Raw genomic sequence first — 144,179 nt, forward strand, 5'->3', positions numbered from 1 at the left:
AGGTTTTCTTTAGGTAAAAACTTTAGGCAAGGGTGCAAACTTTTGTGACAATAGATTCCCCAAATTCTTGATCAATATCCCAAGTATCGTACTCTACATATAGTTGCTTAGTTTCTTGCCTATGGACCTAGAAGGTGACTAATTTTCCTTCCAACTAATTTTTTTTAATGAAAAATTCCTTCATACTAGGTGAAAACTTCAATTGAGGATTGTGTTATAGATCAACGCTTGGTAGAAACCTAATCATTCAATTCTAGAGCTAACATTATTTGGAGATAAATCCACAAATAGGTTTGTAGAAGGTTGGAATGGACACATTCTTCATTCAAAACATGGCATAGGGACAAGAGTTAAAATAATATCTATCTTTCCAAAAATTTATTTGGGTCATATGAAATCAAAAATTAAGACAAGACCTAGTTAGGCCAATTTAGAATCTAGTACAATTTTGCCTCTTCTCTTTTTCTAAAGTTACCCCACCATATAAACCTAGAGTCTTATAAATCATCTTCTTACTTCTTTATGTACCAAGGTTAGGTCTACAATGAAATATTGTCTAAATACTTCTAAGGTCAACACTCTATTGATAACATAAGAAATGAGCATCTAACATTATTTAGTGAAGACACACTCTCTCATCATGGTGAAATTTGTTTCATAAAGCCAATCCACTTGAGGCTTACTTCTTCTCAACCCATATTTTTTCCTGTTTTTTTAATCTCACCACATAGCCTTGCCTTGAAAATTATTATAGAGAAGAAACCAAAAAATAATAAGAGAAAGCATAATAATCATGTGTTCTAGGAAGTGTAGGGGTCCATACAGTGATTAGTTTCTTTCTCTTAGCCATATCAAACATGTCCAAAGATATATTGTGTTGAAAGAACCCAACATTTTTTTGATAGGTAACATTATTGGTACTATATTGATATTAAAGAGAGAGATTAAAATATTTGAGGTATGGCCATATACCTTAGTACCATATATCTACCCATTCCAAGGCCATACATTTTACATTACGAAAAACTACAGAGTATTAACACCCTGCCAAAAGCATGAACCACCCAAACCAAATACAAAACACTAGAGAAAAAACAAAAAGATGCCTACATGATGATGGTCCTACATGATAATTTTGTTGTCACATCCATCATCATGTAGTTACTCCTTAAACCAGCATGTTGCCTCTTCGTGTGTGAATGTTGGCTAGAGTGATCATCCAACATAGAAATCCCCAACCTAACTCCGCGATGCTTACTACATCTATCTCCAACCTCTTCAAGTAGTAAGGCATCTACCTAGACACCCTTTGCTAAGGAAGCTCCCCCCTACTACTGATTCTTCTTCATGATTTGATGGCATTGCGGTTTTCTTGGAGCAAGCATGCTCTTTCTCGGTGTAGCCTTCATGAAGCCTCGCTTGCTCTTAGCTAATATCCAAATTCTCCCAAGAAGAAAATCCACAATCTTTCTCCAACCCTGCTCTACTTTTGGGAAATGCACTCCTTGTGGATTTGCAAAGGACCACACTACTAGTGGTTGAATAGACGATTCCCCACTACCAATCAATCTCCAAGGCTCCTCTCCTATTTTTATGCCCATGCCCAAGATAACTTGTTCAATTATATCTTCCAACCCCAAAAGCCATTATATATCAACACAAGCTACAACTACATAGTGAACCTACTCCTTTGTTTTTCCCACCATAAGTGCCAGTGCCAAAGACAAAGACACCACATCTAGGTTTGATCACCGCTTCCAATATGTATCCAGGTACTTTGGCCCAAACATTTGTTGGAATCCCTACAAGAAATTTGGATCATTAAACACAAATATGTTCTTAAGGCATTGAGTAGTGATCTTACCCTTGTAAGTTTTCATTTGATTCTTAGAGCCCAAAACAATATTTGCCTACATTTTTGTCACCTTTGGAAAAAGTCTAAAATTTGGCTTGTCTTTGACTAAATTTAACTTGCTTGGAACTCTCTTGAAACAAGCATTCTCTAGAGTGCCAAGAAATTATTACACAAGCTGACATGTATAGAAGATTGGGATCTCTGCATGTCATACTATGATATATGCCATCGAGGGTAGGATTCATGATGCATTCCCCAAGAAATTAGCTGAGATATAAAGATTATTATTTATAAATTTGGCCAAGGCATAAAAATTTCTCCCTTCAATCTAATACAAGGAGTCTAAGGTCCTCAAATATTTCATTCTAAGTTTCCATTGTTGCATTTGTGCCCATGTTGGCCAACATGTTTGCCACCCTATTCACTTCTCAAAAGGTATGGGAAACCTTGAAGTCTTCAAATTCCATTAGAAATCCTTTGATCTACTCAATATATTTATCAAGTTGCCAAGATTTCAGCTTCCCTTTCTTTATGTCATTAATAATTATCTTCTAGTCCTCTTCCAAATAGACTCTTCTAATGCCCAGTTTAGCTCTTAAGAAAAGAGCCTCTTTTGTTGCATAACATTTGACCACATTATTTCTACCATCATGGAGACATTTTTCCATGAAGGAAAGAGTATTTCCCTTGTAATCTCTTTCTACACAACCACACCCTGAGACCCCTTGGTTTCCCCTAGCCACCTCATCAAAGTTAATTTTAACCCATCCTTCCCTTGGCGGTGTCCAACAAACCTTTACCCTTTTTTGAATAGAATTAACCCTACCAAGCCCATAAATAGGTTGAAACTTGATTTTTGGGAAGCAAGATTGTAGATGTGCATCATGCCTTGTGAAAAATGAATGTTGAGGACTACACATTGAGGAAGATGAAGAAATTATTTCTTCTATAGCCCTCTCTAATCGTTGTCCAAACCTTGGCCACTCTTCTTGCTTTTACTAGAAGATTCTCCTCTTCCTCTCTTTCCAAAGCTCCCACAATGTAATTGCCAAAATTATCCTCCATACTGATGCAAACACTTGTTTGTTCTTCTTTGTTGGCCAAGCTTCCAGCCAACCCTTCAACATGGTTGTTAATGGACTCACCTAGCCAAGTTTAGTCCTGATCATATCCCATGCCATCTGCCCAAAACTATAGTGGAGTAGTAGGTGGTCTATATTTTCTTCTGAATTTTTATAGAGGGGACATCTAAAAGGGCTTTGGAATCCCATCTTCTGAAATCTTTCTCTAGTAACAATTTTCCCATTACCTGCCAGGTAGGTAAATGCTCTCATTTTGGGCAGGAACACACTATCCCAACACAAGTTCTTTTCCCATGGGATTTGGTTATAAACACCCTCTAAGAGCTAATATCCTATTTTAACTATTTAATTCCCACTCTTGGAGCCACTCTAGATCAGCCGATCCCTATTCTTAGATGAGACTAGCACTCTTTCCTTGAAGTTCTGATCCATTCTTTCCTTATCTTATAAATTCAAATTTAATGTAGAAGTCTCCTTCCACTATCCTGGCATAGCTTTATCGTTGTTCAAGTACTCCATGTAATCTTTAACTTTGATACCCCATTTTTGTTGAGTAGTTTCAATAAGGTGTTATGAGACTCCCAACTTGTCTAATTGCTGACCCCCATCCCATGATTCTCTCTAGCAATCTGCCTTTGCACCATTCTTGACTTTCTAGGTCAAGTATTTTGTGATTAAATATTTGTAATTCATTAGGAAGTTCCAAATCACTAAGCCTCAAGGTAGATCTTCCATTTTCAAAATTTGTTCATCCTTCATGCTATCTAGATATTTGGCTTCGAGAATCTTGACCCACCTCTAATTTCATGCACTAAAAACTTTCCATACTAATTTAGCTCCAAGGGCAATATTAAGGAAAGTATAGTCTCATATCCTAGCTCCTCCCCCACCTCTCGGTCTGTAGATTTTTGACCATGCCATGAGAAAAACCTTTTCTCCATCATACAATACATTCCACAAGTATTTATGCATGCTTTGCACAATAGTATGCATTACTTTCTTTGGAATTTTGAAACATGCCATAGAGTAAACTGGCAAGGCGGATATAATTTCACTAAGCATATTAATCCTCCCTTCCAATGTAATCCATTGTCCCTTCCATCTATCCATCCTTTTTCTACACTCTTCTACTAAGTTATTTCAAATAGGGCCTTTCCTTGCACCACCAAACAAAGGTGTGCCTAAAAATCTCCCTAGAAGTTTGTTCTTTCTTACTCTAAAGGACTCTACTATTATCCTCTAGGGACCCCACTTTTGTATTAAAAATGTAAATTTCTAACTTATCCCAATTGATAGATTGTCCTAAGGCCAAAATTTAGTTGTTTAGAACCTAGTGCATAACTTTTGTCTTTGCCATCGATGCCTCCCTAAAGAGACAAGTATCATCTGCAAATTGAAAGTGAGTAGAAGCCTCAATCCCATCCACAATTAGGATGCCTTTCCATGATGCCAAAGCCTACTTTCTTGAAATAAATCTACCTAGAGCTTCTACCAAGATAATAAATAGGAATGGCGATAGAGGATCTCCCTATCTAATTAATTTGCTGGTACAAAAAAACCCTTGGGGACTACCATTCACTAACATTGAAGCTCTAAAGTCAAAGATCATGCTCTTGACCCACTTCAACCAACCCTCACAAAGCCAAATTTCCTCAACACTTCAATTAGGAAACCCTTATCAACTTTGTCATAAGATTTTCAAATGTCCAATTTGAGCATCATTTCCTTCTCTTTTCTTTTTCTTGCAATATGAATAGCCTCATGGGCCACAATGATGCCATCCTCAATACTTATGTTTTTTATGGTGAAAGCACTTTTCTCTGAGGAAATGATAGAGTCCAACAAAAACTTTCATCCTATTTTCTACAATCTTTGTAATGATTTTATAAACTATATTACAAAGTGAGATGGGTCAAAATTCCTCATACCTTGTCAGGTAATCAACATGTTGTTGAAGTCTTTTAAAATGAATCCATCCCTCCTAGATTATGCCACCACCTCCAACAATTTCACCTTCAGGATTTCCCAAAATTTCTAGTAGAAGAAGGCCTAGAAGTCATCGAGTCTAGGAGCCTTGTCTCCACCAAGCCCAAAAATAACAGCTTTTAGTTGGTTCATCTTAATTGGATCCATGAGCATTTTATTATCATCTTCAAAAATCATGTGTGGAATTACACCCAAAATCTTCTCCCGAGTCTTGCTTCTATCATCTTGTTCCTCCTGCCAAAGATCAAAGAAAAAATCAACAACATCTTTATTTATGTTGTACATGTCCTCCAAAAGAACTCCATGTGTATCCTCAATGGAGAGCATGTGATTAACATTGTGCCTAACTCTCATTGAGCAATGGAAATACTTAGTATTTCTATCACCAAATTTCAATCAATTCTCCCTTGAATTTTGTTTGAAAAATATTTCCTCCCTTTTTAGCACTTCTTGATACTTGCCCACAAAATCTTTCTCCGTTTCAAAGTCAACCTCATCCATCCCAAGTTCTAGAGTTTACTATTTAGAGTAGCAAGGTTTGCCTCTAAATCTTCCCTCACCTAAAAGATGTTACCAAAATGAATTATATTTTCTTAAGGTTCCTAAGTTTAGAGAGGAATTGAAAGATGACATTGCCTTCCACTATCGGTGCATTGGCCCACCAGAGTTGTACTTTTTCATCGAAATCTTCCTCCCTAAATCACACCCATTCGAATTTAAAAGGATATTTGATTGGGATTCCATCTTTTTGTCCCAGCAAAGAAAAAAAATAGTGATCAAAGCCTGACAAGCACAAAATTCTTCCTTAAAAAATGATAGGCAAAGGTTTCCATTCCCCTGACTGGAAGATTCTGTCAAGTCTTTTTGCAATATGAGAAAAACCTTTCCTTCTATTCATCCATGTGAAGTGACCACCTTTTATAGGTACTTCCCAAAGCATGTTGTTCTATATAAAATGAAGGAAGTCATCTTGTATAGAATCTAGAGAGTGGACACCCCCTTCTTATCTGTCGAACTCAAGGTAGCATTGAAGTTGCCAGCAATCACCCATAGCTCATTGCCCAAAGTGGCACAGAAGGTAGAAATCTCCCCCGATACAATCTTTTTCTCCTTAGATTTAGTGGGGTCATACACATTGATCAATACCCCAATGAAGTCCATTATCAAGGATAAGAATTGAAAAGCTTTCCAAAACCTATTCTTCACAAGAGGATCTCCCTTGAGGAGCCTTAGATTCCAAAGGATTTGCAGCCTTCCCAAAGCCCCAATCACCTCTACAAAAAAAGCTAGCCATTTATGTCTAACTCCAAAGACCTTAGTTGCCTTCTCAACTTTGATCTTTGTGTCCTAAATGCAAACAATGTATGCTTTTGCTTGATCAAGGGATCACTTGATCAAGCACCTTTTGTCAGGGGCACTGTAGCCCTTGAATTCCATGTGAGTAGCTTTATGGCTACCTAGGAGAGGCAATGTCCCTCCTAGATTGCAAGTAGGTTTGACCGTGCATATTCCCTACATCTACAAGCGATTGCATATTGTTTGTCCTTCCTTTTTTCTTATGTAAACCTTCCTATTTCTTTTTATCCTTGTTGGATTTTGACTTAGAGATGATATGCAGATCCAGATTCCCTAGGCCATCCTCTTTAGTTGAATCACCATCTCGCAGTAGTTCCTCTACCTCAAGGATCCCTCCCAAATAGGAAGCCACCATTTTAGTGGAAGAAGAGAGAATTTCATCCCCAAAAGCTTCCTCTTGACCCATTGGAGGGTTAGAAATCTTGGACAATATAATGGGTTCAAACTGCTCCCCCTCCTCCTGTGAACTTGCTCTGGGTTCCATAGAATCTTCTATCCTGACCTCCAACACCTTGCTAATATCCTCTTGTGTAACCTTCACAATAATGTCCCTGATAAAGCCTTGCAAGTCCATATTGGTGGTATCTTCCCTTGATCAACTAGGTTCCAGGATGTCCAATCTATTAACATCTTCCTCTTCCTACAGACACTCTATTCCCAAAGCCAATTTAGGGTACAAGTAAGTCTTGATAATACCTTCATCCTTTAGAGGTTCAACCTCACCTATAGTTCTTGAAGGGCCTAGGTCCCTGGCAACCTCAAAGGACCCACACTCCACCTATTCCTTGCCCGTCATATTGGTTGTGTATTCCTCCACTGAATGACCCCATATTTTGTAGCTTTTGCATCAACTAATGGCTTCCTTGATCTCAATCTCCTTGCCACCAATAACCTTCTGTTGTTTTGACCTCAATTGCATGTGGGAGAAGTGTATAGGGTTTCCACATGATATAAATCCTTTCATATTGGCTAAAATCTTTCTTCTCTATAGCTTCATCTACTTTGATAAATATTCCCTATCTATCACCTATCATTTTGAAAATATCCTTATTCTAGTATTCATAAGGGAAATTATACAATTTGATCCATATTGGCACCTCCTCCACCTTTTCTTGTTTAGGGTTAAAGTTGGGAACCCAATCTTTTATGAATAAATCCACTCCTTCCATCAAAAAAGGTGTGTTGAACATTACCCTAGTTTTCTCCTGCTTAGAGTCCATTATGATTAAGAAGAAACCATTAGTTAGAGTCTTGATCATAGTCTTTGGCTGCCATGTGTCTGCAAACCATAGTTTCATTTTGACCAGGGATGACCAACCTCCCCCTATTTCATGAAAAAGGCCTTATCCCTCAAAAATGAAACCATGGACTTTCACTCCTCAGAATCTATATGAATCTTGATCGCCTTATTGTCCACTGTCATCGAGGCATCCTTAATTAGACCCTTCCGATCCATCTCCATTTGTTTCCTACCATCCTGGCCTGAAAAGAAAAATCTTCCCTTTGCATAATGAAATCCTCTTGCTTGTTCCAATGATATCCTCTCTAGATCTCCCCACAACCACAATGAGATTCAACCTGGAACCTCGGTGGCTTCCATAGAAGCCTAAACCCATTACAACGGTCTCTACCAAGTTGCACGTGATGTCTTCTACCATGGTCTCAAAACCGTTGTTTCCACCACCTCTCTACCATACTTATTTTTTAAAGAACCCAACATTTTGATATAGGAGAATATATATAAGAACAAAGTTACTTTAAAATAGATAAAATACCTAACTCTTGTAGCTACTAGGTTTGTAGTTTTTGTAATGATATTTGGTAAACCATACAAATGGAGGTCTTAACAATATTAGCATGTGATGTTGATGCTATAGTTGTTATTGTCATTAATGTCAACATATTATATGCTTAGATGTGGATTAGATTATTTAGTGTTCGATAGAGTGTGTTATGGATGGTGTGTAATTAACCATTTTAGTGTTGGTGTGTCATTTATTTTGTAACATAATATGGTTCATTTGTTTGGGTCTATTCCTATTTGGAAAGTGGTCATTTTTCTTCAGTTAAAGTATTTGCATCATAAAATATACATGTTATTTATTAGTTCTAAAGATCTTGGCGATGGTGTAGTGTGTTGTTGTGAGCAAGTCGTATTTTATTGAAAAAGCTAGTCAAAGTTTCATTCCTTACCACTATAGTAAAACTTTAATATGACCTATTTCAAATTGAATTAGTTTGACCAAATTTTTGGGATGATATGGTAAAAGAGAGTGACAATTCTATTTGTTGTAACATGATTGAATACAAGTAATATGCAAAGTGAATGTAACTATGAGAAGGGAAGATTTGTGTTTTGATGTATATGAAAGTTGGTGCAACTAATAGCTCATTTGTATATTATTTCCATGTTTCTAATTATTATTGATAATAACTTTAATGGTGGATTTATTTTCATTTATTATATTCTAGAAGTGAACCTATTTGTACTGGCAGCTCGAGCCTTTCTAATTTTTGGAAGTTAGCCCAACAAACAATGAGTCTTACCTATAATGAGAAAATAGATCTTTATCTCTTGTAGAAATCATCTTAACTAGTGTTCTTTTCATAATAATTATCTTCTCCATAGTTTTTCCCATCTTAGGTTCTACATAAATTCTAGTGTTTACATTGTTGATGTTTTTGCCCTTTAATAAATTCACTTATGTTATAATTTTCATTACTTTAAGTATTCAATGGATTACCAAAGATTAAGTAGATTATTAGATAATACTTGATTCAAACTCCTCGTAGCTATTCATTTTTTTCAAAAATTGGTATCAGAGGTTTGGTTTCATAGAGAGAGAGTTAAACCACTTAAGATAGATGCAATGGTGTACAAATTGACTATTCTTATGTTTGATGGATTTCAATTACAGTTTTTAGAAAGTACATAAGGGCATACATGATTTAAATTAGTTATATTACTTGGAAAGTTTTCGAGGTGAAGTATGTTGCACATCAAAATAGCCCTACTACTCAAGATGAAATTTTAGCCTATGAGGAGACTGTGCAAGAAATGTATGCAACTTTTAATACTTTATGAAAAATTGTGTTTACTAAGATTATTTTGTGGAATACTACCTATGAATTTTGGGAAAAATTGAAAGAGATATTGTAAGGAAATGATAGAGTTTAGTTATCTAAGAAGCTTAAAGCCAAGATAAAATAATAGAAACTGAGAATGGAAGAAGTTGAAGATATTACATGTCACCTTTAGAGGGATGGTAGTTTAGTGAATGAGGGCAAGAATCAAGGAGGAACTATTGTCTAGTGAATATGTTATTGAGAAGATATTGATGAAATTACTAAATAGATACACTAATTAAGGTCTCATATATTGAGGAATTTATGATCCAAAGAAGTTTTCTAGAGAATAGTTGTCTAATACCCTAACCATGTTTGAGTTGAAGAAATTTAGAAAAGATAAGAGAAGATCTGGGATCAAATTTAAAGCTAAAAAGATAAAGGAATGTCTAAATAATGACAATTTAGGCTAGATGAAATCAAACTTTGGAAGAATGATGAAGAAAGGTATTAAAAAATACAAAGGTATGTTGCACCTTAAATGTTTTAGTTGTGGGAAAATTGGTCATTTAACAACTGGTTATCCAAAAAAGGTTAACCAAAAGAAGTTTAAGAAGTTCAATAATAGGGTATACTACGTTAATGAAGATGTTAGTATATTAATGATGAATCTGATTAGGAAAACTATAATTTTTGCAGAACAAAAAAGATTAGATTTGACATTTCTAACATTTTCCTAGAATTTGATAATAATGTTGAGACATCATTATTTGTTAAAAGAAATAAGAATGAATGGTTGATTGATAGTGGAAGTTCAAATTGCTTGACTAGTGATAAACTAAAATTTGTAACACTGGAGAAACGTGATGGGGTTTAATTAGATTTGGTAATTCAGTGATTTGGTTCCATTATTATTAATTTGTAACTTTTATTTCTACAATTTGACTTTTTACTTAAGTCCTTTTTTAATTTAACAAAACATATTTTATTAATTCATAATAATTAAATACATCACATTTAATATCATGATATTCACAAGAAATCATTATTTTAATATAATAATTAATCCTAATAAATTAATTCACCAAGTAATCACACAAAAAAACTCACATGACTGCAACACGTAAAAATCAACTAACTCAAAATAACTATCATTCTCAAAGGAAAGGTTTGTGAATTCACATCATCTTGATAAATTTAGTTAGGTAGTCAAGTAGATATTTTTCTACTCTTTTAGAATAATGATGAATTAGGTTGGGATTTAGACATATATGTTATCTCTCATTTCTTACCACTAAGATGATGTAACAGGGAATACTCATCCTCCAACTTTAAGAAAGTCAATGTATGATACCTACAATCTGTATAAAAGAAAAATATGTACAAGCATTCATATATCAAATGGACAATGTCAAGGATTAGTATAATGTGTAGATCTCACTAGCAAGTATGACATTGAACCTCAACTACATTAGACATGTCAACCATATATATAAAATAGATATGTCAACCGTACACATGCAAGTACAGGGTGAGTAAATCCATAAATTTAAACTATTATCCTATGCAATAATCAATGTGAAGGTAATCATAATAATCTAACTAACATGATATAATCAAATACTCAAACTCACAATAATCATCAAAGGGACATGATCAAATAATACTAAAGTTCTAACATCGACATGCAAAGTGGTATAAAAGTCTTTAACAACACTAACATACATAGTGGTCAATAGGTAGTCCTTACAGAATGTACTGAAAGGTCAATATAAGATTGATGGATCCTTCTAAGTAAACCCTAATGATGATTACTATCTAGAACTAGTTTTAGACAAGTGTGGGAGCTAATATGTAGGTTTGAGCCATTGATAAGCATAGGGTTGATTTGTATAGTTGAGGTAGTTGATGAGGCCTAATATTAGCATATAGTTTTAGTGATTTTTTATGGTTATTTGGAGGTTTTTAGCCTTTAAGCTTAAATACTTTTAATCATATTATTGTATAAACCTATAAACTACTATGGATGGCTATGGTATCTTGAAACATATTATGGTTTCGTGAGTATAATGTGATAGTTAGAACTTATGGTTGATAAATGGAATCAAGTGTGTGCATATTAATAAATTTGTTTCTTTCTTCTTTAAAACTTTGTGGTTTTTCTTCCTATAGCTATGTGTATCATGAACAAGAATTAGTTTGTTCATACATTTAATGCTTCCTATAGACTATTAAAATGGACATGTGTTTCAAAACTAGTCATGTGTACTAACCTTTTGCAGGAACAAGTCAAACAAATTTTAAAAATTATCATCAAATGTATAATGATAGGTTCATGCACTAACTACATTGAAGTAGTTAGCAGAAGATCGGGTCCAAAGAACTTACAAGCTTCTCATGTTGAAATCTAGAGTTATGGTTTGCTATATTTATGGAAGACTTGATCAATTAGATGAATGTGTCCTATATTTTTCTAACTCATTTAAGTTGTTTCTAAATCCTTGTGTTGAAGGATCTTAGATTTAATAATTTTGTTTCTCCTTAGTTTATATAAATAAGATGTTGTTTGGAATTCTCTAGTTAGTCAAGAAGTCAACTGCAATCTACAACATTGTTCAATGTATGGTTTTGTTATTACAACTATACTTATGATGATTTCAATATCAATAAAATAACATTGCCAACTTTTAGTACTTTCTTTTGAATATTTTTTCTCCATTCATCCAAGGGGGGCCACTTGGTGAGTGAACTTAGTTAGTAGTATCAGTTTCCCATTTCTTTTAGAATAGTCAATACTTTGTTGCTCCTACAATGACACAATAGAAGAACTATTGGTTGTTCCTGCAACATAGGAAAATAGAGTAGTATCCTATTTGTGTTTCAATTCCTTTACAATAGATTAATTGTACTTCATCCTTTGTTTCAACACTCCAAATTTCATAGTTTAGTAATGAAAATTGGGTTGGTTTAGAGTATATACTTTGTAGATACCATTTCAAGTATACATGGCTAGTTGATATATTAAATCAGTTTAATAGGTCATTTTGTCACTACTTAAGGATGTCCAATTCATAAGTAATGGGTGTAAAGCTCTGGTTTTGAAGATGACTAATTGGCCAAGAATTTTTGGCATCATTGTAAGGATGGTGTCAATATAAACCTTTCCTAGGGTCATTTTTCCAAGGTTTCCATAAAATAGAAAGTTCTATTTTCACCTATTTTGTATGCATAAAAGAAGAGACCATCTTCAAAGATTCCTTCCTCAGAATGACTCCTTTGAAATAGAAGAAATTATATACCCTAAGCTAAAACATCCTCGAGTTTAAAACCAAGAAGAAAACCAACCTTTTGAAGAAGACCAACCATTTGAAAACCCATTTTTTGATGCTCAAGAAGAATTATCTTCACCACGATATTATGAAGGATCATTGCACTTGAATGATCTTTTTGCTAAACCAGAATATCAGAATAATCATCTAGCTATCGTAATCTACCATCCAGGGCACATAGTACCACCACCATCACCACCAAGGATGGCTCACCCTAATTTTCCCTTTCCTAAAACCTGACCAACATTGCAACAACAATTTGAAGAACATCCCTTCCTCCACACTCCCAAATTTTTATGGCTTTATCATTGAAGACCTTGAAACATTTTTGTTTGAGTTTGATATCTTGTGTAGGAGTTATGACTATACAACCAATGTCCATACGTTGAAGTTGTTTCCATCTATGCTAAAAGAGGTAGTCTTAAGATGGTTTATGGGGTTGGGTGATAATGTTGTAGCTAATTGGGATGCAATGAAGAATATGTTCCTTAAAAAGTATGAGGAATATTGTACAGGTTATGATATGAAACATGATCACATTTTTAAAATGTCACAAAAGGAGGATGAGACCTTGGAAGAGTATGTCTCAAGGTTCATGATCAATCTACAAAGGAACACTCAACATCTGTTGAATGAGGAGTCCCAAAACATCATTTCTTAAAAGGTGTTAACTATTCACATATTGAAGCCCTAGACCTCATGGCAAGAGGTGATATAACTAAAAGAAACTGGGAAGATATTAAAATAATATGCCTTAGTTACTCAAGGGAAACTCTAAAGAAAGAAATAGGGGTTAGGTCTATGCTTGGTAAATCTAATGGTTCTAGATTGTCAAAGGTGGAGCTTTCTAATCTCTTATATAATTTTAAAAACATTATCAATAATGTTGTTATCAACTGGATACCATAAAATCTAAGATGAAGCATGATGGAGTTGAAGCTATGTTGGTTGAATATTGCCCACATTACAAAGAGAAGAAGAGGACTTGCCAATCTGGAAGTCCAACCAATTCCTATTGAATTCAAAGCCATTGATGCGAATGGGGATGTCCTCTATGTTGTTTAATGTAGGCCATGGGCCCAAAGACAAGGTATGCCTCAAGATCTTTTGCAAAATTATGGTTATAATATTAGAAGTCAATGGAAAAACTAATACTTCTAGAACTTTGGTCCCAAGGGTCTAATTAGAATACTAATTAGTCTACCCAATCCCAATCTCAATGGAATAACCAAAATTGGCAACATCCTCCATCTAATCACTAGCAAAAACCTAACAAAAATGGCACCAACCTCATCAAAATTGGCAAATAACTAGTGGTATTAGCCTCAACAGAATTAGCAACAACCCAATCAATGACATACTTCACAAGGTAACTAAAAATAGTCGCCTTAGTGGGGGACTAACTAGCCTAAATAACAAGTCATATTATCACCACCTCAATAGCAAGCTATACAACCTCCTCCTTCTGCAACCAATCTAAACCAACCTAAGAAAACCCATCTCCCTACCCAACCTAATCCTAATCCTACAAACAAGAAACCTAACTAGAAAAAAAACCTATTTCATTACTCTTAGTGACTTACACTTGAGGTCATGAACTACTCTTCCTACACCTAAGGGATCTGTTAATACAAAAGTAACTTTTGATGACACTCCTATTGCAAAACAAGATGCATCTATTCTACCATCCACTCCTACAACAAAGACTCCACCCTTTCCTCAGGGGCTTCTTAACCCTACTATCCCTATTGAAAATTCAACTATTGGAGATTTTCTTAATGAGTTAAAGAAAATAATTGTACAAATACAATTTTTGGATGCTATTGAAGAGGTTCCATCATATACCAAGGCCATTAACAAAGCTTGTGTTAAACAATTTGGTAGGAAAATAAAAAAGTCCTCAGACTGCTCATGTTATGGATCAACTATCTGATCTAATGTCGGATAAGTTGTCAATTCCAAAGTATTATGATCTTGGAAGCCCTATGGTTATTATTTTAATTAATGGAGTTCAAGTTCAAAATGCTTTAGTTGATTTGGGAGCATTAACTAATGTCATGAAAAGAGAAGTTTTGTCTCACCTAAACATCATTCGCTTAAGAGAAACCCCTACTATCCTTTAGCTTGCTAATATCTCTACTATTAAACCTAATGGTATGGTTGAGGATATAATGGTCACATTGGATTCTTGCAAATATCTAGTAGATTTTTTCATTTTATCCCCCGAGGCCACTTTGGGAGGATACCCTATCATTCTAGGAAGGCCATGGATAGTCACTGTTGATGCCTTTATAGCCTATCATTATGGAAAAATGACAATCTCTAATCACATGAATATTAAGAAGCTAACATTGTATTCCCTTGCTCAACCACTCTTACAAGATGATCAAGCCATATGGCCTAAATTGGGTGACCATGAACAAGAAGCTAACTAAGTAAGCCAACTTATGGTAATTGATTGGAATTCATGTATGGTCTCTCAAAAAGATGATCATATTCTTACAGCTATTCTATCCGATGAGTATGAGAATTTCTTTTACATAATGTGAAATGGTGAGAACAGAGTAAAGTAAATTTGGTTGACTATTGTTATTTTCCAAATACTAAATTATGTAATATTGGTTAGAAAAATAGATATTCAATCAAGATTATTGGCTTAAATTGGGTGACGATGAATACAAAGCTAACTCAGTAAACCAACTTGAATGCATATTCTATTGTTTAATCTTGAGTAGATATTGCTTGGAGATGAAATATAGTAGAATATTTTTGTGAAAATGAATGTTTGCATCTTGTGAGTTGAGCAGATAATGGTTGGATATGAAGAATAGAATATGTTTTGTGAAAATGAATATAAACATATTGAGAATTTCCTAACATTTTGTAATAACCCAAGCTTGTCATAAAAGAATCACCATGACCATTCTATACCAACTCATTAAACAATAAAATTATATTATATTTAATATAATTTACTTTACATTGCCTTTAGCTTTATAGTTCTTTCTTATCTATTAAGTTTTAAATTTTATTATATCTAATATCTTTACTTTTCAAAATAAATTAATGTATTATTCATACCTAAATTGATATTTAACAAGAGACGCGATGCGTCATAGTTCTTGCCTAACGCATAATGGTTGTAGAGGTGTAGATGAGTGAGAATCTAAATTAACATTGTGAATGCATTAATTTTTGCCTAGAAATGCAATTGTGATATGATAGGATTGCTCATATTTTGTTGTTAAATTCTCGTCCTAGTAATGCACTTGTGATTTGATAGAATGGCTCATATTTTTAATCATTAGCACATGACAAAAACTAGGATAGAGATATAGATAGAGATAAATAGCAATATAAAACAATAACAACATAAACATATATGTAGGGGGGAAAAAAAGATAGATAATATAGAGGAGGAAGAGGAAGAGAGATAAAATAGTAAGATAGTGATACCAACATAAGTTGTGTGTGCGAGAGAGAGAGAATTAAAGATAATTATTTTTCTTAATAAAAAAAATAGTCAAAATAAAATCATGGTTATAATAAAAAATTAAAATATATTATATTTTAATTAATGAAATTAAGAATTTAATTTTTATATTAAAATTCACATTTCTATAAGAAAAAATGAAATGTATTGAAATATAAAAATATTTTATAAGTAGAACTAATTGTTTAATTTTACACAATTAGAAAAGATTTACTATTTAATGTTTTGTATTTCCAAATTTTTCATAAAATTAAGTAATTTTTAATTATGAAATAATATCTATATAATTTAATATGTACATTTGTAAATAATAAATAGATTTAATACATATAAATTTGATGTTCATGAATAAATATGATGTAATAAATAAGAAATAAAACATAACTATTTACTTTTAATACATAGTTTATAAAAACTTAATAATAATTTATATATTTTTTAGAATTGAATTATTTCTTTTTTTTGTGGTTATTTCTTTAGTATTTTTTTATATATAAAATATAATTATTAATTTAATATTAAAATATATATTTAAATTTTAAATGTATTTAAACTAAATGATAAATTGTTTAAATAAAAAATATTAATAATAATCAATGAAATAATTTATAAATTGTAACACTTATCAGTTATACATATTACAAACACTATTGTAAAATATAATTAAAAAATAATATTGTTTAATTCATTTTTATAAAAGTAAAATTTTAGTAAATTTTAACTACTTTTATTAAAAAAACAAAGTTTAAAAAAAATTAGAAATTCAAATATAAAGATATAACATATTGAAATTATATTAAAACAAGTTATATCAAATAGTCAAAAATAAACATCAATGTAAAACTAATAATAAATATATTTAAAATAAAAAATTTTTAATAGATTGTGATAATTAATATTGATTAGACATGTTGTATGAGGTGGAAGATAAAATGATTGAAAAAATAAAATCTTATCAACTTGTCACAAATGTGAAAAAGATAAAATTTTAATTAATACATTCATTAATGGGAGATGAAGTTGTTAGAAAATATTTGTATTTTTTGTTGAAAGAAATTAATTTTCTCCCCCACTAAAAATAGCATGGACCAATAGAATGGATGGAAAATGTGATTTATAAAATAATGAAAAATTAGAAAAAGATATTAGCATTTGAAATCTCATATAATCTTTTAAATACTTTGATTTGATTGATTTGTGTTAATGTCATATTTGCATTGACATGAATGCATAAATATTCTACCTTGACAGGAACTAATAATTAAAGTCATTTTTTGTAGTTTAAATATGTAAAAATTTCCATCATGAATGTTTTAGGTCATATTATAAGACTTACTATTAAAATAATAAAAATAGTAATTAGAAAGCATATGAATAATATAACATAATAAATGATCATCCATCCTCATATAAATATAAATCAGATGACATAATAAAAGATGTTCCATACTATTAAAAGAAAAATTGATGATAAAAAATAAGAGATAAAAGACAACTCTCAACACTTTATCTTTTAAATGGTAAACCTTTTACTTAAATAAGAATCAACATGCCAATCAAATAGGTAACCGTGCTTTCATTGTTTCTTTAGTATATACGCTTCACCGTCTCGTTGAAGAAAGGTCAAATTTTGCCCTTATAATAGATAAATATTTAATTATAAAGTTAAAAAATTAAAATATTTTTTTAAATAATAGAGAAAAAAGTTATGGAATTAATTAATTAAATAATAATAATTATATAAATTAAAGTATTTACTTACTTAAGTGAGGATAATATTATAATTTGAATTAACAAAAGCAAGATTCAATTTTACACTTCAAAATTGAACTAGATGAGGAATAAGTATTATAGAAGTTGAATGAAGATTCTTGAGATGAGAAATATCAAGTTCAATCTAGATTTAGACACTTGCGAGCTCTAATGTAAAATTACATTATTTATATATATTAATAAATAAATAAATAAATAAATAAATAAATAAATAAAGTACAACATATTACATTTTCACCAAAACAAACAAACAAACAAATTAGACTAAAGTTTGTTAGTTGATCATGATTAAGAATAATCCTAAAATAATTTGTGGTTCACATTTCTTGAATTTAGAAATTATATTTGAATGCATATTCTATTGTCTGATTAGATATTGCTTGGAGAGGAAATATAGTAGAATATTTTTGTGAAAATGAATGTTAGCATCTTGTGAGTTGAGTAGATAACTCTTGAATATGAAGAATAGAATATTTTTTAGGAAAATGAATATTAGCACATTGTGAATTTTATATCTAACATTTTATAATAATCCAAGCTTGTCATAAAAGAATGACCATGACCATTCTATACCAACTCATTAAACAATAAAATTATATTATATTTAATATAATTTACTTTACATTTCCTTTAGCTTTGTAACCCTTTCTTATCTATTAAGTTTTATATTTTATTAATATCTAATATCTTTACTTTTCAAAATAAATTAATATATTATTCATACTCAAATTGATATTTAGTAATTAAAGTAATCTTTTCTAATTTAAAATCTTCAATATTTTGGATCATACAACATAATCTATTGTTAAAACAAAAATAATAGTTAGAAAGCAAAAGTCAAATACCCTATCTCTAATTGTGATGATGAATAGTATGACCCAATAAAGGATCTTCCATCCTCATATAAATCATATGATATAATAAAAGATTTTCCATGCTATTAAAAAAAATTGATGATAAAAAATCAGAGATAAAAGACAAACTCTCAACACTTTATCTATTCAATAGTAAACCTTTTACTTACATCAGAATCAACATGCCAATCAAACAGGTAACCGTGCTTTCATCTGTTTCTCTAGTATATATACTTAACCCTCTCGTTGAAGCAAAGGTTAAATTGTACCAGAGAATCTCTTTTCCTTGCTTTCCTTACGACCGAGACTGGATGATATACGTCCTCAACACTCGTCCTCCATTGACCGTTTCTCTTTGTCAAGCGAGGTCATTACTGGCGCCAATATCTTATACCTTGTCTCCCACGGAAGAAGGGTCAACAACATATATTTTGGAAACCCAAATTGCACGTCGCCATATTACATCATAAATCGGTCCCTCAAACTGCTGGACCCACCTGTTTCCTTTTGTTCTCCTTCTTGATTTCACCATTAAAAACAAAAGTTTCCTAAGATTCAAAGCTGATGGCCCCTGCGACGTGGAAATATAGTTTCCTCCGCTGCAACGCCGAAATTCACTGGGAGGGAGAAGAATGGCCAGCAGGAATACTAGCAATGCAAACCATGCCAGCAGTTCTCAACATTCAAATCATGCCAGCAGTTCACGACCTGTTATTTCGCTCGCTACGGGTTCTCCTCCCAGAGTATTAAAAAACAAACCAAAATGTATGTATGAATTATCATTTTCTCCTTTATTTCTTTAAGTTGATGTGAACCAAGCTTCAAATGTTTTCAGTTTATGCTTGTTTTGAGATTAGTTTGAAACAAGTATGTGGAGTTAATATGCGATTTGGTTGTTGCAAAGAGCCTTAAAAGAAAACAGATCAAAATGTCACAGGTTTTGTTCATTTGTTTAGTTTCATGAAGTCAATTTAGGGAAAATTTACGCTGGATATAGTCAACTATACCCTTTTATATGGGTTCTAAGTTGTCATGATTTAAATTTCGACTAAGTCGTTCTTATCTGTTTGAAAATCGCACAGATTCTCGAGTCGTTTAGGTTTCTAAGTTGATATTGAGTTAGGATTTGCCGAAATCGCAAGTAATGGTGGTTTCTTTTACAGAATGTGAAAGGGTGAGAACAGAGTAAAGTAAATTTGGTTGATTATTGTTATTTTCCAAATACTAAATTATGCAATATTGGTTAAGAAAACAGATATTCAATCAAGATTATTGGAAGAACACTTTCTGCTTGCACTGCAATTGGTTGAGCTGATTACTTAGTGACTAAGGATCGACCATTTTTAAGGAGTAATTAAATCAGGTTGAATTAGGTTATAGTTTGTTGAAGTTTCATAGAGGAATTAGCTACTCATTTTCTTTGACATGTATTCGATGGGATCCTGTCTCTTCATGAAAATTCACGACAAATGTTACATTTTAACGAAGTTTTTTAACCCGAGTTTGTGAAATGCGTTGCACTGACATTTCCTGTTGCTGGTGATGTGAATATACCGCATATTATATTTTTGAAATGGGATACTATCTGCATATGTTTTTGAAGCTTTAATCAATAAAGGATTTAGGAGGAATTCACTGGAATACATGTTAACAGACTTATTAAATGATATCTGTGTGAGTCTCCAAAGGCCGAATTCCCTTTAACAATGACTCAGTTGATCCCACATTGCTCTTCTACTTGAAGTCACAAGATGCGTGCTTGAGTCTCCACTTACTTGTTTGTGGTCAATTGTTTCATGGAAGCTGCTCAAGCAAGAAACTGAAGGAATCTTTGATGACACAGCCTATTTCAGAAGTTCCAGGATTGCCTTTTGAAGTCCCATCGAAATTCAATTCGAAAAAATACAGCTAGTGAGTTTCCAAGCCAAGTCTCCTAATGACTGGGATTATTCGCCGTTATGCTTAGCCTGATAATGGGATTGTGCTTCAGCAACTTCCATTCTTTTATTGAAGTTTTATTCCAAGCTGTCAATTCCATTTGGAGGGTTTGAGAGGAAACCAATAGAGAAATAACTTCAGTCTGGTTTAACTTTCTTTCACTGCTCTAAATCTGTCCCCTATTTTGCTAAAGCCATATATTGCAAATGAGAAAGAAAGGGGCTACCTTGTGATTAGATCCAAAGACTGCTTTAGGCCCTGTAAGGCTAAGATGAATGGGTATGATGCAGATAAATTCGGCAAGTCCAAGACCAGTTAAAATTTCTAGATAACTAATTCTAATAGTTGACAACAAGAAGGAATTAAAGGAGTAAGTAATTTTCTGGATTTTCCTGCTATAAGTGTAGGTACCATTGAGAAAGCATTATAATCCCTCACTTACGAAGTTTATCCTGGGTTAACATCTGGTTTTCAAGGGTGAGCCAAGCAAAGGCACTACAGAGGAAAACTTTTCTCTAGCAACAATCTTAATGCCACTGAAGATTAAGATTTGTTTAGATGCCATAAGATAACCAAATTTGGCTTAGTAATACCCGGTTGTTGCTCCTGACCACCTATTCAAATCTTCCTCTTGCCTTCAAGAATTCTTTCTTTTTATCAAGCAATTGTTAAAAACCTTTTCTGATTTAGGGAGATAGGATTCTTTTTCCCCCCAATGTCATCAAGTATTGCTTTGAACGTCTTAGGCTCTCAGTAATCATAAACTTTTGTGCCCCAGATAATGGAAAGAATAACTTTTTCTCATTTTAATTTTGGGAAGTATTTTATAGTTCCATGCATGGTCCAAAAGGCATCTCAAAATTCAGTTTCCTGCCATCTCTGTTTTCCTAAAAAATGTACTTTGTGGTGGTTGACCTGCATATCTACATGCAATTCCAAACGCGAGAAACTTTTGGAGGATTAGACTAAGTTGCCAATTTGGAATTCGGTACAGGTTTTTGTGAATGGGTGCCGTAATTTTGGGAAAGTCCAAACAAAACTCACATAAAAATAATAAATATATAGAAATTTGCAGCCTAAAAACTAGTATAAGTTCACATATCTTACGTACACTAAACAAAAATTCCTCGAATATTACCAATAAAATTTACTAATTTTGTATCTATTTGTCAACGTGAATGTAGTGAGAGATACTCATTATCAAATATAAAAATAATATAATGACTAAGAGGGCTCTGGCATTCACTTTGCTCTGGCTTAGTTTAGAAATGGTTTTAGGTGGACCTATCATGTTTCTTCCTTCAAACCCTAATGTGCCTGTATAATATCATTGATATTATATTATGTGATGCGATCTTGTCTAACCCTTGTAATTGGAAGTGTATGTATGTTTCTTATGTTGTGATTGCATGATTCAAATCCAAGGAAACATTAAAAAGTTTACACAAAATACTATAGTTTATAGGGGGTGCTATACTTGATTCTTGTAGTAAAAAAAAATGCCAATTGACCTAAGGTTGGACTTAAGCTATGTGTAGATAAAATTTACTCAAACATCCACCATTAAGTGCAACTTAGGGACTACACTTATTATGCAATATGAGCAAGATGCAAGATGGGTCCTAGGAATTAGGTCATTTTGGGTTCCCATGTACAATGCAAATGTGTGGAAAAAGGTAATGAAATCTCTCATAAATGGGGAAAAGGAGAAAAATCCTCTCCAAAAGAGAGAAAGAAACAAGATGCATGGATGGAGAACTCAATCACACCCTCCAAGGACTACATACATCATATATATACAATTAGATTCCCCTCCCATAGGAAGGAAGAGAGGAGACAACATAGCCCTCCCCCGGCAATGAAGAAGTTCCAATGTCGATGAAGGATGCTTGGAAACAAATGCTTACAAATAACACATCTCTGCTTAGGAAGAAACAAGTCAATTGAGCAACGAAAATATCATGCCATGTTTAACTGAAAGGAGGAAGGATGTTTTCAATAGGAATCTCCAAGCCCAAATAAGTCTTCACATGCTCATGATTAACCTCAACCAAGGTATGTGGCAAAGAAAGTGAAAGAGAAGACTCATCAATATCAATTTCCAAAGATGAACTAGTAATAGCTCTCAAACTATCATCAAAGAGGAGATGATTCCCCACAAATATGTTTCCCAAATTTGCAAGATGTGAGTTCACAAATAAGTCTGAAATTCCTACCAAATACTGTTAGAAATAATAGTACACTAAGATAATTGAGAGGGGGGGCGGTGAATTAGTTATCCAACTAAAACATTTATCAACTTTAATTAATCCAAATCATGTAACCAAAGTAAACAACAACCATGACAAGATGCACATAATTACACCAAATTTGTTTACTACGGAAATCCTTGATCAGAGGGAAAACCCCAGTGGGAATGATGCCTACAAAGATATATATATATATTCCTTCTTAGAGGATGGACCTTGTTAGGAGTCTATAAACACATTCAGTACATAAGAGTCCTTGTTAAGAGACTTTGAATCCTCATTAGAAGATTCCAACCTTGTTAGGATTTGTAGAAGGCAGAAGGACCCACTATTCAAACAACTTCTAGGGCAAGACCGTTGAACTTCACTGTCCAACTGATCTCTCAACCATTCCTTGCAGAATAATTGTACGTATTGTGCTTTATCCTCTTTCCTCCATCCTGTTAACCAGACCAATCATTGTCAAACCTTGTAGACTAGGTCACGAACCTCGGGTCCAAATATCAAACCTCGGATCTCACAATAAAACCTTGGCAATGAAGTTTTCTTCAACTTTGCTCTGCTCTAATTATCTTCGCATATCAACCTGATTACTCAGGGTTCATATCTTTTCTCCTCTTTTCACTCTGCTTCACTTACTTGTATAACAAAGGAAAATTTCCTTCCTTTATACTGAGTCCATAAAACAATTCCCTTGAGTCGGCTATTCACCACCTCAATTAATTATTATAGGACCTTATTAAGAACACGTTTTACTTAGCGATAACATCAATTTGTTGCCTTGTAACTTGAATAACTTTCCACACGTGTAATATTATGACGAGCGAGCTTAGCCACATCATCTCTAGAATGTGTTCTACATATCTTTAACCTCACTTCTCAAAATAACAACTCTGCTAGGAGATATAAAATTTTTACTAGAACATGCTTCTATAAGCTCAATCTCCGAATAGTCTTCACCAAAACTTGCATAACTTCTTCCAGATTTAATATCTTTGCACCCGAGGTTAGCTACATATACTAGACACTTAGTAGTATCTCCCATTAACCTCGCCAGGGAAAAATATTCATTGATTTGTCCGTACCAACTTAATCCTTACTGCTGTTCTCCTATTAGATATCACAAAAAAATGCTATGTTGACATCAATGACAAACACAATCATGAATCTAACATATCATCATGATAATGATCTAATCATATCATTAGTATTCATGCTTCCAACAATCTCCCCCTTCGGCATTGATGACAACATAGATGAAAAACATCTAGTTCCAAGAATACTAGCTATTAAAGATTGTTACCCTTTCTTTTGAAATCCTTTTCATCAATGAATCTTGGCTTCTGTGTTTCCTCAACCTTATCAATTGTTCACATGCTTCTCCCCCATTGATATACCTCAATGTGCTCTGTAACTTCTCCCATGTATCAAAATATTTTCCATGCTGTAATCTCTCCCCCATTCACATCAATGACAAAGGTTTCAGCAACCATCTATCATTGCATCCTATCAATCTCTGCAACAACTGTCTCTGATTTGCTTAGGTGTCCAAAGATACTATTCAAAAAAACATCTATCAAGAGTCTTAAATGACTCTATCCATCAAAGATACTCCCCCATATAGGAAACATCAGCATTCAGTGCAGACAAACAATAGTGCTTTGTACCATTGGACTAATGCTTTCTTGCATCATCTACTCTGATGTAGGTAGGGGCATAACCCCTAGCATACCTTGCAAATACTCAAAAGTGTCTTTGGGAAGAGGCTTAGTGAAAATTTCTGCAATCTACTCCTTGCTATTTACATACTCCAATCTGATTTCCTTTTCTGCAACTTTCTCTCTCAACATGTGATATTTGATAGAAATGTGCTTAGTCTTAGAATGCAACACTAGATTCTTAGACATATTCACTGTGTTTGTGTTATCACAATGTATCACAATAGGTTCACTGAATTCTATCCTTATATCCTTCAACATCTGCTTCATCCAAACAACTTGATTACAATTGTTTGTTGCTGCAACATATTCTACCTTTGCTGTACTCTGTGAGATACAATCTTGCTTTTTGCTTAACCAAGAAACCAATCTTCCTCCAAGAAAGAATGCTCCACCACTGGTGCTCATTCTGTCATCCACACCGCCTGCCCATTCAACATCAGTATAAGCATATAAAGTGAAATCATTAGATTTGTCATACCATAATCCGAACTCTGATGTTCCGTTCAAATATCTAAATATCCTCTTAATTGCTGCATAATGTGCTTCTCTAGGGTCAACTTGAAATCTTGCAATAATTCCAATTGCATTTGCTATATCTGGCCTTGTCTGAGTCAGATATTGCAATCTTCCAATCATAGATCTGTACTTCTTCTGCTTAACAGTAGGTGTCTCATCCTTTGTAGATAACTTGTGTCCAGTTATCATAGGTGTTCCAATTGGTTTACATGTTTCCAAATCAAATCTTTTCAATAGATCTTTCAAATAATTAATCTAAGAAATAAAGATTCCTTCTTTATCATACACAATCTGCAATCCTAGGAAGTATTTCATTTCCCTTATCATGCTCATTTCAAATTCCTTCTTTATTTCTTTTGCAAACTTGTCACTTTCACTATCATCTCCTCCAAATATGATATCATCAACAAATATAACCAAAACCAACAATCCATCACCTATTTCTTTCAAGTATAGATTACTGTTTGCCATACCTATGCTAAATCCACATCTTGTCAAATGCTTGTCCAACCTTGCATACCAGGTTCTAGGTGCTTGTTTTAATCCATACAATGCTCTCTTCAATCTGCATACTATGCCCTTGTCATCTGTTAAAGAAAAACCTTTAGGCTGTTCTATGTATAGCTCTTCTTCAAGTTCTCTATTTAGAAATGCTGACTTGACATCCATTTGATACACTTTGAATTTCTTATGTGCTGCATAGGCTAAGAATAACCTTACTGCTTCAATTCTTACCACAGGAGCATAGGTTTCTTCATAGTCTACTCCTTCTTGTTGTGAGTGACCCTTACATACCAATATCGCTTTGTTCCTTACAACTTCACCTTGTTCATTCATCTTGTTCCTAAATAACCATTTTGTTCCTATCACATTTTTGTCTGCTGGTCTAGAGACCAGTTCCCATGTCTCATTCTTCACTATTTGATTTAATTCTTCTTTCATAGCTTGCTTCCAATACTCATCTTTGTTATGCCTCATCTGTGTTCTTTGGTTCTGCTTGAGATATCAAACATAGTTCTTCATTGATTCTATTGCTTATCATCACACCTTTATCTTTGCTGCCGATGATTTGCTCCAGCGTAGGATTCTTTGTCATAGTCTTACCAGAAGTAGGAGTTGTTATCTCAACTCTTAACTCTGTTGTAGGTTCCGAACTTTGTTCTTGTCTTAGCTCACCTTCATTCTGCAAATTATTGTTAGTCTCAAAGAATACTTCATCATTCTTTGGTTTAGTAATAACAACATTCTATCATCATAATTGTAGTCAACTATTCTTTCTTGTATCTTGAATTTCTCATCAACTCTTACACTTGCACTTTCAACAAACTTGTTCATATTACTAGTCATATGATGTGAACAACCATTGTCAATTATCCAATCGGATTTCTTTTCAACCTGTGATATCAAAGCCATTTTCTCTAGGCTTTCTTTATTAATAGCCACAAATCCTATTTCATCATCACTGGCACTTATTGCTTGTTCATCAAATTCATCCTCTTCATTGGCATGCAAACAGTCTCTATCTCTTCTAGTTTTGAACTTTCCTTTATATTTTTTCTCTCTTTTAGGACACTTAGATGCATAATGACCAAACTCATTACAAGTTCAACATTTAAAGATTTTCTTACCATCTTTTTCTCCTCGCAAGGAGGGCTACTCCTATCTTTCTATCCTCCTCAGATTTGCTACTGCTAGCAAAATCTCCTTTAGCACTTGTGCTCCTTGACAAATTAGGTCGAATGTTTAGGGCACTGAAAGCTGTCTTCGTTCTAGACAATTCGGAGAATTGTCTAAGTTCATTCTCAACTGCTTCAAGTCTCTCAAGTAATGTTTGCTTGTTGAAATATTTGGCACAAGGGATTAAGAACTATATCATTTGAGTTTCTTGCTTAAATGGTGGTGTTAAACTCTTCAATATCTTCCAGATCACTTCATCATCTTCCTTGGTTCCTCCTTGAGATCTAATACTTGCAACGATTTCTGATATTCTTTCTACGTATGTTCTTATAGATTCATCTTCCATCATTTTATCGTCTTGAAATGCAGAAATCCAGTTTTGTAGCCTCATTTTTTTAGAATGTACATCACCTTCAAAGCTATTTTCCAAAGCTTTCCAAATCTTATGAGAAGTATCAAGTGTTTTTACCTGGTTGTACTCTGCTTTAGGAAGTGCAGACAATAGTGCTTCTCTAGCTCTCATGTTGCACATGAAAAGTTCTCTTGGTTCCTCAGTACAAGTTTCTAGCTCATTTTCAGCAATAATTGTCTTTTCTGATTTTGTCAAGATCTAATATCCTGGCCCCATACACAAGAAATGTGTCTTCATCTTTTCCTTCCATTTGTTATAATTTGTTTCATCAAACTTCAGACTATCCTTTCTGAATATGCTAGCCATGGATCTCCCAAAGTTCTTAAACTTTATCTTCAAGGACCTGCCGCTCTGATACCAATTGTTAGAAATAATAGTCCACCAAGATAATTGAGAGGGCGGGGAGGTGAATCAGTTATCCAACTAAAACATTTATCAACCTTAATTAATCTTAACCATGTAACCAAAGTAAACAACAACCATAACAAGATGCACATAATTACACCAGCTTTGTTAACTAGGGAAACCCTTAATCAGAGGGAAAACCCCGGTGGGAATGATGCCGACATAGATATACTGATATATATATTCCTTGTTAGAGGATGGACCTTGTTAGGAGTCTATAAACACATTCAATACATAAGAGTCTCTATTAGGAGACTTTGAATCCTTGTTAGAAGATTCCAACCCTATTAAGAGTTGTCCCAACCTTGTTAAGAGTTGTAGAAGGCAGAAGGACCCACTGTCCAAACAGCTTCTGGGGCAAGACCACTGAACTTCACTGTCCAACTAATCTCCCAACTATTCCTTGCAGAATAATTGTATGTACTCTGCTTTATCCTCTTTCCTTTGTCCTATCAACCAGACCAATCACTGTCAAACCTTGTAGACCAGATCACGAACCTTGGATCTCACAATAAAACCTCGGCAATGAAGTTTTCTCCAACTTCACTCTGCTCTGCTTATCTTCGCATATCAACCTGATAACTCAACGTTCATATCCTTTCTCCTTTTTTCGCTCTACTTCACTTACTTGTATAACAAAGGAAAATTTCCTTCCTTTATACCAAGTCCATAAAACAATTCCCTTGAGTCAGCTATTGCACCTTCTCAATTAATTATTATAGGACCTCATTAAGAACACATTTTACTTAGTGATAATATCAATCTATCACCTTGTAACTTGAATAACTTTCTGCACGTGCAATATTATGACTAGCGAGCTTAGCCGTGTCATCTCCAGAGTGTCTTCTACACACCTTTAACCTCACTTCTCAAAATAACAACTCTGCTAAGAGATATAACAAGCTTACTAGAACATGCTTCTGTAAACTCAATCACTGAACAATCTTCACCAAAACTTGCAAAAAACTTCTTCTAGACTTAATATTTCTTTGCACCTGAGGTTAGCTACATATACTAGACACTTAGTAGTATCTCCTATTCACCTCGCTAGTGAAAAATACTCAACAATCTGTCCATACTAGCTAAATCTTTATTGTTGTTCTCCTATCAGATACCACAAAAAACTGCTATGTCAACATCAATGACAAACGCAGTCATAAATGTAACATATCATCATGATAATGATCTAATCATGTTTCTACAATACTCCCCCATAGGAATATCATCAGCATTCGTGCTTCCAACAAATACTTATCCCACATAGAAAGATCTGGAACACTATGATCAACCTGATGAATAGAAGTAATATCTAACTTTGAAGAAGCAGGGGGTGATGGAGGAGGAAGCCCAACACTACTCTCAAGAACTCCAAGGTCCAAATGACCAAACTTCTCCTCACAAACATAATTTACCGTTGGTGGAAGTGTATTGACATCATCTAAAGGAACTCCATTGTCAAGAACAAATTGAGAGAGAATAAAATTGAGATGCATGATCAACCACACCTATAAAAATAGGCTCTTTAGTCTCCACATCTCTAATGAAGACATGGCACCACTATCTTACCTTGTGCACCATGGTAATTTTATAAATTAAAAGGAGATTAGTGGTCAAGAAGAGTACACAAAGCACGTCATTGAATGATCCTTTACCCATATAAATAGAGCCTTTCCTACTAACCTTAATATATTTATTGTTATCTATCAAAGTGCTCGGTGAGCTACAAAGGTCACAAGTAGAAAACATGTCCAGACGATGCCATATTATGTGATGCACCAGAATCAAGAAACCATCTATCTTTCTCAGGAATAATAGAAGCCAAGAGTATATTACCTTTCCTTAAATATGTAGTACCTGACTTTGTAGATGGAGATGAAGAAGCTGATGATTGAGAAGCTAAGGAAGAATATAGATACAGAAATGGGGCCATAAGATATTGTTCTTTTGAGGAGGAAGACAAGAGAGATCATCAATCTTCATACTATAACACTTATCCTCATTATGCCCTTTGTTTTGTCATGTACACATTTGATCTTCTTGTTTTTGGATGATTCCTCTTGAGAAGAAGTCTTTGATTTAGGAGTAGGCTATCAAAGAGAATTTTCTTTTTCGTTAGAATTAAAATCCTTATCCTTCTTTCCCCTTCCACTAGATGCCTTTGGGCGTGAGTTTCTTGCAACAAGTGCTTGAGACTGTGGATGCATCAATGTGACCATCTATGCCAACTTTTCTTGTTTCCTTGTGAGTCATGCTGCAAAAACATCAAGATAAGGCATTTTCTCTGCTCTTCCCAGAGTATCCATAGTAGTATAAAATGAAGAAACAAATACTTAATAATTAGGACCAAGCTTGAGAGAATAGAAAAAGTAGATTTCTCATCATTTTTTATAACCCCCATTCAGCCAACCATTTACAAAGAGAATTGAGCTTGGTGAAGAAGTCCTAGATATGATCAAAATGTCTAGGATCAAGGTTCATTAGTTCATTCTCCAAATGATACTTCCTCATCTTATCTAGATTACCAAGGAGATCCTCCAAGGTGGTCCAAATATCATTGGAATGTGTACAAGATGCAACATTATATTAAAGATTGGGAGTAATGGACAAACAAAGGGTACGAAGAGCTTCATCTCTTCTATCAAGCCATAATCTCTTTTTTACAACACCTTGTGGGGGTTCAGGTTCATGTCCAAACGTGTTTCAATGCAACTTCAATGTTAGCAAAAATAACTTCATTTGTGATTTCCAGTCGCAATCATTATATGGAGATAGAAGTACAACTTTGGACCAATCTATGATCAAACATGAGAATGGAACAAAAATACTTCACAATGTAGCCAATTAACTCCTTTATGTGTGTCAAAAATAACATGCAACTTCAACTAAAGAAATTGAGTACAAAATAGAAAAATATCTAGAAAATACCTTGACTACCATGAAGTTGGTGAAAAGAGCTTTTTGACGATATGTGATGTGCCAAAAGAGAACTCTGAATGTAGAAGTTGTGGTAGTTTGAAAAAAAGGACTATTTTAGGCACAGGGAAAATCAAGATAATAAGCAGCTCAATCAGGCCAGTAAATAACTCCCAGCAAGAAAGTGGTCCCTTCCAAGGCAATGTCTGATACGTTGGTGGGTACCCTGACCCAAAGAAGCCAGCTCGAGCCTTGATCAAGCAGAATCGAAGTCACCACAAGTGTGAAGCAAAGAAAACAACCCACATGCAAGAGAACAACAAAATAAGGCTTATGAAGCCAAGCTTCACAGCTAAGAGAAAGAAAATTGGGCTGTAAAAGGAGTCTAGAGACCTTCGCTCCTTGAATGTGGGATAGTAGATTTCAATACTAGTTCAATCAATAGAATGTTGTGGACCCATACGGACTTCTCACATAAGTTAATAAAAATCTTTCTTTCAATAAACTTTCACCATGACATGGGTCAATGAAAAACCACAAGCTTCAAGCTAGTGAATAGTTTTACTCTGCAAAACACCCGAGTACAAGCCAATAAATAATATTGGCTGGCAAAAAGAAATTTAATCCTATGATAGATCAGATCTTCAATGTGAATTGAAGTGCTTCATTGTCAATGATGCAAGCATTGGCCAAATAAAAAAAATGTAATGACTGCAGCAAAATAACGAGGCCTATTGAGCCAAATTAAATCACTTGTCAAACCTCTGCAAGCCTACAAACTGCAGTAGTATTTTGATGTACTTCTGGCCAAAATGAAAAACACAAGCCTTACATGAATCTGTTGTTTAAATATCACTAGCTAATGGACTGAGATCCAACACCAACCAAAAAATGAAACTACCCAAACAATAGGGTGACTGAGGCTTTAAGATGCCTACAAACTGGAATGGAATTGCTGGTGCAGAGATTTTAGACATTGACCTCAAAAAGCTCGAGTCACATTTTTTTGTTCAAAACATATACCCATCGACCACACAGCCAAGCAAAAAGTATGCAGCTGGATTGGAGATAGAGATGGCCGATTCAATGTGTTGGATATAAATGAAAAATCCCATTGGAAAAGTAGGGGTTAGTGCCAAAAGTTGATCACATCAACAGAATGCACAAAGGCCTTTGCAAAAATCACCTCATTCTGTGATAAAGCCGCCTACAACTAGTGAGTAAAGCTGCTTGCAAAAAGGTCATGGGCCTCTGCTATAGCCAAAGATAATGAGTTGATTCAAATGATTTCAAACAGACGACAATCTAGAAAACAATGATTAAGTACTTAGGCTGACCATAGATCACAGAGAAATATCGCATCAGCATTTTATTTAGGGTAGAATGCCTCAATTGCAAATCACCCTCCATAGAAGTTGATCTCAAGTGGACATGTGGAATGGGATGCTGGATGTCTGCTCTAATACTATTTTGGAGTGATCAGCTCCACTGCCAGGGCCTGCAATCTGCAAAACAACCTTCATGAAAGAGAGATATTATTTCACCAGAAGATGAGAATTGATATTGTGATGAATTACAAATGTACATAAGCCTGCTTATATAGGCCAGGCGAGAGAGAATAAAGTGCCATGTACCGAAATAAAATGCAAGGTTAGGTAGGAGTAGGTAAACTCAACCATCTGATGGCCATATGGCACAAATAATTATGTAACCTAGGAAATGATAACTGCCAACTAACCAATGGTTGTACTTAAGCTATAAGTAGATATAATTTATTCCAACAGATTTCTCCATCATCCACTTTTCTTTCAGAATATCTTCTTTCCAATTGTTGTTTGGGTAGGGTGCCATAAAAACCCTTTGGGCATGAATTTTAAGTAGACATCCTTCTCCCTGTTATTCACCACCTATTTTCTATTGTTTCCTTTATCGGGAAGATCCCTGCAATCTTTTCAATAATGGCAGTTTCTGTAAGATTAATGATTTTGCATGGAAGGTCCAAATCATCCATATAATGTCAATTGAAAAATCTTGGGATGCCATTCTCTTGTGATCAAATAGCTATCTTTTATGGACAAGAGTTGTTTCCTAAAATTTTGATAGAATATTTGAGTGTGCCTATAATAATCTCCTACCAAATGAGATACAATTTGTTCCTGTTGTCAGTCCAGGATTCTCCCACCTCATATGTGGATTTGACTTAGATCCAAAAGTAGAGTCCTTCAGGCCTTGCTTCTTCCTGGCTGCCTTCGCCTAGGGTTGACTTTATCTTTCAAAAGTATCCAAATTTTTTGCACCTGTTGGCTCCTATTGATTCTACACCATAGTTTTCTATTTTTTTTTTTTTTTTGTGAACCACTTGACAAGACAGAAGCAAATATTTGTGCTTCATTTATAAATTATTCTTTTATTCCATGGTCTGTGGGTTGACTCTTACCCAAAAATTCACTCAGGTGTTGCAGCCAGCCTGTTCCCTTAAACATGTCATGACCTAGCATTATATCAGAATGGGACCCTGTTGGTCTGAATAGCAATGAAATCAACTTCAACAATGAACAATAGCTCAAATATCAAAAATCACTGCAGCCAACAGAAATTGATTTTCATTGCTATTCCTCTTATACTAGTCACTCCTACCATCAATAGACAGTCCATGTTCTGCATGCTAGTGCTACTCTACTTTGGTTGATTTTGTCTTTGTTCTGTGTTCTTTATGAGTTCAGTGTAACCGATCCATACAACTGTATCTTGTTTTTCCATCCTATTTCTGAATTTATACTATGTACTCACTTGAATCCTCTTTAATAGGTCTAGCTACAATTAAGTCTCTTGGATGTGCTGACTGTAATGGATCCAGTCTGCAAACTTATATATTTACAGTGACATCTTTTTTTTTCTGATACCTTGAAACTTAACATTGTCTTATAGCTATAAGTATTTGACCACTTGCAAATCAGGTGCATCTGATGTTTTGTAGTTTTTGTTCTGTCCTTTGTAGCTTATTTCCTTTTTGTTTATAGAATCTCATTTTGATACTTCAAACTTACTTTCTCAAAGGCTCACTCTCTGGTGTGCAGATGATAAGTTCACACAACAAGAACTTCCTGCCTGCAGACCTATTTTGACTCCCCCATGGGTAAGCTTAGGAACCTGGAATGCAGGACTATAGGAGTCTTCAATGTTAATATTGGAAGATGCAGAGCAATTCCACTATTTTAATCTGTGCTTGAAATCTGAAGTGCCTTAATTCTACAGATCATAACAATATTGATGCTGGTTGGTGTTATCTTCATTCCCATTGGAGTTGGTGCTCTCCTTGCTTCTCGGAGTGTATAAACTATAATCCCATGTTTCTGACTCTGAGTTACCTTCTTTAAGCTTGATTTGATGTTCTAGATAATAGAGACTTGCACCATTAAATTGTTTCTGTTAAGCTAATTCTTTGGATTTAGAGGAAACTGAGACTCCTTCTCTATCTTGCAGGTGGTTGAAATTGTGCATAGATATGAGACTGAATGCATTCCAGAGAATTATCAACTCAACAAGCTGGCCTATATTCAAAATGATTCAATTCCCAAATATTGCTCTATAGTCTTAAAGGTGAGTCATTGGCTTACATAGGTGCAGTAGAGATGTAAATGGCAGAATCATTAACTTCTAAATGTTGCGTTAAGCTTTCTATGGTCTTTAGGAAACTAAAATAAACCATGGGAAGATCGTCTTTATTTTTCTTGGACTGACTTTTTAATTTCTGTCTCAAATTTTGAGAATTTAACCCTGGACAACACTTGTGGAGATGTACTGTAATGTCCCCTTTTTGAGGTCACCTTTAATTATGCCCAAAATTCACAAGTTCATCAGAAATAAGAAATATAGCTCATTAAGATACAACTTACCATTTAACAATTTCCTTCCCAACATAAGTTTTGGTTTAGCACTTGCAATAATATTAGACAACATTTGATCTGTGATTCATAAGACCAATTATCCCTAAGATTTTCCTGAAGTGAAACTGGTCTCCTGGTTGAAGGAAAACACCCAAAGTCGGAATGCTTCAAAGAAGTTAGAGTGTCACCTTGGAACCTAGCTAGGCCCATGAGCCATGCCATTATTAAAGATACGTGGTTGTCGATGGATAGGATGAGAGAATGCAAGATTCTTACCATCTGCTCTCTTGGCAAAAACCGTATGCTGCCCTTGCATCTGTATATCCATCTGCAACCTATGTAATTGGAAAGATTATTGTGGTACCTAAAAAGATGGGATTCATTTATATGCTACAAAAAAAGTCTGTAGGGGCATTGAATGCTTTTAATACCTCTTCAACTGCCAATGTCAATTTCAATGCCTCTTCAACCAAAAGCGTCAACCGACTCACACCTACAATTTTTCTATGTTTCTTGCAGCATGATTTTCCTCAACCATATTTTCTTACAATAAAAATCCTATTTTTCATCTATAGGCTCCATTTTTAACCTTTCAACTAAGAAAATATCCTTTTCATAATACAGAGTTTGAAAATGAAATTTGTATTTATCCACCTCCTAGACTGAGAAAAATATTCATAGTTCCTCAAGCCTAAAAGTGGCATCCCCAGATCACCATGTCAACTGAGACATTCACTTGACAACTTTGAAGGCCTTATTTTCATTTCTTGGTTGCAACAAATTCACTAAGATACTCAACTAGTTTTGGCAGCTAATCTTGATGATTTCACAACTTTAACATTAGATCATATCCCTGTAACATGTATATCAGCTGGCTTGCCTATTTTGAAAACCATACCCTATTGTCATTCATCTTTAATACACCATCAAATAGCTCTGACCATTACTATCTAGCCTTTGTCATCTTACATGGCACCACATGGCAACTAATTGTTGGCTTTATCAATCTTGACCACTTATCAACATGGTCCATATTATAGGTACCCTATCCCATAAACTCATACAACTAAGAAATACCTATTGTCATTCTTGTTGAATGCACTGTCAAACAACTTTGACCATTACTACCTAGCCTTCGTCGGCTTACATGGCACCACATGGAAACTAATTGTTGGCTTGACCTATCTTGAACACATATCAAAATGGTCCATATTATAGGTATCCTATCCAATGAACTCCATACAACTAAGCATGTTGCTATTAGTTGTGGGAACTCCCAACATCCCTTTTGAAGCTAACATGGACACCTATCATCTTTTCTTGTTACCACTAGCCATTCATAATGTCCTCATAATGTGTTGCAGAGTTGCGACAAACTACGTCATTGCAAGCTCACAACGCTTTTCTAACTACTGTTTAGGCCTACGAGGTTCTGAGGCCAATGACCTTCAGCATCTGTTTGAGTCTCACAAGTCTGTAGCATGCAAGCCTACTCAATGGCTAACCTTGCGGTGATGTGATAAAGAGTTCCATCATATGCTTCAGCCATGTGTCTGGATGCCATGTGTAATACCCTTGCCACTCTGCAGGTCTAAATTGGGTCCTGCACATCTGGCTGCAAGGCTGCAACCAAAACAATTTCTTTAACAACTTTTATTTCACCACAAGCTTAACAAGAAATTACCTTATCCTCTAACCATTGCGTGGGTACAAGTATTATTTTTTATTCATTTATTCAAGCAGTCTTAGGCACTAACATGCGGTTGTCTATTGCTATTTTGCAAGCCAAATCCTTAATTACCCATTTAGACTATGGTGTTGTGAATGACAATTTTTATGACCTCCAAAAAACTATTCTCTAACTGTTAAACGTTTATGATCTTGACTGTCACGAGGATGCGATAATGCTTTCCATTAAAGTGCCTTACAGACCTTGATGCCGATGTGTGATAACCCTTGCGGGGCTTTGAAAAACACTTTGATGTATGACTTAAAGCATGTGCTTATTATAATGACTTAAAAGGAATGATATTTGTTAGATTCAAGATGACCAAAAATAAACCAATAAAAGGCCATAACCAGAAGATATATTGTGAAATTAAAATGACAGGTCAATTTTAAATGAGGGATGGGAATAATGCGAGGGAAAAACGGCTGAATGAATTCATAAAATTGAAAAACCTAAAATCAAAATACATTTTCAAAGGTGGTATAGCTATAAAAATGATATGCATATTTGGTATTCAACATAGTGTACAAAATTATTACCTTTGTGGCTTGAATCCACAATACATGCTTCATGTTTGACACCTTCAAGTTGAGCGCCAAGATTAGGTAAATCAACAATATCATCATTTTTAGTGGAAGGGCTGCCAACTAATGATTTTGCATAGTTAAGGGACTATTGTTGCAAATGAGGGAATCAGTTCTTGCTTCATGCATTGTGTGATGTCTTCATAGATCTTAATCTCCTCTCTTTTGAAGAGCTGACAATCATCAATAAATGTTGGTTCACTACTTACTGAAATTCTGAATTGCCTCCACATAGCTGATTAGCTACTGCTGGTTCGGGAAACTCTAGGACAGTTGTTTAAACAATATATGATTCCACTTTTCTTAAACCCTCATATTTTCTGAAGTGAACTTGTGTGCTTCTTCAAATGAATCTTCAGCATTGGGATGACTTATATGCTCATAAAAAATAGGAATTGGATCGGGATCGACAAGGCCTACTCGAATCGTGAATCGCCTATGAATCGGTGATGAATCAACAAAGTGAGAAAACCCTTGAAATTTAAAGATTTTTGATCTCCTTGATGCTCTTCTTTCTTGCTGTTTGCAATCCTATGGTTTCTCTTTTCTTCTTTTTTCTCACTTTTCCTCTCTTCTTCTCATGCTAGACAATTAAAAGGCCTTTTAGGGTTATAAGAAAGAGAAAAGACAAATTTTTTATTATAAAAATGTGTATTTTTTTTTTTTTGTTAAGTCATTCAAATGACTAGTTGCACGATCAATTTTGGACCTGATTTGTGATGATTTTGGCAATTCTTGCTTTAATCGCCGGTTTAGGCGATTCATGCGATTTTTCCACAAAAACCACCAATCCAATTTGCCGACTGAGCAAAAATTGCCCAGTCTTCCTCGGATCACCAAACCGGAAAAATCGCCTAAATCGTGGCGATTCTCATTCCTTTGATCATTAGTGATTTCAATGTGTTGGTTGTCGTTATGCCTCTTATCCATCTTTTTAGTTTCTTGTAAAAGCAATTTCTCTAACAATAATAACCAAGGTCATCGGGAGACGGGGAGTCTTCGAGGTCTCCGGTACTGGTACTAGTACTGGTACGACAATTTTTCAAATAGGAGACGGGGGTACTTGGAGACGGCAATTTTCATTTTTCTTTTTTTAATAGTTTAAAGAGTCTAACACTAAAATTAAATACGAAATTTGAAAATAGTAATACTGTAAGACTAAAGTAAATAATAATAGTAATGTCACATTAAAAATTAAAATAGACTCGTAGAGTCAAAGATTTCAAAACTCACATGATCACAATATTGTATCTCATAGACATACTTGTTTTTCGAATATTGCATATGATCACCGTCATATCAGATTGATAATCACTGAGATTATCATTACATATTCAAATTTTAAATTCAAAAAAGTATAGTTTGATGCTGAATTGCCGATATGCAAACAAAAATGAACACTTTGTACAATAAACAAAAAACAGAAATATATCTAGTATTAGTATGTCGATGGTACTAACATCTACTCCACAAGGTTGTGATCATCCATCTCAAGGTCATCAGCTATCATGCTCTCCAAAAAATCATCACTCTCCAAAAATATTTTAAATGATTTAATCATTTAAAAATTAAATTGTCGGTGGTCTCAATTTTTGTATTAAAAACATTAAAATGAGGGCTAAAATATATAAAATTATTTAATATTATATTTTACATTTATATTTTACCAAGAGACTTAGGGGAGACTTCACTTTTTGGATTAGGAGACGGGGAGACTTTAGGAGACTTTGTCATGAAGTCTCCAACCTTTTTTGAGGTCTCCGGAGACGCAAAAAGTCTCTGAGACGCGTCTCGGTCTCCGAGACTCGACTTTTAGGAGGGAGACGGGTCTCCTGGTAACCATGATAATAACTTATCCAATTGATATTTTTGAAATGCTTCAAAGAAGTCATTCATAGCATTCAATTATTTCCATTTGTTGATCATTTCTTTGTGGAATTTTACTAGTTTTATGTCCCTTCCTTTAGCTGGTGTGGTAGGAAGGAAAATAGGTGCATTTCCCATTTTTAGTTTTAGCCATCAATGTAACCTTTTATATCCTTGTTGTAGATGTCCTAAATAAACACTGAGTTTTCTTCCTTTGGTCCTAGAAATATACCTTTGAGTTTATTCACTTTCATGCATCAATCAAAACATTGACATGCCAAATAAACCCACTTTCTGGAACTGATCAGAGCTGCCATGCAATCAAGTCCAAAAACTTGCAATACTTGAAAATGGCATGCAAAAGAAACCCACTTCATTAAACTAGTTTAAAAGTAACATGCATCCATCTAGGTATCCACCAAACTGTTATTCAACACAAATCCACTAACCAGGACTGCTTGGAATAACATGCAATAGTAACCTTCTCCATAAACTGCTCCTAAACTGACATGCAATCATTTGGGTATTCACCAAATTGAGATGCAATAACATCCAACACACACGCAACTGCGAAATCTGACAGGTGCTATTGAAAGCCTAATAGGCTGGCAAGATCACCAGTTTTGATACCATTGAAATATCCAAGACTATAAATATACTTCAAATCTGATTTTTATTTTGATTTACCTCATGTTTTGCTTCATCATAATGTAATTTTGCAACATGCAAACGTGCAAGATAAACGATTTAAATTGATGAAATATAGAGAATCAAAGTTAGCAAATGGGCATTCTCGTGATATAGAAATGTACTACTGTTTACAAACACCTGCTATTGTTACAAATCATAAAATCTAGAATGTCATCATGTAACACATACCCGAAATGCCTCCATACATCAGATAACAAATGCCCTGAAGTTTTCCAAGACAGATAAGCAAATCTCCATGAAAACAGATCAATGATGTCCAACTGCGAATCTTGAGATGAACTCACCAAGTGGGCTGATTTTGATTTTTGTCCAAAAAGCCAAAACTTTTTGGGCTTTTTTCCTAGGGTTTATTAAATCTGCAAGCTAAAGCTCTCAAGATCTGAAGGAAAAATTTCTTTGAAAATAACAAGTCAACAATGAATCCTCACTTCACCTTTTCCTTTTTGAAAGTAATACTTTATTTTTTTTATCTCTTTTATTTTTTCCTCTCAAAAAGTAATTTTACATTATAATTTGTCACTGATATTATTATAAAGTCACTTTATAAAATAAAACATGTCTAGCTGCTAATCAATTAAATTTAAATAATCCCATAGGGCTTAAGACTATTTAACATTTAATTAATTAATTTATTCCCTTAATAAATCCATTACCCCATGGCTTGTGATCTCTAGGTGATCATCTGGACAAAAGGGGACATTACAAAGCCATTCTTTTAACCCATGTAACAAATTCTCCTATCCCTACCTAAGGTTGTACTGCATGATGTACTACTAAAATGAATACACTATATAAAGTCCGAGAAATCATGAGTATGCAGTTAATTTTCGTTTATAGATTATCACTATGTAGTTCTGAATTGCCTGTTAAAGACATTTAATTTAGTTTCTAGACATCTTTATGCTTTATAGTTATTGTGACAGTAATACCATTCTGAATAGCTTTCAATAAGTCGTACATTTTCTATACTAGTCTTTATCTTTTAATTTTGAGAATATTCTTAGTGTATGCAATGAATTACTATAACATATCTTTTGAAGTCAAAGATATAATTTTTCCCCATCATATGCCTATTGCATGCTCTAACAGGATATACCAAATTTATTAGAAAGAAGGTGCTATTTAAGGCATTCAGATGAATATATGAAGCTCAATTAAGTAATAAAGGTATATTGCATTGTACAGGTTGAAAAACATATGAAGGCTCCAATTTATATATATTACCAGCTTGATCATTTTTATCAAAACCATCGGCGGTAGGCAAAATTGAACTAGCTACTTCTTTAAATGCATTTCTTTCTATGCCAAATCTCATTGTCTAAAATGTGTTGTTCCACTCGATCAACTTCTTTTGATTTCATAGATACATCTTCAGTTGCTATTTTTGAATTCGGTCCAAGTCATTATGTTCAAAAGGATCTCAGTAATGAATGCACAAATGATTATTATGCTAATTCATTTAACCACCAACTTACAGATAAAAGATCATTTTGATCTAAAAGAGCACTTCACACTTAAGTCTCCACACAAGCATATCCCTGCAGGAGACAGTAACTCGGTTGTGTGGGGTATTTCTATTAGAAAAATAAAATGTGATGGCTCCGTCAGATTCTACTCCTGCTGTATACTTAATTCAAAAAATGCTAAAATATCTGCTTGTTATTGTTCTCATTATGGCTTCACATTATATGCATTGTATTGTTCTTCGGTCTTTTGACTAAGCAAGGAGTGCAAATTCCATGGTACTTGTAATTCTTCAATTGCAAAATAGCTTTTGGAATTTGTTGCAGATTTTAGATAATGTTATATTATATTGATAATGTGTGCCAACCCAATATGTATATCTTCAGGCAGTAAATTAGGGTGGTTTGCAGGCAGAACAAATAAGATTGCAACTTGCATCAAATGTCAGAGGGCAATGACTTGCTTATACTGCATAGGTAGCCTGCAACTTTGTTATTTCTTTTGCTGGTATATTGGACACAGTAAAGCAATGGCTTTTCAACAGGTTTGGATTTCCACTTGGAAAAAAAATCCTTATCACAGAGGTCTACTTGGATTCCATCTTTCTTGTTCAGTTACAAGAATTAGCATGATTTTCCTTGCTAGAAGACCTTTCTACACGTCCTTTCCTATTGCAGATGTAACATGCCAAAACTAACTACCAAATAATAATAAGAAGCAAACAATTCACAGGAAATAAATTTTCTTCTGACCAACACTAACAGAAAGAAATTACCTTCCTTTTCACATGAACATGATAACTGCCAAGTTTGCTTAACTAACTACAAGTAAAAGATAATACAATATATTCATTTAACTACCTTCACATGAAAATGGATAAACAAACAGTCCAATCACTGTATAGATGATCCTCCATCCCTTCCCCTAATGATGATGATTTCTTCTTCCTCATTCCAAGAAAAAAGAGTATCTCCTGATAGATGGATGTTTCTCTTATAGAGAAGAGACAATGAAAAAGAAACAGAAGATAACTCCCTGGATCCCTTTCCCTTTATCCTTTTCTTTTTACTATTCTTTTCTAAACTCTGCCAGAACTCTCTCTGCTAAAGACACTGACAGCAACCTTCACAGCTTTGAACCAAGAAAGAACAATTAGCAGGTATCTACAAAGATATGAGTTGTGTTGTATACAACACGGTGACTCATCTCTAGCAATGATTTCTGTCCTAATCCCGATATGATTTAAATCCTCAGGTTCCATTCTTTATTATTAATTCATACATATAATATTCGTATTTTTAGACCACGCACACACACATGCATGATGCGAGAATGGTTGATTTAGAGTAGTATATATTACGGGATTAAGTTTAACTACTTATAAAAAGATCGATTAAACATTTAATTTGGGATCAAATAATATGGATTGAAATTAAAATCAGGGTTATTAATTATTTAAGAAGAAATGGACATTTCACATGTCTCAATATATATATCACAAGATCATAAGGTTGTTCCATGTAAATCGATAATACAAAAGAGACCAATAAGAGGTCTCCATAAGAGGATAGAAAAGTAATTAACCGATTTTGGGTTGCAATAAAAATGGTTTATAGTCAAGGTAATATGGCTTTGATTATAAGGAGTCAATGAAATAAGTTTTCACTTGGGAAAGGTATTTTTGCTTCAGTGAAAGCTTTATATGATATGAGAGCAAAGAAAGACCATAGAATGGTGGTGGAACACTGGTGGTGAAACTCCTAAGTTACAGTCATTTGCAATAAGATTTCTCTCACAAGTAGCTAGCTCTTCAACTAGTGAGAGGAATTGGAGTACTTATTCCTTTAATTACTTATTGAAGAAGAATGTATTGGGATCAAAGAAAGCAGAGAACCTGGTGCACAATCATTTCTCACTTCGCCTTGTCTCTTGTGTTGATGTTGGATACATGGAGGGTCCTTCAACAAAATGGGACTAAATTGCAGCTGGTGGAGATATTCTAAGTTGTAACCATGGACGAAGAAGAGGTTGAACTAGACGGCTTTAATGAATTAAATCCATTTGTACTGCCATTAGAGGAGGCTGAGTTGGAGATTGATGATTATTTGGACAACATCAAAGCTGAAGTCTCTGAGATGGATGATCAAAACATTGTTGATTAGATGATACCAGATAGATTTCTTATTTGTTGTGATGTTCCCTTTCTAAAAGAAGATTTAATAATAGTAATAGTGAATATAATTATAATGTGAATTGATAATAAATAAATAATAATAATAGTTATGGTTACAAAAATAATAATAATTAGTAATGATTAAAATAAGTATAAAAACTAAAATAAATAAATAAACCATATATTATAATCTATTAATATGGTATAATATAATATATTATTAGCATGTTAACATAATGTACTATGAAGTTACAAAGTCCCAAATGTAATGAGCAAAATAACGAATGATATAATAGCAGTATGTCTGATCAAGACTAGGAGAGAATTTTGAGTACATACAGTTTTGCTAATATTCATTTATTAGAATTGGGTTGAGATTCTTGGAGCAAAGATTCTTAGTGTAAGTTTATACTTGGAAGAAGATAGACGGAGTATAAGAACCCAAGAGAGAGCATTATATTATTAATACTTATGTAAATATGAAATTGATGAGCAGATTATAGAGAATATTGTGATCTATTTTTGATAGATCTTGACCTAATTTACACCAGATGTGAAGGTGCTGTAAAGTGGAAGTTCTTCAATGTAGCATCTTATGACTTGGGGCAGAGCTGGGGCAGATATAAACAGATGTATATATGGAATGGATTGAATATGATTTAAAGAAGACCTATGAGCAGACTAGCAGAAAATCAGAAGCCATCAACCCTTGAAATCAATTCACCATCAATTACAAAAAGATATTATTTCAAATTGGAGGAAGTTGCATAAATTGCATAATATATAAGACATGACAACACTCCTAATTGACCAGCCAACAAACAAATAACAATAGTTCAATCCAAACTATCACACAGCTAGAAGAAGATCATTCATCAAACAATAGCATTCGGATTATCATGGAACAAAGAAGAATAAGATACATTGGGTGTGGATTCACTCAAGGATAGAAGAAAGTCTACGAGTCTTACATGTGGGTGTATGTATATAAAGAATCATATGAGGGAAGGAGAATGTAATGTCCACATTTTTGTCAGTATAAGAGTTTCAAGGATTAGCCTATTATTGTGATCTTCGTAGGCTAATTATTGTGGATAGAGGGTCTTTTGAGACAATTGCTTGGTTTGAGAGGGTCTTATCTTCTCCACAATTCAGTAAGCTACAGCTTGGTCTTCGTTTGGCTCGGATTGAAATTCATTTGGGCTTAGTTTTGTGTACTTACTATTTGTGGTAAGTTGGGTGTTGATAGAGATGGACCCTTTCTATTTTTGAAAAGTGCATTTGGTCACATGGAGAAATAATAGGTATGACTCCTATTTCAAACAACATACTTAAATGATGAATATTTTGGGAGTTATTATATTTTTAGTGGCCAAATTATTATTAATTATTACATGGCTTGTTATAAAGTTATAATTTAACTTTATAATTTCACTTAAGTTGAGAGTTGAGTTATCATTGGAAAGTGTCATTTATTAATTAGTTAAGCCAAGTCAAGTGAGAGAATCTAAAGGAAGCTTCTAACTAATGTTGTGTGGTGAAGCTTCTTGAGTGAAGTTACATTTTGGCAACAAAAGGGAATTTGGAGGTTATATAAGTACAAGCCCATTTGTTGAGAAAAGCATGCTAGAATATTAATTTGCTTTTGTTGCCATTGTGGCTTTTTCTGAAGTTCTGATTTTCAAATCCCATGCTGAGATATAAGGGTTTGATTTGAGGTTTTTGCTCCATTGTTGAAGTATAGTGGAGAATTGCTTTGATAGTCGTGCGCAAATTACTGCTGAGGTATAGTAGTTTGTCTCAATTTCTCATCCATAGTTACTGTATTGAGAAGTGAATTAGTGTTGGTGTTAATTCTTATTTCACAGATTGAGTTGTGAGGATTGGAGGAGTTACTGCTTTTGTATGCCCTGCATTTCTCATTTGGGAGATCAAATTGTACAGAAGCGGTTTCAATACTCAGGAAAGGGGCAGCGTTTGGGCTCTTAGGAAGCCTGCGACTGGAATTGCAGGTTTGCAATTTGTATGTGAGTCTGTATTTTATCATCTAAAGCCTGCAATCATCTTTTGGCAAGATCTGTGGATATTGCATTTGCATGTGGAGGCTGCCTATGCAGATTAAGATGCTGCTTGTGTGGATGTTTGCTAGAGGTGTTTTATCCTGCAACACATAATCATCCATTGGCACATGTTGGACACCATTGTTTGAGGGTTTCTCCTGATATTTTCAGATGTTCAGGATGCCATTGGGCTGACTGCTAGTGTGAAATTTAACTTGCGAACTGGGCGTTCAAACTGCAGATTGGAAGCTCAATTTCCTAGTTGTTGGGATCATTCGCATATGTGCAGACTTAGGCACCAGCATTGGTATTATCTACTGCTGCAAGGGTCATATTTGGGACAGAGGTTAGAATCACTGGTTGATTGTGGATTACCAGGTTCTTATGAAATTTAAATAAATGATGGAATGGACTATGTTCAGCACAAGATATATATGTAGAGATTAATATAATATTAGAGTTTGTCCACTCTCTAGTTATTTAATAAATGATTATCCATTAGAGTTCTTGTGGATGCAAGTTCATAGTGCAGAACAATATTCGGTATTCATCTATGCAAAATTTAAAAACCAAATTGATCTGAAAGTTGGTAAGCATTTCCTTGCATTTTCTAGTTTGATATTTGGATTTGAGAATATCATTTATTTAGGGATAACTATGAATGTTTGCCAGGTGTTTGATGAAATACCAAACTGACTGATTAGTGTGATAAATTGGTGAAGTCAAAGTGTTTCAGTTATAGCCAGGTCAGGGTTTATACAGAGAAATATAAAATAACAGATATAAACGAATATATATATAATTCTATTCAATAAAGTAATGGAATAGTGACAAGAGATTAATTAAACTAGTAAATATTCATAGAGGATGAGAATCATTGAGTTGTAAGCTGGTAGGACTCAAAGAGCATGATCCAAGGTGTACTTGGTAGAGGGTGTCCTTAGTGAACATCGAGACTGAGCTAAGTCATGCTTGGTAGAGGACATTCTTGGTGAATGTTGAGATTGATCCAAGTCGTGCTTGGTAGAGGGCATTCTTAGTGAATGTCGATATTGAGCCAAGCCATGCTTGGTAGATGGCATTCTTGGTGAATGTCAAGGTTGAACCAAGTCATGCTTGGTAAAGGGCATTCACAATGAATGTTGAGATTCCAAAATGGTATCTAGAGAGAGATTTCAACAATCTCTTAAATATAGTATATATTGTAGCAGTTCTCATCCAAGACTTTGCCATTATTGAGTTTGGTGGACCAATTTAATTCTCAGTTTCTACCAATAGCAAGGAGGTGTTAAGGTTATTGGAGTTTTGATAGGCATGTGGGTAGTGCAGAAGTTGCTTAGTTTGGCTCAACATGTAAAGCTTGCCATTTATCAAATAGTTAAGTAGCAGAGGCGACATGATTATCTCAGAGGTTTTGAAATGAGATATTTAGCTGCAAAGTTGCTAACATACCTACTTAGGTGTAGAAGATTCTTGCTCCATCACTTGTTGATTGCTAGTCCTTAGATGTTCCCTTGAAGAAAAACGATCTTAGCTTGTCGCAAGAAGCATATAATAAATTGTATGTCACTTCACTACATTTTTTCAAAACTAGCAGGGAGAATTAATGATTGGAAGAATTTTGCATGAAGAATATTGGACCAACCTCTTTGAGACATAGAGTTTGGAAAACAAAAATTGACATCTTTGACACTATAAAACGTGCCCATAACCGACTTAACTTTTAGACAAATTCAGAGAATTGGTCAAAGGCAAAATAGAATGGATATTGGGCATCTTGTTAGTAGCTTGAAATGCATGAACAATAAGTACTGAACACCAACCAAGAGAGAAGAAAAAGCTTACTCAAAATTGCAATTTCTCATTTCCATGCCATGTGAATATGTTTGTCACTTGAGTTTTTATAGAACTTGTTGACTCATGTTAATATTAGTGCCGGGAAAGGAAATAAAGGCATTTAACAAAAAATGATAATGATGGTTTAACAAAACACATACGACAATATTGTTTCTATGTCCTAGTAAATCGAACTGGGAGAACTATAGTTCACAGGATGGGTTAACAGATGTGTGCTCAAACAAATTTTGGAAGAAAGGAATCACAATGAAATAAGGGAGGATGTAGTGGTAAGTGCTATCAATGGAGGAATAACTTGGCATTTCAGGAGAAGATTCTAAGGGTAACATTGGTGGCTTGGAGTGTGAACGAAATGAAGTCATGTTAGATTGGAGTTGGGGGCCCAAACGATAGTGATAAACTAGTTAGTTTCTTTGCATGAGTTCATAGGTGACGGAAATGCAATTCTATAGGTCTATAATCGTCATTGAGCAGTGGTTGAAGGTCAGGTCTATTACTAGACAGAGGTTCAATACATTAATGTCAGTGCATTTTAATGTAATCGTTGCTTGCAATAATACCTAAGCAAAATGAATGATGTACTAGTGACTTGGTTTTTTAGAAGTAATAGTCAGTTCTACTTTCCAGTAATACATTTGTACCTTTAGCATCTTAGGATTGTGTAGTCATTGCTTAGCGCTCAATATATTTTGTAATAGACCTGAAAAATCTTGTGTTTGTAGAAAACTACCATCACTTATATAGGGGTAGCTTATTATAATGAAACGAGGTAGACCTAAAGATTGTGAAATTCAGAATGGCCATAAATTCAAGCTTAGACAAAGTACTTTATCAAATAAGTAACAATTTGTGATTGGTGTCACAAACAAGGGAAAATGATCTCATCACCCTAATTCAACTAGAAGGATGTTTGACAATTGTTGACAATCACTCCCGGATTCATTGCAAACTACTCTTGTGCCTATAGTGAGTAAGTTGAAACAGTTCAAGTGGCTGAAGCATTTGGACGGTGAGATAAGACTGCTGGTTACTTCTTGTTTGATGGAGGTCATGTTGATGTGAGTTTTGTTCCAGTACAACATGTAGAATCAAATACTTAATGACTTTAGGAGAAACACCAAATAGTCAATCCTCTCTTGATATAAGGTCATGTCACAAGCTAAGCTTGCAAAGTAAGATCATGAAATGACTTCACAGTTACTTAATTATGAACTTCACTCGGTTTTTATGATGTGAAATGTTGGTTATCACAAAGGGACTTACGCTATTCATTCAATGGGTATCAACTCTTGCACTTCTATGGGTTTGGCTCTACAATGTGCAATGAAAATATAACTTCAAACATCCCAATTCTCCACTTCAACTTAGACTTAAACTTCTACTACATGTATTTCTACTTCTACTTCTAACCCTTAATGCAAGGAGTCATGGATGACTTGGACTCTACTAGGTGCAATCTCACTGATGGCTCCACCCACCTAGTGCAAGCTTCTAAAGAACACTCAAATGGTTTTCAAATCAATATCTCCTCTCCAATCCCATCAAATGGATGCAAAATAAAGATTCAACATCAATTGAAGTGAAGTGCATTCAACCGTTAGCTTACCACACAAGGAACCTGTATCATCAGCAAGAGACTAGTGACCTGGATTTGTTTGAGTCAAACAAGTAAACATCCACAATGATTTCCATCCAACTAAACTATTACAACATGAAAATAAACCTACTCCAAGTGAAAGATTTAAGAAACCATGCAACACTCCAAAGTAGTAACAAGTAATTCACCATGAAGAACCAACAACAAATTATAAATTACTTTGGCAACTATTATAGCAACAACTTCACCAAATCTCTCCCTTAGCTAGCCTACTCTATTCTAGCTCTCCACTATCTCCAATCTCTAAATCTAATGAATTACAGATGAGAAGGCCTTTGCCTTTTATAGTAGTTCCATTACAACAAAGGACCAAGATCGATTCAAGATCAATGGTTGAGATTTCTTCCCACAAACCTTGATTGGGGTTTCTAAATTTGCAACCAATTACATGACAAAACCAATTTATGGGCCAATAAGAAAATTACAATGATTTTGATAGCCAATGAGAAAATAAGACACTTGGCATGTTGTTACTAATTGTGCTTGAAATTGAGATTTTTTGATTGCAGGAGACAACAATGGCCACCTCATTGTCCTCGTGGTGGGCTTGGAGTCGTGGCTTGTAGAGTATCTTCCAACAATTGTAATTTTCTCCATCCTTTGAAATTTTCTCGTGGAATCGACCTTTGTGAACTTGTGAACTTGATCTTCCTTGCTTCTTCTTGAAGACGTTCTCATGTAGCTTGGTCCTCTACGCTTTCCTAAATTTCCTCTTGATTTCAATCTGACTTTGCGAGTTGATAGCTTGGCCATGAATCCTTCCTTCTCACTTGAGTCCTTGGGATTGACCCATCTCCTTGTAGCATCAACGTGAAGTCTTGAGACCTTGATCATCACCTTTCCCTCTAGCTCTTCTATTGGCATGACAATGGAGGGTATGTGCACCGACAATGCTTTGATTTTCCAAGAATGAATTTCAATTTGACTCTTCTCTTTCTTGAATTTACCTTGCAAAACAAAGGAGAAAACATTAAGTTTGTGAAAAATCTGAAAATAAAATCACATCAATAATAACCAAAATTTATCCCAATTTAAGACCAACCATTTGCAAAGTTGAGGCAAATTTTAATCTCATCACAATCCAAAACCATTTATTGTTACTATTTTTATTTTTTATTTCTAATTTTAGTCACTTTCTCGCAACTTTTTTTATTTGGTGAGAAGAGAGGTGTAGGATGGTTTGGGTGAACAAAGAAAGATGGTTGGTTGCGGAAATTTTAGTAGATGCGAACTTTCCACCGAGTGGAAAATGCTGAAGTTGCGAAATTTCCACCGAACATGGTGTTTCTAAAATGTAATGTCCCAATTTTTAGTAGGTTCATGCAGTTGGCTAGGTCAATTCACCATCGTGACCCTCATGTGACGGCAATAGGATTTGAGGGTCTCAATTATGTGGTTATAGGCTTTCCAACAGCCTATGGTGTGTTTTGGCTCCATTTTAGAGATTTACTATTTATAGTAAGTCAAACTGTTGGTTTCGATGAGCTTAGTTGAGTTAGAGGAGTTTGGTGATGCTCTAAGTTTTAATTTTGGGCTTCCGGTTTGGACTCCAAGAATCTTGGAGGGAGCGTCTATTTATAGTAAGTCACCTTGTCAGGTTCATTAATCATCTTTCATCATCAGGATCACTTTGGTGTTGTCAGATTTCGATTTTGATGCTTCTTCAGTTTTTTTTTGCAAGATGGGTGAATTATTATTATTTATCTAAATACGCTAAGGTTATTTTTGTTGGTGTTGTTTGTAGGTCACCTTGGTATCAGGGGTCGTTGGAACTGGGATGAATTTTTTTAAATTGTGGGAACAAGAAACAGTGGTCTTGCATGTAGTAATTTTAAGTTATGGTGGAAAAGATCATTTTTTGGAGCCAAAAGCAATTAATAAATTATATTAACGACACTTTATTATATTTTAATGTTGTGTAGAGTAAGCTTGTTAAGTGGAGTTCTTTTTGGGAAACCGGTGCCATTTGGAGATTATCAATATGAGGACATTTGATGAGAAAAGCATTTAATCGAGTATTTATTTTTCTCTTGTTGTCTTTGTGACACTTTTGAAATTTTGAAATTTTGTGCCTTTGCTGAAGTATAAGGGTTTGTGATCTATAGCTGAAGTATTGTAGATTCAAGTCTAAGATTGCTTGGCAAATTGTGCCGAGGTATATAATTTGTCATTTCTCCTACTGTATTAACTATTGCTAAGGAGAAGTTTAATTTTTCTTTTTGTTAGAGGTTGTTCTAGAATTTGTGAAGGGAATCATTGGAATTGTTATATCAAATTGTGTGTTGGTTAATTTGGAGTTGATTGAGCGCCAATTTATATCTATTACTGGGTGTTATTTTCTATCTGCACTTTGGGAGCAACATTTTCCAAACTTGCAATTGCATTTGTTTGTCTAAGAATTCTTTGTTGTTGCTTGTCTTCATTTTAGAGAGTTTCAAGGCATGACTTACTTGTAAGTTCATGGATTGAAACTTCTAATTTTTCTGGGTATTGTTGATTTAGATAATAAGAGATATTTTATCAACTGGGTTGTTATTTTGTGAAAATACTTAGTATCTAAGTTGATATTGAAATCTGAAATTTTTCAACTGTATTTTCCCTATGTAATATCTAAATATTTGAGTTGAAATTATTATTGCAAAATCTTCTAGTTTGCTGCTATATTGTTGTATCAAAATTGAAAAACCTCAAGAACAAAAAAAAGAAATCAATTCTTCAGCACAGGTTGTTTGAGAGCGAGTCGGGTTATTATAGTGGTATCAGAGCTTGATTGCAATGTGTTTAACGAAATGTCAAACAATTGAATTATAAAAGAATTTGGTGTTTGTCGAAGTTATAACCGATTTGGGGTTATTATAGTAGTATCAGAGCGGTTTCCTACCATCTCGTAGGGTAGGAAATTTTTACTTTATTTTATTTCAGACCTGCTCTTATATTTGGAGTGACCAGCACTCTAGCATTTTCTAGCCATAGACAAACATAGGACTGATAGTTTTAGAAGTCGGTGGAGTAATGAGGAAGTTAACACGAAAATGAATGCTTTGCAAGAGAGTATGGAGAAACTTAAGCTTCATCAATAGAGGATGACAAAGAGCTTGTTGAGACCAGAGAAAGTTGAGAGGGCAGCAAGGTATATGGTTTCCGCCTTTAGAAGGTCGGTGAGAAGGAGGCCTGAGTTTTCCTCGACAGGTGTCCATGATGCAAATGTCCCTATATTTAGTACGACACTTGCTAGTCCTATCCGTAGTATTGATGATGGACTTATTTTGCAAGGACATGTGGTTGTGTTAGTGGCAATGGAGGATAGTGGCATTGAGCTTCAATAGGTTGAGGCTACCAGAGCTGTTGTTGCAGTTAGTGTAGTGACAGTTGATATAGTTGTTACTACTAATACTTCACACTCTCTGGAAGAGGGGATTATTTTTGGAGATTTGTATGTGAGCTGTCATAGTGTTGCTTCGGTGTAGGAGGCAGTTGCTTCCTCAGGTGGGACCGATGCATGTATGGAGTCACTTAGCTATGATGTTGGTGATTTGGATGTTACAACAGAGTCAGTAAATGTGGGTTCATGCTCTTGTGTTATTGATTCATTACCTGGCATAGAGTCATGTGTGCAAAGTCAAGTGATGACAATTGAGGCTCTGTCAGGTGGTGGGGATGCATATAGTATGAACATCTTTGATGATTTGTTTGATGATTCTATGAGCTATACTGAGTATGACACCCCTTGTTAGATATTGGGTGATGACTCTGGGGAGTTTTTGGATGGGTCCCAGGATTGATGTTTATAGGATCAAGCTGACACATGTGACAAGATTGATACTACGAAGGCATCCATTTCTTCGGATGAGGAGTTTGTTGAGATACATAGTAGTTGTATCTCAGATGCAGAGTTGTGCGACGACAATAGCACACGTATGAGCGATCTTGTGGTGGATAGTTCTGATTCAGTTTCCTATCACAGTGTAGTCAGTGAAACAGAGAGCTTGCATAGGAGTTAGGGGTTACAAAGACATCATGTGACTTGTCAATTGAAGGTGAGTGATAGTGACATTTCTTCAGCTCTTGAGCATTATGATGCTATTTGTGAGATGCTAGCTACATCTGGTTGGGGTGCTCCTATGTTAGATGAGCATAGTGATAGTAATCTTTCCCTAGTAGAGGTTCATGTGCTTCGAGAGGCTGTTAGGATCTTGAAGTATAGGTTAGTTGCTGACAGGGATTACCTTCTGGAGTGGAGTAGCACTTGTTATGAGACGTTAGGGAAAGAGGAGGTAGCTGAGCTCACCCAGGAGCTTTCTAGCAGCCTATGGTGTGTTTTGGCTCCGATGAGCTCAGTGCAATTAAAGGAGTTGGGTGATGCTCTCAGTTTTTATTTCGGGCTTCTGGTTTGGGCTCCAAGAATCTTGAAGGGAGCATCTATTTATAGTAAGTCACCTTATCAAGTTCATTCACCGTCTTTCATCATTAGGATCACTTTGGTGTTGTTAGATTTTGATTCTGATGCTTCTTCAGTTGTTTTTGCTAGATAGGTGAATTATTATTATTTATCTAAATATGCTAAGGTTGCTATTTTTTTTGGTGTTGTTTGTTGGTCACCTTAATATCATAGCTTGTTGGAACCAGGAGAAAAAGTTTTAAATCATGGGAACAAGAAACAGTGGCCTTGCGTGTCAGAATTTTAAGTTTTGGTGGAAAAGGTCATTTTTTTGAGCCAAAAGCAATTAATAAATTATATTAATGGTACTTTATTTTATTCCAATGTTGTGTAGAGTAAGCTTTTTAAAGTGGAGTTCTTTTGGAAAACTGGTGCCATTTGGAGATTATAAATATGAGGACATTTGTTGAGAAAAGCATCCGATCGAGTATTTATTTTTCTCTTGTTGTCTTTGTGATACTTCTAAAGTTCTGAAATTTTGTGTCTTTATTGAAGTATAAGGGTTTGGAATCTATAGCTGAAGTATTGTAGATTCAGTTCTGAGACCGAGGTATACAATTTGTCATTTCTCCTACTGTATTAACTATTGCTAAGTAAAAGTTTAATTTTTCTTGTTGTTTGAGGTTATTTTGGAATTTGTGAAGGGATTCACTAGAATTGTTATATCAAATTGTGTGTTGGTTAATTTGGAGTTGTTTGAGTGCCAATTTATATCTATTGCTAGGTGTTATTTTCTATCTGCACTTTGGGAGCAGTATTTTCCAAACCTGCAGTTGCATTTGTTTGTCGAAGAATTCTTTGTTGCTGCTCGTCTTCATTTCAAAGAGTTTCAAGGCATGACTTACCTGTAAGTTCATGGATTGTAACTTCTAATTTTTTTGGGTATTGTTGAATTAGATAATACGAGATATTTTATCATCTGGGTGGTTGGTATTTTGTGAAAATACTCAGTATCTAAGTTGATATTGAAATCTGTAATTTTTCAGCTGTATATTCCGTATGTAATAACTAAATATTTGAGTTGAGATTATTATTGTAAAATCTTCTAGTTTGCTACTATATTGTTTTATCAAAATTGCAAAACCCTCAAGAACAAAAAAAAAGAAATCAATTCTCGAGCACAGGTTGGTTGAGAGCCAGTGGGGTTATTACACTGGTATTAGAGCTTGATTGCAATGTGTTTGACGAAATGTCAAACAACTAAATTATAAAAGAATTTGGTGTTTGTCAAAGTTAGAACCAGTTGGAGGTTATTACATAAAATTCCTCATTTTGAATGCTCCTTGGTGATTCCTTGCTCTATTCTTGATCATGGTGTTGCCCTCATGCCATAAATCGATCTTCTAATGTCTTAGAGGATGGCGAACTTGGGAGACTCAATGTGGGGAAATTTTGGAAGATGCAAAATTTCCAGCAGTGGAAAATTTCGAAGTTTCAAATTTCACCGGAAGCTTTATCACAAACTTCATCCAATTTCTCAAATGTGCAGTCCTCTCCTGGACTAAAATTTCACTCTCCACTTGGACTTTAGCCCACAAAAATCCCTCTAAGGGACACCAAAATACTTGCACAAACCCAAGACCAAAGCTTGCTTCTGAATGAGCCAAAATTGCTCAAACCCACCTCAAACTTGGAGACTTGGAAAAGAAACTGCCAACCAAAACCACCTAAGACAAAGACTCCTTCTCGATAAAGCAAAAGAGGGTGTCCCCATTTGCAATTGGGCGATGGTGTGAAAACCACACAATAGGTCACAAGAATCGTAACACCTTAGGAACCTTATGAAGAAGAGATAATGAAGAAGGTACTTCAGCTAATCATTGATAGCTTTCAGAATCTTGGGGACATTAGGAACTGCCATTTCTCAAGAAGGGCTGCCATACTCAAGTCATTTGCAGAAATCAGATTAGGCAACCTCCTGCTTGACATGGGATTGTATGATTTAATATGTACCATGTTTCAACATTTCTTGGGCACAATTGGAGAAACACACCATGTAGATATTTTTACAGCTATGGAGGGTATTATGGTTATGACCCTAAATGAGAGCGACACTCGTTCTCACCCTCTTATGCATATGTTGTTAGGAATTTCAAGTCAAGTTAAAGATGTTTAAAAAACTGCTTATAATTTGGTCAAAAAGGTGGTTGAACAATGTGAGCCAAAACTTGAGAAGTAAAAACAACAATGGGCTAAAATTTTTAAAAGTAACTAAATGCAAGGGGACAATAGGTTGTAGGATCCTAAGAAATGTGCAAGAACCAAATAAGGAAGAGCAGATTTTTTTTTACTTGCAAGCATATTTGGTCACTTGGTCATACTTGTGAGGATAACAAGGAAGAAGACCCAACTCAAGAAATGTAGTTCAGTGTTGCAAAAGTTGAGGACCCGTTAGTCCAACAACAACATGATGAAGACCATGGGAGGGAAACAACTATGGATGATGGTTAAGGATTATGCTAGCATCTTGTTTGGTGAATTGAAAGTGGTTATTGACAAGCCCGTTCATGAGAATGTCTATTTGCAAGATATTTCCAAGATTGAAAATGAACCTCTCCATGAGGATGAACTATTTGGAAACAATGACATTATAGTTGATGATACAATACATTTGAAGATAGGGATTTTTTTTGAAAATGGTGCAGCTGAAAAGGAAAATGAATCTAACAATCAAGATCTATAGCAAGATGATGTCACTATAGGGGCTGATTTGAAGGACCAATTAGAAATTCCTTTTCTAGCTGATGATTTTGTAGTGTATAATTTGGAGGATGGGCTAAAAGTATCAAATGATATGGTCATAGCAGCCTTAACGCATTTTGATAACACCCATAAAAACGTTGAAGAAGTTCATAGTGTTGAAAAGAAGGGAGTAACAAATAGAATCAATAGTATAGGCCTTCACATTCTTAAGAGTGCATTGGAAAGAATGAAATCAGACTCTACTTGAAGTTGCTCAAAGATGGGGATATAGCTATCAAACATGCAGAAGATAAAGAGAATGAGGCAGATGAACTTTGTCTTTAGCTAAGTATAGCACATAACTCTTTATATCAGATTGAAAATCAGTCTTCTATGTAAGTCACTCACAAAGAAGATGGGGATATGGCTATCATACATGCAAAAGTTAAAGAGAAGGTAGATGAGCTTTGTCTTCAGCTAAATATGGCACACTACTCTTTAAATCAGGTTGAAAATCAGTCTTCTTTAGCAGTCACTCACAGAGAAGATGATCATAGTCCCAAGAGCAAGGAGATCATACCAACGATAGGAGGGATCCACGCCTTTGGTAAGAACGAAGGTGGACATGGTATTTCCACTCTCCCCTATCCATGTGAGACATTATATGCTGAAAATGACCTTATGGACCGACAAAATGTCAACTACATGAATTCTGATTTTTATATCAGCAGTTATGCATCGTCACAGCACCATGAGGATAATGTTGATTCAACTAATATCAGTTTTTGAAGTTTCCTATGCTGATGATCATTTCCTTGGCAGACATGTAGATTTTGTTTTCCCTTGTGGGTTGATAGAGATTACTTGCATGCATAAGTAAAGTACTCAACAATGGATATAAAGATAACATAACAACATCATATTCATCAATTCATTGCTACATACAAGTTTCTCCATACAAGTGTGTCTCATTCCAAGAGAGAAGTGCATACATATAGTGCTTGAGAGGATGCGAGGCCACTATCGCATCCGTGTAACTTCCTTGGATGGATCAATTGTCTAACTACTCGTTTTCTTGAGAACATCATCCCCCCAAAAAAGAAAGTTGTCTCCAGATGACATGACAAAATACAAAATGTCTGGGACATTACAATACTTCGGGAATGATAATTACAACAACAAAACAAGACTAAACAGAAGTAGGGGACATAGGAAGCGTCCTTGGGTGACCCGCTATAGAAAAGGTCAGCTGGACCAAGGAAGGTGTTGGCTGTACCAAGGAATATCCTAACTGTGCATGCAACTTGTACACCTGTGTCGTCCTTGCCTCCAAGTTTTTCTCAGTGATTGAACGAAGCTCAAGTGCAGACTTAACCATGACTACAGTCTCCTGGAGTTCCTTCTTCTCCTCGACCTCCTTCTAGGCTTGGCCTAAACTAGCTTGCACAATCTATTTCTCGGAGGTCATCCTTGCTAACCTCTAGCCAAATGACTCTGTCTCCTTTGCAAATTTCTCCTCCAAGGCTACTCGGGATGCCTTCTTGGCCTCCATCTCCTATTTCTTATAAGCCAATTCCTACTCCATTATTGCCAATCTAGTGACCAACTCCTCCCTAGCTGTCTTTGAATCCACCAACATTGTCTCTTTATCAGCTGAGACATACTCAAAGTGTCATAACACATAGTATCTGTCCTAAAAAGCATGTTCTACTTGGCAAATGAGGCCTTGTACCTCACTCTCTGTTGTTGGCTTAGGAATGGTCCATGCCTTCATCATTTCTAGTGGCTCCTCTGCTAAACACAACCCCTTCTCAAAACACTCCACAAAGGCAACTAGGCATTCTTGTTGTACAAAAGTCAGAAGGCGCTATTACTCTATTGTCACTCTCCTCACTGCTCAAGCCTCTGCTATGGCTACCATGCATCGTCCTCATACAACCAACTTGGTCAAGGATGCCTCCACCTCATCTTCTTCCTGCTGCACCCCTGCCTCTGCTGAGTGTACCTCCTCATCCTTTACCAGGATCTCGTCGGCATTAGTCACACCCAACTCTCCTACAGTGCCCTCCTTCATAGGCACGTGCTCTATGTCCCTCATGGCGTCTCCACCTAGTGGGTTGGCAACTTGTGTGTCCTTCACCACTTTGACCTCTACACCCCTTGTCTCCTAAGGATGCTCCTGTCTAGGAGATAGGATGCGTACCCCCGTTGGTTTCCTGAGTGTCAAGGTGAACTTTTTTTGTAGCCAGGAACTCATAGTCTACTTAGAGGGGCCTACTGGGGGTGTTCGATCCTTGAGAAGAGTGTTGTCCATAGTAACTATGGCGTCGGCTCCAACAACATCCATTCAAACATGTCCTGGTGCAGCTACGGTTGCTCTGCACCCACATCCTTGTCCTCGGCCACCTCAGACTCAACCACTATCTCTACTACCTCAGATACAACTGAAGGCCCAACCTCTACCTTTGTGTCCTTAGGTGCTCCTAGAGGTATAGCTATTGGTAAGACCTCGGTCTTAGGTGCTCCTGGAGGTGTAGCCATTGGAACGGCTTCGGTCTTAGGTGCTCCTAGAGGTACAACCACCCCTCTCTGCATCGGTGTCAAATGCGTGGTAGGTGGTAAAAGAGGTGGTGCAAGCTATATTACGGTGATCTCCTCGACTAAATCACTCTGCCTCCAAGTTGCTTCTGGAAGGATTTGAGGTATCTTCCCTACCACTATCAACATCCTCGGCCTCCTCGATCGAATTCAACAACCTGCCTTCACCACTTTTGGCCTACGACCACCCCTCCTATATCCAAGTATCACCAATAAAAGATTGGAGGCTCGCCTTTTGCCAACTTCCCCTGTGGGATTAATTTTGACTCGTCCAAGGCAATTTTTCGTATTGTGGCCTCAAGGAAAAAATCAATGGTGTAGTGTGACATGAGGAAGTTGTGGTGCTGCAGGGTCATGAATTCATACATTTTGTTTGATAATAGGGTTTTCCAGTCATCCACTGCCCTGTTCATCAACCCATTCATGTATACAATCTAGGGTAGGGTGATGCCGGATGCCCTACTCAGCACAGTAAGCTTGCTCTGCACGATGTCTAATATGAAACGCCACGGTCCTTTGGCCACAAATTCCTTCCTGATGCCTCTGCTTTGCCTTCATAATAGAATTCAACTTGGCTAGGGTGAGGTTGCAGGATATCTTCTTTATCTAGAACTCCTTCCTCTTGATTGTCATCTTGGTCTTCTTTACCTCCACCTTTTGTCCATTTTGATCAAGAATGCCAAAAACTCAAGTGAAGTCGATTGGAGTAAATGATACCGTCACTACATGTTTTTGAGATTGAAATTTGCTCCTCCTCCTGACTTTGTCAAATGTCTTCACCATTGTCCACAGTATAGGCTCAAAATTCTTAATAGGAAATAAGGGTATCTAAATGGCCCAATGCACTCCTTTTATCAGCAACTTCTTCACCTCATCCGTGGCTGGAGTCTCTTGCCACCATTTCCTACATTCTAAGTCGTTAAGGTCTTCAAATGCCATAGTCTCGAATGTGACTCGCTCCTTCTGTGCAACTTTACCCTTCATCATTTTCTTTCTTTTTGAAGACTCCTCCATTTTTCCTACTACCTGGACTCTAGAGGGCAAAACCTTGACTTTCTTTTCTTTTCTTAGATTTTCATTCAAGTGCACCTTCCATATCCTTTTCCTTGCGGTATGCATAACAGATTTATCATTGTCTAATTGACTTTTCTCTTGTTGTTTTGTTCATCCAATAAACGGTTAGGGCTTCCAAACTACACAACTCAACCCTCTACTAACACTAATGTTTCCTTTCGTGCTTCTCATGGCTCCTATTTCTTCCTTTGCCATAGACTCTGTGCTTGTTTTAATTTATTTTTTCTGTTTTCCCTTTTAAAACATTGGTGACTTCACCGTCGGGTGGATCACCATTCAGTGACTTCCCCGACGGTGGAAGGCACTGTTCACTGACTTCACTTATGGTGACAGCCACCATCTGGTGACTCCACCATTTGGTCGACTTTGATCTTATTTTTATTTTTAAAGAATCCTAACTACTTTACCCTTTCAAGCGATGGCTTTCTTGCCTTTGGTGGTAAACCTTCAGCTTCGATTCGTTGAAGGCATCCAAAATCTCTAGTTGCCACTTCTTGGACTTTATACGGACCTAGCCATTTTATTTTAATTTTCCCAAGCTTTATTTTATTTCGTCCATTAAATTTCAACACTGTCTGTCTAGGTGTAAGTTACATTCGACAAAGGTGCTTGTCATGCCATGCTTTCTTCTGCTGTTGTGCTACATGCGTATTCCGCAGGAACCATCACCTTCTGTTACTACATCAATTGAAAGGGTGTCTGTCCACATAGAAGGTGAATGGCGTTGCCAGTAAGTATTGTCTGAACTTCTAGACCAAAGAAACCATTCTGAGGGCCTCCCATTCCGTGGTGCAATAGTTCTCTACATTCGACAACAACCTACTTGCAAAGTATATTGGGTGATCGAATCCACGTGCCCCTTCTTGAGCCAAGGTGGCTCCGGTGGCATAATTTGATGCATCAACATATACATGGAATTCTTTGTCCCAATTTGGAAATGCAAGAATTAGGGCTGCTAATGACCTTGTTTTTTAATCCTTATAGGCTTCCTCTTGTTCTCCCTTCCAAGCGCATGGTTCCCCTTTCGTTGTGAGCCTATCCATCGAAAATGAAATTTGTGCGAAGTTTTTGATGAACCGCCAATAATATTCGATGTGACCGAGGAAAGATTTGATGCTAGTTACGTCTGTAGGAGCCTCCATTTCCACTATCACCCGTACCTTATTAGGATTTGTTTTTAATCTTTCTTTGCACATCATATGCCTGAGCAACTTTCCTTAAGCCACCATAAATTGACACTTCTTGGGGTTAGGTGCTAGATGAGTTCGCCGACTCCTTTCCATGTACTCCCCCAAGGCTGCAATGTGCTTCTCCTAACTGCTGAATATGGACCATTCCCTATTATCATCTTATCAAAGATGTGTAAGAATATCTGTTGGAAAGTTGTCAGTGCATTGCAAAGGCTGAAGGACATTCGATTGTAAGTGTATACACCATCCTCCACTACGAAGGTGGTTTTCAGTTTGTCTTCCTCCGCAATGGATATCTAGTTATATTCGGAGAACCCATCCATTAATGAGTAAATTTCGTGGCCGGCTACCTCCAATCTACTATCTGTGAATGAAATGGAATGGGAAACGAGTCTTTATTGGTTATTGTGTTAGGACATTGAAAATCCACATAGATGTGGAACTATTTTGCTTCCTTTTCAAGGAGATCATGATGGGTGAAACCCATTCACTCGTGTCCACTCAAAAGATAATACACATGTCCAACATTCATTCAATCTCGGCTTCTACTCTTGTGGTATAGTTCTTATTCATCCTGTACAGCCTTTTCTGTATAGGTTGCACTCCCGAAACTAGGGGAATGCGGTGTACGCATGGCTCCGAAGGTACACCCTTCAAGTCCTTGTACATCCAAGGGAAGACGTCCTTATGTTCCATAAGATTTTGTATGCTGTTGTTTTTAATATCAGGTCCCAATCATCCCCCATTAGGATAGTCTTTGGGTTCTCCTCGTCTCTAAGGTTTATCTCCTTTAGCTTTGCCTCCTTGTATTGGATCCGCTCATCCTTAGGAAATTGGTGGGCAAGACTATACTCGACCCGTGCTTCACTTTCCCTATACTCTTTGTATTCTTGAGGGAACTCATTGGGATCTTCTTCAATTTAGAGTACTTTACAGAATGGAGGGAATAGTTTATAGTCACTCATTTGCTAATGAAATAAGCCATCCATGGAGTCTATGTCATCTTCCAACTCCAGTTTCCCGTCATCGTTGGGATCCATGCTCCTTTTCCCTTTGCCTCCCCCATTGTCAAATTCAGAATTTGATGAGGATGTCATTTCTTCGCCAACCATCTGGGTTCTGAGATCCATTACAAATTTTCTTCCCCTCTTCTCGAATGACAAGGTATTCTTTTTCCAGTTATGATTTTCCTTATAGGTCACCAACCACTCTCTTCCTAGGATGGCTTCATATCCTTTCTACTTGAGGGGAATCACCACAAAGTCCAAAATGAATGGTTGTATACTGATGGTTACCTGTTGCACCATCAAGGTTCCTAGGGGTTTAATGCCATGTTGATCAGCCTCGAGTAAGTTGAAGGCCGACGACCACAACGTCGACTTTCCCAGACTCTTCCAAGTGTCCTCAGGTAGAACGTTCACTTACCCACCATCCACAATTGTATTGGTGAAGATGGTGTCAAGGATACCCATCTCCACTACTCGAGGATTTCACCCACTATTTATAGCCAATGTCATCGGGTCTGCTGTGGAGCCGCCAGGATTCTCTATTCATTCCATTGTACTTGTTGGAACCATTGGGCTACTGAATAGAGCTGTTTTTAAGTGTGGCATCGTTTCCACAAGATCCTTGACCTTCATGGATACTTGTAACTGCAACATCTTCCTTAGAATGTTTTTCTCCACTATGGCTTGAGTAGAAGTGTCAGAGGTATCTCCTAGGTCCCTTCAAGCTTGTAGTTTTTTCTCAATCTCGGCTTTTGCCTCGAGTAGTCTTTGCTTTTCCGTATGAGGGTCAGGTTAGGTGGCCTTTTTTGCTTGTGCCCTTGTAATTGCCAGAATTTCCTCCTCTGTCTCCTTTCTCCACATCAAGGAAGTTACAACCAGGCTTGGGGCAAGTGGCCTCCTCATGGTCTCCCGGTCCACACCACCTACACAATTTCTGTGGAGTCTCCTCCTTCTAGCAGTCCCAGGCAAAGTGTCCCCACTCATTGCAATTCCTGCATTGAATCATCGACCTCCCCTTCGCATCATATTGGATCCGAGAGCGGTTGTTTTTGTTATTATTGTTTCCTCTGCCTCCCCATCGGTTATTTCTATAGCTATTGGATGATGCAATATTGTTTTTGTTTTGTTGGCCTTCCATTCTAGATGTGGAAGGTTGTTCTTACGTTAACAACACTTGTTGATTCCTGGCCTTCAGAATATTGGGGCATTCTTTTCTGGAATGTCCCGCAATTCAAAAAATGTCGTAGAAGGATTTCTTCGAACACGAACCCTTCGTGTGCCCATCTTCCTTGCAATCCGTACACCACACCTCATCCTCCTAGGTTTTACTTGGTCCTCTCTTTGATGTCTTAGGTTCCCTTATCATTCTCTAGAGATCTTTTTGTAAAGAATGGACTTTCTTGGTGGATTCCTCATCACTGCTCCCCTCGGAGGAGTCATCATCCGAGGACTTACTCTTCTTGGAGGTTTTACATTTTCTTTCCAAGTCCATTGCAAGGTTATACACATTCTCATACGCTGTCAGAGGTACGATCTTCATCTTCTTCTAAATGGAGGCCTTTAGTCCTTCAACGAACCACTGCTTCTTCAATTCATTGGCTGGAGTAGATGCCATCTTTCTGATTAACTCCTTTAGTCGTCACCTATAGACCCTAACAGATTCATTCTTTGCTTGCTTCGTGCTATAGATTTTAGAAAGGATCTCATTACCATCTCTCAATAATTTTAATTCTTTTTGAAATTCTTTATTTACATCTGCCCATGTTGTCAAGTGAGTTTTGTCTACATCGGAGTACCAATCAATGGCTCCTCTCAATGTGGCAGGGAGTTGCTTGATCCACTTGTCCTTGTCAATGACTCCGTTGGCCGTCATATGGTTTCGCAAGTCCAACAATGCAGGACAAGATCCTCTTTTGCCTAGCCCGTGAATTTGGGCAATTTTTGCTTATTTGTGGTCATCACCACTAGTTGTTGTACGGGTGGTTGTTGTGCCCTTGATGGGGTTTGTGTCTACTTGCCCGCGTTGCTTGTATTGTTTAGGGGCATAATAGGGACAAATCCCAAATTTCTACTACCAAACTGTCTTCCCATGTTTGGCGTACCAGAGTCGAACCAAGTGTCCTGGTGAGGACTGAATAGGGTATCTTGGTTTCCGCACGCTTTTACTGCCTCAACACCTTCAGCCATGTTGGTTCCTTCTTCCTTTCTGCTCCTTTATTCCTCCACTCATGGTGTGATGGATAGGTTGAGAAACTATGACCACATTTTTTCAATCAAATTTAGCCTTTGCCTCGCTTCCGCAAGCAAATCCTCCCTATTTCTTACTCTCCTAGGTTCCAACAAACAATAGTGTTCCCCTTCGGTTATTGTATCTCCCGTAACACCTTCGCAATTACCTTCAGTACCACCTCCATGGTCTCCTTCGGTTAACTGGTCAGCTGGCTGTCCTTTGGCGAGTTGCCTAAACTTTCGTTAGTGCTCTACTTGCTGGGCAAAAATTAAAGCATCATGTGTGGCTTCTAAGGCATTCGTCTGTTGCTTCTTATTCTTATCTTTGTTTAATTGATTTGGCATAAATCTAATTAAACATTATAATCATCTTAAAACAAAACATAGAACACTTTTATTAATTCATATTTCTGTACAATAGATCAACTTTGTGATCTCATTATTGTGAATTTTCCAGTGTTTTTTATTCTTCTCCCTAAGGCTTAAAGCTCATTGATTTGTTCTTCATTGAGTGTCATCACACTCTTCCTCCTCGTGACAATTATGTTCACGTTCGACAAAGTCCTTGAGGACTTGCTATCGGTGCTACTCACACACTAATTCCTTCTTTCGGTTCCTTTGTGCTATGGTTGCTTGCACCAATAGACGAGGTAATTGATGCAACAACCTATTCACCATAGGGATGTTGAGCACGTCACACACAAGGTTCTCGTCGACTTCTCCTCTTAGGACTTCCCTTCATACAAAAGTTTCGATCACTATGTGAAGTGAAACAAGGAATTCAATTCTTAGAGCATACTACCCTTAAAAGAGTTTCGTAATGCCTTCGGCATTGGTCCTCACATTTGGATTTTCCTCAAAAGGTAATCCCATTTATCCACTCATTTCATTACTTCCCAGATTCAATGGGCAACGACACCAAATATTTTCCCTTGTGGGTTAACTAAGATTACTTGCACACATATGTAAAGTACTCAACAATGGATATAAAGATAACATAACAACATTGTATTCATCAATTCATTGCTACATAAAAGTTTCTCCATTCAAGTATGTCTCATTCCAAGAGAAAAGTGCATACATATAGTGCCCGAGGGTATGCGAGGCGAATTGTCGCATCCATGTAACTTCCTCAGATGGACCAACCATCTAACTATACCCGTTTTCCGGACAATAGATTTGATGGGTAACACTTATTGTGAAGCAAATATTTCAAAGCTGTCCTTAATAAGCACTAATGTCCTTTACAACTTGCCTAGAGATTCATCACCAAGTTATCATGAGATAGAAAATATCAATTCATTGATGGATAATTTTATCTTTACCCCTTTTTACTTATTTGAGGCTTCCCTTCTTGGTCACAGGTTGCATTTTCAGATTCAGCTTGGTCTATGAGGAGTATGTGTTAAGGTTGTAGTTACAGTCAGTTTGATATGATCATGAGTTTCATTATTGATGGTAAATCATCATTAGATAAATATTCTTTTATATACATACATACATACATATATATATATAAAACAATGCATATATTATACAATTGGTTATTTATACTATTAATATACTAAATAATGATGTTTAAACCTTGGAGACGTGTCTCTTCAAGAGACATGTCTCCTCCTTTGATACTTATATGAGATCCAAATCTGCATTTGGAACATATCGATAACAATGGCATATAATTACATTTGCAAACATGATCCATGTTACTTAACATGGTATCAAAGCTTGGTTCCAAATGTAAGAAAATCAGAGACTATGATAATTTGGAAGGAAGATCAGATTATGGAAAAGAAGGCTTCATATATGCATGGCAGTGTGTGGCAAAGGAGGAGGATAAAGAAAATCCAAGTGATTGATGGGTTTGTTAAACTATAATAGAGATTGGTTGAAAATGAACTTTTGTTGGCAATGGTGTCGATTCATTCACTATATTTGTAGCCAAATGGTACATACCTCTTTCTAATGGACACAGATAGATTACACTTTGGAGGTATTGCTTCCTCTAATACTTTAAACAAGATTCAAGTGCAAAACAACTCGTATATGCCTCTACCTAATAACCCTTTGCTTGCATTCGCTTTTGCTCAATTCATATATGATTTATGTATCTGCATTCTCCTATTGTGTAAGTTCCCCATCAGGAAAGAAGAATTTTTTCCCTAGAGCCAAAAACTCTAAGTGACCCCAAACATGGGATTGGAGGAGATATTGTAGGCGAACAGGATCCACATAATAACCACAACTATAAATGCATAGAGCATCATGAAAGAAGAATTGACTGTCCATTTCTTCTTCACTATGCCTCTATATAGAGTGACGAGCCTTGACGCAGATTGCCCTCCAACAATGGTCACCATTGTCATCTTCTATGCGTTGTCTTTATTCTGCACCCAAATTTTTCTTCACTAATGCCCCCAATGTTCAGTTTGACCTCCATATTCATAGGTGACTCTCTCCATCGCGGGTATTGAATAACTTATAAACATGGATCATTAAATTCTCTCACCCTGACCAAAGGTAGTTTAGAAGTGTCCAACATCTGTGGAAATATTGTGATATTGCTATCAGGATTTTAATTGTGTGATTTCGAGTCAAACTCATTGACCCATGTTTCATGAGTAGTGATTCAACATGAATCCATCTCTTATGAGAATAAATGGAACACTTAGCACTCATTGGATCTAGGTGATGCTCACAAGGGTGAAGCACAGGGACTTCCTGGGAGGTCACCCATCCTAGTACTACTCCAGCCTGAGCGCGCTTGACTACGGAGTTTCCTCCATGGTTAAACCCAAAGCTTGCAACCCCATTTGCAAAACCTTCACCAAGTGTTGTGCCTTATGAACCATTTGAATCACTACCCATGAAACATGGGTCAATTAGTTTGACTCGAAATCACACAGTTAAAATCCTAATAGCAATATCACAATTTGACTTGCTGTGGAAATGATCTCCTACTTATCAATTGATGAGCTCAAGGGGCTTTCTAATGAATGGTTCATAAGGCACAACACTTGGTGAAGGTTTTGCAAATGGGGTTGCAAGCTTTGGGTTTAACCATGGAGGAAACTCTGTAGTTAAGCGCGCTCAAGCTAGAGTAGTACTGGGATGGGTGACCTCCCGAGAAGTCCCGGTGCTTCACCCTTGTGAGCATCACCTAGATCCAATGAGTGCTGAGTGTTCCATTTATTCTCATGAGAGATGGATTCATGTTGAATCACTACTCATGAAACATGGGTCAATGAGTTTGACTCGAAATCACACAGTTAAAATCCTGATAGCAATATCACAATTTGACTTGCTGTGGAAATTATCTCTTATCATCTGTGGAAATAGTTTACTATAAGAGCTTAGAAGTGTCCAACATATGGGGAGTTTTGGTGATAGTTATAATATGAATCCAATTGCTTCATAATGGTCTTTCCTACTCGTGCAGTTCTTGTCTGGGAGTTCTTTGGATAGTCATGGGAAGTTGTAGGAATCTATGGCATACAATTTGTTTGCTGGCAATTAGTTTCCAGTAGAGAATAAGATGCATAGCTTCTTTTCCAAAAGATATATCCCTACCTAGTATGGGGAAATTGCAATTTTTGAGATGGTAATTGGCATTGAATGTGCAACTAAGCTTATTGGTCTTGGAAGGATGTGCACTTTTTGCCCAATTAATGCACAAGGTCCATGTACTTTCTTTTCCTTCAAAGGGAGATTGTTTCCTTGTAATCAAAATGCTCAGCTTGTTGAGATAATGGGTGTTGCACATATTGCATAATATTGATATTTTATTATTATTATTACTTTTTTATTATGTAATGTTGTACCTAGATGGACATGCAACATGTAAAGATTCCCATGGAATATTCTTGATGAGTTGTATTGTAACATTGTAAAAATATCTTATGTAATTATTTAATATTGGGGAAAAGAATTAAATGCCCAATATTAAATGTGGGGTCAGTGGGTTAGGTAGGACATGGTTTTAGCACATGGTTTATGTAATACCACTTGGTGGTTTTGTGGGACTTGCTACTATATAAGTTGCCACAAGGGTAGTTGTTGTAGAGAAAGAGTGACAAGGAGAAGACAAAAGGCAAGAGTCGAGCGGGACAAGGCTTGACAGGTTAGCCAAGAGAGCATTTGTGAAGGTTGAAAGCATGGCATGGGATGTGTGGATTCATGCTTGTTCACATAGTTTGCTCGGTTGTGGCTATGGCCATGAAGGCTTCCATGGTTGTATGACAATGGTATTTTTGCTGAATAATACATGATGATGGATGCTTTTGGAGGCTGGGTTTTTCCCTCAATGAGGGTTTCCCAGGGTATATCTTGTGTCACATTTTATGGGTATGTTGTCTATTCTCTTGCATGTGGAATTTAATTCCGTGTTTATTTCAGATTTATTATGAGTTATGTGGAAACGGTTATATTCTTTGTTGCCAAGTTTCCTTACAAGTGGTATCAGAGCTATGGTTTTATTATTGTAACCCTAGATTGAATCCATGGGAATGCATGAGAAGATAAAAGAAAGGTCAAGATATATGAATGATTTATTGCAGATCTAAGGGTTTTGAATTTGCTGTTATGATGGGATGTTAAAAGATTTGGGCATGTGAAATTGTTGGACAAAAGAGTTTTTCGGATGTTTCATTTAAATGAGGGTTTTGGGGGGTAGCATGCAGAAATGACCTCCTGGGTAAAAATAGACCTCACCATTGGATCCGGGTCGACATTTTCATAAAATTTGATATATAATATGCCCTAGTTTGGCCATGTTCAGAGGAAATGAAAGAGTTTTTTAGTTTCAGCCCATGATGGCCGTCAAATTTAATCCCGTCGGAATTTTCGTCACTGAAAAAATAAAAAATAAAAAATCATACTGAAAATGGTAAAAAGACTGTCTTAGTAAAACGGCCATAACTTTCTCTCAGAATATCGGATTTCAGATTTCTTACAGGCGTTGGAAAGCTAATTCAGAGCACTACAACATGGTGTAGGTTTGGTTCTGTGATTTTGAGATTTTGTCAAGTTTTCAGAGCCCTAAAGTCAGATGTTGTTTATTTTGAGCACGGATTAGGGCATAACTTGGGCATACAGAGTCGGATTTTGGACTTCGAGTAGTCAACAGAAAGCTCTTGGAGAGCTCTACACATTGGTTTAGATTTGGTGCAGGTTTGGCATGAGTTATTTGTTGATATATTTATCTGAACAGTTTATGATATATTTTGACTATGGTAACATTGTGAGTTTATGGCATTGGAGATTTAAGATTTGATGTCATTGTATACTCAGTTCATATTTCAGTTTGGTCTCATGATGATATGGTTATCAGTGTTTGGTTTGGATATGCATAATGACTTGTTGGGTCTACAAGTTGTGCAATGTTGTAAGCGGTCTATACTTACAGGTTGCATTTATAGCTTGGTTATGGGTTGTCCTTGCCCATTGATCTTTCATTATTGATGCATATTCAGATTGGTGGCTTGGATTTGGGTTGTCTATGCCCTAAGTCACATGATTTTATCTTCATGTAGAAGGGATGAGATGTTACCAGGTACAGTCATGGTGGAGGATTGTGGTTGACTATGCTGACAGGTTGGACATATTGAGAGCCAGATGCTCGATTCATGGATGTGATCATAGTGTCATGGATTTTGGCATGACATGATTGGTTATACAGGCACATCCTTGATGTTCTTTAGCTTAGATTTCTGATTCAGTTATGGTGGTATATCTTCTTGGTTGAGGATCATAGTTATTTGGTTTTCTTTTGAGGAGCTCATAATGTGCATTTTGAGTTCTTTGATGGTTTGATGCCTTGGTTGATTCTCATGGTTAGAAGATGGGTTTTCATCATGATGTCATGGATAGCTTGGATACACGGTTTAGTGGGAGCTTGTGACAGTGATGGGGTGACATTGCAGGATTAGTTCCTGGTTTGCTTTGGATCTTCAAGTAGGAGATGGATTTTATGATGCCATAGGTGACTTGGTACCACAGTTGAGTGGGAGTTGTTGGCATTGATATATTTATTGAGTGTTTGCAGATGTTGGAGGTTTGTCTTAGATCCTGTTGCTGCAGAAGCGTCTTTGACATTTGCATGGTGCACTTGTTATCTTCATGGTGTTTGAAGATGGTTAGATCTTGAGGACTCATGAAGTTCTTGGTTATCTTCATGGTATGTGGAGATGGTTCTTCCTAGTATGTGGAGATTTTTTTTTTCATGGTGTGTGGAGATGGTTGCATCTTGAGGACTCATAGGGTTCTTGGCAAAGATGTGGTTTATATCTTTTATTTGGCATGTTATCCTTGGTATGAGGATGGTTTCATTATTATGTCATGGTATACTCTTGATACGCGTTTAGAGTTGTGACATGTTATAGTATGTTCATGTTGAGCATGTTATCTCTTTGGTTGAGATGGTTAGATCATGTTGTTATGTTTATGTTCCTGAGGCCATGGTTGGAACTTTGACATTGATCTTGGTTTAGTTTCTTGGTATTGAGTACACTGATCATAAGCTGAATACTTCATGATATTGCTATGTTGCATTTGGAGTTGGCATGGATTGATTGGTTACAGGTGCTCATGGATACTTAGAGACGGTGGTGATGCTGATTTCTCTTGGATTAGAGAAGTATTTGTTGGGACAGTTGATGGTTTCAACAGGAAGTCCGAGGGGCAGTCACCTGATATGGACTTGAGAGAAGATTGTTCTTAGATGAGTCTTGGTTGGAGACTTGGGTATCTTGATGAGCATTCTCATTCCCCACTCTTGGTCTACTCGGCGGTTTGCTACTTGAGAGGTATAGCCCATTGTTTTTCTCAAGTGCATTATATTTACGTTTGTCTTTCATGGATATGGATCTTGAACTTTGGTGCATGAGTTAGTTCTGGAGGGTTCATTTGAGAGATGGTTTAGCATTGGTTATCTCCATGTGCATATGTTGTTATGCTGGTTGAGTTTGGGAGATGGTTTTATATTGGGCATATTCCTTGGATTAGGAATGGTTATTCCTTGGTTTAGGAATGGTTTATTGAGTTTGATCTTCTTGTGAGAGGCTTACATCCATGATTAGTTATATGGTATGGTTTGGGTGTTGTTGAGGCTTCTTGTTGGGGTTTTATGGAGGAGATCATACTTGCACAGTTCACATCCAGAGGTGTGTGTAGAAGGACATGATACAGGTTATGATATGCATGATTTTTCTGGTCTTGGTTATCTTCCTGGATGTTCAGTTTTGCTTACATTGGATTTGAGATTGGTTAGAGATTGTGATCACTGGTTTGTGCTCATGTATGTCACGTGAGAGATGACATGGTTATTCCTTTATCTCTTTCCTCTGTTGATTGTGGTGAATTTAGGAGACTATTGGAGACTTGTTATGAGAGTTGTTCTTGCAGGATATCAGTTTATGTATTGTGGATGTCCTTGATACTTCATGGATTCACTTCTTTGAGATGTGTTGAGTGGATTGGTTATAGATTTGACATTATCTTTTGCAGTGGGAGCTTCTTGGTATATATGTGACAGGTATTGCTCTTGAGACTTGTGATTGCAGGTTACAGATTGGATATGTCGGTGATATGAGATTCACTTGTTATACCTTTGAGGTATAGATAGTTGGATGGGTTTGGCACTTGCTGTGGGTGCTATTTCAGCTATGGATATTTTTTGACAACTACGGATACATGTGATTACCTTTGGATCAGGTTTTTTGTACTTGAAATTTCAGTTGGTACAAGATTTTATGATCTTCTAATGCGACAGGTTGGGTGGTTTTCTCTTTGGATGGCTTCTATGTATGTCCAGTGGTAGTGGCATAATAGGAGGTGAGATCATTAATGTTCAAGATGCTAGATACTTTGATTTTGTTGCTGGTACCAGGATGGAGCACTTGGTGTATTTTGATCCATGATGGTGGATGTGCTGGGAGGGATTGTTCCCTTGTTCATTTATGTGGCTACAGATTGACCCTATGCAATGCATACAACAAGTAGGAGATTGTTGAGATAATGGGTGTTGCACACATTGCATAATATTGTTATATTTTATTATTTTATTTTATTATGTAATGTTGTACCTAGATGGACGTGCAACATGTAAAGATTCCCATGAAATATTCTTGATGAGTTGTATTGTAACATTGTAAAAATATCTTATGTAATTATTTAATATTGGGGAAAAGAATTAAATGCCCAATATTAAATGTGGGGTCAGTGGGTTAGGTAGGACATGGTTTTAGCACATGGTTTATGTAATACCACTTGGTGGTTTTGTGGGACTTGCTACTATATAAGCTGCCACAAGGGTAGTTGTTGTAGAGAAAGAGTGACAAGGAGAAGACAAAAGGCAAGAGTCGAGTGGGACAAAGCTTGACAGGTTAGCCAAGGGAGCATTTGTGAAGGTTGAAAGCATGGCATGGGATGTGTGGATTCATGCTTGTTCACATAGTTTGCTCGGTTGTGGCTATGGCCATGAAGGCTTCCATGGTTGTATGGCAATGGTATTTTTGCTGAATAATACATGATGATGGATGCTTTTGGAGGTTGGGTTTTTCCCTCAATGAGGGTTTTCCAGGGTATATCTTGTGTCACATTTTATGGGTATGTTGTCTATTCTCTTGCATGTGGAATTTAATTCCGTGTTTATTTCAGATTTATTATGGGTTATGTGGAAACGGTTATGTTCTTTGTTGCCAAGTTTCCTTACACAGCTGATGTCAATAATTTATTCTCTGGCGTATATAAGATGTTTTCCCAAAAAAGGACCTTGCAGCTTTAACTCCAGTTATTGCAACTTTGATGCTTAAATAGTTTTTCACCTGACAGAACCTGCCTGGCCCGTTCCCTGCATATGAAGCATGTAAGTCCACCATTGTAATGGTAACTGCAGTCTGTTGTTGCAACTCTTTATGATTGCTTCTGCACTCTAGAAGTTTACTTAAATCTGCCAAAGCTCTAGAATTGAGCAAAAAATTTAGTCAGAATGTACAGAGATTGGAACTGTATTGTTGAAGGCTTCAGACAGGAGGAAATCAAAATATCAGCAAATCTACTTTTCTAATGCTTGGAGACTATTGTGAATGTTTCTTCGTTTGATCAGAATGTTTGAGAAAAAGCACAGTGAGCCGAGCAGAAGCAATATACAATAGAAATATGTCCCTGAATGATGAGGGTATCCTGCAAGCGTGAGAAGAAATTGTTAAATTGACAAATAAAGTTTGGTCATTTCACAACACTGGTTGTCTCAAAGAAGGCTTAGTGGGATCTTCTATGCATTTTAACAAATTTGAAGAAAAAATGAACTGAACATATGTACCCTATTAGCTTTTCCAACTTTGTAGTATGGGACTTCCTTTAGCCAGACTAAGGTGCTTCTTTGTCCCATGAAATAATTGAAGATACGTCTTGAAAAATCTTATATAGAAAATAAATATATTAGAACTTTTGTTCACCACAGTCATTTTATGGTTTTAGCTTATACTTTTTACAAATATTCTATGCATGATGTTGAGGGCGTCTCCTGTAGTGTTGAACTCTCAATCAATGAAAAGAGATATTCCAGGGCTTCAATTCCCATCTCAACTTTATTTCCCATAATAGAGGTTCATCTTCATCCTGCATCATATACCAGGCATCGGGAGTGTCTCTCATATTCTATGATTTTTCCATTTAGTTAATTCTAACAAAAAATAGATGTTAACTTTTCACAACAATTGACATTTTAGAGTCTGATTTTATCAACTTTTTCTCAGCTGTCATATTCACTATTTCTGTCACCAAAGTTTAATGCTTATTATAATCAGAAGAGCCTATTTATAATGTGTAATGCTTATTATAATGAAAAGAGCCTATTTATAATGTCTAATGAGGAGCTGTGATAGTCTGTAGGACTGGTCATCTCATAGAACCTTACATTGCTAGTTCAGAGTTATCCCACAAAAATATTTATAACATGAAGCCTCTTCTTACCTTATTCCTTGAGAATTGCCCTGTAACAGTTTTTATAATCTTTCAACTTAATGCAGATATGTAAAAAGCAGAAGCAACGAGCAGCTATTGCATGGTCTGCAGGATAACAGCACTATAAGTTATTGTGATACTGAAATTAAATCAAATGGTGTGCCAATAGTACCCTGTGGCCTCATAGCTTGGAGCTTATTTAATGATACCTACAGATTTTTTCTCGAGAACATTGAACTACAAGTCAACAAAACAAACATAGCTTGGAAAAGTGATCGTGAACATAAATTTGGAAAAAATGTTTATCCCTTCAATTTTCAGAATGGATCTTTAATTGGTGGGGCCAAGCTAGATCCATCAAAACCTGTAAGTAGAGAATTTTGTATGCTATCTAATAAAATGAATGCTGTTTCTTGTATGTAGAAGGCATTTCACAATTTATCTCAAAGCTGCTTAGTGATTTTTCTGACTGTGATGTGATAGTTGAGTGATCAAGAAGATCTTATTGTGTGGATGCGTATATCAGCGCTCCCAACCTTCAGAAAGTTGTATGGAAGAATTGAGCTGGATCTTGAAGCTGATGATTACATTACAGTAGCGATTCAAAATAACTATAATACATATAGCTTTGGTGGCAAGAAAAGTCTGGTACTTTCCACAAGCAGCTGGCTTGGTGGTAAAAATGATACTCTGGGGAAAGCATATGTTGTCACTGGGATTCTGTGCATTTTGTTGGCAGTTGTTTACTTCATTTTGCACAGGACATTCCCAAGGTAAGCTTCTTGCGTAATATGTTGCAAGTTGTTTCCCTCAACTTGCTGAATGAGAATCCTCATCTTCAGTTTTATTTTCTTTTAATATAACAATTCTACACTGTGTTTTGAGTGTATACTGTTTTTTTATTTGCAGAATCGGTGATCATCACAAATATGATACTGTCAGTCAGTGAAGTCAACCAACACCATGGATCAACTAAGGTTTGTTGATCTTCCAGAATTAAAGCGGTTTCTTGTATACAGATTGTATCTATTGAAATATAGGTGGAAAATTAAATTTTGAAAAGCTTTCCTGCAATATAAGAGCTTTACTCATGCTTTCCATCGCCAGTCTATACAATGGAAAGCTACCAATGCGTGGCAATTAACAGTTGTCGATTGTAATCTGCTTTATATTTTTAAGGAAAAAAGTATTTATATTGCCAAGGATGTTTATGCTAAGTTTTAGGGAGTCTGGATGTATTGCCTCCTCTACATATCCCCACTCCCAAACAAATCTGAAATTCAATAACATTAAGGGCATAAAAATGAATTAAGGGTGGTTTTGTTTTGGGTTTCATAGATTGTTTGGTCTTATTATTAAAATCTTCCATTTCATTTATTACACTAATAGTATATGCAACAATAATACACTAACACAAAAAAATCAGAATATTACTTAAAATGCACAAGACCATGATTAAGAGAAATGTGGAGGTGAGGGAGGAGAAACAATAAATTTTTCAAAATGCATCGCTGGGGGCCTCTTCAACAAGAATGAATGCATGATTATCAAATGGTTTATTGTGATTTTCTCTGCGAGACATCTGTTTTAAAAAGTTGTTTTTTACCAATTCATTCTTTAACCCTATAATGCATCCACTGGTAACTAAGCATTTTGAAGATATGATGATTTATTTGTTGTCTGTTTTATCTTGCATGGGCTAGTCTTTTGTTGTCTAATAAAATGCATTGTCAATATCCAGACATGCAAACCTGGTTAAGAGAAAACTATAAACCATCCTTGTATTTTGGCATTGAAAAAAGCTTCAGGTTAACTCAGTGAAGTAGATGGGGCCACAAAGAGGTGGCTTCATCCCCTCTACAAAAGAGACCTGAACACAACACCAAAAGTGCTCAAATCACAGTAAAGTAGCATTTGTACATTTGTGTGCAATGGGTACACGGAAGAGATATGGGAGGATGCATAAATGTGAAGTTTGAAATGAATTTAAGGAAGGTGCAGTGCCATTAATGTTTAGTTATGTGACTATTGAAAAATTTGAAGTGTTTGTAGGAAAGAGCCTACAACACAATAGTAAATTGTGAACCTCTTATCTAGGAGGTCTTGGGTTCAAATCTACTCAAGCTTAATACGAAAATAATAATTAATCTCAATAAATAATAATAAACAATCTAGGCTTCGACCAATTACCTATTAAATTTTTTTTGAAGTGTTCTTAGAGCTCTTAATTACCAGAATTTACAAAAGTGGAGATATTTTTTGCATCTCCACTATTAAACAACTGCTATGTTTCATAGTGAAAAATGCCTAATAGATCAGCATGTAGGAGTCATCTGTGTAAAGAGCAACAACTTGTACAAATGCAATCAAGGAGGTGTTATCCAAGGAAAAAAATAAAATATGTTAGTAGTAAGTACAGAGAAATATGTAAGTGGCAGTTGTAAGAAAATTGATTTGTAAATAAACAATATAAAGAGAACAAAATTTAATTAAACATATGTATTGTTTTAGAAATCTAGTTAATGGAAAACAAACTTGGATGGCTTCCAACTAATTTGGATTGTTTGAAGAATTTGCATTTCATAATTTTGTCAATTGAGCCTGCTCTTCTTTCCTTTGAGCAACATACATGCTTTGTTTTATGCATGCATATCTTTTGAAAATGAAGTTGGGTGTCTATCTGAAGGCTTGTAAGCCCACAAACTCTTGAAATAGTTGTGAATATCAACCCTTGTTAGACAATGTTTCCAATGTCAACTATTGCTCTCCAAAGTGTAAGCCCTTGTAATTTTTGTATTGTTAAAACCCATGTCATTTTTAGTGGTATTTAATGGTGGTTTCCACGATTCATTGGGGTTATGGGGGCAGTTTTGGGTTGTAATGGGCCCAAGCTAGAACTCTGTAGTTTCTAAATTGAAAAACAACAAAGAAGAGGAGCCGAGGTGGTTTTTCACCATGATTGCATACAATTGATTCGACTTGTAAGTGCAACATTCACAAGTCCTATTTCAATCCAAATATTTGTGTATAACATAAGTTCTTTCCCAATACACAAGAGGATCCTAGATTATAGTTGTTTTTCATATAGATTTGAGCATGGCAATCCTGTAAGTTGTTCTGTAATGGATATGGCAACTAGTTTTTCTAAAGAGAGCTCAACACGAATCTAATATGGAGTGACACCATCTCATTTGTCGTAGAAAGGTGTATGATTGTTTGGGAAATAGATTGTTCTTTAGAGGTAAGTGCAAAACTTGATCATGACATTAGAAGTTGCCACTATGCAATTGTAGGTTTTGTATTGTGTGATTTTGAGAGAAGTGCACATAATTCTATTTGGGTAGGCTGGTTTCCATTTTGACAAAATTTTATGTTTAGTATCATAACTATTGTGAAGTTGCAACAAAGTGTTCCCTCATAGGATTCATATGATGGAGTGTTTTTCGCTAGTGTTGGTTAATGCAAGTTACACAAGATAATGATTGAGTGCTCATCAAATGGGTGGTCATGGTTAGAGAATGCTTCTCACAATCCAATATCATTTGTTTCCCATCAATTTTGGACCAATGAAACTCGTCTCATCTATTAAAATGTATTGAATGAAGTACATGCTTTCTTGAAGCTTACAATTATATATTATATTCAATATACTTTAATATCTATTATTTTAAAAATATTACCATAACTGTCATGTTAACCATTTTGATTGTAGAATATAATATATAATAATAATAATAATTATAATATTATTTAAAATAATTTTACATGTATTAAAAAACAAGATATAATTCAACTTGTCAACACCATCTTTAAAATTTGATGTAGTTTTTAAGATAACAACTATCCTTTGAACTTTAGAAATGTAAGTGTCACACATCTTCATATGACACCAATAGTGACAATGAAGGGAAAAGTCTCATATTTGTGCATATAAACATGTGCTATTAATCATAATTTGTCTAGCATTTATATGTACTATATAAATTTTTATTAAATGTAACAATTTTATAATTACATTTAATAGTTCTCATTATAGAGTATAATAGATACAAAATATTATATATAATTAGGTTGTATTATGTTTACATTTAGTGATTTCTATTAAAAATATGTCTAAGATTTTTAAAAGAAATATGATTTATTTTGTATTATATAAAAATATAATAGATATTAAATATATATTATACAACATAATATATAAATACGATGTAAGTCTTATGGTCAATGTTAAGTTTTAAGAATTTATTACAAGTAAATTGGTTAGTTATTATAATTTAACCAAAGACCTCTTATATAAGAGGTTCATAATTTACCATTGTGTTACATGTTCTTACCTATGTCATATTTTGAAAGTTGTGGTAAAGGGGATTTGTTCACCATGAAGCTATGGTAATGAACTCATTTTTGAGATCTACTTTTGACTTCATATCACTTCACCTTAGTGGGCTTACAAATAAGTTTTAATGTTCTGTATAATGACATTATTATTATTTTTAAAAAATCAATGATTGTAAGAAAAAACATACAAATCATATGTTTAAAAAACTAATACAAATGATTCAATCCACTTGATTCATATTAAAATAATCTAAATTACTAATTATTAATTAGCTAATCTTAATTTAGATTAAAATATGTTTTTAATAAAAAATTAAATATAATATTATAAAATTTACCAATTTAAAATTAGATTGCAATGATAGTTAAATTAAACACTTGCAATTATTCTAACTTAAATTTATTTTGATTTTTATTAATTAAATAAAAAATGCTTCCATGCATAAAGTGCAACTCATGTAACCATGAGTGCAATATGTATCACATTCATCCACCAACATAGATATTATTGTTTAAGGATAGTACAATGTTTCAAATCAATGTTATTTGAAGTATAAGTTTTCATTTCAAACTATATTTTTAAATATTCAATATTTTTTAATATTTTAAATTAAATTCAATGATATAAACTTGAAATCTCCAAATAGGTTTTACCAACTGATGTGCAGGGTTAGTGTAGGTTGCATTTTTTCGAAGAAAGAAAATAAACTATTTTTTCTTTCCTTTTCTTCATGCTATATGACATTGGGGCCAAAGAATAGAATAGAAGAATATGTTTTCCAGGGTATGTATAATAAGAAGATATATTTCTATTTTGGGTTATTTTAAGTTTGTTGGAATTGAACCAGAATTAATAGGAACAATTTTTTTTTTTTTTTAAAATCTTCAGTTTGGATATGTCATATTAGATTTGGAATATGAGTTTTGAATTCCTATTTCAGTTTGAAATGAGGATTTGTTAATTCCACCTCAAAAGTAGAATTAGAATTGTAATTAAATCTGAATTTTTATTTTTTCCACTCAACAAAACCCAATTTTGAATTAATATATCCAATATCTGACAAATTTTGAATATAAGAAAAATGCAGTATTTGCTAATGCCAACAACCAAACAGATCCTTAAATATTTTCCACTTCCCATTTTGTGTGTTCCCCATGGCCTTGTTTGGTTGGGGAAGATGAATTTGGCTCAAAGCCTTATTATCTCATAACCAAGTTTTTGAAAACTTGGTTTTGCATTTTGGGAAGATAGTTGGACCATTTGGTTGACATAGAAGATAAATATATAAATCCATATTTTGTGTTTGGTTGCCAATTTAGAAATTGGAATTGGAATCATTTTCAAAGTTGATGCCATCATCCAAAGCAAAGAAACTCCACAATCGTCGACCAAGAACATTGTAGAGAAACTCACTAAAGAGAAACCACCCACAACAAACTCCATCCATCCATCCTCTGCAATTATCGCAGGGCTCTTACTGAATTCCCCATGACTTTCAACTGGTTTCTCAAAGTCAAAATAGAGTGAATCATTTCAAATCCCCTTCAATACCATAGATTTGGACTCCTCCGTTGATACCAACTACCAGTACTTATTGTCACCCCCATGTTTGATTGTCAACAAGCTCACAAACATCTTCAACCCTATTTTTACTGTGGATTGATCTAGCTAGCCGCTCTTTGTAGTTAGGATAAGCCAAATAAGTAGCAACGAATCATGTGGATTCAACACAAGGAAAAACACTGGGATAATGAGATTACATGCTTCCCCTCTTCTATTTGAATTGAATTGCAAAGGGCGTCATAGATTTCTTTCTTAAACCGGTAGTGCTTCTTGCCACAGCCATAGCTGTCGCCAAAGAGAAACTCGCCCAGCAAGAAACCCCAAAAAATCACAACCCAATGATTTTATTAAAACACATTCATGATAACCCAAAACCAGGTTTTAAAATAGGGTTTTAATTTTGACTTCCACCTTTTTGATGGAAGACATCTTCCAATTTTGGTCAAAAAATGGAAGACGAAAGTGAAAATAAGCAACCAAATGCCCATTTTTATCTCCAAAACCAGAGTTTGGCCGTCATATCCCTATTTTCCCCCTCATCTTCCAACAACCAAATTGGGCCTATATGAAGTTGGTCAGTGGATTTTGAAAATCAAGGGAATAGACTATCTCAAAGGGGATGTATGCTAATAGAAACCATCTCTAACATTAGATTTTAACTATTTTTCATTTATCAATTTATGGTTTTCACTTTCATTATGCTTTGCAATAATTTTGAATGCTAACTATAAGCTTTGGTTGCATCTTCCTCACTTTAACCAAAATTGAGCTTTTCTAATTGGATAAAAAAATCTTTGTCATCCAATTACCCTTGGGTCTTTTTTGAATACATCATTCACTATATATTTCACAATCAAGCCAAATATATTTACAAGTTCAAAATGATCTTCCATTCAATTTTTTTTTTTTTTCCAAAATAATTTATTCATAACTTCTCTATTTTTGGTAGAGTTGTTCTTCTGATCAATGACCCTAATAGTGAGCCCTTTGCAATGAAGCCCATGACATCTACAAAGGAATTGGAAATTCTACTCCTCTTAGGGGAGGGTTTTTTAAGGAAGATTTTGTAGTGGAGAACAATAATGTTGTTGTATTAGCAAATATAGGGATGGGGATGCTTAATGCACATACATTAATGTTGTTGTATTAGCAAATATAGGGATGGGGATGCTTAATGCACATTAGTGTTAGTTTACCCAAATCTATTGCAAATGTACTGAGTGCTTCCATTATATTTGGCATGTGTTTTCCAAATGGCAGCGACCTCTTATTTAAACTGAGATAAGCCATTAAGAGACATGTTTATTTGTTAATTTGATAATTAATATAATATAATTTTATTTACACACACACACACACACACACACACACACACACACACACACACACACACACACACACACACACACACACACACAATCTCATATATAATTTTACATAGGTTTATTTGACAGAAGCTACCAAACATTAACACCCCATCTTAGCTAGGGAGGATAAACACAAGACATATATTACACCATTGGCAATATTAAGAATGACAAATTTTAAAGATATCTTTGATAAGAAGATATCCACCATTTTGATATCATGAGTATTGGACTTTGAAATATTGAAACATATGATATCCACCAAATACTCTGAGTAATGGTCTCTAGAATATCAACATTTGATATTCACCATGTACTCAATAAGGTAATGGTCTGTAGAATATCAACATATAATACTCACCATTTTGATATCACATTTGAGTATTGGTCTATAGAATATCAACATATGATATTCACCAAATACTTTGAGTAATGACCTCCAGAATGTCGAGATGCAAGATAGTCACCAAAAGCTGTGAGTAATGGTCTCCTGAACATTAGGTTGCATGATATTCACCAAGCACTCTGTGTAATGGTCTTTGGAACATCAATTTGCATTACATTGACCATGTACTCAAAAAATGTTTACAAGGTATGTGCACACACATTCTCATAATGCTCACCATATAAACATCTACCATGCAAAGTATAATCTATCATGATTTGCATGGACATCGTAAGATATCCATCATAATAGAAAATTAAGTTATTGTAAGATCATCACCTTTCAATAACTTTTGCAAATACTAGTGATGATCATTTGGAAGTCGTCGCTTCCTCATAATGTACTTAGGAGGTAGGCCCATTTAATCATGCAGTCATACACATGATACCAAATGTTTACATAAGTTAGAAATCCCTCTTATTCTAATGGGATCAAGATCTTCAAGGATTAGCTAAAACATATCCTCTATTCGCTCCTTTAGACAAATGTGTCAGACTCCTCTAAACATCAATATTTTGAGCTTCTTACCTAAACATACCTTTAGCAAAGTGTCAGACTTTAGCTGAATCTCAATCTCCCTCTAAGTCTGATATCAATCTTCCTTTTCCCAAATAACTAACATCACCATACCCCACCTTTATTACTCTATAGTGGGCTCACCTTCCATATGGGTCATTAAACAACATACATATCTACCACATAATTGTTTCCTTTTAGTGCTTGCACCAAATCATATTATTCTCCCCATAATATGTCTCTATGAGCCATGTTGGGTAGTGTCAATAATTATCATCTTTAGCACCTCAAAATGTAAGTATACCAACTAGTCCAACTAATTGCTATTCTTCAAATACAATTATAAGTAATTAGTGATTTCATTGCTCCAACCTCAATATTGTTCACTAATGCATTATCGACATCATCAATCTCTTAAACCTCATGCATCTCATTAAGTAGGACCTCCATATTTCTTCCAACGCACATTCAGAATATATGAGTTGATTTAAGTTGCTTTTGTTAACTCATTGTTTGAGACACAACATGTCAAGCTTGGTGACTTAGAATATCCACTAAAAATGAGAGCAACACCCTTCTTAATCACTCTTTGTCTAGTATGGCTCAGTTATGGATAGTCTTAGGCATGTAACAGAGGTTGTTTTGAATGCATTTGATCCTCTTCATCTTGTATGACCTTCCCTAGGTTTGCACAACTCCTCTAAATAGATTCTACACTTCACACAAAGATTCCTAGTAGATCCAAGAGTCCTAGACTTATAGAAATTGTAGATAATTACCAATAGTTCAGTTCATACTAATTTTAGCTTCAGTAACTCACTCTTATTTCTGATCAATACTTCTTGGCCAACTGCACAATGTCTAATAACAAGAATCACAATATTTGATATTGCCTTGAAGCTTATTTGAAGATCTTTTGATTGTATCTCTTATTTTTCTTGACATGATCTCACAAAGAGCCGTTAGATAATACTGCTCGATCATTCCACAAACTCTCAAAAGAAAAGTATTGGAATAATAGATTGAATGTCTCATTTCACAGGAGAAGTAGATGCCATCCCCAAGTGCATTTCTAATACATATGTATTATGTCTTGCTTAAACACCTTAATGCATTTTTTTCACCTTTTCTGACTTGGTTGTTGATTGCAGGCACAACAAGCACTGTTGTTTCTTGTGGATCAAGTACTGATGACAAGGCTCATGTGTTATCTATATGTGTTTTTTTTTTTACATTTGAACCTAACTTTGATACCATGCTAGTTTTCTCAGATCTGTTGTTCTGAATGGAAGTGACCTCTTATTTAAATTGATAATAAGCCATAAAGAGACATGTCCCATGAATGGGACATGTTTATTTGTTACTTAGATAATTAATTTAATAAATCAACAAATAATATATATTTTTATATATAGTACATTATTATATCAATTAATCTCATATAACAATAAACCTATATATATATATATATATATATATATATATATATATATATATATATATATATATATATATATATATATATATATATATAAAAGTTATTTTTTGTATATAATCTTATATAGGTTTATTCGTTAGAAGCTACCAAACATCAACAATTAGTTACTCTCAATTTTCATCCATCATGCATTAATATTGAATTTGAATACATAGAGGCCTTAGAAAGGCGTACTTTTTGGGTGGGTATCAATAGAGACTTTTTGACTAAATAGAAGTATTTAGATGAGCCGAATTCTAAGTGGTTGGACAACTTGTTGAAATCAATTTCTTAGGGGGCTTCTATGAGGAATGAGAAGCATGGAGTCTTCAACTTTGTTTTGTGTTATGTGACATGATCTAGTGATATAAATCCTTATAGAAAGTATATTAAGGTAAAAGACAACTATGCTTTTGTCAATATCTTTTTCGAAAAGGGTCAGGTAGTCAATTTTAGTTTGGTAGCATTTTGTAATTTGAGGCTTTAGCCATATGATGGTTAGCAATAAATCTTTTGATGTAATTAATATTGTAAGAGACTATCTTGGGGTTGACAAGTGGCATGCAATTGAATATGACTTTTGTTATGTCTATTTTGATTGTAATATATTTTAATATTGTCTTGCAAATTATGTGTGTGCACGCATGAAGGATCATGGTCAAACAAAAAATGGCCTTAAATGGTAGTGAAAAATCAGCAAATCGGAGTTATATCAACTTGACATGTTACTTTAAATTAGTTATGAACTTTATATCAAAAAGTTGTAAGGAAAGAATCTACAGGAAATTGAATTTAGTTTGTAAACTACTAGGCCTTATCTAGAAAAAAAATAATTTGATTGGTCAAAATTTTGGATTTTAATGCAGTAGCACAAAAATTTCAGGGGGAGAATAAAAAGTATGTATATGTTTGACCACCTTAATCAAGATCAAATGATAGAATTTTTAATAAAATTCTAGATATAAGAAGTCGACTCGTGCTTAGATGTGACACATATTTTTGGGTATTTTTATTCCAAATAAATAATTAATTATAAAAAATTTAGTATGACATTTTTAGAACAAAAAAACTTGTGTCTGGCCACCTTAACTAATTGAAAACTTTACAAACAAAAAAGAACTTATAGTAGGCGAAGCATAGAATGTGATGCAACTTTTGGATTTCAAAAATGTTATATTGTTTGAAAGTTATAGTTTTTTTCAATCAGTATGTCAATCAATAGTTTACATGCATCTTCATTAGAAATTAACTAATAAATACTTATCAAACTCATAATTTGACAACAATTATATTAATGAGATCTTGAGAGTGTTCTCAAGAAACCATTTTTGTTTCACTGGATTTGGATTTCAAAAAAAGAGTCACTAGATGGTTAGTCGAAGTCTAGATGTTAGATAAACATGTTGAACCATGTTTTTTGAGTTGACCAAATAGGCTTGGTATATACCAAGTCTAATCGGGTACTTGAAATAGGACTGGGTACCCAAAAATTGGAGGCAAAATTCAAGATTTCAAATTTGAGATATTGGCGACCACATTGTACATTTTAAACCAATATATTTAAAAACATATTTAAATATATTTTACATTTAAGCCATAATAATATATGGATATTGTTATTTCTTATTTTACTAATATATATTATATATATTTTTAAAAAATGGCAAGCATAATAAATTGTGAAAAAGCAAAAAATATGAACCTTGCGAATGAAGACAAGCAAGAAAGAGGTCAAAGATGGCAACCTAAAAAGTTAGGGTTTTTAGTGAATTGTTTACAGGCATCCTGAAACCCTAGTGAAAAATAGGATAAGTTGGGGAAATTCTTCGATCTTTTCCCTCCCTTCGATAAGGATCCTGCAAAGTTTAACTACGTTGTAAAAACAACATATCCATTTTCAATCTTAGATGAGACATATGATTTGGAACTTCATGACAAGCAATGAAATAATCACAAATCAGGGTCCATCTTAGTAGCAATTCTAGCAAATAGTGTAGGGAGGATAGGCATGAGACACTATCAAATTCAAATGGTAATTCTATCGATGGAGCCAATTGGCACTCTTATGATCAGGTTTCTTCGCCTCATTTTTCCCAAGTTCAATATAAAACTAGTAAACCTATGTTTAAACCTCATATTGTGGGTAGTGATTTCTCCATAGCAAACAATTTCCAAGGCCCACATAGTTTTCACCCTTTTATGCTTTCTACATTAAGCCTTGATAAACAAATCTACTTTTTCAAGCTTACTAAATATGCAGACCGCAATAATAATTCTTTGTAAACTCAACAAATAGGTCTTTTAGACGATTCTTATGTGGATCTTGTACTTCTCCATAAGAGTCAACCTTGGAAATTGAGAATAGAAGTATCATTCCTTCTTCAAGAACTTCCAAAACTTATATTCCCCCACATTGAAGGATTTCGGTCTCTAAATCTCCTTCTCATCCTACAACTCTACCCCTCTCGCCTCTCAACCCTAATCCAATCAAATTTGAAGAAAAGTTCCTTATTATTAGTAATCAGGATAGTGAAAATTGATGGCAAGAGTGCATAAATGTTGGTGTATTTGCATTCTGGAATGGGCCAAGATAAGAATTGTACAATCTCATCACTTGGCTTGAGAAGTTATGCAAAAATTAGGTAATTATGTCTCACCATTCTGATAGACTATTATACATTGTAGTAATGAGTATGTCAAAAAAGACTTCCTCTTTGTTTTTGACTATTTCTTTAAAGGATATGCAGTTAAATTCTTCGAGTGAATTCTAGATTATAAGGAAGATATGTTATTTTTTTAAATTTCAGCTTGGATCTCCCTTCATTCCATCCCACTGGAACTAATGTAGATAAAAATCATCAAGAAAATAGATCTTTCAATAGGAGACTTGATTGGATTAGATGCCTCTTTTAAATTTTGCAATAGCATCAAACTTTTGATCAAATGTAAGGCTAATAACATGGAATTCAAACACATCAAAGTAATAACTAACAAATCTAGCTATAAACTAAACTTCCATAGATGTGAAGGAAAAATCTCAGAAATTATTAAACTAGATGATGAGAGAAAAATCATCCTCAAAAAGCTGCATCCTACTATGGATCTGATTGCTACCTTCCCCATGATGAACATAAGAAATCAAAGAATTTATCAAAGGGAATCCATATTTGAGCAAGGTTGCCTGAAGGTTTCTTAGGACATAGCAGGGAAATCAGATTCAAAATTAGAGATTGGGGCAGTGAAAAAAGGTAAGACAACTAAGTCAAATCCCTCTACAATGGATAATAGTAGTCCACCACCCACCTCCAAGAAAGATCTGAATGTAGCACTAAAGCTAACACAAGAGGATAAGAAGGAAAACTCTCAAAGCATAGAAATGGAAAAACTCCCAATATCAGTTAAGAGTAAAGGAACTATTGAATTGCTAGACATGAAGGATTCTAAAGGTATCACTCCTAATTTATAAATCTAGCCTATGTAGGATGACCCGAGTCACAAAGATTTCAATAGAGTAATAGATGAAACTATTCAAGATATGGCTAACACAAGGAGGCAGAGTACAATGACTAGCAACAAAAAGTATAAAAAATATCAAATAATGCAACGAAGGGCAAGAATCCAAAAGTATTTAGTGGAGAAAGAAAAGCATTAGAAAATGAGCCAAGGATCCAGGATAAAAGTCCTGAGGTAACATGATCAACAATATAAAGGAGATAGAAAATAAACTGTAACGCCCCGCCAAGGGATCCAAAACAATTAACCTAAAGTTTCACTAAGTTTGCTAAACATTTTTTTTTTTTTTAGTAAGAATGTATAACATACACATCAAACACATAGTAGCGGAAGCAATAACATGTAATCATCGACCAACATACATTGCAAGATACATTTCTTAAGGATCCCAAGACGTTGAGTCACTTTTAAATTTAATTAATTCTAAGTCTAACAACTATCACATACATATGAAAGAATAATCAAAAAGTCCCATGTCCATAATATACATTTGTTCTGAATGCCTCTTTGCAAATTAATTTGGAATGCTCAATCATCCACTGTACAAGTCACAGGATATGAAAGGCTTAAAAGAATATACATACGTAAAAATAGAAATGCATCAACCTCCACGAATCCATGTTACAAAGTACAGTAAAATAAATGAAATCATCCACCATACATGATACATCAATACATCCATAATGATAAAACATCCAAGTACAGAATGAAGGTAAATGCCAATCAAGAAAACTCCAGCCACGGTGACCACGGAACGGATCTCAATGGTAAGAGTAAAAGCACTACCACCCGACCACGTGGAACCTAAATGGTCCACTCCTACCGCGCTGAGGAGATAGTCTCAAGTCCCAAACAAGGTATCAAAACACAAAATACAAGTACTCTCTAAGTCTGGGAAATCCTAAAAGTATACTAACTCAAGGGTTCCAACATAGATAGACATCTAGACCCAGAGGTACCACAAGACACGTAGGAAACCTAATATGCAAGCGGGAAAGTGTCATCGCAAAATTCACGTAGAAGTTACCCGAGCAATCCCTTAGGAATCTCGGGTCCCTACTGATCCCTGCGGCCACTAGTATCCTCTCGTATTGACGAGGCATACTATGGAATGCAAGGTCGTAACCAAGCGTTCTCTCTACCCCATCCTAGTCTGTACTAGCACTCAAGGCATGGGAGAGAACATACAATTATCTTATTAGGTTCATTTTCCCTTATTTTGTAAATATTTTCACTTATTAAAACAACTTACAATGGGTTACTCTAGGCAGCCTCTTAGGGCCCCGATCCCCATTGCAAGCCACTTCTCGACTCTACACATAGATAACCTACCCTAGGCTCATGAAATCATAAATCAAAGAATCATAATAAAACCACCTCAGTCCTATATGAGAAACCGAAAAGACATCATAAAAGATAAGCTACAAAATTACATCAGTTCTTCATGAGCAACAGATAATATCAAATAATAATCATATGATCACGACATTTCTCTATCAGCAACTGAAGGCATCAATGATAAATCACAAAATCCAATGGTTCTCCAATGAGCAACCAGAAAGTATCCCAATAGTAAATTACAATACTGATTGAAGACTCCAAAATGGTCAAGTCAAAACATGCCATCATCAATAACATAACAAACACTTTAGTCCTCTCAAGCGACCGAAAAGCAATCCAAGTATAACTGATCGAGACTCAAAAATGGTTATCAAATATAACTGATCGAGACTCGAAAATGGTTAAGTCAGGTATCTCAAATACATACACTTTAGCTTCACACCAGGAAACTGGAAACCAATAACAACCAGTAAAATACATCACATTATAGAGCATATCACACATCACCATGGTTGGGTTTAGAAAGATCGAGACCAACTCATCATATTATCACATTCATATAACTCCCGAGCCTCTGGTAACAACCTAAACTGGTCAACATCTAAGACAACCCCAAAACACCCCAAAGCATAGACAGTACATGGAAATCGTAATAGTCCAACAATTTGGGTTTGAAAACATGCAGTTGAGTTTAACATTAGAATTTCAGTTTTCATTTTCAAGCTATGTTTCAAGTAAAGGATTTCTAGATGACCCTAAAAGTTGACCCATTTACTAGTTTGAATAATAACTGGAATTACCCTCCCATCATGTTTAAAATCAATAATATAATTTTTAAAATTTTATCAAATAATATTAATTATTAATTAACTTTAATTAAATTAATTAATAATTACTAATCTAAAAATTTATATTAATATCTTCATTAATTATCAATTTATTAATATTTGACCAAAAACTATTAATAAATTAATAATTACAAAAAAAAAAACTATATTAAAATGCATTAATATTTAAATTGACAAATAATAATAAAATCTATTAATAAATATTATTAAATAATAATAAATTTACATTATAAAACTTATTAATAAAGTATTATTAATTAATAATACATTTAATATTAAAATTTATTAATTAAAATTATTAAATAATAATAAATTTATTTACAAATCATATTAATTAAAAAGTTATCTAATTATAATAACTTTACGTTATATAACTTTAAAAAATTAAAAGTATATAATATATTTTAAAAGAGTCTTTAAATATTAAACCCCTACGTATATTTTAAAAAGAACATTTTGGGCACTATTTTAAACAGTCACCCCTTAATTCACCGTGCGGCCCATTTAATTTGCCCAAATCGCATACATGTGCAAAGCCGCTGACCAAGAAAATGAATGGAGTAAATTTTTTTTAGAAATTTATATATTCTTTTATTATTTCTTTTTAAATTAAGAACTTTGCAATACGTTTTATAAACTTTAAAAACAAACTTTGTAACTAAGTTAGTCTAGGCATATAAATGTAGTTTTTAAGATATTTAATCAAGCGATATGACAACCGCTGACTGTGTACGACTGCCTGCAGCGTACAGCTGCAGCTAAGTGGGGTACTTCCCCAATTCAAATTATATATATATAATTTTTATATATGTAAGTTTTTTTTTCATTATAAAATTTATCAAGTTTATTCAAAATTTATGTGTAAAGTATAATTTCCTTTAAAAATAATTCAAACATCTTTTATAAATCTTATTTATATAAATTTTAACATAATCAACACTTCTTCTCACATATTATTTTGGAATTTATAATTATATATATAACATTTATTTAAATAACTTCCTCTTAATATTTATTTTATTTTATTTTGAAAATTGTTTTTGTCTTTATTTTGATAGAGAAAACACTATCAACCATCCAAATTCTTAATTTAAAATTTCATCTTTAAATTCAAACTTTCCCAAATTTACTTCTATTTTCTTTAACCTATCAAACAAGGATTCCTTATGACTCTTGTAATCTCTACGTATGCTGAATATATTGACAAGCATTTAATAATTTACAATTTTGAAATGTTAAAGCTTTCATCACAGAGAATTCAGATATATAATACACAGGCACGAAGAAGATAGGAAAGGATAATTGCGTAATTAATCAGTGATCAAAACATAAGACCCTACCTGAGCCTGATGCTAATACGCAACCCCCAAAAATTGTGAGAGAATTTGCTCCTCTTCAGAGTTCTTCTGAAAATTCACTTCCAAAATTCGCACCCAAATTCATCCTCAAAATTCTTGTTTCAAAATTCCTGTCCCAATTTGTGTCGTCCAAGAATGAACCCCCAACGTTTGTGATAAGCAAATTTTCTCCTCAAACCGGGGCACTTAATTGTGCGTTCACCCGAGAAGATTCTTTGCACAACTGAGTTAACTCCAATTAACCTTTCTTATCTTATCTTTTATTTTGCATTCATCTTTTATGCACATTAAGTTGATTTATTAAATAACTTTATTTAATATTCCACTTGACTTCTATTTTAAATTAATTTATTACTTTAATCTCGTGCGCACTTTATGAAATTAAAATAACGTTATTAATTTCTATTATTTAATCTTTTAATTTATTTCTCATATTTAAACTCATGCTTAGATCATGCGATCTAAAATCCTTTAATAATTTAATATCTTTCAACTTTTAAATTTATTTTAGAACTTAATTGATAACATATTTAATTAATTTAAATAGCAATAATATTTAGTATTTATTTAAAAATGAACTCCAAATATATTATTATTAAATTAAATAAATATTATCTTATTCTAAATTTATCTTTGAACTTTAATCTCCAAATTTAGTTCTTTTATTTAATTAATTTCTCAATTAATTAAATATTAAAGATATCATAATAATTCTCTATTAAATTAAATCATTAATTAATCTTTTTAATTAGACTTAATTAATAGAAAACACATCAAGGACTCATATAACAACATACGAAAATCCTACATAGAAAAGCATATACTAAATCAAAACAAAAAGGGTTATAATCACGAAATTACATCCTTTGATGCATTCAGAGGGTACTTAACTCAGATACTTGTCCTAATTATCAATTAGGACAATTGGCTAAAGGGTTTAGGATTTGGACTTAAGAGTTTATCTCCCCTCTCTTACCATTGAGACAGTGCGATAGGGTACGCTCATCCTGACAATTCAGGGAAGTCGATACCCGGTACCTGCAACCTGCATAAAATCAACGCATGTACAAACACAATATTCTAAGCTAAACAGACAATGGCAGGAAGTGGTGCATCGTGTAGATCCTGACTAGCAGGTGACTACGACTCCCTTCCTTAACCACATCAGAAACACCATACATAAATAAAACAAACACGCACACCATACACATGCAGTATGGGGTAAGTATCCATAAGAAAGCACATGTGATAATAAACCATCTAACTAATCGTCATCGATAACTGAAAATATTGAATAATCATCATACATGCATGAAATATAGAGTACCAAGTAATCTCATCATATAATAAACTGAGTGTAAACCAACATCTGATAATCTCTAAAATAATAATACTAATCATCCAACATAAATTGGCCTAAAAGAGTTTGGCAAGATAACTGAAAATATGACTTAGGGGCAGGCACTACATAAACAACTATTTTCTATTGAAGTTCCAAATTATGAAAAGAATAAATACACAGAAGAAAAATTGGAGACCCTGCAACAATAACCAAAAGAAACTACGGGGGAGACCAGAATCTCCAACAAAAAGACAATAAATATGTTCACAAAATTTTGGTAGACACCCTCCATAAGGAAAGAATCTCTAGATCATGACTTCAGTGATCACAAGGCAAAGGAAGACAGATAGAGTAGGGTTAAAGGAACCTTAATAGAAGATTTTCAAGACTTTTTGAATAAGGATATGGAAATGGATGAAGACTCAAAAATGGTAATGTTAAATGAGATTGAGAAGGAAAACCTAGAACTTTTATCTGATGAACTAATCCAAGTATTTAATTTTGAGAATTTAGATAAAAGCGACAAATCACAAAAAGAGGACCTTTATGTAGTGAGCATTAAAACTGGGTGGAGGAAACCCTTTGAAGACTTAACAAGATATTTGTTATTAATTGGGGATGGAGAAAAGAATAGTATAACCTCCCAAAGATTAAAACATAAATCATTTATAGCACAGGGTGATGATCTTGATAAGGTTAGTTATATCAATAATTCTTGGACAGACAATAGATTTTTAAATGATCAAACAATTAGGACAAAACAAATAATGCAAGAACTAGTGAATGAAGATGAAATAGAAGGTAAACAATCTAAGACTGCTTTAAACATGCATGAATACATAGATCAGTTGGGTATTATGATGAACCAAGAAGGGATAAAATCCCCCAATTATGGTAAAGTTAAAGCAAAAAGAGGAAGGAAATCTCTTAAGGAACTTAGAGAAGCTGATGGGTAGGCAAAAGAGAAACAAAAGATTAGTCAGTTACTTAATCTAGGGATGGGGAAGATCCTTCCCAAAGTAGCATGAAGATCACTACTTGGAATGCTAGGGGCCTAAATTCCCCTAGCAAGAAACATTTATTAAAACAAACCTAAAACTATTTGAATATGAAATCATCTTGTTACAAGAAACAAAATTAAATAAAGAAGAAGGAATTAAGATAGAAAAGAAATTGGGTAGTTGGAATAGTTATTTACATGAATCTAGAGGGGCCTCAGGAGGTCTAGGTATGATCTAGAACCCTAGGAAAGTTACCTTAAATATTTTAAGATCAAATAATTCATGGTTGAGTAGCAGAGTCAAAAGCATTAAAATTGAGCTACAGTTCATCTTAGTTAACATTTATGGTCCAACCTCTAAGATAGATAAAAAATGGTTATGAGATGAAATTAGTATATTTATTAATAGTCACAACAATGAACTCATCCTTCTCAAAGGTGACTTTAACACTATTTTAAATATAGAAGAGAAACTTGGAGGCATCCAACAAACTTCCCAATCAACTAAGGAATTTAAGAATTGATCAGATCTTAACATTTGATATTCCACTTAATAATGGGAAGTACACATGGAACAATAAAAGGAAATATTTTTCTTATGTAGCTAAGAAATTGGATATATTTTTTTATTAAAGGAGAACTGAGTGAATTAAACTCCAATATCCATTCCTCAATTCTTCCAATAGTAGGATCAGATCACTATCTTGTTCGTATTGAATTCTCCGAACCTAATAAACCAGTTAGAAATCCTTTTAGTGTGGAAAAATGTGATTTTTAGACAAAAATTATGGAAATCATTAGAGAATGGTGGATTCAAGGTAATTTTAAAGGCTCTAAAATGTATATTTTTGTCTCTAAAATGAAAATGATTAAAGAAAAGATACTTAAGTGGAGCAATGAACATTTCAATAATATATTTAAAGAAAAAATAGATATCGAAGAAAGATTAAAAGAATTAAACATAGAAGTAATTAAAAAGGGGATGAATAATGACAACTGCATTCTAGAAAAATAATTACTTGCCAAGTAGGAATTCATCCTGGCCAAAGAAGAAGTCTTTTGGAGACAAAAGTCTAGAGAAAAATGGCTAGAAGAAGGAGACTGAAATTAATTTTTTTTTCATAATAGTGCCCTACATAATAGAGCTAAAAGAAAAGTAATTAAAATCAAAGACCCATGGGAATCACCACAGATAACCCTAATAAAATAGCTAAGATTTTTGTGAGTCACTTTCATAATATATTAAATAATTATAACTGCTCAAATATGGTAGCACAAACAAAAATGCTTGAAGCCATACCTAGAGTGGTGTCTCTAGAAGATAATAAAGTATTAAATAGCCCTATATTCATGGAAGAAGTTAGACTTGTGTTATTCAACATGAACCCAGACAAATCTCCAGGTCCAGATTAATTTCAAGCTTTCTTCTACCAAAAATGTTGGGACATTATTGGTAATAACTTGTGGAAAGCCATTGAAGCATCAAGGAATGGTGGATCAATTTTATCCAAAATTAATAACACCTTTCTCACTTGATACCAAAGAAAGATGATCCTGAAACCCCATGAGATTTCAAACCTATAGCCCTTTGTAACACCATTTATAAAATATTGTCTAAGATTTTAGCAAATTGCCTTAAACCGATTCTCCCCAAGATTATATCAGAAGAACAAAATGGCTTTGTTCTAGGAAGATCAATCCTAGATGGTATACCTATAATATAGGAAACTCTACACTCAACCAACAAAAATAAATTAGCAAGCATGTTCATGAAATTGGACACCTAAAAAGCTTATGACATGGTTGGTTGGAGGTTTTTATGCAAAATCTTAGAAGCCTTTGGATTCTCACATCAATGGATTAATTTATTTTATTAGTGTATTTCTACAACCAAGATCTCAGTCCTTATTAATAGAACCCTCAAGGGTTTCTTTGATACTTCAAGAGGAATAAGACAAGGAGATCTGCTATCTCCATTCCTATATATTATTGTGGCAGAAGTTTTCAGGAAAGCATTAACCAAAGCCCATACTAAAGGGAAAATAATTGGAATTAAAGTAACCAAAAATTTTCCTATTATTACCCACTAACAATATGTAAATGACACCATTCTACCAAGTGAAAGCTCAACAAACGAGGGCCTAAATATCAAATCTATCATCCAATAGTATATGGAAGCTTCTGGTCAAAAAGTGAATGTTGCAAAATTTGAATTTTTTTTCATTAACACCAAGCCTAAAATGGAAACATAGATCTATAACATCATGGGTTACAAAAAAGACACATTTCCATGCAAATACTTAGGAATAGAGTTAGAAAAAGGCAGTAAATCTAACAAGGCATGGCACAATATTCTTAATAAATTAGATTCTTGGATAGGAGATTGGAAAGATAAATGGATTACTAAAGCAAGTAAAGTTACCAAGATTAGAGTAGTGTTCTTTGTCCTTCCAACCCGTCCACTCTCCTGCCTTCGTTTAGCTAAACATACAAATAAGAAATTCGAGGAAAAATTTAGAAGCTTTCTTTGGAATGATTTTGCTAATTCTAAAAAAATTGGCCCTCATTAAATGGGACAGCGTATGTAAACCCAAGGACTTAGGTGACTTAGGTATCAAAGACTTGAGCATGCAGAATGAAGCACTTGGGGCTAAATTTACTTGGCATATTTTTGTAGAAAGAGAACACAAATGGGAAAAAATCATGTATAACAAATACCTTAATGTAGCTAACCCCTATTCCATTTTTAGAATGAAGTCCCTCCCCAAAGGATCTGAAAGCAAGAAATTTATAGTTAAAAGTTGAGCCCTCATCAGTAAATATCTGATGTGAGATTTTGGAAATGGGGATGAGGAATTACTTTGAGAAGATTCATGGGATGGTACCCCCCAATAGATAATATGGGGATCCTAGAAAGTTTTAAAGAGCATTTAGTAAAACATTGGGGGTACAAGGTTAGTGATTATAAAACCAAAATACGTATTGATGGAATTATGAAATGGGAATGGAAATCAATGGAGAATATAGATATGGATCCAATAGCAAAGAAGGTATTCAAAAAACTAATTTGGAATAGGAAAATCAAACAATCAAATAAAAACAACAAACTCATTTGGATTGCATCAAAAGATGGAAGGTATAGTGTTAAAAATGGATATAAAGCTATCACGCATTCCCAAGAATGGGAAGAAATAGAAACTCCTCTTAATCTATGTTGGGACTTGTCTTGTCTACCAAAGGAAGGTTTCCTTTTATGGCTAGTATCTTAGAATAGGATCCTTATAGCTGACAAACTATGTAAGTTAGTTGTCAAGGGTCCATCAAGATGTGTGCTTTGTAGGAAAGATAGTGAAGATACTAATCACATCCTATGTAAATGCCCATATACAAAACTCTGTTGGGAATGGCTTAGACAGATGTTGGGTTGGACTGCTCTCATGCCATTATCCCTTATTGATTTCCTTAAGGGTTGGCCAATAGAGAGTTGTAAAGGTATTAACAATAAATTTGGAATTTATGCCCATCTATCCTTACATAGGAGATTTGGAAAGAAAGGAACAGAAGATTTTTTTCGTAATTAGGATATGCAGTCAGATGAGATTCTTAAAAAAATCAAAGCATGTATAGTGGAAAACTTAAATTTCCATCTAAGGAAAACCCATAAAGAGGAAGGTTCATTTTCGAGATGGGATGGATTAATGAAAAAAAACTAGAAAAACCTAATCAACCCTCTGCTCATTTACAAAAAGAAGAATAAAGAAGCCAGGGAGAACTATAGATGGACACCCCCACCATTGGGGTGGACCAGGTTAAATTTTGACAGAGCCTCAAGAGGCAACCCTAGTACTGCTAGAATTAGATGTATCATTAATAATGCATCAGGCAAGTGGATTTTTAGAAGGGCTAAACACATAGCTCCTACAACTAACAACCTCGCAGAACTAGAAGCTCTACAAGGTGGTCTCGAAATTTTCCTAGATTTAGGTTTATCAAAGATTATTATTAAAGGTGATTCTCATATTGTCCTTAATGCCATTAGGAAAAGATCTACGCTAAACTAGGTCCTAAATTCAAAATTGGAAGATGTTCTTAATATTATAGATCATTTCACAGATACTTAGTTCCTTCATATTTTTTTGGAAGGTAACACAAAGGCAGACCAATTAGCTAATAAGGGAGTTGATGGCGAAGATTTTTTAATGTTTAATGATTAATAGTTTTTTACAAGAACTTCGAGTATATTAGCATAATCTTAATCCATAATCTTAAACAATCTAATTGGGCATCAAAAGCAATTCCAAACATTTCTGCATATTCCAACTAAATTAGCCTAGTAGAACAATTCTGGTTATTTGGACTCAAATTAATAACATCTCCTTCTCTATTTTTATCCCCTTAGTCCAAGTTAACAGGTCCTAAAACTCTCTCTCTCTCTCTCTCACACACACACATATTTGTATAAATATGTAATCTCAAACTATGTAGCAAACATGGGGGAGATGGAGAATTAGCTGTTAGGTTTCTTATAAATAGATATATTCAAAAGCATAGTTTAATATTAGAATATGGAAGACATCCCTTATCGTCACACAATTTCTCATCATCTTCACATAGGTGGTAGGATTCGCAAATTATCAAATGAACACTTAGACTGATACTAGCTGAGTATTAAGAAGGCATCAATCATTTCCAAGTTGTTTTGTCATGTTGCCACCCTTTAATAGCTCACCCTATATTTTCTTCCCAATTTTTCCTATCTTGTAATGATTCTAGGTCTTTTAGCATCATCGCGATCCAATGTCATGTGGGTGGCATTAGTTGTTGACATCATCTATCTAGGTTTCTCTAGATCCTTCGCTTGTAGTTTGTTTCTATCCTATTTAAACTTAGTTATTCCTCCATCATTGTTAGTCTGAGCTAGTTTAAACCCTAAGATAGATACTACTATCAATTTATTCCACACTTCAAAGATTTAGACCATGGCATTCCAAGGAAATGTGAAACCTGAGAGATGGAACTGACTACTAAAACTAGTTGATGATATGACTAGGATTGCAATGAGCCATGCCATTGGAGAAGGTACTTTCAACTATGATTTATCCTTGCGAACCAACAATGATCACATGCTTCTCAACCAATCATTTCTTGTCATGCACTTTCAGGTTTCAATGCACCACAAACTCTCAAGGTAGTGAGAGTCTTAAAGAAGTAGAAAGTAAGAATGTTGATTGACTTAGATAGTACTCATAATTTAATCAACAAAAAGTTGGCAACTCTTCTAAATTGTTTTAGATATCTAACCCCAGAGTTTCAAGTTATGATTGTAGATGGGGGCACAATTAGTTGTTCAGGAAAGTGTATGTGATATCCATCAGTGGAGTGGATATTGTTTTGGGAGTAAAATGGCTTACTACATTGGGAATAATTGAGATGAACTTCCAAGAACTATTCATGTGATTTCAATCAAAAGGAAAGCCAATGGAGGCAAGGGGATTGAAGGAAAAATCACCATAGATGGTAAGCTCTCATCAAATGCAAAAGTTTCTTAAGAAAGGTGTGGATGGATTTGTGTTCCAACTATGTTTATTAGAAGTCTCTCAATCTAATGCTCTTACTCATCTAGATTTACAAGTAATAATTGATCATCATTCACTGATTCTTGGAGATATGCCTAAAGGAATTCCTCCTAAGAGAGATCATAACCATGCCATACAACTAGTTCTAGGGAACTAGCCACCAAACATCAAGCCTTATAGATATCCACATATACAAAAAAGTGCAAGAGAAAAAAATGTTGAGGAAATGCTAGAGGTAGGAATTATTAGCTGTAGCCAAAGTGCTTATTCCTCACTCGTTGTGATAGTGCATAAGAAGGATGAAACTTGGCACATGTGTCTAGATTATAGAGTGCTCAAAAAGTATATCATTAAAGAAAGGTTTCTTATTCTAGTCATTGATGATCTTCTAGATGAATTAAATGGAGCTATGTATTTTACCAAGTTAGATCTTAGATCAAGTTATCATCAAATTTAGATTAAGGAGGAATATATTTGTAAGAAAACATTTCAAAATCATGAGGGTCATTATGAATTTTTGGTGATGCCATTTGGTCTTACCAATGTACCATCTACATTCCAAAGTTTGATGAATTCCATTTTTAAGAAGTCCTTGAGAAAGTTTGTGTTAGTGTTTATTGATGATATATTAATTTATAACAAGACTTGGGAAGAACATTTGTAGCATGTAGATCAAGCATTACAATTACTTGAAGATCATCAACTCTATGCTAAGCCATCAAAGTGTGCTTTTGGTCTTAAGGAGGTGGAGTATTTGGGACACATAGTTTCACATGAAGGAGTAAAGGTGGATCCTAACAAAATTAAGGCTATCATGGAATGGCCTATTCCAAAAATTATTAAGAAGCGAAGGGGTTTCTTGGGATTGACAAGACACTATAGAATATTTTTAAAGAATTATGGTCATATAAAACACCCCTTACCACTCTATTGAAGAAGGATTATTTTCATTGGAATGAATTTGCTTATGTATCATTTGAGAAATTGAAGAAGGCTATGTGTACAACTCCAGTGCTTGCCACTCCAGACTTTGCCAAGGAATTCATTGTGGAATGTGATGCTTCTAGAAATGGGATAGGAGTAGTTCTCATTTAAGAAGGTCAACCAATTGCTTTTGAGATTCATCAATTAAAAATTAAAAATCAAGTCAAACATATTTATGAGAAGGAAATGTTAGCAATCCTTCATGTAGTTAAAAAATGGAGGGCTTATTTAATGGGTTGACACTTTAAGGTTAAGATGGATCATGATAGCCTAAAATATTTTTTGGAACAAAGACTATCATCAGAAGAGAAACAAAAATGGGTTACTAAGATGTTGCGATATGACTTTGAAATTGTATACAAGAAAGGCAAGGAAAATATTGTGGTCGATGCACTTTCTAGGAAGGATGAAGAAGATGAAGCCTTATTGTGTACCCTTTCAATATTACAAGAAAATTGGGTGTTAGAAGCCAAAGAAGATGGAAAAATGATGTTGCTACAAGTAATCTCATCCAACAAATAAAAAGTGACCCTAGTAGTTCAGATAAGTGTTTTTTAAAGGGGGATATTCTTTGGTATAAAGAGCACTTGTATCTTTGCAAGAATTCCACTCTTAAACCCAAGATTCTCAAAGAACTACATGAGTCCCCAATTGGTGGTCATTCAAGATTTTTTAAGACATATCATTGGGCCAAGAAAGATTTTTTTGGGAAGGGCTAAAAGGTGATGTTCAAAAATTTGTGGCTGAATGTTTGGTTTGTCAAAGAAATAAGGGGAAACAATTAAGACACCAGTTCTCTTGCAACCTTTATGTATTCCTAGGCAATGTTGGGAAGAGGTATCCATGGACTTCATCACAGGGCTTCCCAAATCTAAAGGTCATAATGGTATCATAGTAGTAGTTGATTGCATCACTAAATATGCACATTTCATTACATTATCACATCCTTTTACAACAAGTATAGTGGCAAAAGTTTTCTTGGAGAATATCCAAAATCTACATGGCACACCTAAGGTTATTGTTAGTGATCGTGATCCTATCTTTACTAGTCACTTTTGGAAAGATTTATTCTCATGTTTGGGTACTCAATTGGCTCATAGTTCTTCATACCATCCTCAATTAGATGGAAAAAATGAGGTTGTTAATAAATGTTTGGAAGGATATCTACGTTGTTTCACTTCAAAAAAAAACAATATCAATGGGTAGATTGGCCACCTCTTGCAGAATGGTGGTACAATACTTCTTTTCATAGCTCATAAAAAATGTCTCCATTTTTGGCACTTTATGGATATCATCCTCCTTCCATCACATCATCATTAAAGGTGTTACCAAGAGTTCAAGTAGTAGAGGACCACATGCTTCATCAACAATAGGTACTTTTATGACTCAAGGAGAATTTACCTATGGTTCAAAATTGAAAGAAACAACAAGTGTACCAACATTGTAGTTAAAGAAATTTTGAAGTTGGGGATAGGGTCTTCTTGAGGTTGCGACCTTATAAACAAATCTCAATGAAGCAACAAAAGAAGAAGAATAAGTTGTCTCCAAGCTATTATGGACCATACCAAATCATGCAAATATTTGGCGGTGTTTCCTACAAGCTTGAGTTGCCACCAATAACAAGGATACATCCATTTTTTCATGTTTCTTGTTTGAAGAAGGTAATTGGTCCAAATATTCCTACTCAAATAGTACTACTAGAACTTGATGAAGAAGGAAGAATAATTTTGGAACCAGAATGCATTCTTAAAACATGCATAGAGAAGTTGAGGGACATAAGCCTGACTCAATATCTCATCCAATGGAAGAACTTACAAGTTGAAGAGGCCACATGGGAAGATGTAGGGTTCATTCAAAAGAATCCACAATTGGTTAGCATTGAGGACAATGCTTCTTTCAAGAGAGGGGGCATGCTGTGCCCTTAATATTGGTGTATATAGGGCTATGAATAGTCAACTTGTGGCTATCTTAATTCTTAAGTAAGTCATGTTATCATTAATATATTATAATTTAGGTAGGTAGGTCGACCTAGGTGTTATGTAGGGTTGTGTCTATTCAACCTAAGCATAATTAGGTATATATACGAGGATGTGAGTCTTATTTCAACATCATATTGTGAAGTGTGTTCTCATTGGACATATTTGGAGGTTGTCCCCTCAAAGTGGCCTACTATTCTTAGTTATTATCAAGTATTTTTATAATATTTCATATTATTTCTTCTATTGTGCAAGTCATTTCATTACAATAAGATCACTATCTTCCTAATCTCATGACCTTCATGCATGAAGATAAGATTGTATCCATTTTCATACATTTTTCCAACACTCAACATGTTATGATACAAACCCTCCACAAAGTAAACATTGTCAATGTAATTTTTTCATCAAAAGTAATTGGTTCTCTACCAACAATATAAGCTTATTTCTCATCACCAAATCTAATAGAACCACCATCATATTTTTCAATTTTAACAATTTTTTTTTAATCTCTAGTCATATGATGAGAAAAACCATTGTCAATCAACCATTCATTCTTACTACTTCTAGCCTATAAATTAGTTTCAATATTATCATCATCTCTAGCATCTACCTCATCTTCTCAACAAAAAATTGATAGTCTTCACCATCTGACTCATCATTTAAAATAGTAGCATTCTCATTCGCATAATAAGCCTTTTCATTGAATCTTTTCAACTTCTATCTAGGACCCTTCTCTAGACATCTAGTAGCTAAATTTCTAACCCGACTACACCTAAAGCATTTTCAGGGTAACATACCTTTGTACTTTCCAGTACCTTTCCTCAATATTTTTGTCAATTTCACTTCAAACTCTTTTTCATTTGCATTATCATTAGGCTCTTCCTCAATGTTTGTTTCTTTGAAAGATGTTTCTAATTTTCTCTTGTTAGTGCCAAACTTTCTCATCTCAAATGTCATCACAATACCAAACAAATATTCTTTTGTAAATGTTTGTGCATCATACCCTTCCTTAATCACTAAAACCTTATCATTATAACTATCAAGTAATATCATTAGAATCATTTTTATCACAAGCCATAATTATTGTATGTCCAAATGCCTTTAAATATAGAATGAATATATGTAATATACAATATATTTTAATACATGATTAAATTTATATCTAATTCCTTATTTAATATTTAATAAATCAATGTTTCAATATTTTTAATATAAAATAGACAATATTCAAATATTATCAAAAAATACTAATATATTATATATATTATGAGTTTATGTAAATACTAACTATATTTTAATAATCTAAATGATCTAATATTAATTAGAAAGCCATATATAAATTAAACAATGACCCTTATCAAAATTAAAACCCAAGTTATTATAACAAAAGAATGTCTACAAACTAATATAACTATTATTGAAAAAGTATCAAATTAATATACAAATATAATCATTTCTAACTAAGAGACCAATAGTTGCATCCTTGAAGGGAAGACACATATAAATAGGTTTTCTTTTTCCTAGAACAAAGCACCAAAAGCAAAAATAAGGAATTAAAAGAAATGGAAAGTAAAGTCAAGGAAGGAAAAACATTAACTAAAGAGTAAGTAAAGTTACTATAGTAAAAGCATACAAAAAAACCAAAATTATAGAAGGATTGAGATTTTAGGTGTAGTGCCTACCCCTAGTTCGCATTTTTGCTATCATTGTTGAACTCTTTTAGGTTAGGTTTATGTGGATGATTATTAGTAACATTATTTTGAGATATATCATATTCAATTGATATATGATGAGATTACTTGGTACTTTATATTTCATGTTTGCATGATGATTATTTAGTGATTTTAGTTATTGATGATGATTAGTTAGATGATTTATTATCATAAGTGTTTTCTCATGGATACTTACCCCATACTTGCATGTGTATGGTGTGCGTGCTTATTTTCTTTCTGTATGGCATTTCTGATGTGGTTAAGGAAGAGAGTCGTAGTCACCTGCTAGTCGGGATCTACATGATGCACCATTTCCTGCCATTGCTTGGTTAGCTTAGTATATATTGTGCTTGTACATGCATGGATTTTATGTAGGTTGCAGGTACCGGGTATTGACTTCCCTGAATTGCTAGGATGAGCGTACCTTATCACATTATCTCAATGGTAAGAGGGGAGATAAATTCTCAAGTCCAAATCCTAACCCTTTAAGCCATTTGTCCTAATTGAGAGTTAGGACAAGTATCTAAGTTGAGTAGCCTTTGAATGCGTCAAATGATGTAATTAATGATATTAACCCTTGTTTTGATTTTGTATATATTTTGGCTATAATGGGTTTTTGTATTTTACTTTGTGAGTCTTTGGAGTATTTTCTATTAATAAAGTCTAATTAAAAGATTTAATTAATGATTTAATTTAATGGAAAATTATTATGATATTTTAATATTTTATTTTATTAATTGGGAAATTAATTAAATAAAAGAATTAATTTAGAGATAAAAGATATAAGTTAAATTTGGAATGTGATAATATTTATTTAATTTAACAATAATATATTTAGAGTTCATTTTAAAAATAAATGCTAAATAATATTATTATTTAAGTTAATAAATATTTTATCAATTAAGTTTCAAAAATAAATTTAAAAGTGGAGAAGATATTAAAATTATTAAAAGATTCTAGAATGCATGATGCATGCATGTGATTAAAATATATTAAGATAAAACACGTGGGTTTAATAAAGTGAGTGCATGAGATTTATAATAAATAAATAAATAAATAAAGTGAACATTAAATAAATTAATGTGCATTATTCACATTGAAGTTTGTAAATTCTCGAGAGTTGTCATGTAGACAACACTGGAGTTTGCACTCTAAGTATGCACATGTTGTCTACACTTAGGAGTTAGCACATTATTTGAGCACATGATGTCTACAACATTCTAGAGACCACATCATGTTTATCTTCTTGTCGTGGAAGTTACGTGCTTAGTTGTCATGCTTATCTCCTAGTTCTTTCTAGACACATTCTAGATGCATCCTAGAGGCCTTTATATAGAGGCTCTCCTAGTGTGGATGGACAAGTTTATATACATTCAAGAAGCTTGTATGCTTCTACATCCTCATATGCTTCTACAAGCATTATTAATCACTCGAGGCGGTCGGTTCGGATCTTGGAAGAATTTTGAATGTTGGAGAGGGAAAGGATTTTTATATGGACTTCTGAGGCATAGCAAATTAGCATCAGTATCTAGGTGCACTCATGATTTTTCGCATATTCCATTTGCACTTTTTCTCTTCTTGTCTTCATCGTGGTTGTTATATGTGTCTGAATACACTTCATGAACAAATCTTCAATCTTGGAATTGGAATCTAGATATGTATGTTAATTTTTTAATTGGTTGTGAAGAAAACATTAGGAAACCCTAGTTTTATTTATGAAGAAAAATTAGTTCTAACTTGGGTTTGGGTTCGAATTAGAGACGAATTGAGAAAATAGATTTAAAAAAGGTTTTGAATGAATATAAGGATCTTACTACAAAATAAAATAAAATAAAAGAATAGAATAATCAGGAAATAGTAGTAAATTTTCCCATCATATTAGTTCTGACTTGCTATGATATATATATATATATATATATATATATATATATATATATATATATATATATATATATATATATATATATATATATATATATATATATTGTGTTTCAAATTTCGTTATATATGAGGAGGAAATAGATTATATGTTTTTAAAAAAAAGTTTATTAAAAATAGATATAATTACTTGCAATTTGTGTGATAAACGTTTTCTATGAAAACGTATTAAAATAAAGTAAATTTTATAAAAATAAAATAATAATTTATACAAACATTGTGGGGGGTTGGTTTATATTATCACGCCCCCATCTTACCCGGCGACGTACCTGCACCGGTTGTAGAGTACTCGCGTGTCTGCAGGGTACTTGCAACCCGTGGGCCGCACAGCCTTTGTATATAGTGGTTCAATGATTTTTATATCGCTTAAACTTCAAAGCGCTCCCCCCTACTTTAATATGATATAAAGTTTAAAATTCGATTAAGTTTTATTAATAGTTTTGTTAAAAGTTTTTATAAATATAGATATATATTATTTAAAAGGTTATTAACAAAATTGTTTTATTGCTCATTATTACTAGTTATGATAATAATATTATTTGTAATAATTATATAATAATATTATAATTTTATATTTAGAATTTAATAATTAACTTAATTAAATTTAGTTTAATTAAGGCTAATTATTAGAGTGTATTATAGATTGAAGTTTTTAGTTATTCAATTATTGTTATAGATGATATTGGGATTTAGTAGAATTGCACATTGACTTATTGGAAATCAATGGATAAGTGGAGATTGAATTTAATGGGGAGTGTTTAATGGAAACAAACTCATAATGTATTGTAATAAAGTCAGAATTAAATCATTGAGAAAATTATCAAACTATAACTTTAAAGATTTAAGTTTTTTGAACGTTTACCTTAGTCGATTTTAGAAAAGAGTCTTCTCGCTTGATAATATTCATTCAGTTAATAATATAGTATTGTAATTATTAATTAACTTAATTAATAATTAAGTTATGTAATAGAGTTTTAATTGATATGATTCTTTTAACAAAGTTGTAAAGTATTTACATCGAAGTTGATAAGTCTTACTTTAATGACTTGAATAATGACCTTAGATATTCTAATGGTTGTTAGTGATGATTTGATTATTAATGATTAAAATTAAGAGACTTAAATTTTAGTAATATTTAATTGAGTTTTAATTAAGTACCATTAGAAAGACAAAGAGTCATGGATTGTGTACCTATGTACATTATTACTTAATTCAATGATTTAATTAAGACTAATTAATAAAGTGAATAATTTAATTAAAGGTCAATGAAGATTAGTTTAATGAATAAATATTTAACCTTCAGTTATTCTTAGAATATTATTTTAAGTAATGGAAGGATGATGCTATCGAGGGGAACAAACGGGTTGACTTGTAGATCAAATGATTAATCTTATACACATGAGACATACCTGAAACCAAAACTGAAACCTCATATTTGGCTTAACCATGTGATTGCAAAAGCAAACTAAAATATGTGTTTGTATCTTGTTTCTATATGTGTTGTATTTTTTTCGTTATGTATATTTGTGTTTTTGGGGTTTTGGGGTTTGTCCTAGCTTTGACTAATCTTAGGTTGTTACCAGAGGCTCGGGGGTTAAGAGATGTGATGGCATGTTGATCTTATTTGATCTCGATCTTTTTAAAACCCAACCATGGTAATGTGATGGTATGCTCTATGGGATGTTTGTATTTACTGATTGTTATTGCTTTCCAATCTTCTTTTGTGAAGGTAAGGTGTATGTGTTTGAGACACTTGACTTAACCATTTTTGAATCATTGATCAGTTATACTTGAGTTACTTTCCAGTCCCCTTAATGGGACTGAAGTGTTTGTTTTGATCTTGATGATGTCATGTTGTGACATGTTTTGACTCGACCATTTTTGGCATCTTTGATTAGTATTGTTAGGATACTTTTTTTTGGTTGCTTGTTGAGAACCAATGGATATTGTCATTATCATTGATGCCTTCAATTGCCAATAGAGAACTGTTGTGGTCATGATTATTTATGGATGCTTTTCAGTTGCTAATGGATATTTGATGCTCTTATTATGAATTATCTTTTGGTATTTTTCCAGTCGCTTGTATAGGACTGTGGTGATTTTGTGATTTATGATTTATGATTCCATGAGCTTAGGGTAGGTTATCTACTTGTAGTGTCAGGAAGTGGCTTGCAATGGGGGTCGAGCTATAAGTGGCTGCCAGGGTAACTCATTGTAAGTTGTTTAATAAGTGAAAACATTTACACTAAATGGGGATTAAATGAACCTAATAAGATAATTGTTTGTTCTCGCCCATGCCTCGAGTGCTAGTATAGACTAGAATGAGAGTAGAGAGAATGCCTGGTTACGACCTTGCATTTCATAGTATGCCTCGTCAGTATGAGAAGATACTAGTGGCCGCATAGGGATCACTAGGGGTTTGAGGTCTATTGAGAGACTACCAGGGTAACTCTAGCATGATCTGTGCAATGACACTTTCCCACTTGTATAGTAGGTTTCCTACATGTCTTTGTTGTGCCTTTGGGATTAGATGTCGGTTTGTGATTGGAACCTTTGAGTTAGTATACTTTTAAGATTCCTGGACTTAGAGAGTATTTTTACTATGTGTTTTGATAGCCTGTTTGGGATTTGAGATTATCTCCTCAGCGCAGTGGGAGTGGACCATTTAGGTTCCATGCAGTTAGGTGGTAGTGCTTTTCCACTCTTACCATTTGAGATCCATCCATAGACACCATGGTTGGAGCATTCTTGGTTGGTATTTATCTTCATTCTATTCTTGGATATTATGATGGATGCTATTTACTGACATGTTTCCTTATATTGATGATTAACATGTGATAGATGATGTTGTTTACTTATCTTATGCTTTATTTTACATGTTAGATTTCTTTCAGCATATGATGTAGTATGTTTTAGGAGTAACATTCCTATTATGATAATACTGATGATCTCTTCAGTGATTTGGGATATTACACACAGAGGGATGGCTAGGGCCCACGATGGTCTAATGATGCTATTTACGGTTGGGAGGAACCGTGCATTTAGATAATTATGTGTAGTGTTCTTATCTTCTATGATGATGTATCATGTATGGAATTTGGTTTCATTTACTTTATTGCACTTGTATCATGGATTTGATGAGAATGATGTATCTTTATTTTAACACATGTATATTCTTTTAAGCCTTTCATACCCTGTGGCATGTACAATGGATGATTGAGCATCTGGAAATGTAATTTATTAATGGACATTTGGTACCAAAGTATTTTGTTAGACTTAGTATTGATTAGATTAAATGTGACTCAACGTCTTGGGATCCCTAAGGAATGTAACCTGTTATGTGTGCTTATAGTTGATTGAATGTTAATACTTCTGCTACTATGTGTTTGATATGAATGGTTTATCTTTCTTGTTTAAAATTAAAAAAAAAATGCTACCAAACTTAGTGAAATTTTAGGTTAATTCTTTGGATCCCTTAGCTGAGCATTACATTAGGAAGGATAGAAATGAAAAAGAATTTCTAGCCAAGGAATTTGGATTTTCAAACCACAAAAAAGGTATGTGATTTATACAAGTGGTATCTTTTATTGAAGTGTTATATTTACTAAAATGTATGTTCATGAAGATACTAAGTTAGATATGATACATTGTCTATTAATATATAATAATGTATTGAATAGATAAATTATAATTGACATAAGAATTAAGGAATCTTTTGTAGGACTATATAATTATACTTGGGATTATATATAATAAAAAATATTTATTAATAATAATTATATTTATATGTATATAAATTATAATTGTAAAAGAATTAAGATGTTTAAAATTGAATCTTTTATTCTCTTACTACAATACTAGGAGTTGATAGATGGTGTTGTGTACATAGAGGTAGAGTAAAACTAGAGGATGTACTGGTGTCAAGCACCCTATGACAAGTAAATCCATGATCTCCCAAGGATAGGTGTAGGAGGGAAGTTAGGAATCAAGGTTTAAACATGTTAATTATTAAATGCATTCTAAGATACACACACACACACATGTATATACATACATATCTGCATACATATATACATACACATACACACACACACACACACATATACACATATATGTATATATATGTATGTATATATATGTATACATATGTATGTATGTATATCATTTACTTAAAATTAATTAATTATATATATATATATATTCTTCGTGTAAATAATTATTATTTACACTTTACTTAACTTTACTTAGGATAAATGCATTATTTTATTAGGTTAGATACCTAGGAGTATGCGTACGCATATGAGGTGTCATGTTGACAACACAAGAGTTAGCAACTCTATTTTAGCACATGGTGTCTACAACAATGGAGTTTGTATAAGCAAGTGAGTTGTCACATAGACAAAACAATTGTTCACAGTCTAATTAAGCACATGGTATCTACAATATAATTTTATGTGACACACTATGTAGGTTTGTCCTCTTATCATTGCACTAACTTTTGTGCTCAATGGAGGATAATCCACTCTTGGTGGACATGTGCTTAGTTGTGAGGTGCTAACCCCTAGTCATTCTAGAGGTCTTTATATACAAGCACTTCTAGTATAATTGAACATCAATTCAATTTCATATTGTTATTTTATCATACTTTATTGGTCCATATTGTGCTAGTGCTTGAGCTTCTTGGTCTTGGGTGATTTTTCCCTAGGGAAAATTCTTACATGGTATTAAAGCCACAGGAGCATCATTTCATAGCCATTGGAGACCATTCTTGCTTCACCTCCTTGAGGACCTCGATTCAGATCCATAGTATCACAGTCATTGAGAGCATCTAGAGCCAATGAAGACCTTTCTATTGTGTTTGGAGCATCAATTAGTGAAATTTGACTATAAATTCACCTACCTTAGGCCATAGTCAAATTTGAGGCAAAATTTGTTTTGCAAACCAGCACTCAAAGGCCTGATTTGTAGAATTTGGTATGATCTATTAGATCTATATAATTTATTTTTCAAATGCATATTTTCTCTATAATATTTTTAAATTTTCATATTTGCATATCCTATATTTTTAGATCTGCAATGTTTGTATTTTGTTCAATTTTTTTTCGATCTATCAAACCTATAGAGGAATTTTTTTGTAGGAATTGGGTGGATGAATCTTAGCCACTGTATAGAATATTCCATCACAGAATGGCATATTCTATATTCTGGCAATGGCAGGCCAAATTGGCAGTTACCACATTCTGACAACCACACACATAACACTCAGCAGATCAAAGACTAGCAACTTTCAAGCTGAATAACCTTCCAAGTGCAGTAGTTTTTAAATTCTTAATAACCCACCAATAAGATGCATGTGGGATTAATTCCCACTATCCTTCTTAGATTTCCTCTCATCGGCCTTCTTCCTAGCAACCCTTGTAGCTTCACTGATGCTTGTTAAACTCCCACTGTCGATGTCCTCAGTCACCATCGGTGACCACTCTACCGGCACTGACCAATTAGAAACTCACCACCAACCATCTCCTCAATGCTACCAAAACCTACCACATCTATGCATAGTTGGAGCATAGTTAGACCTCCATGCGTTGCCAACCTAGTGCTATAGTGACAAATAGACTTGCTATGTAGAGTGCCATGTCAATAGAGCATATGTACAACCTAGTCAGTTGCCTAGTCATCTTTAAGACACATCAACAACCATGTGTGCCAAGTCAAAATTCCATATGCCACATCAATAGACACATGACACTACCACATCATCATAATTTTATACATCCATGTCAGAATCTATACCTGTCACATCATTAGGAGGGCCTTTTTTTTGCTGATGTAAGCATGTTACGGTCTTAAAATTGACGACTGTTTGACTACCATCAATAAGCCAGATTGTATATAATATATATCATTTATGTAAAATTAATTAAATTGTTTGCATAGAAATGGATGTTAAAATTTGGATATTGACAACCTCATAATTAGTGTGATTACATTCTCCATGAAACATTCATTAGTTATATTGTTGCCATGATCCTTGATTTCTTTAACTGGACAGTCAAATCTTTGAAAGTAAATTTTGATACCTTCACCATATTCCATTCTAAGATTATCATAATGTCTCTTAGAAATCAACTTTTGAGACAATTTTAGTTTTGCATTTCCTTCATAGATCTCTTTTAGTTTCTCCCAAACTTCATAAGAAATATTTAAAGAATTGAGAAAGTTCTCATTTAGAAAAACCACTTTTAATAACATATATTTCCCTCTCATTTTCCTCATACACTTCAATCTCTACTATTTTATACAAGTCATTTATTGGGAACACATACGTTGTCTCTACTTGCTTCCATGTCTTATAGGTATTATTTCATTTGATATTTCCATGAGCTATAATTAGACCAATTAAACATAGGGATATTCAATTTGTGCTCTATCAAATCTACTTCAAGTTGTTAAGATTCAAACCAAGGAACCAAGCTCTGATACTAGTTATTGAATAGGTTGAATAACTAAGTGATGGGTGAATTAGTTATTCCACAAAATCTTAAAAACCTTTCCAAATGTTGGTTATAGGAAAACATACATCCATTATTACCAAAGATATTTTGGTTAATGCACAACAATTCTCCATCAAATGATAAGCATTAAGAACATAGGTACCTTGACTTAATGAACACCAAATATTATGTGGAAACCCAAACTAAGAAAACCATAGGGAAACTAATTATCATTAAATGAACAACATCAATTAAGGTGAAATCTATTGGGTGTTTTGATAAAACAAGGATAACTGCCAAAAAGAAGAAGTGGTACTTCTAGTATGATAATTCCTCAAGTAGCTACACCCTAAAATACAAAAAGGCTCACTACTAAAATGAAAGATCACTACCAAAATTTAAAGTGTAAGAAAAATATAATATAGCATCAGGCCTCTACAAATTCCAATTAGAAACTATTTGTAAATCCTTGATCAACCCGTCTAGATGGTTTGCACTTACATTACAAAGAAATAAAAATCGCCAACTCACATTCTTGATAACTTTCATATATATGAGATATACATTAACAAGTAATATATATACCAAACTTCCAACATAAATATATAGGCCAAAATAGATAGATACAGGTATACACCACCTCAAGAAATGTGAAGACTCTCAAGCACAGAAACACACTTCTACAATCATTAGTGCCAATAGTTATGATTAAAACACTATAAATATTTTTTAGGACTGAATAACAACAACATACTTCATAAAGGACTAATCCAAAATATAAGATCCATGGAACACCAAGATGATCGAAGCAACCACCACTATATGAAATAAAGAATCAATAATGTTGATTGAATGGTCATGAAAAAACTATGCAACTCATGCTAGTCCAATGAGAATTATAATTAATGAATAGCCAATCGATACCTTAGAATTATTGGAAACTAAGTGGTTTATAGCCAAAAATAAACTACTAGGATAACCAAGGTCCAGATAAATATTTTGACACTGATAAAAACCATGTAAATATCAATGAAAAACTAGAATGCTAATCATCAACCTTACTTACAACAATCATTTTCTCTAGCCTTCTAGGATCCGTTCTTTTAGGTAAGATCCTTACAAATATTTGGAATCTCCTTCTTGGTTTTCTTAGCTTTGGTGAGATGATATGATCATAAGTGTTGATTTTCCCAACATAATAATGAAATCTACTAATACCTACAAATTGGCTCAAAAAAGCTCTCTTCTTGACATCACCAACTTTACCTTTAAATAATTCACAAACTCTTCCAAATTTTCATATGTAGCCCCCTATAATTTTAGTTAAGATTCACTTCTATCACCCCACAACCAAGATCTCAAGGTTCATAATCTCCAAAACTTGATCTAGTTAACTCCTATTTGTTGAAACTTTGTGTATGATGTATAACTAGAAACAAATCCTATTTTTAACCTCCATGTGAAATCCCCTTTGTTGAAGTAGGTCATATCCTTAGTTCTACCACCCCACAAACAAAAAGTCTACAACTTCTCAAGATCACAAATTCAAATTTACAATCACAAGGCTGCACTAGCTCTAATACTATTTGATGCAGTGAAGGAATGAAAAATACCTTATTGTTCTAACTTTTCCACTAGAAATTACACAATGGAAATGGCAAAAGAAGATAACAAATAACACCAAAAAATGAAGAAGAATAACTTTCAATTATCCTAAAGTTGGCTTCCAAGTATATATTATAGATTTTTCAAGAGGTATTGCTCAATACTAAGGATATAAGTCTTATTTCCAATCTTAACTAATAAATGTATTGGCTCTCCTCATGCCTAACTTCTATCTCCATAAATAATGCTACTAACCTAGTCATATAAAAGATCACCGATCACATTTTGACTTATCTAATCAATAATTCATAAGCTAAAGAAAATATATTACATTAAATAGATCAAGACCCAAATCTACAAGAATAACCCCAAATAGATATATCAAGATGTCTAATCACAAATAGAGGTAACCCTCATGAATAAAGTTAGTTTATTTTTTTTTGAGTCACCTTGGTCTTAGTTTTCATATTTATTTGGAACCATTGGCTTTGATTCTCATTCAATCTAAATAGGTTGAATACATTTCATGTACAGTTGTCCCAAAGCTACCTTGTTCTTTAGCTTTTGGCTAATCAAAACCTTCTCATTTGGTTAGCTCTGAACCTTTGAACCTTTTAAATAACTGAACATTTTGTACCTTTGAACCTATTTGAACCTTAATGCAAACCACTTTGAACCTAGTTCAAATTGGTTTAGAATGGTTTGGCACCACAAGAACATTCCTTCCAAGGAAAAAGGTTGTGTTTGGTACAAATATTTGGTGGCAGTAAATGAAGTTGGATACCACAAACATCAAGGTGATCCCTGATACATCTCTTGATGATTCACATAGAAAAAAGGTAAATAATGATGAATAAGGTAATGACGAAGGAGTGTGACTTGGGTAAAATCATTAAATGATAAGTGCCCAAAAAATGTATGCAATATCAGGTTTACAAAATTGAAGAAGGTGCCCACTTGTAAAACTAATCATAATTAAGTAAGGGAAAAGAAGTGAAAAAGACATATATTTATGAAAATTACTCTTATTAGTATTGTTGTATAGGATTTCTAGGCTATTAATCTTTTTGATATATAACCCTCAGTATTAAATCATGTGTTTTGGCATTTTAAAAGAGATTTTATTTCAAAGCAATAACTTCATTCTCATAGTAATTACTAGTTGTAGAGAGTGCATGATAGAGGGTTCAAAAGGTTCAAAAAAGCTTCTTACTATGGGTTATAGATAATTCACTGATAATTCCTCTATTCAAATTTTCAATTCTCAACAATTTTCCTTTTGGGCTTAGTTTGGAGTTGTAATTTTTCATTGAGAATTAAAGAACATGAAGTCATTCCTACATTTTTTGGGAATGGTGTTAGTATAGATTGCAAAGGTCACTTGCTAACTGATACAAATTTTAAAGGGGTTAATGTAGAGACTATTTGTGATTAAGTATAAAAAAATTTAGAGGGTGGGTTAATGGGTGAGATCATGGATAATGATTTATTACAAGTTACAACCTTTCCTCAAGTGGTTGTAAGCTTTGAGCTAGTTCAAGAGTGTTTCAATTGTTATGACATTAGGTCTCATTGCATAAGGAAGAATGATGGAAGCATTATTCTCTCAATAAATTAAGATACAATCACATCTGTGTTCAAAATTCTAAATGAAATATTTGTTCATTCTACCCCTACTCGATCCTATGCTAAGTTTAGTGAAAACCCTAACAAAAATCCCTCGGTTATAGCTCATCATTGGACCAAATTTTTTTATAAGGTTCGTTTACAAATTCCAAAGAGTTTGAATAAATATCATATGAAACCCCATATTCATGATTTGGTGGTTTTTTTTACATAGAGTCAAGGGTTCATTGGAAGCATTTCTATTTGAAGATTGGATGTGTCATTTTGTTGACACCATACTAGACCAAAAATAATATCTATATTGGGCTGAAATCATAGCACATTCAATGTGGGAGAAGTTGAAGTTAATTCGAACTACTAAAAAGGATTTCTTTATGTCTTCTTTCCTCATTTTTTGTTTGGATTGTACCCAAGATCTCAGCCCTCTACCACATAAAAGCTAGGATAATGACATCTTCATATATAATTACTTTCCTTCCTTGCAAAGGAGCCAAGTTTTGTCTGATTATAGAAAGGTTCATGATGTCTTCCTAGGTAAATTATGTTTTGAATTGGAAAGAAAGGTAGAGGATAGAATCTCATTATAATCCCTATAATTTGTAAATTTTTGTGGTAGTTTGTTCATCCAAATTCCCAGATCCACATATCTTAGGATAGGAGGTTTTGACAAAGAACCCTTAAGATTGCCTAGGTTTTCTTTGGGTTTCTTTATTTTAGTAGAAGCTTTTCATTAGCTTGCAATTATAACAATGAAATTTTTGCCTAAAGGTAAGTAGGGTAGTTTTTTCCTTGTGAGGATTGGAAAATTTTCATGTAAAAATCTTGAAAATGTTATGAAAATTGGGAGTGATATGTGTGCCTTTATTTTCAAAGCTTATTAGACCAGACATGGTTTCAACAATAAAGAGTTTTCTAGGAGAGCTTTAGAAGTTAGAGATCATTTCTCACCCTTACCTCACTTAGAAGATTACTAGGAGGATTGTTTGAATAAAAAAAAAAGTTCAGAGGGGGGCAGTTCTAGGATGGTATTTCTAGAAGTCTCTACCTTCTAAAAAAATGAACATCAAGGGAATTCAAGAAGACAGTTCAAAAATCATCAATGTTGAATATCTAAAACAATAAGAATTTCTCTTTCCTCACACTGATTGGTCAAAACTTGAGATGGATGGTATAATGCAAAGGACTAACGATGTTATCAAAAATCATAAAGTTGGGCTTCAACATAAGAGGAAAGGGGGACACCTCAACCTCAAGATATATATATATATATATATGGACTCCCCTTCTTCCTCTAGTGCAAACATTTTCTTTTCCATTGGTTCTATAGCTAATAAAAGAGTTTGAAGGGATTGGTCATTGAATCAGTCTGAAATCAACTTGGTATACAAAGGAAAAGGTCAAAAACTAGGTTGAAGAAATAGGGAAACATGACATCTTAGGAACAAACCCAAATAAACCATGATGTAGAGAAAGAACAAGAAGGAGGTCCAACATGAAAAATAGGTTTAGGTGACTTCAAGTAGTGTTTCATTGGTTCTAGACTTGTTGAACACACTTATAAAGGACCCAATGGGAATTGAACCTTCCTCATCAATACCAAACTAGCTCACAAAATTAGTAAGAAAGAAGTGGAACTTGGTACCAATCTCTGTTGTATGAGGGATATGACAAGAAAATATACTGCTAAAGCCTCAAAACCCAAAAGAATGAAGAATTTCACTTGACTTGCCTAGTTATAGATGCTAAAAAAGAGGAGGTTACAATAGAGGTATCCTTTTATAAACCAAAGGATACTTTTGTAGGTTTGAGCATTGGAGAATTTAAAATTACAAAAGTGGGTTTGGGCATATTATTGAACAAAGAGATCAAGGAGCATTGGTTAAGTGAGTTTTGCTCAACATATGCTAATTCAATCTTAGAAGGATGCAAAGTAGGAAAAGGAGTTGAAGTAAGTGGTTAGCATGATAGCTAAATATATTGCCTTCTTAGATTGTTGTATTGTTTTACCTCTAGTTCAAGTGCCTTAGGATTTTCATCCTACATCACTTGATAGAAAAATGTTGTTGAATCAAATTTAGTGTGGTAAAGTCATAATGGTAGTTAAGGATGAATGAATAGATGATGGGATTAAGAAAGATAAAAATTTCCTTCAAAAATTTACTACAATTTTTAATGATGTTGATGCTTTTCTAAGTGAGGTTCAAACACAAATTCTTTCCTAGGAAATAGAGGAAGGTAAGTGGTTAGTTGTTGTCATTCAAATTTAAGATGTTGAACATCATGTTATAGATAAGTTATTGGCTAAGAATCCTCTCAAATTTGTGGATGTTGATGTGTTGTATGGAAGTAAAAGAAACATAAATTAGAGATTCTCAATCTACAAGTCCACCATTTCTAATGTACAAAGCATTAAAATAGAGATTAAGTGCATGTGCACTAGTTTATGACATGTAAATCATAAGTCCTAACAATGTGGCTTAGTTTGATGAAGGGAATTTCAATATCAAATCTTTGGTTAATTTTTTCAAGGGTGGATTTGAAGGTGAATAAAGAGTTAGCTAACTCTATATCCAAAAACTTCACAAAGGTAGCATATGTCATGTCCCCTTTTCAAATAATTAAAAATAATAATCTCTGCTAAGGCAAGCAGGCCAAAAAAGGTGAAGTTTCGGCAAAAGGGGCTAATATTTGGAAACCAATGGACTAATAAATAAAAATTATTATTAAAATATATTTTATTATCACCTCTTAGACATGAGTTAGGGTTATGCCCTCTTTTAAAGGATTTGGAGGCATTTTGGGCTCATTCTAGAACTTGATTTTTGCTCATTGCTTTGTTGTTCTTCAGAGGCTGCCAAACCTGTGGAGGAGACCCAAGGATGGGAGTTTGTAGGTTTCTAGGAAGGATAAGGATGGGAGTTTAAATCCATTCCATGTGCAAGCTCATGTAGAGTTTTCCCTTGTGTTGAACAGTGCAAATTTGTGAGTTTTCAGGTGTGTTTTTTGTAAGAGTTTGGTGTTTCCGGTTGAGTGTTTCTTATCAGTTTGGTTTGCTGCTGTATTTTAGACATTTAGATGTTAAAATAGAGCTAAATATTTGTATTTGGTCATGGTTATACTTTTGTGATAGATTATTAGTGTTTTTGTGGTGTTTCTGGGCTATTTTGTGATATTTTCGGGAGCTCAATGAGCATTGTTTTTGTCCTCTGTTTGGGAGCTGTTGTGCAAATGCTATACAGATATGGAAATGTCATTTTGTAGGCTATTATTCTGTTGAAATTTCTGTAAAAAGTCCACTTTCAAATTTATTAATAATATGTGAAGCTGTGAAGTTTTTGGCACTATTTTGGGCATACTCGATTTGGATTTTATTGAGAAATTGGTGGATTTTTGCAATATTGGTTGTTTTGATTTTAAAAACCTAATTAGAGCAAAAGATTTTGGATACAAGAGAGAAAATATTGAGAAATAGGAGCATCATAGAGCATTTGGTCAATGGAAAGGATTACCACTGGAGGATGCAACTTGGGAAGGAGCACATATTCTTGAGCATTCCAACCTTCATTGCTCGAGGACAAGCAATATTTGGGAGGGGAGGACTTGTCATGTCCCTTTTCAAATAATTAAAAATAATAATCTCTGCTAAGGCAAGCATGCCCAAAAAGGTGAAGTTTCAGCAAAAGGGGCTAATCTTTGGAATCTTTGGGAATTTGATTTTTGCTCATTGCTTTGTTGTTCTTCAGAGGCTGCCAAACCTGTGGAGAAGGAGACCCAAAGACGAGAGTTTACAAGTTTCTAGGAAGGATAAGGACAATATTTTAAAGCCATTCCATGTGCAAGCTCATGCAAAGTTTTCCCTTGTGCTGAACAGTGCAAATTTGAGGGTTTTCGAGTGTGTTTTTTGTAAGAGTTTGGTGTTTTTGGTTGAGTGTTTCTTATTAGTTTGGGTTTCTGCTATATTTCAGACATTTAGATGTTAAAATATAGCTAAATATATGTATTTCATCATGGTTATACTTTTGTGATAGATTATTAGTGTTTTTGTGGTGTTTTTGGGCTATTTTGTGATATTTTCAGGAGCTTGATGAGCATTATTTTTGTCTTTCATTTGGGAGCTATTGTGTAAATGCTATATAGATCTAGAAATGTCATTTTTTAGGCTGTTATGCAGTTGAATTTTTTGTAAAAATGTCCACTTTCAGATTTATTAATAATATGTGAAGTTGTGAAGTTTTTGGCACTATTTCGGGCATACCCGATTTGGGTTTTATTGAGAAATTGGTGGATCTTTGAAATATTGGTTGTTTTGATTTTAAAAACCTGATTAGAGGCTCTAAATATCATATAAAATTAGAAAAGGTACATTGCAACATAGATCAAAACCATTCTAATCCTTTGCATGGAACACTTGCCAAAATACATGAGGCAACTCAACATAATGAAGTGGGATAGGGAAATATGGAAAATGCAATTGCCAAGTTTAAGGAATGCAAGTTCCAATGCACTTCAAGAATATATATGTGCATATTGTAGATGGAAATTATCACATCATATGGATGGTGATGAGGAGAAAATTGGAAGTTAAGGCCACAACTCACTAGCATATAGGATTTCTCTATGTTTATGCTTTATTGATTTGAACCAAGAGGAAATGTCTCTTGTTTAAGAATTTTTTTATATTTTAACTACTTTTGTTAACTCTCAAGGGGGTTGAGTTTTGAGGGAGATCCCCTCTAATAGGAAAGATTATTTTAGGAGTTAGAAGATAGAAGAAGGAAAAATATTATGGTTTTTGTTCTTTACTAGTATATATCAAAAAAAAATAATTTGGTAGTGCTACTGGAATGAAATTAATGTATGATATATGAAAGATCATTTTGTTATTGAACTAGGAATCAATAAAATCTAAATGGATTTTTGGAATTGATGTGGATCTATGTTATTTAAGATTGAATAGAAGAGCTTTTCTTTGTGAATGTTTTCTCTAAAATTCCTATTCCATTCTAACATTTACTAGTTAACAGATCAATGAGTTCTAATATTGCTATCATCTTCTAATGAAAGTTTGAATAGCTGCAAAATAGAAGGGCCTTGTATCTTATTGATTCATTTATGATTTCCATAACTTTTTTATCATTAACCTCTCATCTAAGAATGAGTTGTGTTGCCTTTTATGTTTTCTAGTTTCAAAAAAACATGTATATATTAGTTTAGGGATTCATTAAACATCCAAGGGGTGAGTTGTACCTCATACACTTCAGAGGGAAGGTAGTCATTGAACATGCCCAACTGTTATGAACTTATATTATCTTTAGTAAGATAAAGGGGTAATAGAGTCGGGTAGAAAAAATTAGCATCAAGACAAATCTATTCACTAACGAATATTTGGTGACTCTACTGGGGATTCAATTAATTGATAACCTAGTTTGCTAGAAAAGAAGTATTTTTTAGTGATTGACCATGGTTCTATCACATGATGATTTTTTTCATGTATTGCAATCTAATCTAGGATTTTACAATACATAAGAAGATTTTTTTTGATTTGAGTCGAGTGGCTTGGAACTTAAGAACAAGTAACTAAAAATATTGTCAAGTATTGAGGTTCCTTCAAAGAGAAGAGGAAATAGCTAAGAGATTCATAGACATTCCTATTGTTCAAAAAAGAGAAGTGATAGATAGGGTTTCCTAGAACCATAGAAAAATTTTTTTATTCATAACCCTGTCATAAGTTGGCTGAAACCAAGTATACTAGATCCATGCGGTATGAAGGAATTGCAGATGAAGAATTTGAATCTATAAATAATTTAATTTTTTCTCCTAATCATGCTCAAAGGGGGAAAAAGAAAGTCAAATTTCTCAGTAGACCTACCTCTCCACCTTCTATCTCCTGTCCTTCATTAACAATGCAAGCACTCATCAAAATAGGAACAACTACACCTCTCTACATAAATATACAACCCTTGAACTTTGTGTTATCAAATATGGTCCTAAATCCTTGGGGGAAAACAAGAGGCACTTTTAACCTTGGGTTGAATATTGGAGCCTTATCGAAAGGGTCTCAAGATGTGTTTTCAACCTTTAAAGGTGATGGAAAGGTTTTTTTTTGAAGATCATTTGAGCACCTTTCATTCAACATATGAAATTTTAGACATTCCCACTAAGGATGTGGCCATTTGACTTTTTTTTTTAGAACTCTCATAGATGTGGTAGCTGAATGGTTCCATCACCTTCCACAAGAATCTATTACCACTTAGAATTAAATGGTAGTAGCATTTGAAGTATGATTTAATAGTCTAGAAGATGATCATACCTTGCTTCTTAATTTAGCTCAACTAAAGAAAGAGATACAAGAACCTATGAGGGAGTTTGTAGCGAAGCTTGATACAAATGTACAAAGAGTACTTGTGCCATCCAGACCAAGTACTGTAAACTAGAAGGGGTTCTTTCTCAATTCCATGCCTCTTGACTTTAGTTTTCATCTATTGAAGGATGAAAATTCAAGATTTGGTAGCAATCCAAAGATCTTCCATTCAACTCGAAGATCTTATTATGACTAGAAAATGGAAAAGAGATGTACAAACTCCTGGTACCTCATCATCTATTTCTACCAACCTGATTGTTCATAGATTGGTGAATGACATGATCACCTTGAAAAGATAGAGGCAAACTAATTCTTCCCATCAATATATATCAAGATATAGGACATAAGAAATATAATTCACCTCAAGGTAAAAACATAACTTATCCAAAGCCTCACCTAAAAATTGAATCCACACTGGGTAAAGAAACTATATGCTCCTTTCATTTGATTAGTGATCATGTAATGCTCCGCTCAGAGAGATCCTTGGAACAAGGATACAATATAAGCCAAGATTTTTTTTTTTTTTACAAGTATGAATGCACATGACAACATCATATAGGGATCAAAAAGATATCAATGGATGACTTTACCACAATCTCGACAACCAACAGATCTCTAAACGCTACTACCAAACTAACACACACAAACAAAAGCCAACAATAAGGGCTTGAAGAAACAACCACACATCAAAAAAACACCAAGTGAGGGTAGAATGTAGAATCCTGAAATTTGGCTAAGTCTGAAATCTTGAAGCCCTGAAAATTGGCTGTCTAGATTTCTAAAGCCTTGAAATTTCTTAGAATCTTTATCTTATCTCTGAGAGGTCTGAAACCTAACCCAAAAGACTTGTTGCATATATTAAAATATATCTTTAGTATAAGTTCCTTATACTTAAACGATATATTTTAAACCCTAAGAGATAGACTACAGAAACACACACAACAAAAATTAGAAAGCAACACCATAGGGTTGAAGAACACTAAAGAGATTATTCAAATCAACTCTCAAAAAGTTTGAACCATACCAAAAAGTGCCTACTACCTACCCACATAGGTTTTTACAAAAAAACTAGGTGATACTTTGATACATCATAAAAAAGTATCACACGAAATTTTTAAAGGAGGACAACACTTTCAGGGAGTGAGCGATACTTCTCCCAAAGGCGTGCAACACTTTTAGGGTATCGTATGACATTTCTCACAAGGAGGTGTGATACTTTCCAGTATCGCACAATATTTCTCCAAAAGGAATGCGATAGAATCAAGGGATGCATGACAGAGTTTTAATGGGCGTGCGATACATTTTTGTGTCATACCATGCTGATAAAATGTTGCCCATAGAAACAAAAAAAAACTTAAGGAAAACAAAAAAGGGGTAAAATAGAGAAAAACTGAGTTCAGAACCTCCACACCAAGGAGTACTGGATCCACATAGATCAAGGAGAAAATGCTCGAGTGCATAATCAACAATATGCCAAGGAACAAGAAAGAGGAACATCTATCCATTTAAATCATAGAAATAATAGAACATACTAAAAACAACATTGCAATGTACATAAATAATATCACAATAACTAAACAACCAAACTAAGTACATGGTTCCTCCCAACTATCAATGGCATCATAAGGCGATCATGGGCCCTAGCCATTCCCCGCGTGTAACATCCCAAGCCACCGATCAAATTGTGAGTACTATTGTAATAGGGACATCACTACTAAACATGATAATAATCAAAATCATAAGGAAATCTAACATGCTAGTAGTACAATAGAAGATAAACCTACAAGTAGATAACATCACCTATCACATGCTAATCAACATAATAAGAAAATCTAAAATGCTAACCAATAAGAAATTAATAATCCAATACAAAAATTCACATCATCTAGTCATATGCTAAACATCATAATATGGGAATGAATCAAATAAACTAACATCAGCTAAACATGATATCAAAGCATTCCAATGAAAGCATAAATCACAAGAAAGTATACTTCGAAACTCGAAGCATCAAGTGAAAACATCTAGCAATGGTCACACTAGGATAAGAGACCGTCTTTGTACACTAGTCCCTAGCAGTGGTGAAGGTAGCTATGCCTCTGAACCATGTGGATCCCATAGGTCCACACCCGTTGTGCTGATGAAGATAAAGATCCAACCACAAACACACATAAAGCACAACATCCAAAGCTAACACTCACGCTAGATAGTATGATGGCTATAAACTAGAACCTAAGACAATGCAAGGAGTACAAGCCCTGGTCAGACACTCAATAGGCTACTAAGTAGGGGCTAACATCATGGAGAGTCACTTGACATCAAAAAGCCCAAGCTTGGATCGTGCAGATTTAGCATCCCTCAATGGATTGGCTCAGCGTGCAACATTTTATTATCTTAAGTTTTATTACCACTCACACATTTTATTTCATTATCACTTATTTTTAAAAAGAAATTCTTTAGTCAAATGGGAAATGGACACCAGAATGCACGACAGAAGCCCCCTCCATATGCTACCCTACCCTACACATGGTCATCCTACAACAAGTGCCTATGGGCATGCATACTCCTAGACCAACTCCAATGATCATAACTTTCAAAAATACCAATGAAGATTGGGCCTCGCAAGTCACCTGACAAATGTAAATGCACGTACTCATGTGTGGTGCAGCACCATCACAAAGATCAAAACACAAGGACAAGATGAGAACACAATGCAAAAGATAACACCCAACTGAAAGCAACACGGGAAGGATGGATTCAACATGAATCTCAAGGCCAATAAAACCATACATCATAAAATCACTCAACTAGCCTCAATCTAGGAATATGGATTATACACGAATTCCAATGATGCAAAAAGACCAAACATCATGTACTCACTCAATTGGCCTCAATCTAGGAGCATAGATTCTACACGAATCTTAGTGTCCATGAAACAAAAGCAAAGGTCCAAAAGAAACCATAACACTAGGTATAAAAATTAGTAAACCAAACACGACATCAAGAGTACGAATGTGACATGCATCCCAATGCAACATAAAAGTGCAATAAAGGTCTGACTAATATCCAAATGGATAATCCAAGTCCACAACTCAACTCATGCCAAGGAAACCTAAGAAAATAGGGTGGCACACAAAACGAGGTAAAAACTCCAAAAGTTTGGAAAACTTCAAAATTAAAACCCATTTGGCATTTGGGCACAAAAATCTTAAAAATCCAAAAATAATCAAGTTCAGACACTGTATGCAAAAATGACCAGCATAATGGTGTAAAACCCCAAACCCTCATCCCAAAAAATAGGGAAATGTTTGTACCCACCCAACCGGGTAGAACTAGCATACAAAAATGGACGAGAACACTAGTTCTCAGCCTCCAAACAAATAGCTACCAAAAATAGAAGCAAAAATAAAGCAGAAACAATAAAATAGGAAAGTCCTACCTCATAGCCAAAAGGGCAAAATAAGAATCTGAACTATAAAATAAATAGCCCGTGGAAGTAGCTAAAAATCATGGCAATCCAAGGTTTCCTTGAGCTGGACCCAATGAGCTCAACCTTACGATGATCCTACGCTTGTTGCTCCCACAACGAACAAAACAGTAAATCCTCATGAAGAGGATTTTGGGTTTTACTCTCCAACTTTCTAATTCAAAAGTGAGAAGTCAGGAATTAAATTCCTTTTTGGATATTTATTTACTTTTCAAGTGAATAATCAATTAGGGTAGATAATCAACCAACCTAGTTAAACCTTGAATCGACCCAAACAAAAATAGGCTATTCCTATAAATAGGAATTCTTCTATGGAAAAGCTGCTAGAAATTAAAATAAACCAATTAAAAAGCTCGAAAATCCAAAAACACAAAAAATTTCTTAATAAATTTTGTGACAATGCAAACCTCTAAATGCACAGACACACTTACTAGTCTAATAATATAATGCAAATGAGTTTGGATTTAATAATCACCAAAAGGTTTAATAAAATAATTAAAATAAGGATACATTGACCATAAAAGGATGACATTGGTAAAATATGAATGGTTGAATCACTAACTCCATGTGCCACTACCAGGGATATAAATCTTGCACACTAAACAACAAGATCAAGTGCAATTGCATATAATTACATAGACGAAGCAATAAATACATTAAATCACCTAATTTAACCATTTATTTAATTATATTAAAATAATCTATTTACATCACTCACATTCGCATAATGCATAACAATACAAGAATGAAGTAAATAACTATAGCATTAAATCCATCACCTAACATAATCAGAGCTATATCCAAATGCCAGATAACCAGATCTCATCATAAAACACACTGTCATCTCAAAGTGGCATCGTCATGCAATATGATCAACTAAACAACATAGTAGTCTAAAAATCTATGATACTAAAATTAAGGTATAACATCTGATCCTTAGATCCTCTCAAATATAAAACATCACATAAGTAATAGATATATCTCAGATCAAAATATAACAAGCTAAATGTCTGCAACACATAAACAAATAATCCAACATGAAAAATCTATTTCTAATTACTTAAGCATTTAATAATGATTTTTTAAACAACATTAAAAAGGCACTTAAAACACATAAGCGAACACAGACATAAACATGACTATCCACTACTACAGGAACCTAGTCCAGTGTAGCATGGTAAAAAGTACACAGTGCAATATTTGCACACATCTCAAGGTAATCACAGAACAACCCCATGATACCACATTGATCCTAGTAAGCATTGGCAAAAACCTCAATGAACCATAAATCATATCATAATCTCCTAAATTAGTCAAAGAATAGTCAAAGCAACTGTTACAGAAACATAAATCCAAACACCTCAATGGTGTAGACCACTCATGGTCACAATCATGATCCATCACAACAAAAGATTAACAAGGTTGCATCCATCAGAAAGACTTATAGAAGTCAAATAGGAGAGGCACTACAGATCATGACATAACTACTTTCCCAAACTAATTGAGATGTTTACAAATAAATTTCACAAGGGATGAATGTGGAGAACCACATGTAGAAGAAGTGAATCTAGAAAGACCAAGAAGTCATGGTACATTATATTTGTAATATGAATCTAGTGATGATGAAAGAGTGAATATTATGGCTACTTTAAATGATCCTTCTTGCATGATCATGACCAAGAAATAAAGGACTCTTAAGTTTCCATTGGGAGGTACCACACTAAGTGTGACATCTAAAGGAAAATAAATGAGTAAATACATTTTCTTTGTTAATGTGAAGATGAGAACTAATACTAAGGTTCAATAGAAAATTGTAGTAAATCCCACTCTCTCTTATTGTTTTGATAGTATAGAATTTTGTATAACATATATAGTTACAATAGCCATTTTTTAGTACTTGAAGAAAAATCCCAAGGAATTAGACAAATTGGTCAAGTATGTCAAAGGTGAAACCGGTTCAATGTCCCAAACCAATGATTTTGAAGAAACTTCACCTCCTACTCAAACCCTTGTATTTTTATATGAAGATCCTCCCGAGTCACTTGAAAGTCCCAAAACCTCACATGTATTAGAAGTAGATGGGGGAGTTGGTAAACCAAACACATTCAATATGTCCTTCCTGCTAAATGGTATAAATTTGAGCAATTGTATAATAGATTTAGGAGCTTCAAATAATATTATTCCAGCACTAGTTGCAAATTATTTAGGACTTACCCTTACCAAGAACTTTGATAGATGTTATTCCATGGATGGGAAACAAGTTCCTTTAATGGGTTGGGTAAAATATACACAAGTGGCCTTGGTTGCATGTCTTAGATAAAAGGGTCAAGTTACCAATTTTGGTCCCAAACATTCCAACAAGATATGGCATGCTACTCAATAGAACATTTTGTAAAGATATGGGAGGGGAAATAAAAATGGACTGGTCCGAAGACATTATACCTTTAGGGAAAAATAAGATAAAAATTGAACCTAAGCTTAAAATAAAGTATATCATCTTTCCTTTTGAAAACACTAAAGCTCAAATTTTGTATCATGAATGTAAGTTTGAAAATTATGTTTTCTTTCCAAGGAATGAGGTTGAATCTTTAGAAAATTTAAATGAAGAAGACTCTATGATATGGAAAATGGAATTTGACAATAGTTCTAGTACTGGTTCAGGCACTAGTGTGGTATTGATATCTCCATTAGGGGAATTTTTTCCTTTCTATTTTAGGTTTGATTTAAAAAATACTAATAATATTGTAGAATATGAAGCCTTGTTGCTTGGCCTATAAGAAGTGAAACATAGGAGATTAAATTGTTTGGTTGTGAGAAGAGACATATAACTTATTGTGAACTAACTTAGGAATTTGTATGCAGTGAAGAATGAAAGATTAAGGAATCATAGAAACTAGATGTGGGACAAGCTAGAGTACTTTGAGGCATTTTGAATTGATGTTATTCCAAGACGTATGAATACTTGAGTAGACTCTCTAGAAGTGTTGGCATCACTCCTACTACCCCATCCTAATTTTAAACTAACACTTATAGGATCAAAATGATCTATAGACTAAGCATACCATACAATGTAAATCACTAGAAAGATTTCAATAATGATGATAAAATTAAAGAGGTCCTAGCTTGTGTCAGTCATTTTTCTTATTTGTATTTTGAAGGTTTTGATAATTGTTGCAAAGAATCATATGATGATTTAAATGATGAAGATTATGTGGTTCAATTAAAGGGAAAAAGATCCCAAAAGACCTAGTCTCTTTAGAAAATCTATTTTCTAACAAAGATGATAGTTCAATCAACAAAAGGCCAATATATTTTGAAACCTTTGAGTAGAACAACAAGATTAACATTGGCACTAACTTTGAACCAATGTGGATAATGGTGGGTAAATCATGTTCTACCTTTGAAAGAAATAAACTAAAGGATTTCATTCTTGACTACAAACATGTGTTTTCTTGGGGGTATGAAGATCTTAATAATTTTAGGGATGGCCACATTAGACATCATATTCCTCTAAAACTATATGCAATACCTTTATGATAGAAGTTATGAAATTGTATCCCATGTTTTTAGAAGCAATAATGAAAGAAGTGGATAAAATATTAAAGGAAAGGTAATATATCCAATTCATTTATTCCACCTTGATACCTAATATTGTTCTAGTGTGAAGGAGAAATGCAAAAATTAGGAAATGTGTGGACTTTTAAAATCTCAACCACGTTATCCTTAAAGATAATTACACACTGTGAGTGATGGAACATGTTCTTCAAACTATAGCTGGTTTTGAGATGATGTTTATGTTAGATGGTTTTTTTGGCTATAACCAAATAAGCATAGCAGACAAAGATCAACATAAAACAACCTTCATAACCCCTTAGGGAACCTATGCCTATAGTAGGATTTTGTTCAATTTGATCAATGCAAGAGAAACATTTCATAGAGTTGTGATCTCCTCTTTCTAGTACTCATGGAATAATATCATAGTGGTGTACCTCAATTATCTCAAAGTACTCTCAAAGAGAAGGAAGCACCATCTTAGGGATTTTCAAAAAGTGTTTTAAATATGCAAGGAACATAACATATCTCCAAACTCAAAGAATCAATTTTCTTTTTGGAAGAGGGAAATTTTTTTGGACACATGGTCTTGAAGGAAGGCATAAGGATTGATCCAAAAAGAGTTAAAGCTATTCAACAATTAAAATTGCCTACAAATAGAAGCAGAGTTAAGTCATTTTTTGGCTAGGTAAACTTTCTAAGGGATTTTATTCCCAAGTCCTTAGAGATTACCAAACATATAATTAACATGATAAGTGAGAAAAAATATTTCAAATGGAGCGAAGAAGGTAGGAAGCTGTTTGTTGAGATCAAGATTTCTATAGCCAAAACCCCCATGCTAGTCAACCTAGACTATAAGAAATACTTTATTATATATTGTTATGCATCAAAACATACTCTTATGAATCCTAACTCATAAAAATGATGATGGAGAGGAAGTGCTTGTAGCATCTATGAGTACCCCATTAAAAAAAAATGAACTTAAGCAATCACTTATAGAAAAACAAGTGTACACCATAGTGAAGGTTGTTACACACTTTAGATACTATATCCTACATTCTCACTCAATAGTGTATGTACCTAATACAATAGTAAAAAGTATTCTGACTCAACATGAAATCAAAGTAAATAAGAGAGGAACCTAGGTGGCAAAGATATAAGAGTATGATCTCACCTTAAAAACAACCAAAATGGTAAGAGGAAGAGGGCTTTGAAAACTGATGGAGGAGAATGAAAATTCACTTGAAAGAAGATTCTATATCCTTGTTGGTAAGCCATACTAATCCTTGGTTCTATAATGTTGCACATTATTTGACCTATGAGGAATACCCTAAAAATTTAACACCCCATGAAAAAAGAGGTTTGAGACTTAAAGTGAATAAATATGTTATTTTCAAAGGTATTTTATACAAAAAATTTGTGTATGTAACCTTCTTAAGATGTATTGAAAAAATTAGGCACAAAGATCTTTTGAATACTTTCTATGATGAGTCTTGTGGAGGGCACTTCTCATCCATAGTAATGACATTCAAAATCCTAAGAAATTGCTTTTACTAGCCTAGAATGTTCAAAGATAGTTTTACATATGTAAAAAATTGTGAAAAATTCAAAAATTTCATGGGTAAATTGTTGGGATTAACAATTGGAAAGTAAACTCTAAGAGGGAGAGGTGGGGTGGGGTGAATTAACACTTCAAAAATTTAACCACGAAAATATTCACCACACATCCATCTCACAATTTGCATGTAAACTGAAATAACTAGCTACACATGTTTATCCATAACATGAAACAAATAACACATAACACAATAGATTTGTTACCTAGAAAGTCTTCAATGAGAAGGTAAAATTGGAGTAGGGATGACACCCCCAAATATTCACTACTGTAGTTGTAAAGTCTATGCAATGAAGGTTACACTTGTTTAATCATAAACTATGATCTACCCTTTGAAAGGTCTTCCCTATTAAAAACTTACAAAGGCTGTTAAATCTTACCCTATTAAAGGATTTACAAAATCTTGCTAGGACTACTCGATTAAGATGTTTTCATTGATTCACTTATTAAAATGTTTCAGCTTTGATCCTTTAGTTAACACCTCTCTACTATATATCAAATCTCCTCTTTCTTGATTTGAACTTGATCCTCCTAATCAAATGTATCTCTTATGTCCTCCCTCTTCTTTCCTATGTTCTCTCTAACTAATTTTGCAAATCATTCTTCTCTCACAACCTCCTTAGTCACTATGAATGCTCTCTCTGTACTTAACATTTTCCCTTCTCTTATCATCAATGCGTACAAACTCATTAGGGTTTTCCTTCCTTAAGAAGACTTAGGTGATCTAGGGTTAGGTAGGAATCAATGATTGTGATTCACTATTTTTTTTTTCTTAGAACATCCCTTAATCTTATTAGTTACACACACTACATAGGGATTCTCAATATACCTTCATAGATATCTTCTAGAATACTAAAACAATCCTTAAGTCATCCCAAAAATGGTTTACATAGGAGTTTGTACCATTACAAACAACTATGTCCAAAACTATTTACTTGGCACTTGAAAGCTCTAATGCTCGACATTCACTATATCTTCAATGTTGTAACTTATCACCTGAATGACTTTATATCTACTATTTTACTCAAATTATGAATCACTCGGCATATATGTCTTTCTTAGCACTTGAGTGACTCAACAGATACTGCTGGTCCTTTTTTCCTCCTACTGAAATTGCCATATTTGAATTCAAATGCAGCAATGATCACATTTTTGAAAATTCAAATAAATGGGGCATGAAAATACTTTATATTAAAACCTTATGTTATATTGTTTGACTAAATTTTTTATCTTATGGACCTATATTTTATTTGTCATTGGATCTTCCCAAATCAACAAGTGAAACTTCTCCACATTTTGAGGATTGTCAAAATATTGTATGATGTGGGAAAGTGACTTTCTGCCATGTGGCAATTATGGGTCTATTTCCATTATGTGGGCCAGATGTTCCTAGTTATGCCTTCATTGTCAAATCAAAGAGGATATATGATTCTTAATTTTTTACATTCTAAAGATGCATAAAATTTAAACAATGCAAAAAACCAACATTGTGGCATGTGGACTTCATGACATGATTCACCTTGGTGGGCTACAAAAGTAAGACTTGTTAGGACATCATGGATATGTCAGAGTAGTGTGGCTAGTTAACAAGTTTTGATTGGTCAAGAGTTTACATGTTTGATGAGGTAGATGCTGAATGTCCAGTAGGCTTGAAAATTGAAAGGTAAAGTGCCACAATAAAGAGGGTCTCTCACAATCATCAATCATCTAGCGATCAACAATCATCACTTTTTCACATTATGGACTTGCTTGATCTTTAGACAATGTGGGCCTAGTTTAAAGGTAGGCACAGTTAAGTTGACATCATGGTTAAGGTTGAAAATATTGTAAGCCATCACAATTAAGTTGAAAGGCTGGTGCAATTAGTTGGTTAAAGTGGTTGAATGTGTGAAGACTCTATGAGTTAGCAAAATGAAATAATATTGTTGGTCCACATGGCTTATTCTAGTTGCATGACTAGGTTGACCTACTGACTTTGTTGATTCATTAACCAAGAATGAAGAAAGATATGGTCTTCTTGTGCGATTTGATCTTCTGATTGATCCCAAACACTCTAGAGTTATTGTTGCACTATGAATGATACAAAGACATCCCTTCCACCATATGATCATCCATTTTGGGGAGTTTTTCAGTAATTAGCATCATTTCTATCATTTCTAAGGTCCTTCTAGCTAGGGTTTTAATGATTATGTTACATTTGAATTGTTCCATGATTAGATTTCTTCTAGGTTGGTAATAATTGATGAGTGTAGTGGTTGAGTTTGACTTCCAGGGCAAGGTATCTTAGTTATTCCTGAGCTATAAAGGATGATTTTGTAATCTTGTAAAGGGTTGATCTTTCTCTAAATTTGTGGCTTTGTGTCCAATGCTTGCTACTGCAATTTTCTATGCCTCTAAGCCATTGTAATTTTTTGTTGTGTCTCTTTTAGCCATTAACACATTGTGCAAGACTTCTTTGCATCTAGTTAATGCTCTTATCTATATTTTTCTACTATGTAATTATATCTATTTTAGCATTTGAATGATATTAAGTGAAGTCTCTTCCTATAGCATTGTTGTGTTGTCTGATCTACATGTGGTTGTTAGATTAAGCAAGATCTCAATCTATATTATTTGAGATTATAATTGGTTAACTATGTATTTATAGGTTGAGATAAGATCAAACACTCTATTTTGGTGCATCACCCCCTTATGATAGATTAGGCAGTTTGATTCTTGCATCTCCTTCTCCATTTTTCTCTCCAAGTGTAGTTAGGTACATCTTGATAGTAAAGGAAGCTGACCTTCGCCAGAGACTCAACCTCATAGTTCAAGTTCCATAGCTTGGAGGTTGTTTCCATGTTCCACAAGGCTGTTCTTGGTAAAAACTTTGGACAAGGGTGTAAACTTTTGTGACAACATTTTTTGGCATGCCTGGTGGGACTGATATTAAAAGAAGATTTTAAATATATTGGTGTCAAAGTTAAGAATTTCAAGTTGATGTTGGGAAGATAGTGTTGCTCTCAGTATTTTGGGCCTTCAAGAGGGTCATTTCCACAAAGTACTTGGTGACTCCAAGCTTCATATACGACTAGTTTCTAGACCAAAGTTGTTGTGATTCATGCCCAAAGCTAAAACAAGGGCGTCTTCTATAGGTAAGTTTCAATACCAAGATCTTTCATTTTACAATCCTACAAGAAGAATGACTAGATTGTCTCTATCACTAGTTAGGAGAATGGAAGAAATCCATACACCTACAAGATCTATCTCTACTCCTATTGTTAGATCTCAACCTAGAATACCATCAGCTCATATTAGAAGACCACTTGCTTACATGGCTAGAGCTCATGCTTTTTCCACCTTTAATGGTGGAAGTCTTCTCCTATTAGCCCAAAGACATGACATACCAATATAAACTCTTAAAAGTGTACCCAAGTTTATTGGTGAAACTTATATTTTCTCCTTAGTACATATTCAAGAGGTTGCAAAGGTTTGTAATATACATGGAATATCTAAGGATGATGTAGTAGTTAGGCTCTTATCTTCATCTTTAAAAGGAAAAGAATTACAATGTTACAAAAGGTTGCCTTGTAACTCTATAATAGATTGGGATGGGTTAGGAGCAACCCTATGCAAACACTTTGAGGAAAAAAGTGACTATCTTTCACTTTTAGAATAGTTGACTACTATAAAAAGAGCCTCCCATGAATACATGATTGATTTTAACTATCGATTTCAAAAGGCATGGAATAGAATATCTACCGTAGTGAATCCTACCCCTAGTAATGCATTCTTACATTACCTTAGAGCTTTTAATAGTGATATTTCCACTACAATCCAAAGCATGGGAGGAGATACATTAGTTGATGCTTATGAAATAGCAATAAGGGCAAAAAATATATTGATACAAGGAGGTAAGTTAGCTCCAAGACCTCGTATGCCCTTCTTCTCTAATATCCCAAATCACCAACCAACAATAGCCCCTATTCCCATGCCTTCCACATCACAACTCATTGCTCTATCCCCTCAAGTCTTCACATATTCAAAAGGAATGGACAAAATTAAGGAGATTATGTAGTCTATGATGTTGAACATAGATAAGAGATTGCCAGGTCAAGAGAAGAATTTGGAAGGTAGCTTCTTCGTGATGCAACAGGTGAGCAACAAAGTGGTGACTTTGGAGAGACAACAACAATAGGGAAATAAGGTTCCTCAACTGCAATATCAAGCCCAAAAAAATGATAGACCTCCAAATCATAACCATGGGAATACCTCTTTTGATCAGAGTAGAAAAAATAGTTATGCTTCTACTTCAAATACAAATCAAAGTAGGGCCTTAGTCCCTCAGAATAAATGACTCAAGATCAAGATTTTTGTCCCTCCTACAATTACTCTTATAATGATTGTATGTGTCAAAAGGATGAATACTATTTGGCTTTGATTACTAAAGAGGCTACAATATGACAATCATACAAGGAGAGCCAATCTAAAGATGCCTCACATTCACAATGACAAGGTTGTTGCTCCTTTATGAATCACTAGGTGGAGGAAAATTGTAATGAAAATTAGGATTCCATTACTCACAATACTAGGAGAAAAGGAGAGCTATTGAAGATGCTACTCCTAATTAGGTTTCAGTATCAAATGTAGTACCTCATGTACAAGTGGCAAATGATCAATCAAATGCTCCCCTGCAACAAAGATAGAATAGTAGTAGAGGAGATGTGAATGGCCCCCATGTTATTCCATCTCAACCTTCTACTCATGCAGCTCCCAAGGCTTCTTCCAAAGCACCTAACACCTCATTTAGTGTGGTAGAGTAGATGAGGAAAAAAAATATGAATATTTCCATGTGGGATGTTGTTTCTACTATACCTATGCAAAAAAAGGTTGCTGCAGAGAGAGTTGAAAAACATTGGACCAAAGTATCAGCCATCAAGAGAAGAAAGTACCACAACTCTTATAAAACCATCAAAGTAGATAGAAATAAGTAAATTTTTTAGATCTCCTCTATTTTATGTTTCTTTGATTATAGGGGATAAACTATTCCACAATTGCATGATTGATTTAGGGATACTAGTTCAATGATGCCCAAGTGTGTAGCTAATATTCTAGAAACTAAATATAAGCCCATTGTTAGGGATGTATTGCAGTTAGATGGTAGTCCTATCAAGATTATAGGGATCCTTAGGAATGTTGAAATGGCCCTACATACATGAAACTAGTTTCACTATAGTCCAACTGCATGATTGATTTAGGGCTACTAGTTCAGTGATGACCAAGTGTGTAGCTGATATTCTAGAAACTAAATATAAGCCCATTGTTAGGGATGTATTGTAGTTGGATGGTAGTACTATCAAGACTATACGGATCCTTAGGAATGTTGAAATGTCCCTACATACATGCCCTAGTTTCACTGTAGTCCAAGATATATTAGTTTCCAAGGTCAAGCCATACTTTGCCATTTGTCTCTCAAGGGATTTCATCACCCAAATAGGTGGTTACATATCCTTTGATTGGTCATATATTTTTTTTAGAACAAGATATGTGACCAAGGCCTCAATCATAGCAGAGCCCTTAGCCCTCTATCATATTGAGCCCTACACTCCTAATCTCATCAATGTGAATTGTACTATCTTAGAGATAGATGAAAATGATACAGTAAATAAGCCTACTATTTCCCTGGTAGAGATACTTGATTTTCTCTAGATGAGTGGGCTAATGCATATTATTTTGATCCTATATCAAAAACCCTAGAGATAGACCTAGGTACTTATTTTATATTAAAGATGCTCTTGTCCCTAAACTTAGGAAGACCAAAGAGGATACAAGTGGGATATGAAGTGTTGGGACTCAAAATTGCCTTCCCAATTTTGAGTACCATTGAGAAAACTAAATGCCATAAATGGTTTTTGATGAGATTGTACTTGGCTGTACTTGAGAAGCCCAAGAGGTGTTTAATATTTCTTAAACCTTTCATTTAGTGCATCCGCTTGTTCCATGAAGTTAAATTGAGATTTCGAACCATTTCGTGAAGTCTCATTTTAATCTAGTTCCAAATCTACATTTTCACCTAAGTGTCAAATAGCAACATGAGGGCTTGTTTGCATCTAAATCTCACACCCAAAAATGTCTCATGACTCACCACTTTTGGAGTGTCTAGTGTCCATACCTAAGAACCTATGTTTTAGATTTCAAGTTGTTTAGAATCTGTTTGACTAGGTTTTAAACCCCTCAAAGTTGGTAATTTACTATTTTCATGCATTTGCAAATTGTGCAAAGTTCTAGGAAGCCCTATTTGACCTATAATAACATTAACCTAGTTGATCAAAATGTTAAATTTAATTTTGCATCACATTATAGAGGTTAGAGTCTTCCTATATTTAAATTTTTAAGTCTCGACAAATCCATTTGATCAGTTTTCAAATGCGATTCCAAATGCAATTTCTATCTTTTTACTGGTGTCATAAACTGCAAATTGTTTGGTACCCCTATTTGGGATGTTATATCTTGAAATCCATGATTGCCTAGATTGAACGGATTGCACCACTATGTTATCCTTTGAAAATAATCTAAGTGTGCTAGTTTGCAAGTCATGATGAATCCATTTGCATGCTTTTTCAGGTCAATTCCATGTCCAAAAATCACTTTTCAGTCATTGTTTCCAGTCTGCAAATCCAAGTAGCCTACTTTGATAGCTCCTCATTTGCCCCTAGTTATTTTTCATGAGCCCAAATCACAAATCTGTACTCTTCTCATGATAGTGAACTAATGTCCCAAGTTTCATTTTCCCAAGTGCTTGTTTGCCTAGTTTTCAAAGCCAAATCCAAACATAATTTGTTGTTTTCTGACATATTTTCTTGTAGGTAGTTCTAAGAGGTCAACTTTGACAGTCAATATCTCTTGACCCTGAATTCATCATGAGATGAGATTTGACATGGTAAAAATATGTGGAACAGAGAATTAGTGGGTCAATTTTTAGAGCCTGGTTAGAGGTTTGGGTTAGTTTTTAAGGCCAATCAACAAACCTCTTGGCACAAAGTTGACAATTTGCAGGTCAGTGGTAAAATGGGTTTCAGTTGATTAATCAGTGGTCAAACTTGGTTCTAATCAGTTTAAGATGATCGATGGATTAGTTTTCACTTCATTTGTTCAAAAATAATTTTTTTTAGTCGACCATGCTAGGGCTTGATTGATTCCATCAAGGAGAGTATTTTAAATCATGAGAATAATGGAGCTAAAGTGAATGCCTCCGTGTTTAAAGTGAGGAAGCATATTTTTAACCACAACATCTAAAGTGTTTTACAATGTGGTCATATTTTGTTGATAAATAAAATTCTACCATACACCATGATGGTGTCTAGGGAGGCAAGCATGAAGCATGGCATCAAGGAAGAAAAAGAGAAGAAAAGGATTGCTTTTCTTCTATACAAGGTTACAGACTATCCTAACAAGAATTTTTCTTGAACAATGCCTTTATTTTTCCAGAAGAGAAGAGGTCTTGTAATGTGTGCACATGATAAACATGGTAACGTAGAAAGTTGTTCCAATGTCAATCCATACAAGGGTTTCGAGAAAAGGAGTAGAGGGCACCCCACACCAAGTCAACTATAGCCTCAAGGAACACTTCATAACTACAAGGGATGATGTCAAAACAACCCACACATTAGAATGAGTAGTTAATGACATAAAAAAAGGAGATAAAGCTGTGAGGAGCAAAGGATATCCATGACATAGAAAAACAACAGTCAGCATCCAATAAAGGAGCCATGCAAACACTGAAGGAGTTACCGCACATCAAGACCAGTGAACAGGGGAACACGTAAGAGAAATATTCCTTCCAGTCAAGAACATGCTATTTCAAAGTAGCCAAAAAAATAGAGTAGAAGGAAGTTGGCTAATAAAAGAGCAGACTTGGTTAGTAAGAAAGGCAGGATCCACACCATTGAAGAATAAGAGCCATAGGGATGAAATAGGGAATCCATGCACACCAAGATGGAATCCCATGCTTGAGAAAGAAGTTGCAGTCAAGTTTAAAGGCAGTGGGAAGCTAAAATGAGGGTCAGTCAACATTTTAAAGGAAGCCTCATGCCCATTGAGGATTTATTAACATAAGGCAGAGACCCTACGTATAAAAAAATTGTAGTCAATAGAAAAAGAAATGCCAAATCCATGGAAATCCCCATGCATCAACTTAAAGAGTCATGCCACGTTAAAAATAAGGAGTAGCATGCATTTAAAAGGAAAAGTTGTCTGTAAAATAATAAAAAAGACCTACGCATATTGAAATCTATAGCAAAAACAAGGCAAAATCTGTATGCAAAGGAGAAGTCAGCACTCAACAAAGATGAGGCAATGGCATGGTAAAAAAAAATAGAGGTCAATGTTTTATCCCATGTTTCTTATGTGGGAGAATCTTTTAGTCTTTAAATACAATTCTAAAAGAACTATATAATGTCTAATGAAATGTGCCTTTTGTGAAGGCTAAGTGATGTGGTATGGGATCCGTAGCAGACCTAGAGGTGATGTCAGCATGACATCAGGCATAATTTTAAACAAAGATGCAAGAATGATGACATGGCACCAGGAAAAAAAATGATCATGACACGTGTAATGATCTAACGGTGGGTACATGCCCACAAAAGGAAAGTGCTTGAGGTTTAAAGAATGCGGGAATACGAAAAGATGCCATGCAGCGTGGGTCCCAGCTAGCAGTGAGATGGAAATCAGAGCAAGTTTAGGCAAGAAGTGCTTAGATCATGACACACGTGTCACAATCCAACAGTCTGTGCAATCCCACAAAACAAAGATGCAGGGCAGTTAAAGAATGCAAGATTGCAAGAATATGACACGTGGTACCAGGCCTACCTAGATGATGATGTGGCATTTGATGCTGACCAATCAAAAAGTGCCACATGGCACCTAGATAAACCTGGTTGACCCTAAAATTGAGGGGTAGGGAGAAATTTGAAAATAATAAAAAAATATTATTATTGTTTCTTAGAAGGTATGCATGTTCAAAACTCTTTTTAAATTCAAAGGGGCTTATTCTAAAGTTATGACTTTAGAATTTTTTAAATTTTTTTTTAAATTTCAAAATTTAAAAGATGTTGCAGACCTCAGTCCTATACCAAGAGGTACTTTTCAAACTGACTTTTAAGGAGTTTCTAAGAAGCTAACATAGCGATGTTATATATCGTTGGAATCATGAGAAGATGAACTTTCCAATTATGGAGTTCATTTTTGCACAGGAATTCATTGGTTCAAGTTATAGCTAGAAAAGTAAAATTTGGGGCCTTCTCAGTGAAATGAGCTAAAATTGAAAATGCAGTTACAAACTTAGTAAAAATACTTGGTAAAAGGTCTTTTAGATGAATTTTGATGATATTATGCCATTCTAGTATAATTTGGCTCCAATTTTTAGTTAGAAAGTAAAAATGATCAAGGGTTTGATTTATTAGTTGTAGAGAGATTAGAGAGATTCTTTTTGTTTTAGATTAGAGTAGCAAGCCTAACCACCATTATAAGTAGTAGATTAGAGTGGTGGTTAGGTTTTCTATCCCTAATAATAATGTCAACTTGCAAGTATATGAATTTAATGTGCAAATTGTGAGTTTTCTACAAAATGACGTAGAGTTCTCAAATAGAAATTGGTCAAGGTTGCATGACCAGTATGGAGGTCAGATCATCAATCTAAATTCTAACAAGTTTCCTAAAGGTCTCATTACCTTAGAGAGTTCTTTTAGTCTTGATGAGCAAGCAAGAAATAGAGGTATGAACCTTGCTGCAAACAAAGATGATCACATACCAGTTGTGGTTGTTGATGGAAAGTCCTTAAACATGGGAAAGATATGTTTTGAAACTGAGCAAGAAAGTTTTGTTCATCTATGTCAAGAATTTAATGATGTATTTTCTTGGACATACGATGGCTTAAAGGGTTTTGACCCAAGTCTATTTCAGCATACCTTAGATTTAGTTGATAATATAAAACCTATTAGGAAAAAATAGATGCTAGTAAATCCTAAAATTGAGTCATTAATGAGAAAAGAGCTATCCAAATTGATTGAGGTCAATATGATTTTCCCTAACAAGCATTCATCATGGGTAGAAAACCTTGTCCCAATTAGGAAGAAGAATGGAGAAATCAGATTTTGTGTGGACTTTAGGGACCTCAACCAGACCTCCCTTAAGGATCATCATCCCCTCCCTTCCATGGAGTAGATCCCATCCAAGGTTAGTAGTTCAGAGAGGTTCTCATTTCTTGATGGATTCTCTAGTTACAATCAGGTGTTAGTCAAGGAGTCTAACAGTTATAAGACTACATTCACAATAAAGTGGGACACCTATGCATATATGAAGATACCATTTTTCCTAACAAATTAAAGTGCCACATTTCAAAAGGAAATGGAGATGGCCTTCAAGAACATGATTGAAAGGTTTGTGTTGGTCTACCTTGATGATATCATTGTGTATTCAAAGAATGTAACAGATCATTTTAGCCATCTCAGACAAGTATTCATAAGAGGTAGAGAGTATGGAGTATCCCTAAATCCAAGCAAGTGTGTATTTGTTACTAATCAAGGAAAATTGTTAGGACATATTATATCTAAGGATGGTCTAACTATTGATCTTGAAAGAAATTAAAACAATCTTTCTCTCTCCCTTGCTAGCCACAAGAAAGGTCTACAAAGTTTTCTTGGTAGAATACATTTTGTGAGGAGATTCATTCCTAATTTAGCTATGATGGTAAAACCCCTTACAACTATGCTTAAAAACAACATGGTATTTTCATGGACCAAGTAAGGGAAATCAAGTTTGGAAGAGATTGAGGTAGCCATAGCCTCAATCCATACTCTTATTAATCCAAAATTTGAGAAAGATTTCATCCTTTACACTTTAGAAGGTGAGTCAAGTATTTTTGTTGTTTGGACTCAAGAAAATGATAAGAATGAAGAACAACCCATTGATTTCTTTAGTAAAGGGATTAAAGAGTATGAAGACAAATACAATTATGTCAAGAATAAAGCCCTTGTATTCATAAGATCTTTGAATAAATTTAGACATCTTTTATTACACAACAAGATCCATTTGCTAGTGCCTCATGCCAGTGTGAAGGATTTCCTTTTGAGAACAGATATTAATGAGAATAGAGTAGGTTGGATCACCAAATGATGGAGTATGATGTAGACACTTAGATCACCAAGCTAGTAAGTGGGAAAGGATTATGCAAGTAGATGGTCTTGTCTCAGGAATCAGATGAGGAAGTTATTATAATATTGACAGATCAACAAGAAGTAGGAAATGAAAATCAATGGAATTGGATAAATGACATGATGACCTTCTTGTTAGGTAATGGATATCCTCCAAGATTGGATAGGGAAAAAAGAAGACAATTCATATTGTAGTCCATTCTTTATGTCATATTTGATGGTATCCTATTTAGGTAGGACTTCAATAGAGCTTTGTTGAGGTGCATTGATGCAGATCAAGATGATAGAATGATTAAGGAGCTCCATGATGGTATTGATGGTGGCCACTTTTCAACAAGAAAAATTGCAATAAAGGTCATGAGAGTTGGTTACTACTAGCCATCCTTGTTCCATGATTGTCATAGGTATGCCAAAAAATGTGAAAAATTTGCTTTCTTTTATAGTAAGTAGAGGCTTGCAGCTCCTCCCATTTAGGTGGATCAAACTTTTTCTCAATGGATATTGGATTTCATAGGCACCATTAATCCTCCTTCTAGCTTTGGTCATAAATGGATCCTAACTACTACAGATTACTTCACTAGATAGACAAAGGTAGTTGTATTGTAGAATGCCACATAATCTTCAATTATTGAATTCTTTGATAGAATTGTGACTAGGTTTGGTTCCCCTTCAACTATTATTTCAAATAATGAAAAGTCTTTGTAAGAGCCCATATTTGTGCATGGACAATTGATCATAATATATACTTGAGCACATCCTCAAACTACTATCCTTAGGGCAATGGATTGGCTGATTCATGTAACAAGAATTTGATCAGGAATATGAAAAGGACTGTAGAAGATAACTAGAGGTGTTGGCATCAAAACTTGAAGACAACACTATCATGTTGAACAAAATTTTAGCTCATTTCTCTTTATAATTTATATTTCCTTTAACATTTTACCAACCTTATTTTTTGTATTTTTCCTTTCCATATTGTATCATCTTGTGATTATGTTTTTTTTTTTCCTCTTAATTTTATCCTTTCTCATTAGCCTTTTTCTCTCTATATTATGTTGAATACTTTGCATGTGTTATGTTCCCCACTTGGAGAGCAATCTTTGTATGTTTATAATCTCCTAGTTTCCTACTAATTTATTTCCACAATGCTTATGCTTCTTATGTTAAATCCTTATTTCTATATTCCTACTATTATTATATGTTTATACTTTCATGTGATCTTAACATATGATGATTACATGCTACTTATATGCTTACAATGATCTTACCTTATGTTGATTTTTGGTTTAATTTCTATGCTTATCATGTATACATTATGTTTTCTTACAAATATGCTCCTTGTTACATGTTATGATTATATATATTTTACAATTAGTTACCACAAGATACCTACCTATACAGATGGTCAAAGCATTAGCAAGGAGGAGGACCCGAGCACCTACAACATAAAAGATAGGACCCTAGATGAAAGATCAAGGAAGAAAACAAGATCTAGAACTAGGAAAAAGGACACCCAGGCCCCAAACCAAGATCTTTCTAAGATGAAGGAGGCAGCTGGTAAGCTATCAAAGCTAGAGATAAGCGCAATAGAAATGCTGACAGATATCATTTGAACACCCTAGCTTTTTTTGGGTAGTCCTAGTTTCTTGGCATCTCTCCCTGGCTTTACTTATGTTTCTATTTTTTTTTAGGGAGATGTTCTCTCTTTTTTCTTTTTGGCTCTATTTGAGGCCTTAAGCATTCCATATTTGACTGTACTTTATTTTGTTTGGGTTTTAGGGCCCTTTCAAAGCATGCTTTCCTTAATCAAAAAAATTGATTCATGTGCATGCATGATTCTAATCTAGGTTTGATTATTTTTGCATATCCCTAACTTTAGGGCAATATTGAAGCATCATGATTTTTGACTTTCTATCATGCTTTTCTCTTATTATTTTTTCTAAATGTTTTTCATGTGATGTTATTTAAATACATTTTCTAGTTATTAAATTATAAAAATCATGATGCTTTTATTTCTTTCATGTCCTCTAAGTTGTTTCACCCTTTATATGCAACCATAAAGGGGACATATTATATCATTGGTGTTATTTCATATTTATGGTTCTAGTGGATCAGTGGATGCCCCAACTATATTTTAATATTTGTAGAATGATCACAAATAAATTGATATTTTTAAATCTATAAAATTTTAATAAAATACACACTAGAATAAAGGATGTGATCTAGTGGTTTTCTTAAATTCATGTGTTCAAGGCTTCATGCTAACATTTATAGTTTTTCATTTTTTTTCATTTTTCGATTATATATTGTTAACATTATTAAGAATTTATATTAGTAACTATATTTAAAGGAAAAAAATTCCACTAACTTCTTTTTATTTTCATTTCAATGGAGCACTCATTACAAGGAGCATGTATCAATAAGTTTTTCCAATGTGTTCAAGGCTTCATGTCACCCTTTACATTTTTCATTTTCTAATTATAGATTGTTAAAATTATTAAGAATTTTGTGAGTGCCTATAGTTCAAACAATTTTGAAATGCTACTAGTTGAATTTGATATGTATTGGTTTAGACAAAGCACTCACTACTAGGAGCGTGTATCAAGAATTTTTTCTTAGTCATGTCCTTTATGTAAGTTTATGTAGTATACTATAATGTTTCTTTCTTCCTAGATTTATTTTAGCATGCATCTTAATATTAGTTTATGAAGGATTTGATAAGAATAAATCCATAGATCTTGTAGAACACCAACATGCAAGAACCTACCATAGAAAAGAAAAAGACAAGAGAAGGCAAGGTTTGGCTCTAAAATATGCAAGAATATATTATCAGACTAAAAGAAATAAGAGAAATATAGAATGGATTAATCCTTATAGAAGGATATTGTAAAGCCTAAAAGGGAAACCCTAAGAGGTAATAATTAATTATTCAATGGGAATGCATGTGCATAAAATGAAACCTTAAGTGGCAATAAAGGTAATTTAATAAATTAAATTAAATTAATCTTTTACTCTTACACCCCCCTTAATATGAGAAAAAATGTAGCTACAAACAATGCATGAAAAAGCAAGGAAACTTGTAGTGCATACCCTAGTTTTCTTTTCATGTTATATTGCCAAATTATTTTAGGCCAGCTTTTATGGTTATGTGTTATGAT

At 34.3% G+C, this 144,179-nt stretch overlaps 1 protein-coding gene across 1 annotated transcript; it reads left to right on the plus strand.

The window, feature by feature from the left end:
- The first annotated feature begins 19,331 nt into the window (after positions 1-19,331).
- Positions 19,332-74,996, plus strand: LOC149529399 (putative ALA-interacting subunit 2). Its single transcript, XM_089810306.1, has 8 exons — positions 19,332-19,559; positions 33,703-33,761; positions 33,881-33,955; positions 34,109-34,225; positions 40,588-40,658; positions 73,860-74,160; positions 74,278-74,567; positions 74,704-74,996. The coding sequence occupies exons 1-8, from the start codon at positions 19,427-19,429 to the stop codon at positions 74,741-74,743; spliced, it is 1,086 nt and encodes a 361-aa protein (XP_089666432.1). The 5' UTR covers positions 19,332-19,426; the 3' UTR covers positions 74,744-74,996.
- The last annotated feature ends 69,183 nt before the right edge of the window (positions 74,997-144,179 follow it).

The sequence above is a fragment of the Cupressus sempervirens genome, chromosome 11, assembly GCF_028749045.1.
Source record: "Cupressus sempervirens isolate cs-2001-9-10 chromosome 11, ASM2874904v1, whole genome shotgun sequence".
Taxonomy (NCBI): Eukaryota; Viridiplantae; Streptophyta; class Pinopsida; order Cupressales; family Cupressaceae; genus Cupressus; species Cupressus sempervirens.

Bases quoted from the DNA above. Each gene is read 5' to 3' on its own strand.
- LOC149529399 (XM_089810306.1), top strand. From the start codon at position 19,427: ATGGCCAGCAGGAATACTAGCAATGCAAACCATGCCAGCAGTTCTCAA. The intron at 19,560-33,702 runs GTATGTATGAAT...TCTGGTGTGCAG, and splicing joins ATTAAAAAACAAACCAAAAT to ATGATAAGTTCACACAACAA. The intron at 74,568-74,703 runs GTAAGCTTCTTG...TTTTATTTGCAG, and splicing joins TTGCACAGGACATTCCCAAG to AATCGGTGATCATCACAAAT.